At 47.3% G+C, this 144,179-nt stretch overlaps 4 protein-coding genes and 1 long non-coding RNA gene across 5 annotated transcripts; 2 read left to right on the forward strand and 3 right to left on the reverse strand.

The window, feature by feature from the left end:
* Positions 1 to 616: 616 nt before the first annotated feature.
* On the reverse strand, positions 617 to 30,043 carry LOC144095338 (uncharacterized). Its single transcript, XM_077629102.1, has 15 exons — positions 29,944 to 30,043; positions 28,914 to 28,993; positions 28,207 to 28,245; positions 25,530 to 25,727; positions 21,393 to 21,671; positions 16,496 to 16,780; positions 14,998 to 15,159; positions 12,828 to 12,925; positions 11,595 to 11,728; positions 10,411 to 10,496; positions 9,025 to 9,100; positions 2,914 to 3,042; positions 1,715 to 1,794; positions 1,427 to 1,521; positions 617 to 988 (listed from the first exon to the last, which is right to left on the reverse strand). Exons 1-15 carry the CDS (start codon positions 30,041 to 30,043, stop codon positions 937 to 939), a joined length of 1,893 nt encoding a protein of 630 aa, XP_077485228.1. The 3' UTR covers positions 617 to 936.
* A 628-nt stretch (positions 30,044 to 30,671) lies between these two features.
* On the reverse strand, positions 30,672 to 35,472 carry LOC144094796 (uncharacterized). Its single transcript, XR_013306574.1, has 3 exons — positions 34,830 to 35,472; positions 32,930 to 32,989; positions 30,672 to 30,809 (listed from the first exon to the last, which is right to left on the reverse strand). It is a non-coding gene; the product is annotated as an uncharacterized LOC144094796 (long non-coding RNA).
* A 6,915-nt stretch (positions 35,473 to 42,387) lies between these two features.
* Positions 42,388 to 79,860, reverse strand: LOC144095339 (membrane metallo-endopeptidase-like 1). The gene is made up of 11 exons (XM_077629104.1): positions 79,514 to 79,860; positions 71,485 to 71,646; positions 68,476 to 68,613; positions 65,842 to 66,018; positions 63,569 to 63,704; positions 58,535 to 58,642; positions 54,974 to 55,261; positions 48,269 to 48,466; positions 45,753 to 45,982; positions 43,485 to 43,628; positions 42,388 to 42,757 (listed from the first exon to the last, which is right to left on the reverse strand). Exons 1-11 carry the CDS (start codon positions 79,706 to 79,708, stop codon positions 42,413 to 42,415), a joined length of 2,121 nt encoding a protein of 706 aa, XP_077485230.1. The 5' UTR covers positions 79,709 to 79,860; the 3' UTR covers positions 42,388 to 42,412.
* A 6,754-nt stretch (positions 79,861 to 86,614) lies between these two features.
* LOC144093779 (disintegrin and metalloproteinase domain-containing protein 10-like) lies at positions 86,615 to 116,066 on the forward strand. The gene is made up of 14 exons (XM_077627485.1): positions 86,615 to 86,727; positions 88,091 to 88,235; positions 88,792 to 88,913; positions 89,803 to 90,059; positions 92,207 to 92,713; positions 93,988 to 94,180; positions 94,509 to 94,699; positions 98,323 to 98,503; positions 105,922 to 106,078; positions 107,169 to 107,267; positions 109,537 to 109,727; positions 113,604 to 113,815; positions 114,552 to 114,713; positions 115,883 to 116,066. Exons 1-14 carry the CDS (start codon positions 86,673 to 86,675, stop codon positions 115,886 to 115,888), a joined length of 2,478 nt encoding a protein of 825 aa, XP_077483611.1. The 5' UTR covers positions 86,615 to 86,672; the 3' UTR covers positions 115,889 to 116,066.
* A 6,569-nt stretch (positions 116,067 to 122,635) lies between these two features.
* Positions 122,636 to 122,995, forward strand: LOC144095340 (uncharacterized). Its single transcript, XM_077629105.1, has one exon. It carries the CDS (start codon positions 122,636 to 122,638, stop codon positions 122,993 to 122,995), a length of 360 nt encoding a protein of 119 aa, XP_077485231.1.
* The last annotated feature ends 21,184 nt before the right edge of the window (positions 122,996 to 144,179 follow it).

The raw sequence follows: 144,179 nt of genomic DNA on the forward strand, positions 1-144,179 counted from the left end.
GCGTCGCCGCCTGCACCAGGCGAGGTCAAACTTTATTTTTATAAATTTGAAATGAGACAGCCCCGCAGGCAGTGTGTTACACGTAAATCCAGGTGCATGCGGCACAATTAGTAATGATGACTGCATAAAGTACGGAATTCTTTCAGCTCGCGTTCTCGGCATATTCAAGCGAACATCGCCCGAACTTGAGGCCGTATACCTGAAGCCGATCTTTTCGAAACTTACTGTCCAAAAGGCTTGCAGCTGGGCTCACGCTAAAATTACCGGAGCGCTGTGAACGGAAGTGCGCAGTGCGAACGTTGGAAGGCTTCGGATGACAACGAAGCGTCGATTGTTCGAGCTGCCTGTGGCAGCGGCCAAATTGTGCGGAAGCCGCGCCGCCGGTACGAAGCGTATTGTCCCCGACTGAAGGTTGAAAGGATGCTTACGCCGTCAAGGCTGTGCTTCTTTGCAGCGTAACCACACAGCACAAAAGGCCACAGGCACTGTCAGTTCTCCAGCTGCGCCATTGGGCGTAGTTGCAGCTGCGCAACGGTCTTAAGTGCTCCCATTAAGCGCGATCATCCTGCACAATTCACTTCCATAGCCTTGAAACAAACGCGGCTTCTGCTCGCTGCATGCATTTTCTTGTTTTATTGCGTATGCTTGTGGACAATCTGTCGCGCACTTAAAATACAACGCCGATAAAATAGCTTGGCCGAAGGGTTGGGGAAGGCGGCAGATACGCGTGCGCCGTACCGTGGATGCACCCAGTCTGTTGGAAGTAGATAACTTGGTATAGATTGACAAACGCGGGACGACACCTCCGACGTGGCTTTTGCGGGAGAATGCTTATGCACGACAGGACGTGACAAACCGCGATTTCAATGAGGCAGGAAGTCCATTTGGAGTGTCGTTTTGGCTGTTTCCGCTTTTTTTGTGGTAGCGAGCACGCCGTCAGGGTGACTGATACCCTCTGGGGACATTTCGCGGCGTCACGCCTTTTATCCTGGGAAGAAGGAAAACAGAACGTCATGTTATGAATTTAGTATCTCTTGGCGTTTTTTTTTTACATTCACTACACCTGCAAAACGAAATTTCGTAAAATTATCCTACTTGCTTGTAAAACAACTGCATGCACACCACGAACAAAAAAAAACTTGCCAGAAATTACGCTATTCGGATATAATTGCATATCATTAATCATAGCCTTTATGACTAACAGTTGTAAAATTCATTCTTTATGCAAATGTAGTGTGCAGTAAAGTTGAAAAACATGAAATACCATAGAGAATCTGCCCTGTGCAGTGGCTTCGATTGACGAACTAAGCGCTTGGCCGAGATCACGGCGCTTCTACAAGCCACAGGCGACTCCTGATTCTCACAAGCACATTGAAACATGAGGTACCTCACGCAAAAGCTACGTTAAGCTCAATAAATGACTTACTTGCTGAAACCGTCCCAGTCGATCCTGTGGAAGAAAGGATGCTTCATTATTTCGAAGAAGCCTGTTGACCGGCAGCCTAGCCGAAGCCGAGGTCTCTGAAAAACAGTGATCGAGCTCTGAAGTGGGATGCATGAGCTTCCCTGAGACTAGAGTAGTAGAGCAACGTTAGAACTTTTCTTTTTTATGGAATTAGTTGGTCGTCCCTCTAGCGAAGCGTCTGTTGTTGAAGCATAGTTTTACCCTGTTGCTTTTAACTCACATCGTTATTTAACCGTGTTAGGTCCATACCTCGACCAGGAGTCCAGATATCAGGCTTTTTGCATGCTGCGGCATGTGCTTGGGTAGAACAATCGGGACCACTTCGGCATCTGTGAGACAAAGGTAAGTAAAGCTGCAGCTTAAGCGAATTTTAAACGTTTGCGCGCTTTCAAGCGACAGAAATGTGACACAGATGCAAAGCGTCGTCGCGGATAGGGGTCTTTTAACTACTCTTGTTGTGGGATGAGACTATTATTGCTTCGAAACGAAATGTTATTTAGTCCACTCAGATGCACTAAATGTGACCAATTTCCCAATATCATTTGATCTTTCGTACGCGGCAACGTAACACAAATATCCATTTCTACACGACTCCATGCTTATACATGAACGTTTTCAGGTGCCCTGCTGCATCAGAGTACACCCTTTTGTACAAGTATTGCTGCTAATTCTGGCTCGAAGCACACACCATTCGCCTTTCAATGCGCGAACGCGTCTTGCATTTCAACACGTTGACTGTAGCAGCGATTTTCGGAGCCCTGTTTCCTGCGTGTCGTGCCCCACCGGTGAGCCACCCATAGATTTGTTTGGGTGCGGCGTGACCAGCCAGTGAGCCACTGTCGGTCAACAATGAACCAACTCCAAACTCTAGTCGGATACAACTCAAGAACGTAGCGGCTTTTCCCCGTCAAAGGACCCCCTTCCAGCCAGTGGCGCCGGCCGATTCACATGAACCTGCTAGCGTGACCGTGCAGGGAGCGGCGGCACAGTGGAGAGGGGGGTCTATCCCCGGCCATAGAGGGGAAGAGATTCATCTACCGCTCCCTGCTTTGTCACACTAACAAGGTCTTGAGAATTGGCCGATGCCATTGGCTGGAAAGGAGTCCTTTGACGTTGAAAAACTGCGGCATTCTTAAATTGTATCTGACCTTAGCCCAACTCTACCTGTTAAACCGCTGCCGAAAGCAGCTTTTTTAAGCGCCAGCACATGTCAGTCAGGACCTCGTTAAAGCGCTTTTCGCAGGCTCTTTTGAACCACAGATATATGCAATGGCTACGTCGCGGTACTCAGTATTTGTGGCCACACGGCCTCCATACAAGACATGACCCACAGGGGATCCGCATTGCAGCGAACGTGCTAAGCCGGCTAGTGTGTTTCATTTGCGTGTCGAAACGTGGGCGAGGATAGACAAGACGCCCACAGCTGTGTGAGGTGCGCTCAAGCTCACACTGGTACATGTAGTCCCTGTCCACCCAATGGTCGAGGTTGGTCTTTGCCGAGTAGATGGACATGGGCGTGTGGCGGACATACAGCACGTACACCAGGATACCCAGCGACCAGTAGTCGGAAGCGCGATCTGAAAAGGTGGACGAAGAACGTAGTCACGTGCCACAAAGGTTGCTAATGTTCATTAACACGGCAAAATCTTGCAGGCTAACAAGAAGGGTCAAAATTATACTGAGGACTGCTCAGTGAGCCACGGAAAAAGGAGGAGGACAAAAGTAGGGCTAAAAGACAGGAAGCATCATTTGTTAGAGAATAACCGCGAGTTAACCCTCTATTTTCCTAATTGTGAAGGATTTAAAGTAATTAACTATGACCTGTACCTTATGTAAGCTATATTATAATGTGTCCACATTGACAAATCCAACTTCAAACATTTTATGGCACGTCCAATAATTGAGAAGTTGGTATGTCGCGGATTCGCGACAATGGCCATTTGGTCCACTTTTAGCGACTAGTACGAGTTTGTGTAGAACCTACTCGAAAAATCTTTATTTGTCCCGAATGTCGTACAAGTTTTTTTTTGCTTATATAGCGGTGCACATTGCATTTGTAACAAAGGGCATCCATATCACTATAACAGTGTAGTCGTACTCTACCTGTTTCTTGGCAATGGAACGTCTTCGAGGCAGTGTGTTGTTCTTTAATCGAGACGTTCTCTTCTGCTATTGAGGAGAATAAACTTAGAATGTCTTAACAAAATACGCTGCAGGACTAAGTAGAACGCTCTTGCGGGCTAGTTCATTGCAAAAAAAAAAGTGTTTCAATGAACGGGCACGCGAACATAACTTGGCAGTGGAGAACAATATGGGAGGTCATCTGGCACATCATTATAAAAACTGTATAGGGAAGGGTAAGGGCAAGAATAAAGTGCATTGCAAGCCAGTTTTGCGCAACACTTTTTGTTTAAATCGAGAGATAACACGGAAAGGGAGGTGGTCGAAGCCTATCACATCGTAAAAAATGGTGAAAAATGTGTCAGCACTCCGTCTATTTCGCTTTCACTGAGTGGAATCACGTTTTTAAAGGGCCACCTATATTTTTTTTCATTTCTGTCCTAATTTTGTTTCAAATCGTAACCGAGGATGCGATCGATACGGACGCCAACCGCGGAACGCTAAAGAGACAGGCATCGACAGACATAGATGCTAACGCGAAGAGAGTAGCTGAGGCATCTCCAGAGGCTGAGCCGCAGCCCAAACCAAAAGCCACCGTCATCTCTAAAGGCACTGCGCGCATAAATGAGAGGTTAGACAAACTTGAAAAAGACAGCCAGGAAACCAAAGACAGTCTTTCAGTAGTCGGACAGACCCTCCAACAAATCCTACAACGCCTAACAGCACTAGACCGCCTCGCAGCTCTAGAAGCTACCGTGCAAATGCTCGTGCAGCAACTGCCACGAAGCCCCCCTCAAACAACTCAGTATGGTCCCTCGACCTCAGAAAAAGATCTGGCAGTGGAACTGCAGGGGCTACAAAAACAAACGCGGCAACCTGCACCTCCATATTCAGCAGCTATCCGAAAAACCGGATGTCATAGCACTACAAGTAGCCAGTTACCCGATCAAGTTAATGGGTTACACGCCTTACATTCCCCCAAACACGGATCCGAAAAAAACGTATTTCGGTCACCGCGACTTTCGTTCAACGCAACATCGCAGCCATACAACACGAAATCGAAGACACAAAGGTTCAGCACACGCTAGTGGAAATCCCGCCACGCAGAAAAGGGGATGGAAACGTCTACATTCTTAACATCTATAGTTCACCCAAAGACAGAACTAAAGCAACCTCCGACATTATTCGCAAGGCCGTAAAACTAGCAGGGAAATCCCAACTTGTAGTGGTATACGCGATTTCAACGCGCAACACCCGGCCTGGAGATACCGGATAGCGCACGTAAAAGGAACGGCGCTATGGCAGTCCATACAAGACGAGGGTATGACGATCCTTAACGACGTCAAAGCGCCTACTCGGATAGGCAATAGCGTCAGCATGGACACAACCCCCGATCTTGCCCTTAGTAAAAACATTAACCCAGCCATATGGACAAATACAGGCCTCACGTTAGGAAGCGACCACTACATAGCGGAAAAAACCTTCGAGACGGTCCCATACAAACCTCCCCCGTTAAAAACGAGACTCAGAGATTGGGAGCGCTTCCGCAAAATTACGGACAAAACCGCTCCAAAAGAAATCGGCAACCTGAACGAGTGGACCAGCGCCTTGAAGGAAGATGTGAAAGCCACCACAGAGGACACAGAGGCGATAAACTCGCAACACACGACCGACCCCAAATTGAAACACTTGTGGGAAGCCCACCTGAGCTTACAGCTGAGGTGGAAAAAACAAAAACACAATCGCGCCCTCAGAAAGAGGATAACACAGCTGCAAACGAAGATAGAAGCGTACGCGTTCGAGCTGGAAAGACAGCAGTGGGGACAGGTATGCGACAGCATGAACGGGTACCTGGGTAAGAAAAACACGTGGCTTCTGCTGCGACATTTACTCGACCCCACACAGACCAAATCGACTCAACGCAATAGACTTGCTCAAGTAGCACACAAACATGCAGGCAACACAGAAGAACTGATCAAAGAACTCAAGGATAGATACCTAAACACCACGCAATCCACCAACCCCCTCCCTGGTATAAGGGCGAGCCGAACCCAGAATAGGACCAGGAATTCAGCACGGCGGAAGTATGGCAAGTCATGAGCCAACTAAAAACGACATCAGCCGCCGGACCCGACGGCGTCCCCAACAAAATGTTGAGAAGTCTAAACCTTACGTCAGTGACTGCCCTAACTGACCTAATCAACAAACTCTGGCAGGAGGGTGAAATCCCTCAAGAAGAGAAACACGCCAGAATCATCTTTATACCTAAACCAGGCAAGAAGCTAACAGCCGAAAACTTAAGACCGATCTCCCTTACATCTTGTTTAGGGAAACTAATGGAACACGTGATTCTAAACAGACTCCAGGGATACGCTGAAGATAACGACTTCCTACCCCCCTTCATGCTAGGCTTTAGAGCCCAACTGTCCACGCAGGACGTCATGATTCAACTTAGTGAAGATGTAATCCCCAAAAGCAAGAACACCAGAGCTATCCTCGGATTAGACTTAAACAAGGCCTTTGACAACGTGTCACACGAGGCCATCCTCACTAACCTATCGAGGCTAAATCCAGGATTCAAAACCTTCAATTATATAAGATCGTTTCTGGACCAAAGGACGGCAGAGATATCGCTCGGTGGAGTGATCTCGGATCCTATGCGCATGGGCTGTCGGGGGACCCCGCAGGGCTCGGTACTCTCGCCGTTCTTATTTAACCTGGCCCTCGTAGAACTACCGAAACACCTCGAGGCCATCCCTAATCTCAGACACACTTTCTATGCCGACGATATTACCCTCTGGATTACGAAGGGAAATGATGGGGAGATAGAAGAGACCCTACAAAGGGCCGTCGATACCATAGAAGCCTACGTTAAAACGGTAGGACTAGAATGTTCTCATCCGAAATCGGAGCCCCTAATTAAAAGAGACATTCCGAGAGGAGAGAAATCCAGCCTCCCGCCAGCCAACATAAGCATACAAGTTCAAGGCAAAGTAATTAGACAAGTGAGTTCCATCCGAATCCTTGGAATGATAATCCAAGAGAACCGCCAAAATACCGAAATAGAAAAATTAAACGCCTCAGTTCATCAAACCATTAGACTGATCCGACGCATAGCGAACAGGAGAACAGGAGTTAAGGAAAAAGATCTATGTCAGTTGGTGAAAGCCTTTGTCATCAGCAGGATGAATTACGCCCTGCCCTATCTACAGTTATACAACGCTGAGGAACTCAAAATTGAAGGACTCATCAGGCAGGCCTACAAGGCAGCCCTAGGTCTACCAGTCAACACCTCCACTGAGAAGTTACTGCAACTCGGCCTACACAACACGCTAGACGAATTGACTGAGGCCCATCGTAGAATGCAAGAGCTCAGGCTCACTATAACCAATGCGGGTAGAGCAATCCTAGAAAGGCTCGGAATAAACGCGGAACCACTCAACGCGGTTACTCGAAAAATACCGTTCAACCTCCGAAGGACAATCACGGTAAAACCATTACCGAAAAATATGCGCCCCGTCTATCACGAAGGCAGACGCAAGGCCAGAGCAAAATCCCTAGCTAAGAAACTTGAGGGCCGACAGGACGTAGTCTACGTAGACGCGGAAGCTTACCCAACACCCGAGAAAGCATTCACGATATCCGCGGTGACCGAGGTAGGCCAACTCATAGCAAACGCGACAGTACGCACCAACATTTCAGAAATAGCCGAAGAAGCGGCAATCGCCATGGCGTTGACATACCCGCGAGCAGAAGTGATTGTGAGCGATTCAAAAGCAGCCATTGGCAATTTCGCCGAGGGCAGAATATCTTCCATCTCCATGGGAATTCTCAAGAATTACCCGAAAGACAGGACAGACGTGGAATTGGTTTGGGTACCGGCTCACTCGTCAAACCCGGGGAACGAGGCAGCCCACGATAAAGCTCGAGGATCTATCGGCCGAGCTGTGGACGCTAACTCGGACGTCGAAATGACGAGAGACGGCCTTAATACCTACAATGGCATTACTCAGCATTACAGGCTAGAAAGGCTAACCTTCCCTGCTCCGCATAAAAACCTAAACAAAGAACAGGAGGTACTGTGGAGACAACTTCAAACAAAAACTCTCCCTAATCCAGCTGTCCTAAGCCATGTGTACCCGGATAGATTTAAGCCGGAGTGCAGCAAATGCGGTGGCAAAGCCACCGTAGACCACATCTTCTGGGACTGTCCGAGATATCCCCCACCAATATCGCTCAAGAGGCTCGCGCTCCCGGGCCCGTGGGAGACCTTGTTGCTCAGCTCCGACCTGTAAACCCAAGTACAGGTGGTGACGAGAGCCGAAGAGGTCGCCACCAGTCTTCACGGACGGCCAGTTAACAAGATCAACAAACCCATTTATTACTCAAGCCGATAATAAACGGTTTCCAATCCAATCCAAATCCTAAGATCTATGCACCTCAAGGCCGGAAATGTAGTTTTATCTGGTTTTATGCTCACCTTCACACGTTTTCTTTGTTGCCTTCCATGTCGTGCTTATTTTTCCATACCTCATTCCACTCTTTTACCTGGTTTTAATTTTCACCTTTACTCGTGTTTTGTTTCCATGCTCTCATGCCGAATTTTCCATATGTCACACCATGATTTTGTCTCGTTTTCATAGTTTTTTACTGCTGTTGTCTGTTGGGTCACCTGCATGGTCACTTCGCGTATTTTTCACCCTCTTTACTCAGGTTGATTATTAGGTTCCTTACTTCTTTTTAATCATTTTCTTGACATGGAGTGTCTGGGGACATGCTGACTGAGTGCTCTGTGATTTATAGGCCCTTCTGCAGCGTAACAATTTTATCATTGTGGTCTAGATTTTAATCAGGTCTTGTGTGAATGACAGTGATGGTTATGCGCCTAGGTTCCTCCCTTATATAGATTTTGCCTTTCGATCTCGAATAAACAGTTCGAAGTCTGCGCCTGTGTTGTTTCTGTTCTCCTGTCGTGTCTAATTCGCGCAGTACTAACCTTTTTTCTGCAGGACTAGTTGGTTCACCGCGGTTTTCAAAGAAAAGAAATTCGAATTTCTGTAGTGCTGTGAGGAATGAGCGAATGCCCATAGCTCTTGCGCTTTTCGTAACCTCAATAAATATCGTTTTATGGTCCCTCAAAGGCCAGCGCTTAGGCTTAGTGAAAAAGAGCGCTTGCTACGCTAAGACCCGCCGTTCATCTGCCGAGCTTGAGGGACGCCAAGCACTCCACGAAGAAGAATGGCAGCCGCGCAAGCTATCAGCGCTCATCCGAATTTCCCGGGGTTTTTCTGGCCCTTTTTGCACACGGTTACCGAGAGATTCGAAGCATGAAAAGAGCACGGTTTTATACACGCGACTAAAGTTCAGTTGCAAACGGTTGTCGACAAGTATGTTGACGCGTAAGCTCAGAATTTGAGGGAACAAATTTAATCGCTTACCGTATACTTCCATCCTTAGAACTTCTGGCGCCATATAGGGTATCGAGCCGATGCGGCTGCTCGACGTTTTGCCTTCCTGCGCAAACACACCAACAAGGCATACTTGTCCTAAAGTGACGGTGGTTTCGACGGATGATGCCAAACGCAAAACTCTTGGTCATCCAACTAATTTGTAATGGAGCACTGTCTACTGGTAAGAACGGAAAGTTAATGGATCAGGAAGTCCAGTTTGCATCCATTCAGGGTTACACAGGGATCCCAAGCAATAACGTGGTGGAGGCACCTACAGCTGTATGTAAACAGGAGCGCTGAGGTCCAGTCGTCGTCATGGACGCATTCCCGGGAGAAATTATGTACTCGCATGGCAAACGCCGAATCATGTAGAATTATCTTTCTGGCTTATTAAAGTTTTGTTTTCAGTAAGAAATGACGTATTTGCTATCACGGGACGCTAACCTATCTGTCTACCTTGACTTAGTATGTCCTTTCAAAGTTGTGATACTGCTTCCTTCTAAACAGCGGCACGAAAGTGCACTCAAGCGCGCTTCGACCAGCACATTGTGTATTATTTCCTCGATAGGCCTCTGGACACTTTGTACTATCACTAAACCTTATTATTACGATTCGCTCATGTCGCTTAGTTTCGAAAAGATGCCTTCACAAGCGTTATCACTGCAGGTCATTTCTATTCGAAAGAAGACGCAGGCAGCAGTCCCGATCCGCTCGTTGTGGGTTCTCGTTGCTGCAAGGAGCCACCGGTAATTTCTGACCGTCACTCGCCCGGGTCCAGAACGAGCTCTCAATGCCAGGTTCCGATGGCAGATGCTGCGGCTCGCAGCATCTTTTCCTTCCATTGTTATCTTATTAATAAATAGACACTAAGAACAACGACACGCTCAGCGTGCCTCACGCGATCGTACAGCCAGATGCGTTCTCGGCCTAGCCACATGCAGTGGCTAGCCTATACTGCCTACAACATAGAACATCCACTTTAAGGGGCAGGGTACGCTGCCCAAGCACTGGTGTAGATTTCTATCCCTAAAAATATGGCATACGTAAGGTTGGCCACGGAAACAAATTCCCTCTCCAAAACATGTGAAATTCTAGTTGTTATGAAGATTTTGATTTATGTTGAAACCTCTTCTTTTTGATAACCTCGACACCTCCGGTTCCGCATTTAAAAGCCTTCTCCTATTGCTAACTCCTTGAAAACATTATACTTTGCCAGGAATACGCATTCCGTATATTCAGGGATCGAAATTTATCCCAGAACTTGGGCAACATATCCCTACTAGTTTACTGTCCATGACTTTGCATGACCCGTGATGAATACAAAAATTCTGTAGGGAAGAAAATTTAGTGAACACAGGAGGCCGCTGTACTCACGGAGCAGAAGGCGAAGTCGAATAGTCGCGCGATGCCGTTCATGTCTATGAGGATCGTCGTCGGCGAGATGTTGCGGTACATCATGTCTGCGAAGCAGAAGAACGCGTGAGCCTGCCACAGATTATTCTCCTCTTTCCGGCTCGCGAGAAACTACCGAATTTCAAATGCTGGCACGGTAAATGAAGAAATATGGACGTTTAATAAAGCCGCGCTGGATCTTGAAAGTTGAAAGGTTATTAATACATTCAAACAAAGTTACAAACGTATACAGCGAGAGGTCCCATGGTACAAGACCGCGGGCGGGACCTCCCATGACAAAAAATTTCAATAAGCAACAAAATAATAAATACAGAACACATTAATTAGCCACGCAGAGAATAAATACATAGTCAAATATGAGTTACCGAAATATTTAAATACAAACAATATAATTTCAAAACAAAGAGACGCCGACCAGTAAAACGAAAAAATTGTATTGACGTTTCGGCGCCCAGAACGGGGGCCTTGTTCAACAATATAATGCAGGAGAATGTATCACAAAACACTCAGATGCCGCGATACATGGGATCAGTAACAAAAAAAAAGAAAAAATCACATACTAAGAAGGAAAAGCTTTAATTTGACCTTGAACAAAGAAAGCGTATTAGTTTGTTTGACGTCTAAGTTCAAAGAATTCCAAAATGATATGGATGAAAAACTAAGGCATTGTTTGTCGTAGTTAGTTGTGACCTTAGGTGGTAAAAAGTTATTATGCAGCGCAAAAGGGTTCTAATTATGTGCGCCTGAAGCGCCGATAGTGTTGCACACGACACAGATAGTGCAGGGAGGGTGAAGGGAAGCAACAAAGAGTGGGGAAGCAACAGGATGCCACCCCATGAAGGAAAGAGAATGAGCACGCCAATACGCGTGAATCTCCGCACTACACTGCGATCCCACAGTAGCTCGGTTAAGCACATGCAGGCATTGCCTGTTGTTTGTTCTCCAATGAAAACAACGGCCTCAAGTTGAATCCAGGTGGAGTGAACTTGTTGTCCAATGCAAAAGGTTATAGACGTCAGGTTCTTCAAAAGTAAGACCGAATGGAGGCGCTTTGGTTCACTCCTTCCTGTGCCGGACGACTGATACATGCGACCTGGCTTAGCGCAGCTTTAGGCCTATTGTGTAAGTACAATACAACGACGCACCTCTGTCGTGGATGTACTTGAGCGCGTACGTGATTTGGGCGACGATATTTACTATGACGTCATCCCGCAGCGCACCTTCTTCGAGGAGAGCCTGGAGCGTGCATCCCTCGTAGTACTCCGCCACGAAACAGTAACTGCAGATCAAGATGTGACAGACATATAGGTTAGCACGACGTAAAAAGCTTCTGGACCTCTCATCTGCGGGGGAGAAAAAAAAGTTGACATACGATTATGATAGTAGGTAATGCAAAAATTTAAACTCAGCTCTTCACACTCCACCTGCCACCGCTGGCAGGCGGCCTGTTACGCCGCTAGCCACCCACCAGCCACCTTCCAGGTAGCGCTTGGCTGTGCTACTTAGACTACCGTTTACGCTGACGACTACGACGCGGAAGCCAGGAAAAGGCGCCAAAGAGGTGCGCTCTAAAAATTATTTATGATCATTGTACGTCACAATGAGTGCATGCACCATGGAGTGGTACAACGTGCCCCGTGGTGTGCTACAGCAGCATGAGCCGTGAGTGCATGCGTTATGGTGTGGTGCAGCTGCACTGCTCATGAGTGCATGCGTAATGATGCGGCACAGCTGCCTACTTCGCCTACTCGTCTGTCAACAGGCATCATATTGCAAAAGTCAAGCTGCAAAGTGCAGACGTGCGCATAACCATAACAATATGTGACAAACCGAGACAGTTACGTAAGCCACGGCTACTAAACGTCGCTGGAGCCACCTCCCGGCGGTAAGCAGCATTAACATCCGGGGCGCGAGAGCAAGCATATGAGAGGCGTAGAAAAAATAGAGGAGAGACTCTCGAGCACTCCCTTCCGCAGGAACTTCACATCGTACCTCCGGCGTACATTGGCAGCGTTGTCTTTAAAGGCGAACGCGAAAGTTTTTGCCTACAACATATTAAGTCGCCGCTTGCCATGCACGACTCCCTCAAGGAGCTATCTTTGTATAAATGATGTCCTACTTGCTCCATGTGATCGGCAACACTAATTTCAATTTGGAACCTACTTTTGACATGTTTGCCTCGAGAAAGTGTGCTAAGGTGATGTGAGCCTCGACAGTGTAATCTGAAAACTAGTGCTCCGGATGGCAAGGTGCGGGGAGGAACGAGCTATGGGGTGATCTGTTGCCTTCACATCTTCGATCGCTGGACAGTGAAGGGTCTGATAGTGCTTCATAATAATCCTTGACTAACTTTACATAGGACACCCCGCAAATCTTACCATAGAGAGGTGGAAAAAAACGACTTGAGGCCCACGATGAACTGGCAGTCGGACACCGCCTCCCAGGCTTTTCGTTCTCTGGCAACATCCCGCCTTTTCTGCGCGCCAGGTGAAAAACGGGACGGGGATGTCAGTCACTCAGTAAGCATCAGCATTCACCAAACGCGCGTTGGTGCAGAATAAAAAAAAAAGCCGAGAAAGACTTGACGGGAACTGCGCCCTCTCTATAAAAGGAATAAGAGGTACAACAGCAGCGTAATAAAGTACATGTATATAGATTAAGGCAATCCACAAGTCATTACCAACAAACATGAAAAAAGTTAAATCTCAAAAACGGCCCAAAACCTTATTCAGAACATGCAGACATGACAGGTTCGTTTGCTAGTTAATCGAACTTTACAGGAAGGTTAATAGGAAATTAGGGTTTAACAGTAATGCTATTTGCATGGGCACGAAAGAGACTCTGTGAGTTAGTTCGGGCAGTTGAATAAAAAAAAATGGACCATGATGTTATCATACTGAGCCCGACGCTGCGAATTCGAACTCGGCCCCGACGGCATCATTTTGATGTAGACACAATGCGAAAACACCCTATGAACTTTAGTGCTCGATTGCAGTGTGTGTTTAAGAGCCACACGTGGTGCATATTAATCCGATGCCCTATACTGCATATGCCTTAAATTAAACATTAATTTCGTTTATCATGAACTTCAATCGTCAGTGTGTAACGTAATGTTAAAGAGAAATGCCTGATACGAAAAGCAAGCAAATTGGCAGCTAATCTAGGTGTGCTATGTTAATGCGAAAGCGTTTTACGGCTCATCGGTAGCGAAACCCGGCGGCGTCGGCGTTGGTGTCCAGCAGCTGTGGTCCGAAAGCCCCAATTACGTCACCATAGTCTCGCATGACGTCAGCAGTATACCATTGGACAAAGTGGCGTTCAGAAACCCGGTGACGTCATCGGCAAAGAAAAAATTATTCCTAAGGGGGGGGGGGGGATTGAATCAAGGACCTTCACGTTGTGAGGCGAGCACCCTGCTTGCTGTAGGCCACGAAACCGCGTTGCTTCTTGGCGGATAAAGGTGAACTATTTTGTGCGTTTACGACTGTATGCGGCACGGGCTGGGCACTTTTATTTTTCTTTCTTTTTATTGCCCATTCTGACGTATGTACGCCAATGAGTAGGTATGGGCACATTTATTTTTCTTTCTTTTTATTGCCCATTCTGACGTATGTACGCCAATGAGTAGGTACGTCACTAGAACGGAAAGAATCTAATCAGCCTCGCAGCAGAACTCACGATGAGACTCTGCTTTTGCATTCAAAGCACGTAAGTAGTCTTAAGTGTCCTTTGTCATATTTAAATGTTTTTTGGGGTTCTCATAAATGCGGATATGTATGGGCAAGAAGAACGAGCTGCAGGAAGTAGCTTAAATTGCTTTGGTACGCGTGATACAGCATCCCACGAACTGCTTCCAGACAGTAATAATACGTGGCAATGCTTTAGAGCGGCTTAGGTAATTGAAGAGGACACGGCACGGGCCCGTCAAATCGCGGCCCAATAAGGAATAAAAAATACCTCAGTAGGAAGGAAGGCAAGTGAAAAAAAAAATGAGACGCGCGCTGCAAGGGGGACAGTTGCGTGAAGAACGGTTGTTAGGTAACGCGTAGGCTACAGATCGCAAGTTTTCAAAGCACAGCGGCCGCACAGCAGCACATCAGCTACAGTACCATAGCCCCCCCCCCCCTTTCCCTTTGAAAAACTGCTCGGACTAGGAACATATGGAATGCTTGGGTTTTGGTGTCGTACAAAATCGACACGAACATCGCGCCGGCAACGACTAGGACCTACATCTCGGCTTCTTTCCTGAGTCGGCGCTCTCCAAAGAGAGCCCAAATTTCGGTATTTTCATAAAGGAACTTACCCGTAGACAGCCTAGAAAGAATCATCCCGCCGCTGAGGGGCTCATCACCGGCTTAGCAAGAAGGTTTCGCTCGACTGTAAGGAACATGTCGTCTGCTCCCTTGGGTGTTTTAAATAGGAAACTGCTGATGGTCCCCGAATGTAAATCTAGGCGTACCTGCAGCCACTAACTACGGGTGCTTAAATGCAATGCTTACAGCCTGTAGTTCTCAAGTACGAAAGATGGTTCGCCGCTGGCAACATTACCGATCTAAAGCGCCTCTTCCAGACGATCTTCAGGATGGCCCACTCTCCGGAAAAAGTGTGCCGGGCGCTGGCGACTAGGTCCTGCTTTCGCGTGCGTAGGATGTCGATGACGACGATCCTCGAAAATGACCAGTCTCTCAAGCTCTCCAGCCGAGGCTTCTCCTGGACGCACGCGGAAGACAGCAGTGTTCGCGAAGTTCGCAGGAACCTGGTGCATGAAGGCACTCGAACAGCATGTAACAAATGAGCACTTAAGCTTACCGACAAAGTTGCCTCGTTTGTTCCATCGCCTGATAATCAGCACATAAAGAGTTTCTTCGTCAGGCCTTCCTGCTTACCTCGTTTCGCAGATGGCACATTTTAGATGGTTAAAAATAAATAAGGGCCACTATTGGTAGTACTGCGCGCCATATTCAGCCACATTGGCTTGGTTTTGGTTTTATGGCGTTTGACGTCCCAGAGCGACTTAGGCTATGAGGGACACCGTAGTTGAGGAATTGCTTCGAAAATTTCAACCACCTGGGGATCTTTTACATGCACTGACATTGCCTAGTTCACGGGCCTCCAGCATTTCGCCTCCATCTAAACGCGACCACCGCGGCCGGGATCGAACCCGCGTCTTTCGGGTCAGCAACCGAGCACCATAACCACTGCCCCACCGCAGCGGCAGCCACTTTGCCTTCCGGATCGCAAGTTGAGGCATGTTCAAGACTTCAGACTTGTGCTGCTCTAAAGGGCGGAACACTCACCGCTCAGCAAGACCATCTTCCAGTAACTATAGCTTGGTTAAGAAAGACAGACAGGAACTTGCTTGTTGCAGGAAGCCAACATACCGACTGTTCGGACGAGTAATCGGCAAAGTACTGTGCTCGGACACGGAGAGAAGGCCCACGAAAACGTACTTCTCTGCCCGTTATGTCATCGAGTGGATCTCGTCATAGCGATGCATTCTTAAGCAAGACTAGTTGGGAGGTGGGGTACGCCTCGTCCGAAAACGGTATCTCAGCGGTCCGACAACAATGCTGTCTAGTCTTCGAAAGCAAGCCACTTATACTGACGCTGCATAGTGTTGATGAAAGTTACTTGGCGTCAGCACACGAATATTGTTATTGCGAGGCGATCACCGGAAGGTGACCAGCCCGGTCCGCCAGCATTGTTAGCCACAGTCAGTGAAGCGGTTCTACCATTCCTCCTAAGAGACGGCACTGGGGCGAAGAATGGGTATGACGGTAGGAATGACCTGACAAGAGTTGTCACAAAGTGAACAAGGGAGGCGAAAGCCTCGGGGTGCTTGCCAACGTTTCGAAAAAACGACTTGTCTTCGTCTAGGAGCAGACGAAGACAAGTCATCTTGTCAAAACGTTGACAAGCACCCTGAGTCTTTCCCCTCCCTTATTCACTTTGTGATTATCAACAACCATCTGCCTAACCTCTCTCTACCACGGACTGACAAGAGTGGGGTCGGGAGGTGGGGGAATGGAAGGAAGTGCGTGCTTACCACGATCTGCGAAAAGAAGGACAGGGTCTTCCAGCTGGAGTGTCGAGATCTGGCGCTCGTGTGGCTGCGATCTTCGTCCTTGTCGTACACGCTCTGACTCACGGAGCCCCCTCGGCTGCTGCGCCGCGATAGGTTCGGAAGAAGCTTGGAGATGAGGCGCATCCTGGACGGCTGGACGCGCCGGGGAACGTGCGAGCCCAGAGTCATCTCGGTGTCCATTTCCTCGTTGGACCGCATGCGCTCCAGCTTCACTATGGGCAGCTGCAGCACTGGAGTGGGACCTGCCTGCGGTCACGAACGAAAGTAAAAAAACAGCTGAAAGCGGCCCAGCACAAAAGAAAGGAGTGAAAAGGGCAGTTGCTGGACTGTCAAAGTTTCCTTGGCAGGACGCCAAGTATCTTTAGAACGCATGCGACATTGTCAGTGCAAACAAGAACCCTGCGTGTTATTACTCAATAAATCAAATTCATTACTAGCTGTAGGACAGGAGCTGGCAAATTCAGGCAGGGATTTGCATGTTTTTTCACCTGAAAGGTGTTTAAAACTCTTTAGAAACATGCTGTCTGTAGTGTTCCACAGCGTGAGCTGTATTTTATACGGTTTAGGAGGGCCTTCTACACCTATAGGCCTCACGCATGCACAGTATGAGCCGGATTTAAGCTTTCATGACGTTACCAGCCAGACGCATGATGTCAAGCCGTAGAAGCAAGAGATGCGGAGCGCGCGGCGTGTGGTATGACGTCACGTTAAAGCAGGAGGAGAAGCGGTCAGCTAGAGTGTCGCGCTTGATTGACAACAGAGAATTATAGCATAGCCTGATCCGCGATCCGCTACCGTGACCCGCTTCTGCGAGGCGCCATTGCGCTTGCGCACAAAGCCCTGACGGCGCCAGATGGCGCCATGTGTCCGTCAGCTCCGTGCGCGCCTGCCGCTTCAGTACCAATCAGCGCGAACGCAGTGAAGTACCGCGGTACCGGATCTCGGATTACGCTATGCTATAACTCTGTTATACCAGCTGTACTATAATAACCGGCGCTGAGCGCACAGCATCCAGTACTGTTCAGCATAGGTATGGATTAGGAAGCGGCTCTTCGCGCGAGCAATTCTTTTTTACTGATCGGATAGTTTAGCTTGTATAGTTCTGTGGCTTGTGCCTTTGAATAAGTTTGTGATACAGAAACGCATAAAACGCATTCAAGATTTTTTCAATCTCCTATTTTCTGAATACTTTTGAGAAATTTGACAGGTGCCTCAAATTTTGGCAATCGAAGATTTTTTTCTTTGTAAGAAATAGCTATCCTGTTGTTGTCTATCATTAAAAATTAGCTTGTTAAGTTACACTATAATGTGGTCAGATAAAGCGATTGTTTTAAATTGCTGGGTGAAAAAAATTTTCTCTCACCACTCGGAAATTGCTTGTTTTTTTGCGGTAAGGAAAAAGTTAAATCGAGGAGGAGAAGAAAAGGAGGGGAAGTTATCAAGAAGGGAGAGAACGAAGTATCCATCTCACTCTTCGATGGACATTTCAGCCGAGCCGTGAGGGAAGGGACGAAGGTGGGAGTGACGGAGAAAGAGGTACTGTAGTGGAGGACTACGGAATAATTTACGACCCCCTGAGAATCTTTAACGTGTGCTGACATCGCACAGTGCACGGGCGCCTTTTGCACGTCCTCTGAGGGAATGGTTAGAGGAGGGAATGAGAGAAGAAGAGAGGTGCAGTAGTGGAGAGCTCCAGAATAATTTCGACCACGCGGAGTTCTTTAACATGGACTGACATCGCACACCGGATGGGCGCCTCTTGCATTTCGCTTCGACTGAAACAACACGACTTGAACCAGCGTCATCGGTCCCAGCAGCCTAGTGCCGTGAATACTAAGCTACAGCGGCATTTCGCCTCCGTCGAAACGCGACCGCCGCGGTTGTCATCGAAGCCGGGTCTCTTGAGTCAGCAGCCGATTACCACAAACGCTGAGCCACCGTGGCGGCTCACTTTAAGTAGTGATCAGGCAGGTTCATCCCACATGGCCTCGCGGAGCCATCGTGTCGCAACTCGCTCTACGCTCGCACACAACAGACGACCATGCAGGCAAGTTTACCCTGGCTTGCGGCTAATCGGCGAGGCCGGCTCTGCAAGGTGATGATTTTCTACCTTCTTTGTTGCCTTCCAAGGAGCGCCATAGTCGGTCAGCTATCGTTTTCCCCCGTTTGCCGGGTATGTGGAGAAGAGTATCAAGGTCATTAGTTTTTATTTAAAAGATGAGCAATTTTTAGACCGTCCTTATCACGTTCCACGTGGACGCGTTTTCCTCTAATGTCAAGGCATCGATTCCAAGAAATTGTAGGGCACGTTCTCTTTCGACTACCACAGAAACGGGAGTTGAAGAAACAGTTTTAGCATAGAGTGACCAGCTTCAGCAAGGTGGCATCTGCGCATGCGTGTGTGGCAACGAGAGTGAGGTGGCTGACCCTCCGGAGAGTGCACATGTGCCAGTGCGCAGGCGCAGTTGGTTACTCGTGTAAGCGGGTCATTGCTGAGGATTGCGGTAACCTTTAAATGCAATACATGCGTGTTGTTGCTCCGAAAAGATGCAGCACCTAAGCTGACGTTTCTTTGCGCTGTACAAGCGGGGAGAACAAATTTTTTCTACTCACAGGTTCTAACCTACAAGCATGATTAATGAAAATGCACTTCGTGCATGAAACAGCTCGCTGTCACAGTAATAATGCACTTGCGGGTACCAACGTTACCACAGGTGGATTGAACCAAGGTGTGCATAGTATGAATCTATTCTTCTTTCCTCGTCCCATTTCACTTCCTTGACGGCGCACCCGCTGTGGTGATCAGGGGTTAGAGCGCTCGACTACTGAGCCGGAGTACCCGGGTTCGAACCCGGCCGCGGCGGTTGTGTTTCGGTGGAGATGAAACACAAAAGGCGCCCGTATGCTGTGCGATGTCAATGCACGTTAAACGTCCCCGGGTGGTCGAAAATTTTCCGGAGCCCTCAACTACGGCACCGATTTCATACCCACATTCCTTCCTTCCCTCACTGCACGGTTGCGGTGTCCAGCGAGAAGTGAGACTGTTACTGCGTCGTTTCCTTTCTTCAAAGAGCGCTAATTTGGTTACTGAGCAGTGTTACCCGGATGTAAGCCCTGCCGGTGCGGTTGCGTTTCTTTGGAGGCGAAACGCAAAAGAAGGGAGTTTGCTGTGCGATGTCAGTGCATATGATGGTATAGGTGGTCTGAATTATTCCGGAGCCCTCTACTAAGGCACTCGTTTCTCCACTCCCACCTTCCTCCCTTCCCTCACGGCGCCGTACAAGTGTCCATCGAGAAGTGAGGGGGTTACAGAATCTTCGATTTCCTCGACAATTATTGGCTCTTATTAGGAATCAAAGGTGCAGTAACTGTCCCACTTCTGAGTGGACACTTCAACCGCGCTGTGTGGAAAAGGAGGAAAAAGGGAGTGAGAGAAGTAAGAGAGGTGTTGTAGTGGAGGGCTCTGGAAGTGTGTTAACCGCCTGGGGATCTTTAACGTGCACTGACACCGCACAGCGCACGGGCGCCGTTTGCGTTCAGCCTCCAAAGAAACGCGGCCACCGTGGCTGGGTTCGAACGAGTAGCCGACAAGAATTTTCACAGTGTGGTTCAAGAGTCCGCCCAAACCTAGTGTTACCGCGATTTTGCTTTCTACATCATTTCACATGTGTGAATGCACACGCCCAACATTCCAACTGATCGCTGCAAAGCATTCCCTTCAAATCAGTTTTCAGTGTGCTAGCAGTTCATGAATTTTCCAAGTATTTAGAGAATACACAAGCGGGCTTCGCTTCCATCTGGGGTCTTCGTCCAGAATACGCGAATGAAAGGAATGAAAGGTAGGGCCGACCCGCCGCGGTGGCTCAGTGGTTAGGGCGCTCGACTACTGATCCGGAGTTCCCGGGTTCGAACCCGACCGCGGCGGCTGCGTTTTTATGGATGAAAAACGCTAAGGCGCCCGTGTGCTGTGCGATGTCAGTGCACGTTAAAGATCCCCAGGAGGTCGAAATTATTCCGGAGCCCTCCACTACGGCACCACTTTCTTCCTTTCTTCTTTAAATCCCTACTTTATCCCTTCCCTTACGGCGTGGTTCAGGTGTCCAACGGTATACGAGACAGATACTGCGCTATTTCCTTCCCCCCCAAAAACCAATTATTATTATTAAAGGTAGGGCAGGGACGAGCGGACGCTGGCCCGGAAAGTTGACTGCCGCGTGGCGAAAACCAGCGCACCGAAAACGGATCATGCAATGAAAAGACCACAGGACAACACTGACGACCACCGCTATTTTTTATTCTCATCAAATATCCTCAAACTTAATCCTCTATGCGACCCTGTATCAAACGCACATGAGAACAAGTGTCGACATCTGGCTACTACGCGTGCTCAGGAAACCCAAGGCTGATTCTTAGGAACGCAGCGCTGACGGACTACAGACAAGGACGAGGAGTGGACACAACTGTGCTGCTCAGCGAAATTGTGTGCACTTGTCCTTGCCCGTCGACCACCTGCGCTGCCTGCCTATGATAAATTCCAACCAACTCGCCCAGCAACAAAGCTTCAAGGCTGATTCATTATTTACCCACACTGCGGTGCTAAACTATTTTACTACGTTAAAAATGTGTTTCCTATTCACTTTCGCCTATAATTTGAAATAGCGATGTCGGACATGGGTGGCCAACCTCGTGGTGTATAAATACTCAATCTTCAGAAATACTGTATTTGCTCCCTTGGCCTTACACTAGGACAGGCACAAGCTAGCGGTGCCATTTGGCTGGCATAGGATAGATACAGCCGTTTTCAGTACGCTGGCTTTCGTCACTGGACAGGGGCCACTACGCTGCTAGGCCGACGCACGCCGCTCTTGGTGGCCTTGGTCTCCCACTTGTGGAGCGTGCGAGGCGGCAGCGACAGGGACTCGGTGCGGGCGCAGCTCTTGAGCACCTCGGCGCATTCGGCCGCCTCCTCGATGATGGACTGGACGTAGGCGCGCAGCGACTCGCGCACCTCGGGGTCGTTCATCTTCTCGCGCGGGATCACGAACTGGCGCGAGGCGAACGCCGACGGCTCCTGCTGCAGGCCCAGGTACACCTCGTGTTGCTCGGGAGACATGCTCTCGCGCAGGTGCTTCGGCATCTGCGCAGTAGAAGACGATTGCGGGTCTTTAACGCGCAGGGGAAACTGCGGCCGAAGAGTTTCAAGCGCATGGAGAATCTTCACAGTCGCCGTCAAAGCCTTAACCACCGAGGAAGCCACCGCAGGTACGATGTTGACTGACAGCGCGAGACCTGCTGTTAGGAACGCAAGAGAATGAAGAAAGAAAACGTTATAAAAACTGAAAAGCCGTCAGCTGTTTGTATAAGGCTGTGGCGTGCAACGTTGTGCCCGGCTCCAGAAGACGACGGCATACCCCAGCATGCCCGACGGGCGCGCGCAGGTCAGAATCCGATGGCTACGCGATCGAATCTCGGCGCTGCGTGTTCTCGGCTTGCCGGTAGCATCGCTGCATACAGACTGAACGAGTCCTCTTAATAAATTTGTGGACACCAGACACCTTCGGCTTGCGTCTGGGATGCTCCTTGTACAAACTGGTGACCCGGACGTGATGCCGCTTACAGGCGAAACTTGGACTCGATGGTCAGGAGCCAGGGTTGCGAGTCAGAAAGCCAGAATTCGGGCAGCTTGAGCGCGGAGACGTCATGCTCATGCGGCATGACAGAAGCGGCGAGGCAGTGGAGGAAGCTGTTGCCAGGCGTCGAAGGCAGCCGGGGTCTCGAGCTCCGTGCAGCGGTAGGCTGATGCAGGCGCAAGCCGGGAACAGAGACGGGGCAACTCGAAGTCCGGAGTCACCAGTTTGTGGAAGAAGAGTCAACAAGGCCAACGGCGCTAAAAGTGACGTCGTCAGCGCTTCACCGATAGTACATATACTTCGCATTCCATAAGCTAATATGTGTCCATCCAGTTCATCCCATTGTACTCTGTGTCACCGTAAATCAGCAAACTGCGAAGTAAACTGCATAAAAGCGAGCTAGTGGAACACAGAAACTCCGTTAATTGAGCACTAGCACTACTTCAGCGCTTCACCGATAGTACATATACTTCGCATTCCATAAGCTAAACTGTGTGTCAATCCAGTTCATCACATTGTACTCCGTGTCACTGTAAATCAGCAAACTGCGAAGTAAACTGCATAAAAGCGAGCTAGTGGAATACAGAAACTTCGGTAATTGAGCACTAGCACTGCTTCGCCACCGGAGAGTGAAGAACCTCTTCTGTTTATGCAGATGCATCGGTGCAGAATTCTGAAGGTTTATTTCAGGTTTAACGCCCCAAAGCGACTCAGGCTATGATGGACTACGTAGTGAAGGACTCCGGAAATTTCGACCACCTGGGGTTCTTTAACGTGCACTGACATCGCACAGCACACGGGCCTACAGAATTTTGCCTCGATCGAACCCGCGTCATTCGGGTCAACAGCCAAGTACCATAACCACTGAACCAGCGCGGCGGCTACGGACGGGGAAATAAAGAGCTTAAGCGACAGGTAAAAAACGCGGAAGGTAAAAACTGGATTAATTCAAAGAAAAAGAAGCAGACTTGACCGGTCAGTGACACATCCTTTCCCGAATATCAGCCTGCTGGCGATTTCCAGGTTTCAGCGGTTCCAACACATCAGCCAGGTTACGTGATCCCTTACTAAATACCACTGATTATCAGCACTTATCATATTATTGGAACGACCGTTCGTGTAAAACCAGGCTGTGCGAGGTAGCAATGGCGCGGTTTCGGCGCAGGATTCCCAGTTTGAATTTATATCTATGCAGGTGTGGGCTGACACCGACAAACCTATGTGACGCATGCGGGGAGGTTGAATTTGTATGCCATTTTCTCCTCTGCTGTCCAAAGTTCGCACTTCAGAGAAAGATTTACCTGGAGGTCCCTCTCTCCAGGTTAGGGCTCCCGTTATCTCTGCCAGTGTTATTATCGTTTGGTGCGAGCGCCAAAAGATTTGCAATGGGTTCAATTTGTGGGATTCTCTATGATTAAATAATTGCAACTGGTAGGTTGATTTGCTAATTCTTTTAATATTCTTCGAGCTCTTCTTTTTTCACCAAAATTCTGTCTGTTCTTTAACTTTAAATGTTCTTTTGCCGTTTTTATTGATACATTTTTCAGAATTCAAGCTTGGTGCTAAAATTTGTCGTAGTCGCCTATGGAAATTTCTTTGCTTATGCCACTACACCATGGCCAATCCCCCAGCGTGGGTATGTGCCATGTTTTTTGAGGCAAAGAAGAAGAAGAAATATATAAATATATAAGAAGGCAGATCAGGAAGGAACCTTTCTGTGATACCTCAGGAGTCGGTGTCGTACTTTTTGAAGCTAGAGCAGGGTGTCTTAGAACGCAAAGCTAGAAAAAATTCTCCGCCAACACTGCCTCAGTGTTCAACTTACGTTAGCTTACGGGAGCTTCAAGCGTTTACATCGAGGGGCTCAGCAAACATGCAGAAGTCCAAACCCAAACATTCGCGGATGTTTCCTTCCCGGAAACATTCCTTCTAAAACACAAGCAGTGCCATCTACCTCATGGGTTTGCACTAATATTGCAATTTACAGCCACCTTCGCTATACCCGGTTAATTTCCTCGTTATATCAGCTAATAAATTTCATAAACGTGTGCATTAAAACACGGCGAATAGTTTTTTGCACCATCCGGAACCCCTTGCGACAAACGGTTCGGCCGTAATAGCCATCCGAAGGTCCTTGGAATGCACGGTTTGGGGTATCAATTGAGGTGCTACGCGCCCACTGTTGCTATGCGATATAGTGGGGTCACGTGGCTACGGTTTTGGTCAGATTGACCTTCAGTGCAGACAGACGCGTACTTGACAAACATAAGTAGTAAGAGTTAAAACTCCTAAAAGAAATTTAACCAAAGCGATGACACATTTGCAAACAATGGAACATGTGACACCAAAATGCGGCGGTATCTATGCGGATGTCGATGCAGGCACAGTCACTCTCTCTGAGGCCCTAGAGTTCAGAGGTAACAATGACCACGTGAATAAATCTGAGGTAGAAGTTAGCAAAAAACGATTGGAAGATTGGTGGCAGGGAGGTGACGAAAGATTACAGTGGAGGATTAAAAATTGTATTTGAAGAAAATGGCGAGCATGATTGAGCGTGGTTTGTCACCATTAATCAAAATATATTTCTCACGTCTCTGTGAAGGCACACAAACCAGAAATCAGGTGTTCGGGTGTAACATATATCCGTGCTATATGCTACGTGTCTTGATGTCTTCAGAAACAAGCCCCAACGCTTTGCGAGTTAAATTCATACACGTCAGAATAAATATCTAGTTCAAAATTATGAATAATTTTGCAGAGAGCAACCGACTAGGAAGGCTGCTCAGAGCGCTACTATTGCTACATAATTAATAAAAAGGCGACCACGTGGGAGTACGGTGGCTGCTGTCCTAGTCTGATGAGGACTTAACTACAAAGCATGCTACTTCACCTCTGGACATAAATGCATAAAAATAAAGGCGATGAAATGTGTTCTGTTCAGAGGCACTGTTGACGCTTTACTCCAGACTGACGGCAAATGCGTCACTAATTCGTGTAGGTTCGGGAAGCTGCCATCACAATAGCCTCAGTTAATTGTTCTGTGAGCCTTATATGACACATGCTTTCATGAACTTCTGCGGCAGATCTTAATCCTGGGGGGGAGGGGTGTAACTAGCGCCACCTCGTGAAACAAACGTTAACATTGAAAGCGATTTTCCCAGGACTGGCGCACAGGCAAGTAGAAGAGAGCAAGCGCCTTTTACAGACTTGTCCTGTTTGCCTTGGTGCGCAATGCTGGCTCAGCCGTACTACTGAAACTGTACTACGCAGTTATGCCCTGCAGGCTCGCAAATATGGGGCTGCCACATCGATTGCGACTAATGCTGGGGTGCAAGGAGTGAAGGCCACCTGGATTATGCGCTTACGTGCAAGAACTGCGGCGAATCGGGTGACTCGTTTGCCCGCCTCACGACCATGGTGGACGAGTGCACGCTGGAGGAGTCGACCCAGCGACGCTGGTTGAGCGAGTTGGCCAGGGCCGGTCGGAGGGACTCCGACAGCGAGAAGGGCGTCGACAGCGTCTCGTAGACGGAACCCTCGTGGGCCCCGGGTCTCTGCTGCTGCTGCGCCCAATGACATAACAGAGGGGAAGGTTAATTATAACGGGCAAATAAAGTTGACCTCTGTCGATGGAGTACCGCGAGATTATTCGCACCGAAAACAGAGCTTTTATAAAGTAAACAGGATCAAAAGACGAAATACAGCTGTCGCCATCATCGGCCAGTTTCGCGAGTGAAATGCCTGCGTCGGCACAGATTTTTGGGCACGGATACGAAAGGCTGCGTTACATCGCTATTTCTTCAGAACGGTGGCAAGCCGTCCTTTTCGACAAGGACGTCACGAATTTGGATCAACTGACGGTAAGATTTTTAAACCCAATTTTCACGCTGATAAATGCGTCTTTAGCTGCTAGACAAATGCCAGCATAGTCAGAAGGAGACAGATAATGAATTTTTACTGACAGCAATAAATAGATTAGATAGATGGAGTTATCCACAGTGTCCCGATTACATAGCGCCTACCGCGACCGCGAGATGTAAATGTTAATGCACAGATGGCCGTATATATATATATATATATATATATATATATATATATATATATATATATATATATATATATATATATATATATATATATATATATATATATATATATATATATATAGAGAGAGAGAGAGAGAGAGAGAGAGAGAGAGAGCAGGTGTACCCGCAGCTTCTGCCTGCTGGGTTATAACTTGAATTTATGGAACTGAAAGGTACATTCTGTAGCAGAAAATCTGGTAGAAAAACTAAAAGCTAGTTCGATGTAGGCAACTAAAAGCAAATATACAAATAATAATTGCTGTTGGAGCCGTTGTTACATTCTCTAACACCGGGAAGTAACATTCGCATGGCTATCACCGTGGAGGCAGTCTTTGAAGCACGCACACACTCTACTCCTGGTGACGTATAAAGCTACCTCTCTAACGGTTACAAGCTGTTATGGCCTCTAAAATGAACGTTACAGCAAGAATCCTTTTGATGTTTTCATTATTCTTGACTTGTGTAAGGGCTACAACACCTGAAAGAAAGGCAATTTATAGGTTATTTTGGGAGAAGCTGCCGGTTAACTCATGCGGGAAGTCGGCTTTCGAGAATATATAACCTATAAGGTGAGGCACTCCGCCGACACAACTCATAACCTGCTCAACGACCACGCTGCCATGAACAAAAAGGAATTTCTCCTTCAAGGCTACGAGCATCTGACGCTCCTCAGGGTCCCCGCCGTCATTAAAAAAACCCGCAAAAATCTTTAAAGGAAGGACGTGCGCCGATGGGTTTGCGAAGAACAGTTCAGCCCCGCTGCCTTAGAAGCATCCCCAATGAACGCAGCAAGTATTCCGGAAGAATTCGGCACGAATTTGTGCCAAATTGGACTTCAGATTACATTTTTATCGCGAAATGAAGTACCGCTAGGTCACACCACCGAGCTAGGCCTAATGCCGACGTGTACGGCTGCGACGGCACTGCCGCCGGCCCACCGCCCGTACTCTTGCTAAGCCTAGGCGTGCTACGCCCGTGCATCGCGCACGCCATGACTGACCCCGACATGCAGGAGTCAAAATTGGACGATCTACCACCGCAAAACGACCAAAACGAATGCGAAGATTCCCCTACAATGCATCCGGAAGGCAAGAAATTATGACTCTGGTTCGTGATTATGGACGAAAAACGGCAGACGGCGGTCCGTCACGGCCAAGTGAACCAAGACCATGCAAGACTCCTGCGTATTCGAGTTCAGAGATTGCTATTGGTTAGATTCTGTCGGAGGTCAGGCAGCTACAATGTCGGCGGCCAATAAATGGCGTTGCTCCGACGGGAAGGAAGCGCAGCCCCCAGAGGTGAGGCCGGCGAACGAGCGCCGACCTCTCAGCGTGCAAAAAGTCACAAGAGGAGGCGGAAAGGCACGAAGACGCCAAAATTCAAAATTTGACTACGGATAACTCAGCTTCTACAAAGCGCATACAAAATTTTTGCTCGAGAATATTCGTGATGCGGCGTGCTTTAACATCACAGACATGCCGCAACTTTATAGGGAGCCCCTTGAACAGATGCCAATTGGAGAGGGCTCTGCGGCACACTACAGAACTAAGACGCGGGTTCGATCCCGGCCGCGGCCGTCGAATTTCGATGGAGGCGAAATTCTACGGGCCCGTGTGCTGTGCGATGTCAGTGCACGTTAAAGAACCCCAGGTGGATGAAATTTCCGGAGACCTTCACTACGGCGTCCCTCATAGCCTGAGTCGCTATGGGACGTTAAACCCCCATAAACCAAACCAAACGCTACAGGACACACTAAGCACCAAACAAACACGAAACATCTTCCGGGCCCTCCTCGACCTAACAACCACCAAACGAGAAACGGCTGACCGCACGCACAAACTAAAGCACACTGCCACCAAGCAAGGCATGGATATAATACCATACCTAAAACAAATACATACCACTTCCCCTCCAAGCTGCGGCAACACCGATATCCCCACCATCAATCCACCCTCACCTTGACGAAGATATCACCACAGCCGAGGTAAGGGCTACCCTGGACCACATAATCCGCAACACAACCCCCGGAACTGACCAAATCACCTATCGACTGCTGCGCAAGCTTTGGATAACACATCCATGGTGTAATGCTGTACTACAACCACCACTGGAGGGCAAACACCATACCAGAACGGTGGGAACATGCCAAAATCGTTTTTATACCTATACCTGGAAAACAGTTATCACTAGATAGCCTCAGTCGAATATCTGACTAGCTGCGTAGGTAAATTATTCCAGCATGTCGTGCTACGAAGGCTAAAACCACATCTGGAAGCCAGCAATTTTTTTTCACGCACTCAGTTCGGCTTCTTACCTTATCTTTCGACACTCGACATACTAATCCAACTTAAAGAAACTGTACTAAACAATCAGATACACGAACATGCCACCCGAGCAATACTGGCGCTAGATATACCCAAACTTTTCTACAATGTCAGCCACGACGACATTTTATCCACACTAGCAAAAACAAACTGTGCCACGCGCACATGGAAATATTACAAGCATTCCTCTCCCAGCACATGGCGACTACGATGTTGGGACAACTTACATCATCCAACATCCATCTACCCAAGCACGGCATTCCACAAAGATAGTTTTTATCACCCTCCTATTCAACATTGCCATCGCTCCGCTGGTTGATCTGCTTGAAAACTTGCGAACCTCCACCAAGCAATATGTGCCGATGATATCACACTCTGCCACCACTGGAGCACCAGGGCATGTACAGGACACCTTAATAACTGCAACCAACACCATATAAACATACAAGCAATCGACAGGCCTTAGCTGCGCGCCCACTAAATCCGAACTACTTATCAAACCGCCCATTCATGCGCCTGTGATTAAAATAAGAATAGACAGCACACCTAAACCCACAGTAAAAAAAACCCCGAATACTTGGCCTACACATACAGCAAGACATCAAGGCGACTCATGCCGTACATCTCCTACAGACTCAAATAAACCAAATAACACATATTATCAGAAGCGTCTCCAAACACAATAAAGTACTCAAGAAAAACGACACACTGCGTATCATAGACGCACTAATAACCAGTACACTGGCATACCACCAACCATATCACAACCTCACTGTGAGGTTGCGCAGCACTACACCTACCCTGACACGCTAACACCACTAAGCTGCTAGAGCTATATGATTGCATAACAGAGGAAATAACTGAAGCCCACGCGTCCAATCATCAAGGTAGACTGGGACAAACACTCTCTGGGCTGCACTTAGAACACTAAGTTACAGCCCGCCAAATACCGCCATCTCCCACCCCAAGCTAACAACCCTCGCACCTACCCTACAAAGCAACCGGAAACTGAAGCCACTTCTCCGAAACATGCATCCAGACCACCATAAAGGTCTCAGGTAAGCACGTGCGTCCCACCTCACAAAACTATACAGCGCAAGGCAAGACATCCTATATACCGACGTAACACCGCACCCACAATTCCCAGGCACTCACACAGCGGCTTTCCTGGACACAGGCACTGGCCAAGGAGCAGCAACCCTCCGAACCACGAACACCACAGAGGCAGAATACCTGGCCATATCTATGCTTACAGGACACATCTGCACCCTCCCAAACAGCGCACAGACTCCTCCGTAAAGGCACCGTTCCTTATCTGCAGCCCATATACTGTCTAAGCTTCTAGCACCACAGCAGCAAATCACCATTACATGGGGCCCCGAGCACGAGGGCATCCCCGAAAATGAGTGCGTTCATGCGTTTGCCCACGAACTTTGCGTCCGGGCGCCGGTAGATGGCCTCCACAACCATACGGCCACACCCAAAACGAGCCCTCTGAGTAGCACACTCTCATACAGCACTACAGGCGAAGTCTCATCATATACCCTCCTCCCCACTCACGCTAGGCCATTAGAATGCATACATTTGAGACAACTTCAGTTCCCTCACTCGTTCCACCTCACCCACTTTCCTTCATACTGTACCACCTGCGGAGCCCCCCCCCCCCCCCCCACACACACACACACACCCACTATATCACTACATATAGATCCCACATCTCACCTGTGTCCCGCCCATTCACACACCAACCCCAACAACCTGGGAAACAACGCAAGCTGATTGACCGGGCTAGGCTGGAGAGGAAGTTCAGGGGGCTCTTGGAGGTTTTTTTTTATCTCTTATTAAATAAAGTTTATCCTCTTCCTCTGCGCACATGCGCCTACTCTCGTCTGTTTCGCCACTGCGATGCTACATGGAACGTTGAACGAAACTCCCGTCATAATACCAAAAAAGTTGTATAGCCGTACACGTGATCACTTATTCTGAGTTGAAAAGACCACACAGGAGTGTACAAAATCAACGCTTGCTTATTGCTAGGGCAGTTGTAGATCTGATTGATTTAGTAAATGAAGAAATAAAGCCTATATGTACTAGCGGTGGTCTCGGTGGCCTTGGTGGCCTTGGGAGCCTTCTGGCTTCTTGCTGCGCTGTTGGTTCCGTTGTCCTGCTGTAGTTGGGCGTCCTTGTGTGAGAACCATGCTGGCTGTAAATGGCCTTGGACAAGGACTTGTTGCTCCTGAAATACACAGCCGGCCGCCAAATGTTGTACGTAGCAGGTGCGAGCTGATCAGGCATTCTCACTTGAAGCTTTTGGGTCAGGAGTAAAACCAGTCAAAAGACGGAACACAGCGAAGAGACAAGGCACACACACGGCGCCCAAAGAGCTCGTAAAAATCCAGTCGTCGTGTGTGTCCCTCGTCTCTTCGCTGTGTTCCGTCTTTTGACTGGTTTTACTCCTGAACCTGTACCAACTGACCAAGATTTCAACACTACTGCAATGCCTTTCTTCTTCGCTGGGTATCTTTCTAAGTGTGCACGGTCCCGAGAATCAGGCAACGGTTTGTGTCAGCGCAATTGCCATCATAACTTGCCGAGCGCGGACTCTGTCCCATTGCCTCAGGGTGAATTCGGCGCCCAAAGAGCTGGTAAAAATCCAGTTGTCATGTGTGTGCCTCGTCTCTTCGCTTTGTTCCGTATTTTGACTGGTTTTACTCCTGAACATGTACCAACTGACCCAGATTTCAACACTACTTTTAGGTCACTTCTACTCTGAATGGCCACATTTCAATAGGGGCGATTCTGGCGCAGAGACAGGCGAGGCGCTCGGTTCATCAAATGTACCGCCCACCATAGTACGACCCGAAGCCTAAAGGCGTATTTTTCTAAGGTCTCTCTCTCTCTCCTTTCTATCGCCTCTGCCATTCGCTAGGTTTGGAGCATAAAATATGAGTGAGGAGGGTGAGGGGTGTAATGGCACTCCTCTGCATCCCCACCTCCTGCGAAAGAAAATTGCCTGCGATCAATTAAATTGATGCGGAGGAAATGCGATAGCATGCTTATTTCACACGCAAATCTATCTCAGTTCTGATTTGCAATCCAATTCCCAGTTATCTCTCTCCCCGATTAGTCTAATTCTATTCCTATTCCGCCCATGCAATTTCACATAATGTGTCGCATTTACAGATCGCGGATACTCTACACGGTAGTACAGACGCAATGGCGCTGCGTTTAAGTCATGCACCACAGCGCTGACAGGTGGCTGTTTCAAATACAGCCACTGGTGGGGTTTGTGAGACCCAGGTTGCTCTTCTCGAGCAATGCTAGAAGGAATAGCTCCCGCTGACTTCAATGTTGTACTAATAGTTCTTCGGGAGGTTGCATCATTTCTATGTAGGCCTGCTGATGTCTGAGTCATTTTTTTCTTAGTCGTTTTCATTTTTGCTGAGTAAATCTTCATTCGTCGTCTTCCATCTCGACCCTACAAGTGGAGAAGGGGAGAGAGAAGAGGGCCAGGAGGAAAGGGCGACGGTTGACACTAAACACCACCTAGCAGGTGGAGGCTTCATACCCACGACGACGCCGATGTCGCCGAAGAGTTTTCGCCATCATGGCTCCCTTAATGCTATCGCATAAAAAACAACAACCTTGTGGTGTAATCACAGGCTGCCCACCGTGGCAGGCGGGAAGTAAAGACTTGTTGCGAGAGGTAACTCAGAAAGAGCGACCTGGGTCGCACTAGTCCCACCGGTGGCAGCCCCAGCCACCCAGGGCAGCGGCGCGTCGCTTAACAGCTGCGCCACTGCGCCAGGCAGAGTATGAGGACTCCCAGCGACCTATAAGTGTTGAGAATAACCGTTGTCGTGGTGTTAAAAAATGAGAGCTAAAACAATGAGACACCAAGAACGGAAAATAACAGAAATGAGAAAGAAATCGGCATGTGTTCAATGAGCGCAGTTCGTTACGGTGACCGCTCACGCATTTCCATCGTGTCGCCCAAGCAAGCGCCATTGAGTTTTCTTTTTCGTTGATAAAAATAAACAACTACACTTTTCAGGATCCCGCACTCTCCGAGAGCTTTCCATAAATCTGCTACAAATTTTGAATGAGTGAGCAGTGCACTAAATAGTACTAAAGATCTAACCGAAGTGCTAACTTGGTGGCGTAGCGACATCTGCAGAATAAGAGCACGCCGGAGCATGTATGTACCGTCTACAAGTCTACAAGCGTGTTCTTGTACACCATCGTTGCGTCGAAGCAGTATGCGCGAATCGAAACCACCTGCCCGTGCCGATGTACTGCTAGCGTAAAATACCTTTAAACAGATCGCGCCAAAGAAACACAGAACACGATACTCACATATCGCAGAAGCAGAACCTCTGGAGAGACGAGTGCGACCGGCGTTTTTACAGACTACCGCTGAAAGTAGAAACGTTGATCGTATTAACTTTGAACGAAGCGCTTGCGAAGCCTAAGAATCAGCGATCGCTCTGAGCTCGTGCTAGCGTGGACTCAAGTGCACGTGGCACGATAGTCTTCTTTTCTCTTGCACATGAAGCGCATTGTGGTTTAGATGTGGAAAAAAAGAATAACTGGATCATCGTGTTTTCACATTATGCTCGAGGTGCAAAAACTAAGATTCTAGTTTTGCATGCGGATGTCGACAATCGTTGCTAATTGTGTCTTCATACATGGTACATACTCACGAGGAGCGATTGGCCAGGTCTTGATAAGGTATGCCAGGGAGAATGTTTAAGGCGATTTTAAGGTAATGGGGGATTAAGTGTAAATGAACAACAGTGAAATGAAAGAGAAAAAATAACTAAAGCAGCTGTCCCAGCCTTTTGGTTTTGGAGATTTTTTGTAGTTATTGATGTACGGGTCAAGATTTTGCTCCTCCTTCCCTCACATGCTTTTGAAAATAGGTCCTCTGCCCCTACTACTGCTACTACTGCCACTACTACAACTACCACTACTGCTACAACTAGAACTACTACTACAACTGCTACAGCTACAACTACTACTACTGGCACTGCATGCTACTAGAGCAGCTACTACTAGTGCTACTGCTACAACATAGATTGAAGTTTTGGCAAAACAAGTTAAGTCCTACGTCACTCTGCCACCCTTCTCAACTCGGCTGACGAGTGCCCTGCAAAACTACAAACTTTAATATATTTTCTCATATTGTCTAAGGTACATGCCGAGTCAATGCAATGAATCTGAATTATAGAAAACTTACTGCGTTAAAAAATTCTTGCTTTGCGAAAACGCGAGGCAAGTTCGACAGCGCTCATGGTTTAAAAGAAAAGGGACCAATAGTATTGCTCTAAAGTCCATAGTTCACAGAATTAACGCCGTTCATGGAGATACGTCGCTCAGAACAACCGCGAAAAAGCAAGAGAACCTTATAATGCCACCAGGCCGTTCCTATAGCTATCTACAATTGCAATGATGCCCACAAAATTCATATCATTTTCACAACTTCAGCAAATATCAAACTTTCAAGCTTTCATTTTGCTAGTGAATGTGACTGAAATCTGTGATCGCTCAAAATAAAATGCCTGGGCTGAGCATTTCTAGATAAATACATTTTACAGTAATTCTTTATCGTTTTCTTTTCTTGGATATTTCTTAAATAATCTGTGTTATATGCACTGTCAACAACATTTTGTTACGGTAGCACCAAGCTCGAGGTCGCATCAGCTTCCTAGTGTTTTCAAAAGCGAATCACTCTATAGACTTCTATGTCTTATCCTCTAGCATGAGAATGCAGTTAATCAGCGACCAAAATAACTTTCATGAGACATCACATTCCCGAATGCTCGCGTACTGAGCATGAAAAAAACTTAGGCTTGCGTGATGTTCACTACATACACGAAGATCGCCGTGAAAAGGACCCCATAAGACAAAATACTACACATAAACGATCGTCTGCTTTCGCCACATGTGACATATTCTGCAATTATATGAATGGAATCCTTGTGAAAATAACACACCCGCCTTATGCACGATTAGCATGACAGAATTGTACTTTGTACCTTGTCCTCAGCGGTTCAACCGGTTATTCGATCCGTTCCCTTTTTGCTAAGATTTCGTTTCTTGCACGCCTTCCCTACAAGACCATTTTCCCTCACTAGGCAAACAAGCTGGCACTTCTAGTGTGCTGAAAAGCCTTGCAGCGTTGCTGTTAGCAATTCAGTCGAAAAATTGGTTGCCATTTCAACACCAGTACACGAAAAGAGTAGAGCTCGCTCACCTGCGGCTGGGGATGAAATAGCCGTAGAATTCGAAGCACACGTTAAGAAGCAGTTGTTGCCCAGAAGGGTGCTGACAAGCGCATCATCTCATACGCTGCGTCCAGTGACACGCTGCGCTGCGTCTTCACTGTTCAGAGCAGTATACGCCCAGCAACACTGGGAATGCTACCGACATCTGTCGACAGACAAACTTGTTGGTCTGCCATGTCGCTCGACAATTCAGTAGGGCCTTCAAGTCAGGCTGCTCGCACTCTGGAAGCTGACCTTTCCTTCTCAGGAATAGGTTCCAGAAGTTGCGGTTTTCCAAGCCCCATTCGCATCTGCATTTGCAGTCTCAGTCACTACGATGTCATCAATCCTCAGTTCGCCGCAAGGTATTGTAAGCGGGGTTGAATTTCCAATTCTAATGCCAGACGGTAAAGCGTCTCTTTCACTTGCGTAGAGCTCGTCTACCACGTGGACCATTCTGGTGCGTTCTGCGCGTCTGCAGTGCTCCTTTTACGTTCCTTGTTGTGAGGACTCTTCGGCGCACGATTGGCTTTGCAAGCTGCAATCCATCTGGTAGGCACCCTCCGCCTCAGCTTGGCCCAAAAAGTGCTCAGCTCTGCGTTCACTCCCTGTCTAACCAGCAACCTTACATGCGTTCGCACACACCGTTTGGAATGAAAGGGTGACGAAGGTCGCACCGTGACGAAGCTCGAAGAGGGCCTGAACGGTTATCACAGCGGCGCTCGAACGAGCTGAGAGCAGCCGCGTTGTTGCCAAGCGATGAGCGATAACGGGCGCGATGAGGAAACTGGGCCACCGCCGTTTACGCGAATCAAGCGTTCTGTTCAACTGATGTCCGATTTCCAATACTCATGTATAGAATCACCCGACACTGCACGGTACCGTTGTCGCGCTTCAGGATAGAAGTGACACTCTTCCATCCCGGCTTGCGTACAGAGACAATCACATTGTACAGACTGGTCCGACGGGCGCTGGATGGATGGATGGATATGGCTGAACCCTTTAAATCGGGCGGTGGCTCAAGCCACCTAGCCATGACATGAAATTTTACTCTTCTCTCGATTTTAGCCACCAATCAGATAACCTTCGCTTGGTTACTTCTACCCGCTCCGAATAGCGCCGGCGACGCCTCGTGGCAGCCAACCGGACACATCGGGTTCGAGATCACATGGTCAAAAGCGTCACGAGCGTGGATGCTGCGTCCTTCGCGGCTGAGCGATATACAGGCGCACGTGATTTGCTCGTGGCAAGTGTCGGCTCTGTATTACTGAAAGAACACTGGTGTTGACTGAGCCGCGAACGCGCATGTCAAAGCACGCATGCATGTTCACGGCGTTATCGCATTTCGCGAGGCCTATAGGACCACTGTGAGCTATGCTGCGATTAGAGTGGCGGCAGCGTGACGTTTCTCGGCTCACCCGAAAGGTACATTTCAGTGATAGAGCCAGTGCTCGTGACCCGCAAGTCACACACGCCTGTATCTCGGCCGGCCGCGAATGCCGCAGTGTCCATGCTAGTGGCGCTATTTGCCAATTGAGCTCGAACCAGGTGACTGCCGCCAGGTGTGGCAGACACTGTTCTGAGCACTCGTCAGACCATTCTACACAAGCGTAATCGACTCTCTGCTCGTCCGAAGGCAAGGAATGAGTTTGCCAGGGTTTAAAGCGTTTGCTCCTTAGGACCGTGCCCTCGACTGAGGCCTCCAAGAAAGTACGGGTATTGAAAATGCGCTGTTTCGTCGGATCAACACGCTCGATTTGATGGTTTATTTACCTGCCAAGGCCACACCCGTACGCAACAAGTGATGCCACCGGGGTAGAAAGACCAGATTAGTTTGGGCTTCTTCCGGCCTTTTAACGCTGCCACTACGCATTAAACGGGTTCTACAATGTTGCCGCCAGCGAATCAAACCGAGAAAATCGTGTTTATGAACGAAATTCATTGCTACAACTGCGGGGAAATAGTATTTAGACACTGCCCCCCCCCCCTCCACCCCAGAAAAAAATGAAATGTAGAGGAAACAAACATTCTGCTCTGCCTTTAAAGGTTTGCCCACGCATGCAGACATAGACATTGTTTCCTCTATCATAAGCACAATCATAATGTGAGAGACTGCACGAAATTCTTACAAAGCCCCGCTTTAACCAGGCCGTACGATCCTGCCTGCGTGGCCAGCGGTAGCGTGAACCAGATGGTCAGGGTACATCAGCGATGAGTATGCTTCGCAGCAGCTTGAGAGGCCACGCTAGTAACGTGAGTCGGTGCCATTTGATGTCGAACCGCTCAAATAAACACAGCTTAAAGGAACAAGAAGTTCTCTTAAGCTTTGTTTATATGAGGGCGACGAGGAGGATGGCGGCCAACAGCCCGCTCGCTTGGCGCGTTGCTTGCGGTTGCTCACATCGCCAAAGATCCGGTGCGTCGCTGGTATATGTTCGGCTCCATCTACGGGAGCCTCTTGTAACAGCCACCTTTTCGGTCAGTCCGGATTTTTCTGTCACAACCGGATCGCTTACGGCAACAGCGACACTGTTTTTTGTGCAGAACGGTATCCTTAGGCTGTCGCGTAATAACGCTTGTGGGGCTCTACGGGTCCTTTTTATCAGTTAAACTGCGCGCGCTGTCTTCCAGTCGTTAAGGTTCGTACGAATGCAGCGCGACTGCGCGTAACAGGACTGCTGCTCGGGAGATGTGGCGTGTGATTACGGTGCATACAATGGGTTGATAAGGGAGGCGAAAGCAGTGCGCCAGGAGATTACGCAGAGAGCTCTGCTGGGGCGCGGTCTTCCAGCGGCCAGCACATGCCGTCGCGACTTACTTGCACGGACGACGGGGCGGTATCTTAACAGGAAGACAGAAGAGGGAAGCGGCGTCACCGAAGATGGGGTAGCTGTTTAGCGTGAGTGCCTGTTACGCGAGCAGCCTGGTTTCTTACGCCGCAACGAGCAGCACCCCCCACCTAGATAAGACATCCATCCCTTCGGCGACGCAGCGGTCCCCTTGTTCTGCAGGGGCAAGCCGGGATACTGTATGGACAAGGGTTAGCAGCTGCTGGGGTGATTTCCTTGTTTCCACGGCGAACTTCGGCCCAAGCACTAGAACATCCCTTATGCTTTCGGGCAGGACGACTTGTTCCGGAACGTAGATGGAACCTTTTCGCTCCACAGGCCTGGAAAGCAGACGGGAATGGAGGTGCTTCTGTTGATGCTGCCACATGAACTAGGCTGTCTGGTCGGCTAGACGAAGGAACTGCTGTAGCTGGTGTCTCGCTGTATCCGGTGGGGCTGCTTCCCACAGTTTCACATCCATTTGTTTGCGGTATAATCGTGCTTGTCGATGAAACTCCGATTTTAGTATTTTACAAATTCTTTTTCCATGGCCCTCAGAAGGCATAAAGCCCCCGAAGAGCAGTCTTATGTCTACCGGAAGTATGCGCGATCGTGCGCAGAAGGACACGTATCTTGCTTGGCACACTGCTGTTGCTATGTGTGACACGGTGGCAATTGGACTGGCAGAAATACATAAAGAAGGGCCCGATGAACTAGAAATGAACTTGATCAGAGTGGCTGTTCGGGTGAAACACTCTTTTTACTCTTGTACATTTAAGGCGATCATTAAGAGTCCTGTCAAGATGAGATAAGAATAGATTGCTTAGTACTGGTGCCAGGCAAGACCCGATACATATATATACCCTCCTTTTGAAGGTAGGGTTTTTCCTGCCAGCTAATAAATGTGCACCGGATATACAAAAATAAAAGCTCTAAAAATCCTTGTACTGACACACCAGTATCATTCTGAAATTCAACGGCCCCGAATTTGTCAACGCTTTTCTCTATGCACTTTACTAAGCCTGTCTGGGGTAGTGAGGAATAATAGGAACTTGGATAGAACGGCAAAGGGAACCTTGCCGAACACTGTTTTGATTGAAAGCCGGCGGGATGCCATTCAGTTTTCAAAGAATGTCGAATCATAAGTAAAAATAAACAGCAACTAACACGTGAGATTGTAGAAGCCAGACAGATACGGAAACTGAAAGATAAATGCGTTAGTGCAGCGTCTATCTCGTTCTCAAAGAAACAAATTGATTTCCTTGATGATGTAAGTAAAAAAAGGTAAGGGAGTGTTATGTGGCGACTCACGGCATGATAGCCTGGTAGCATTTCTGCGATATTCAGCCTGTATAAGAACTACGCATGCAGTGAATAAACTTCAATTGAAAGTTAGCGCTCGTGGTGTCTTTTTTTTTGTTCGTCCTGGTTTCTTAGCGCTATAATTTCCGTCATGACAAATCAACTCGCCCGAACTGCCACTCTGATGTTTGTTTTGCACGCTTAGGTATTTGGGCCGTTTTGTTGTAGTCCGAGCACTGCGCTCTTGAGAGCCTAGACTGCATGCTGTGCTCCGCCGCTACGTTCTCTAATGTGTCCCCTTGAAAGCGTTTGTTTAGTCCGGAATAAACTGGTGTCCGTTTTTCTGACTTTGGGAGTGTCACTTGTCGGGCGAGACCAATGCTCGCGAACCCTGTTGCCCACAAGGTGAGGCCTTCACGCTGAATCAAGGTCCGGAGGTTACGGAAGTATGTTTATTACAAATAGGTGAACACAATTGGTCTCATTTGGCTGCCCGAAGCATCGTAGATAGGGACAGACAAGCTCACGGTTCCGAATAGCGAACGGACGTCCCTACCACATCTCTTGTTTTACGTCGACAGCCGTTCATGGGGGCCCTACCATGAGTCGTCGTGCAACTCAATCTCTTCGTAGTAGCGCCAAGTCAAGCCAAGCCAAAGACAGGACAAGCCAAGATTGAGAAAAGAAGAGGAAAGAAAACGAGATGAAGGGTGAAAAATGGAGATGTGCTGTCAAAGAGAGAGAATAAAAAAAGGGTGGCTAAACAAGGGCATGGCTTATTTAAAACACAACCACTGTCGTTGAATGATTCAACCAAGCCGAAGCCTAGTTCAGGCAGTTGTTTGCGTTTACCAAGCCAATTTCGTCAAGCGTTGTGATGCGAGCGTCTTTCCCGCCACTTTTCGCTTGTCAAGTACTTGCCCACATTCAGCAACTTGCCTCTGGCGCTCTGCCGGGAACGGGACAGGCCTCACGCCGGACGTAGTTCGCGGTTGCGGGCTCAGTAAAGCGATAAACTAGCTTGCCTGGCCTGTGCTTAAACTAGCTGGATCTGAATGTGGGGAATGTACCTATGTGAGATAATTGGAGCAGAAGCAAACGGAACCTCTCATGGCTTTGTAAGCATAGCTGATTTGCGCAATAAAAAATTGGAGGCATTGCATGTGTCCCGTCATGATCATTCGTACGGTTTCCCATGGACACACACTGGTTCACCATTTCTGCAAGAGAATGGCAAGTGACACAGAATACCGTGCTTCATTTACTTATGTCGTATACCAATACATTTCACGCAGCTTCTTGGTAAGCTGACTGAAATAGCTCCATGCTGTGGGTCTTGTTTATTTCGGGGCACTTACAGTGCGCATTGCTAATACACGTTATGACCGCCCAAGTGATCAAAATCTGAAGTATTCTCACTAGGGTACCTGTTACAGCCGGGGTTGCTGCTTGAAGATTCCAGGCACCATATATTCGTTATTATTTTGATATACTTGCAACATAAATGGGTGGTTGGAAATTACGTGTGGTTAACGTCTTTTGTAATGTATGACCCCTGGTTTCTGCACAATCAAAAAAAGGATGAAGCCATAGAGCTTGGCAGTGCCGAAAGGGCCCCTGAAACGGTTTCCACCGAAGGCAAGAAAATCCACATTGACACCTCAGTTCATTCTTCACTGACAGTGCGATAGCATTATAGCAGCTGTTGATGTCATTACTGTGTGTGTGACGTCACCGCCAATCTGGTGATGCTCCTTCCCTCCAGCCAATGGGCGAATATTGTAACCAACGTGGCATTTTGGCCCCACAGGGCTTCTAAAGTCACCGCGTTAAAAGCAGACGACTGCTGGACGCTAAATCACTTGTCATCGGCCAGGGAATTTATTTTGTTCATTTTTATATCCGCGATTAAAAACGGCCCTCTTTCCTTTATCATTCAACTAATACATAGGAATAAGCCAGGAAGGAGAAAGGTTACAGGCGATGACTACGCTCCCATTACGTAACTATACCTCACGGGGCTGGGTTGTTTTCTGTTGGACCGATGTTGGCATTGTTTCCGCTCCTGCACATTTGTCCCAATATGAAATATCGCTAACAGAACAAAATAGCAGTAGAAATTTCATATTAGCAAAATAGGAATGCGGCTGCTTGACACTGTATTCATGAATTGAATAGTAATTGTTGAGCCCAACAGGAAGGTTATGGGTCAAGGACTGATGTTTATAGAAAGTGCGAAAGCGCGGGATCACACATTTTTGTGTTTCTTGTGTTTGAATTCGTAATGCACTATTATAAAGACGCTAACAAAGCTGTAGTGCTTTTTAGTGGTTCGTTGTAGTTCGAGGTAAAAACTTACCTAATTTAACTTTGGCCGCTGCGGTGGCTCAGTGGTTATGGCACTCGGCTGCTGACCCGAAAGACACGGGTTCGACCGCGGCCGCTGCGGTCGAATTTCGATGGAGGCAAAATTCTAAAGGTCCGTGTACTGCGCGATGTCAGTGCACGTTAAAGAACCCCAGGTCGTCGATATTTCAGGAGACCTTCACTACAGCGTCCCTCATAGCCTGAGTTGCTTTGGGACAATATACCCCATAAATAAAACAAAATCTATTTTAACTTTGTTTAATAGAAAATCAGGCGCATTTAAATTTATGTTGACTTGAACAAGACGGATGTTTACAATCTAGTATTTTTAGAATCGCTGATGACAAAATTGTTTTCTAAAACTTGGGACGACTTAGCTGAATCAGCCTGTGTGCGCAGATCATTAGACATTCCTGATCGTGGACAACCATGTTAATATATTGAGCAGATCTGGCCAGGTAAATTCCAGATATGCTGAGATCCGCATCAAATAAAACCTGGATCGGACCAAATAAATGCGCGTTGTAATATTCATCTTGCCATATCTGCTTGGGTTGGGCTCAACCATGTGGCCTATTTGTCGCCTCGCTTATATCTGTCTACTTCAGAATGAAAATGGGACGAAAACAGTTTCGGTGCAATACCATAAGAATGCACATTTATCAGCTTATATGCATAACACGTGTTATACGTACTGAAGACTGCAACGTATACGTGAACGCCGTTCCTACTACACTGAACATTTAAAACCGCGTGGACAGCGGAATGCCCACACTGAGACCTAGTTCAGTCGACAAGGCAGCCTCAGAAAATGCACAAAATTGACGGGGATCACTATTTAGGCGATATCACCGATATAAAGTAAGATAATTGACAGAAGAATGACGACCGAGACGCCGAACTTCAAATGCGCCGATGCTTAATGCTGATGAGTCATTTGACCTCGTAGAATGTCTATTTAATTTTGCTAACGAGCGCCTGTAAATGTGCCGCTTGCCTCGTGGGATTCGTATCGAACCGAGAGCAAAAAATTACATCTGGTAACAGCAAACGTCAATCTGGACCCTCTCTGGCCTCTACCAGAAAGAACACTTCTCCCAAGGATTCATGGATGCCCCCCGGCGGCAGGAGAACGCGTCCGCGAACTGGGCCATGTTGCGCAGTGGCACGATGCAGCGAGAGCGGCTGTTCCAGTAACGCGAGCTGCGCTTCAGCTTGGCGGCCACGTCGCACCACTTGAGGCAGTGGGCGACGAAGAAGGTCTGCTCGGCGCTGAGTCCGAGGTTCGGCAGCACAGCATGTCGCTCTCGGTACGGGAGGCGCCGATAGGCGGCGTACGTCAACAGGAGACCCGCGTAGTCGGCGAATCCCTCTGAATCGATCACGTCGTTTAGGATGGCCAGGTTCCGCTCCTTTGCCGCCTGCGCAGAAAAGGAAGCCGAACGAGAGCTTCAGGGAGAAACAAAAGACTGCAGGAATCAGCATTCTTAGCCCTTGTAAGCAAGCCATTTCCCTTTGAATCTACAGTGGTTGCCCTTCTCCGCATCTTAAGGAACAAAAATAAGAAGACGAGGGGCGGATGAAATATAAATGAAAAAAAGGAGACAGTAAAAATGAAGGAAATAGAAAAGAAAAAAAACTCTCTCTCGTGGTCGAGAGTAGATGTGAGCATGAAATCCTTTGCAATACCGGCGTAGCACTTTCTAGAGACTGAACCTCGCTGCAAGGAAAAGTCTGGTTCCAGTTAAACACAGCCATACGCCCGCAGCCCACTCGGGTGGCCACATGCAATGCCCTCGTTGTTTACAACGGGTTCCACGTTGCGCTGAACGATGGCGCCATGGCTCTGCACGAGACCGGGTTCCACGCTGCGCTGAACGATGGCGCCATGGCTCTGCACTAGACGCTGATCCTTTGTAGGACCGGTCTTTGCCAATACATTTCCAATACTGGGCCGATTACATGTGCTGCGTGCTCTGGCTTAGCCCTCTGTCTCTGAATTGTTTCACTTACTATTTTGGAGATTGACCTCGGAGCCATTAAGGAAACTAAAATGAGCTGCTTCTTGATAAAAAAGCAGAAAATGCCCGATTCAATTTAGCGAACTTCGTAAAAGCACAATCTCGCAAAAGAAGTAACGGCCTTCACCTGCACGTAGGACTTGCGTAGGCATAGCAGAATGGCCGCATATTTCTTCAGCGTGTCTGAGTTGCTGAAGCTCCACAGCTGCCCCTTGTAATCCCGTAGGATGCCGCTAACGTCGTAGCCATGCATCATCTCGTGGCCAATGACCTGCGCAGACAATTGCCAGCAGATTTACTTGCCTATACATACACAGTCAAGGCTGAATATAAATTGAAAAACACGCGCACACACATACATGTTTTCAAAGGAGTACCTACCTATAACAGGACTAATGTCAGGCTACGAACGGTGTTATGTGCCGCAGCAGAGTCAGCGGAAATAAAATTGGGAAAAAATTGGGAAATAAAATTGGTGTTTATAGAAATCTCCCGAAGCATGCAACACAGCGCGGAATTAGCTGAATTCGGCTAGCATGTTTTGCTTCTCGGGATGTCCTAGAACACATGCATCTAATTGTACTAATCAGAAATCTAAGCTTTGGCGACGTCTACCGCGCCAGGCAAGCGACCAACACCAGCCTCTATACGAAGGGAAGGCTGTCGTTACGCTTCACGTCTAATGTAATTATTGCTGTCACATAATTTGACGAACTCCTCGTATCCGGCTCAGCTGAGACGCTGTGCAGATTACGAATCCGAGTGGGTCGGGAATGCCGCTGGAAAGGGTTGCTATCCGGGAAAAAAAAAACGAGGCTAGAAGTATGTCGTACGTCCAAGTGTAGCAATTACAACTCAAGCGCACATTAGTGCATTGTCAAAAGGAAAACGAAACGCCGACGAAAAGGTATTAGATGTTTCGGCTTCCGTACAGAAAACTTGTTCACTAAACGGAACGCGTAAAGCATGAAGCTTAAGTCCGTGGCAGTAATCGCCCCCGGCATCTTGGGCACGTAGGCGGAAGATTACCGTCGTTGCGATTTAGGGTGCTTTCTGTTGTGCCTGGGTTATCAGGGACTCCAGATATCTGCGTGACAGCCATTTCTTCACTCCCCCGATAATTGATGCTTGTTCCCAGTCGATCTTGCGCATGACGGCTTCCATGTGCTCCGCAGACGCAGTGGATGCAAGCATCTTGTTTGTGACGCTGTTCTTGTGATCCTTCAATGATCTTTCGAAGTTCCCGCTCTCGCCTATGCATCAATAGTCGCAGTCTGCGCAGGGAATTTTATAGACACGCCAGGGAACTTCCCTTTCTTCAGTCTGTCCTTAACGTCCACCAGCTCACGCCTCAACTTGCATGCAAGCTGGAACGTGAGCGACGTGCACGCTGCAAGTGCGCAGCACACGCGCCAGACTCGCTCACGCCCGGCGCTTAAAGGATAGCGGCTGTGCTCGGCAAAGAGAACACACGGGTTCTGATGGGTGTGATGACCGCCGTAGAACGGAATCCACGAAGTGCTTGGGCTAGCCGCGAGATTTCTGCGCGCTTGGCGTAGGTCAGAGGCGCAATCTTCAGGTTCCGAGAACGTTTTTTCGCCACGTCGGACGAGAGAAGGAGCGACATAACGCTTGTAGTGTGCTAGATGCATAGAAATAAAATGAAGATACCGGCCTGTGTGACTGTCCGTTCTGACGATCAGGAGTGAAAGGCGGCCGCCACGTCGCTCAACCAAGATGGCCAGAAAAGGAAGACGTCCAGCAGCGTCCTCCTCGACAGTGAACTGAATAGATTCCAATATGCTGTTAATGTTGTTCAAGTGTTTGCGAAAGCAGCCAGGGCGTTTTTCTTGGGAGTGGCCAACAACGTGTCTAGACGTGTCTAGATAGCTTCGTGCATCACACTGGAATGGAGCCAGAATCAGCGCCGAGCGTGTTTACCATTCATCGCCGAGGAGGAGGATGCTGGAGGGCTTCCTTTTCTGGACGTCTTGTTTGAGCGACGTGGTGACCGCCTTTCATATGTCTGCAGACAAAGCACTGCATTTATCGACATCATAAACCTGGCCACGTCCACTGCAGTAAACAGCTTCCTCCTATTGACATCCCGTGTTCCCTGTCTCCTCACTGCGGCGGATGCTGTATCCTGGCATGTTTCCTCATCTCAGCTCCCTACGCGGCCCTTGTCATTCCCTGCCACGTTTTATTTACCCTGCAATCGGTGCTTGTCCCCTAGGGACCGCTGTTTATTTGTTCTGGACATTGAATTTACCGCCCAAGTTCATTTCCTTTTCTGGATTTCAGCTAGGATATCAGCATTTCTCTCCTTCAGCCTCGCCCTGTTGTCTCTGTCAAGCATAAAGTGTTGGCTAAAAAAGTGTACGAAAGGCCTCACCTGACCGAGACCTCCGTAATTGAGCGCTGCGGTTCCTTCGGCGAAGAACATCGGCGGTTGTATGATACCAGCCGGTATGTACAGCATGTTGCGGTTCGCGCTATACCAAGCATTGGCTGTGCCAACCGTGAAGTTCTCGGTCGCGTTGTTCCTGAAGAAACGTTGTGTCATCAAGCGGTGCGCCTCCAGCCACGGCGAGAAGAAATCCGCGCGTGCCTCCGGAAAGTCAGCTGCGAGGGCAGAGACGGAAGACACTTATCATTATTTGTAGTTAGATGTAATAAACGACCACTCTGCGAAGCTTTCACTTAACCTGAAGGTTTCACTTCACCTGATTAAAGAATGATTTATACTGAGAACTTTCGACACTTAATTGAACCTCATTCAGGCTCTGAGACAGAAATATCGCTTACGAATGTGTTTCTGTCTGGCCCAGGATATGGTTTAGGTAAACTATTGGCATTAAGAAAAACCAGCCGAGTATAGATGAAACACAGAGACGTCTGTCGTTACAGCGATCAATGGTGGCCGTCCCTTGTGAAAGTGCGACACTTAAGGCATCGTTTAAGCGACGTTAAAAAGGCGAGCAAAGGAAATGTTAATTATCAGCTCGCGCAGCCGGCAAAATAATTATCCACTATGCAAAGTCTACTACTGATTAGTTTGCCTGTGAGCGTGCAAACGTAAATGCATTCCGATAACAATCTCTTTATGCTCATTCCTCGGTCATCACGCAGAAATTCAAATAAAGCAACGCTAACTGGTACGGTTACAGCTGTAAGGCAAAGAAGAGGATTATAGCACCAATAAAGTTTTTTCTTACCTGTGATTTCGCTAGTGGCATAAGGTGCCGTGTTCTTAGTGAATGCCAAAAGGTTGTTTAACTGCCTGTCACGTGCTGAAACAAGTTGGGTGTCGCCTATGTTCGCGGTCGTCGGAATGTAACCTACTAAAACGTACGGTCCTGACGCGAATGAACGAAACAACAATGCCGCAATTACAAGGAAGAAATAGAGAAGAGTGAAGTGACCTTTGAGAGTAGCGTAATACATGTCCCTCTAACTGACGGCGGTACGAGCTGCCCAGCGTGACTCCAACAGCATCGTACTGAGTTAATTGGGGCAATACTGTAGTTTCAGACGACTTAAGTCTGCTGTAAAACCCTACAGTATTGATGATCGCAGCACTGAACTGCTCCGCAATTAAGCAGTTGTTTGTTGCTAAAGCTTTTGTCGTTATCCGAAAAAGAAGCTGGTCACAAGACGACATTATATGCTCAACAATTTTCATGCCTCTGTCGTGTCGGATATAGTAAATTATTAAAAAAACTAATTGCGCTTACTGTTGTGAACATTCAGCGCGGTAATACAGAATGCCGAGGACATGGCTCATTTTTGCCAGCTGGTATTTGTTTTAGTTGTGTCTTACTAATACTAGTAAGAGCTTGGTGTAATAATTATCAAAAGCACTAAAAATATATACCCGGGAAATAAACCCCGCTTATCACGATGGCAACGTGAATATTTCTTCGATTCCAAACATCCGCTTCGAGTCTTGTTCTGATTATTTCTTTATTAATACATGTTTTCCCGGTACGTACCCATTGACCTGCCTACCCACCCACACGAAAATTGGAAGGGCAATAAAGAATATTATTATTTTAAAAAATCCGAAAACTAATATCACCATTATAAACGGCCAGCTACAATCTCTAATTGTGACCAGACACCAAACTGTATTAGCTACAAATTTATTAGACTACATTATTCAAGCAAACCAGTTAATACGAATCATCTGCTTTCTGACGCCTTCCACCCTAATTCCGCAAAAGTAGTCTTTTTACCTCCCAGAAACTGTCTACTAAAATTACTCCAGCGCTACGCTCAAACACTATGTACACTGAACGCCACACATGTTCGGAAGTCACTTCACCACATTGTAGAGCAGAGGGCAGCATGGTTGGCGGCGATGCCGCAGAGCACAGTGGAGGTTTTGTCTCTTTATGACATTCAGTAGAGCATATCAGGCGTTCCTGAAGCTCGTCGGCTTTAATGCACTTTACCTAGAAGGGATGCACCCAGAGGTTTCCAGACTTTTCGATGAGAAAATTCGCCGTGCGTGCACTCTTTGACAGTTATGAAAAAGAGAACTGTGCCTGGGGCTTCGTAATTTTAATCTCACCAGTGTTAAACCTTGTGACTTTAAGACGTATATTTTGTATATCGCTGATTAATTTTTTGTGTTTCGGAAAAGGTAATTGTGCTGCCGGGGTTGTGAGAGTACTCGCAAAAAGTATCTGCACTTCGAGCCTTCATTTTAAATTGAAGGCCTGCTTGCGAGGGTGCGAAATGTCTTTGTACAGCTCAACTTTTTTCCACTGTCTTCCTTTGCCAGTTGCCAACCTGCCTGACAATATTTTGCGAGCTGAACGAATGGACGGATGAATGGACCAGCCAAATGATTCAGCAAAATAAATATAAATGAAGAGAAAGATAGAAATAGGAAGAACTAGTCACCGAAGAACGCTTCCATCTGTGTGGTGTTGGCGAGAACCTCTGGGTAGGCGATCAGGAGCCGCATGCCAAACGCTTTTTCCAGGCTCATACGACGCACGGGACCCTGGATCCAGGCCGTGTCAGCGATCTTCTTCGCCAAGGCTCGCATCAGATTATACGACATTTCAGTCGCTTTCGTGACTGAAGCTGGTGGTACCGCTGAAGCGGAAGCAAGAGAAGGGAGGTGTTTTCTGGTCGTTCTCATGGATACACATTGAATAGGAAACATTTTGATCTTTCAGCCGCTGCAGTGACTTCAATGATGTTGGTTGAATTTTCACAAGATAGCAGAAAGTAATAATGAATTGTATACAGTAGCACTTCATGGCCTCGGTAGTACCTGAATATTAAAAAAGAAAAGATCATTAACCTTCACTTCGAAGCAGTTCCATTATTTAAGACAGTTACGCAGGAACACCAAAGACTAACGGAGTAGCTTCCAGGTGATATTTAACGTTGTGTTCTTGTTATCTCTTGGCTATACCTGTTTCCACCGCGAAAGAGAGAGGAAGTTCTGTGCAGTTGTGTGCTTTGTGAACAATCTGCAGGTGACTTTTACAGCCTCATCGTCCTGTGCTTGCGTTTGTTTTTTATCGCGTATGGCTGTCGCGCAAGCTCAGCGATTACCAATTCTTTATTAATATAATATTTACATATTGACATACTTATATAATACATACTTAGATATGTTAGGTAGGTCCCCAATTAGTCACGTACGATTTTTTATTGGCATAATACATTCTTATACATGCTGCAGCGGCTCCCAGTTAGTATTGGTCGAATAATAATAATAATATTAACAATATTAATTGTTTTGGGGGAAAGAAAACGGCGCAACATATGCCTAATATATCGGCGGACAGCTGTACCGCGCCGTAAGGGAAGAGATAAAGGAGGGAGCGAATGCATTCTTGTAGTTGCTGCATACGTTCCCTACTCCTACACGCGGTCAGTGATCAACAAATGGCAGCGATTTGGGAAGCTTAAATGCCAGTCACCTGGTACGCCTGGGTGGCCCCAGTCAGCTCAGTCAGCTCTCCGCCTTCTCCGCTACAAGCTGGCAATGCGCAGGGCGCAGATAGTACGTTTTGTGCGCACGTGCGCTGAGCGAGCTTCATTGCCGGATCCTCACAACTTTGATGATGATTTAATACAGAAGGACTACCTCCCACTAGTCGTCGGGAAAGTTTCAGTCACGAATAGTAAATCGCGCTCTTAAAGCAGCTGGTCCGCATCGATGCTTTTGGCGAGGCGCACTTAACCTCTTTGGAGAGCTGGACGGAACAGGGTAGGGAAGGGGACGGGTATAGCAGAGTTGTAAGCAAAAATAGGTAGACTTTTGTTGTTTTGTATTTCTGTCCACAGCGTAAGAATGACACTTCCTACGAACTTCAGATACAACGAACGCAATCCGCCTGACCATCATGCTTCATTATAAGTGTGCTCGAATGCATACCGAAGTGAGACGGTACATAGAAATCAGAATTAGAGCGTTAGTGCGCACGGAGAGTGACAATTGACAGAGGTTACAAGACAATATAAAGAGATTTATAGCAACACAACTCTACTACAGCAGAGAGGCAGACATCAGCACAAGAGGTAAACATCTTTGAAGGAAGTCCCTTTAGTGGAGTGTCCTGTTTTGTGTGCACAGGACACATAGCAGCGACTCTCTACTGTCCACTCTAATCGTCCAACGAGCGACAAGTCTTCTCTCGTCTCAGTTTTTTTTTTGTTCACAAATGATGGCTAACGGCTCTCCGGAAAGCAAGAAAAGCAAGTGTCTGCTGGTCTGTAGAAAAAGGAGGAATCAGTGGCTTTATTTAGCGGCGGTCACGTCGACAGGTCCGGAGGGCGCAGAAACCAATTATCAATAAAGCAAAGTAACGCACTTGATTCGTTGTGTTGTGCACAAAACGCGTCAGCGAAGTTCTGACACTCATTCTGCTGAAGCAAATCATCTTCGTGGTCCACGAATTTGCGTCGAGGCCCACGGCCCAAATTCCATTACCCAAAGGTGAATAACCGGGTCGGGTGCACAAGATCCCTTGCTCTGATAGCCGGCCCCATATACCGGGTAGACAACGAATAGGGGAGAAGGAGACAAAGAGCACAAAAACGATGAACGGCGGACGAACACCGAACGGAGTGCCCTTGCCGAACATTGCGAACGTTCCGACCACATATTTGCTTTCGAACGAGTGGGGCGTCCAGTTATTAATCGTTCAAGGTAGAACTCGAACGCTCCGCGAGTTCTACCTTGAACGATTAATAACCGGATGCCCCACTCCAGTTGTAACCAATACAGTGCTGTGCGCGTGTGTGATTTAATTCCTCTAAAATGAACTAATCACGCGCACAATCTGGACACATTTATTATTGTGTAAATAGTCTTTACATATTACTTCTCCCCTATCCTCTCTTCCTGTCCCCTCACCTCTTTCATTTCATTTCTCCATTCTGCCTGCTATCCTTTATTTCCGCTGCCCCAGCTCAGGTGCTTCGGCATCGATGGCAGATGCCGGGGCTAGCAAAAATCTTTTCCTTCCTTTTTACTATCATTTTTAATAAAACCACTACCACCACCACGAGTGAGCGTACGGGAAGTGGAGTATTACGCATTTAAGAGGCTTCAATTTCGAATCCTGTAATATGCAGATCAAACAACCCACCGCGGTGGCTCAGTGGTTAGGGCGCTCGGCTACTGATCCTGAGTACCCGGGCTCGAACCCGACCAGGCGGCCGCGTTTCGATGGAGGCGAAACGCAAAGGCGCCCGTGTGCTGTGCGATAAAGATACGTTAAAGATACCCAGGTGGTCGAAATTATGCCGGAGCCCTCCACTACGGCACCTTTTTCTTACTTTCTTCTTTCACGCCCTCGTTTATACCTTCCCTTACGGCGCGCTTCAGGTGTCGGCCGAAATGTGAGGCAGGTACTGTGCCATTTCCTTTCTCCACAAAATTAATGTGGATCCAGAATATACATACCGAAAGATGTCGGCGTTCACTATGCTCAGTGGCGCTAGCGTTGACAATGTTCTAGACGGCGATGGCTTTGAGGGAAGGATGGGCGCATAACTGGCTCCCTGGATATACGGACGCTTCATTCGTGGTTTGATACATGTGGTGGTGGTGAGAGAGAGATGTGGCCTGAATTCATTAGCGCTGACAGCGTTGTGGCTGACATGCGGTACTGCAGCAATAGCTAGGCCGCAGCGGTCATTTGGTGATCAATCTCTCGCGATCAACCCTTAACTACATTCTGAAGACATAAAGCTACGCAGGAGACAGGACAAAGAAAAGATGCAGACAGGACGAGCGTAGGAAATGCTCGTCCTGTCTGCATCTTTTCTTTGTCCTGTCTCCTGCGTAGTTTTATGTCTTCAGAATGTCTTACCAACTAGACTCTCATCACACACTTCTAGAATCCTTGACTACATGCCACCTCCCAGGGTGGCAGGGAGGGTGCGCTGCCTATCCAGTGTGCGGAACGCCATCAAAACAGGCTTTTGCAGTTGGATACTAATGCCACGTACATGAAAGCGAGATTGAGGTCTCCGCTGACCCACGGAGCTGGTTGTGCGCCTTTACTTTCGTGAAAATGAGCGGCCTTTGCAAAGTTGTCAACGCCAATGAACTCTATGAACGCCGTCGGCTCACTTGTTTAGTTTCTAAGGAAAGGAAATGGTACAGTAACCGTCTCACATATCTCGGTGGACACCCGAACCGCGCCGTAAAGGAAGGGACAAAGGAAGGAGGGCAAGAAGAAAGAGAAAACTGAAAATTGAAAGTTGGATTTTAAGGAAAGCCGCGGCGCTGCGCAGGGGCGGAACACCTGTGGGTCGGTGCTACTAGTGGCGCATGCGCAGTAGTGACTAGGAAGCGAGAGAGAGACAAATATCCGTGGCGGGGCGCGCGTTGTGACGTCATGTGCCTACTCGAAGCACCACCACGGCGAAATTGCAAGTTCAGGGCCAGTAAAGCTTTCTCTTTAAAAACCAACTTTGAACTTAACTGATCCGGAGTTCCCGGCTTCGAGCCCGACCTTGGTGGCTGCGTTTGGATAGAGGCGAAATGCTAAGGCGCCCGTGTGCTGTGCAACGTCAGTGCACGTTAAAGATTCCCAGGTGGTCGAAATTATTCCAGAGCCCTCCACTACGGCACCTCTCTTCCTTTCTCCTTTCACTCCCTCCTTTATCCCTTCCCTTAGGGCGCGGTTCACGTGTCCGCCGATATGTGAGACAGATGCTGCACCATTTCCTTTGCCGAAAAATCAATTCTCAATTTTCAAATTTAGACCAAGCAGATGCAAGAGGGAGCATAGAAAGTTTCCAGGAATCTATCTACCTTCCGCCTAAGTGAATGACCTTCATCGCGTGATCACAGGGAAAAAGCGGGCTCTGGTGCCTGCTGCGTGCTGTTCACTTAATCGCCCAGAAGAAGGAACAGAGTTGGTCTCAAAACGTTAGAAATTTTTTTCCAACCCTTGGTTGTTGCCAGAGCGTCCTTCGATCATTGCAGAAAGCATTCACCTGGCACTGCGAAAGTCGGTGAATGCATGTAATCTAGATCTGCCCTTCCGAAGACGGCTTCAAGAGTGGCGCGCTTTGCTCCACTGGTTCGATGCTCGAAGCAAGAGTGGGGTTGACGTTGGAAGCGTGAAGTAGCGTTTCTTTCATTTTTTAAACACCGAAATTGTAGTTCAAAGCCGGTGGCTATCTAACAGCAGCAATAATTCTTCATTTGAAGAAACATCGCTCCCGTTCTTTGCTTAGCACCAAACCAGTGCGCACATGAACACAGCGTTAACGACCTAAGTGGATTCAAACAAGCCTATCGATTCGAGAAAAAAAATTATAATTACGATAGCCGATAATGCGAAATTTGAGCGTAGCTTTGCACGGCTGGCGGGTGGCGTGTTACGCTGCTAGTCACCCTCCAGTATCTTCCAGTGGCGGCCACCTTCCAGGTGGAGTTACGCTCTGCTACTTCGACAACAAATTACACCGACTACGCCGATGACGACGCGGAAGCCAGAAACGGGCACCTAAGAGCTGCGCTGGAAAAAAAAATGGTTTTGAGGAAATGAAAGGTGCAGTAAATGTTTCAATTCTCGGTGGACACCTCAACCGCATCGCGAGGTAGGAGAGGAAGGTAGGGTTGAAAGACGAAAGAGTGAAAGAGGTGCCGCATTGGAGGGCTCCGGACTAATTTCGACCTGATGACCTTTAACGTGCACTGACATCGCAGAGCACACGGGCGGCTTTTGCGTTTCGCCTCCATCAGAATGCAGCCGCAGTGGCTGGGTGGGATCCCGGTTACTTCGGCTCAGTAGCCGAGCACCCTAACTACTGAGCCACCGCGGTGGGTTCGCGGGTACGCGCGCCCTCATTGGCAAGTCCATACTGGTAGGTAGTACTGTGAGGTCGAAGGAGAGAGGTGCTTTTATGGAACGGAAAGACGCACTAACTGTCTCACTTCGCGGTGGACACCTAAACCGTTTAGTGACGGAAGAGAGAAAGAGGGCCGTAGTGGAGGGCTCCGGAATAAATTCGACCATTTGCTGACCTTTAATGTTTGAGATAGGTGGCTTCCTGGCCCCGTGGTGCTGGAATGTAGGAGCTCTCACCCATGTGGCGAGGGCTCCTTGTCACCGGGGGTATCTGTTGCTAAGCCATCGTCGTCACTTCAGATCACGTGGTTGTTGCGACGCGCGTCCTTTCTTTCAATCTTTCCTCTCATATATATTTAACTCTCCTACTGTCTGCATGTGGCCGCGAATGTGGCTCAGCTTGAGCCAGGGGGAGGCCCGTGCACTTTACTTTTCATTCTTCCTTCAGTCGCAACAACAACCTTTAATGTGCTCGGACATCCCACAGCACAAGGGCGCCTTTTGTGTTCTGCTTGCATTGAAATGCTGCCGCCGATGACTGGGTCGAACCCAGGCACCATGTCAATATCAATAAGGTATCACGGGTGAGGAGGAAGCCAATTGCAAAATAAAATACGGCGTAGTGCCGAAAAGAGATTTACAAAAAAAAATTAAAAGCCGAACGAAGGTAGGGTGAGGGTGTTAAAGAGGAAATGCATAAATAAGATCTACTAACAGCAGCAGCCCCAGCAAAGGAAACGGGCTGGATCTCGGTACTTATACCGAAATCATTTCCATATCCTCTTGTAAAAAAAAAAGAGTATCTTGGAGTAACCTTCACACCGGCAATTCAAAGGGGCTTGCGAGCGATATGGAGAGAAAACAGCTGTTAACGAATGCATTGCCACCCGCATTCGTCGATAACCCGACCGATCTTTCACGTCACTCAAGAGATAACCTTCAAAAGGCCGCGCGGCCTAGCTTTTGTTTGAGGCGCGCCGGCTTCATTGTTGTGCGCCAATTTTGTAACATCTGTCCTCACAGTTGCGTAGAGAAAGTTGTGTGGGCATTTGTATACACGGAGCGTCCCTAGCATGCAGGTGCTCGTGACACGTTCGGGGAGCTTTCAATCGTCTCCACACAATGTCTCACGATGCATAGTATGCGCGATGTGTTTAGAATGTTTGGGGTAAGAAAGCAATCTAGAAAACGGTGCAAAGAAAGAACATTGAAGATATAATGATTAGATTACTGTCTGTCGCCTAAGCAAGATGTTCGCTGTGAAGTCACTCACAGTGGCGCAGGTAGGTGTTCATGAGGGCCATTTCCATGACGCCAAAGACGGTCTTGAAGCATTCTTTCTCGAAGTGGTCGTGGCTCATTTTCATAACGTGGCCGCTGGCGAGCGGAAGGATCCGGTGGAGCAAGCTCCAGGAAAGGAGCAGGCGTGTATCGTACGGATCCATGCCTCCGCTTGCCACCAGCAGTTTTATCACCTCGGTCGAGTTTCGCATCACGAGAACCACGTCCGAGGTGCCTAACGCGTTGTCCGTGTACTTCCCGATCAGCCTCGCCCACTCGCCTGCGCAAATCAGCCGCGTTAGAAAAAAAAATAACTGGGGTTCAAACCGGCTGAACCTATAGTTTACAGAGCGGAAGGTCGGTTAAGCGTGGTCAGGCAGGGTTTTCTATGTTTTAACTTTCTTGCACATCAATGACTTGACTTGGTTGTTACTTAGTTAAAGAGACGATACGGAGTTAAAGAGATCAGTTAAAGAGATCATAAGGATCATCATATTCAATCAGCCGTCTACGATACAGAGCCGAAGCACTGGTTTCAGCACGCGGCTCCTCCATGGCTATCTGTGAACGTCAAGCAACGCTTCGCGCTTTTTGTTATCCTATCAGATAAACGAAATGAGTCACGTGGTTCAGCGCAACTGCGAGGTGAGCGTTGAATCACGTTTTTCAACGCAGCTGCCAAGGCGAGCGAACGCCGCCGGCTCCGCGCACCGCAGCGTTGCCCCGAGGCGCGGCGAGTCACATGGTATGACGTCACAGCAACACCCCTCGCTCCGCCATTTGAAGCTCATGACCTTGAGGTTTTGCAGAGCTTCCGCTTTAAAAACTTCAGCGCTAGCACAACCATGCTGGTGTTACCAGTAAACATAATCTTGCCCTGCTGCTGTTGTCTCGTTATCCGACCGCACCCCGTCGCGCTACTGGAAGCGGTGTGAGAAAAATCGAGTTTGTTAACCACCACGATCAATATTCCTAGGCGTTTCTTTTCATACACCAGTCGATGCTCTGGTGTCACCTTACCGCCGTCATCGCTGAGATTCGCACCTTGACGCAACGGTCAAGAAGACTGGTAATAATGGAATACATCAAATGGTACTTTAACACCCGTGTTATAATGATATGAACCACAATCGACAGATGTCGATATGTAGGAAATGTTAAGGAGGACTGCAGTGAGTAGGCAGCGTCAGAGCAATGGAGGCAGCATGACTGACGAAAAACCAAGTGTGATTCATTCATTACTGCAAAACAGGCATGCGTCTTGTTTTATGGAAAAAGGCAACACAATTAGCGCCCTTTTACATCCCTTTACGAGTAGATCAGGGTGCAGCCAAAGGAATGGCACAAACTGAAATAACTTCATTCGAGATGAATTTTAGACTGACATACAAAAATTATTGCCGGGAAGGCATGTATCCAAGGGGGGTGCGGGCCCCACCCCCCGAAATCAAAATCAACTCCCCCCCCCCCCCCCTGCCTGCTAGAAGAAATTACCTTGGGCCCCTCTTTAAAAAATCCTGGCTACGTGTCTGTTGATGGTCTTTCAGGATATCGTTAGTGACAATTTTAGCCTGAAGAAGGCAGTGACAAACGCAGTTTGCTTGCGATTCTCCCCATTCATTACATCACAGTCTGGCCACGCGTAGATGACAAACGCATCGGAGCGATTGCACAGTCGAACATGTATTGCCAAAGATCGCAGGCATCATTCATCCGCCTACCTTCTCAGAAAATTTTACCAGTTATGTTTTCTTCTGTAAAGACCATGACTCAAATCACTTTTAGTATATAATTCGTCTCACGGCGCATTTAAGGAAATCAAATTAAATGGACGACAGCGATGATACAACAGTAATTACTGAGCAGAAGGTGGAAGACGAACGCACTGGTACGCAAGAATTAGCACTACAATAGCATACATCACTTAGACATTTTGCACTCTGGACCCTAGTCAGCGATCGCCAGTGGAAACTAACTCTCATAAACGTCTGGTACTATGGCAGGGGCACATTCGAAATAACGCGATGTCTGTGGCAATAACGTCGGCCAAGTGAACATGCGAGTACTCCATGACCATTGCTTAAACGATTTTTGTTTTGGTACCTCATATTCAAGTACTTTGAGTCACCTGTAACCTATGTCCATTTAGTTGTGGGTATTTTGTAAACATGGACAGTAGCACTTTTTTGTGCAACATTCTTTATTCTTCAGCCCTTCCTTTCTGCGGCTGAACCTGCGAGTAAATAGATAGATAAAGAGGAGGAAGGAAAGACAGGGATGTTAACCAGAAAGGAATTCCGGTTGGCTACCCTGCACTGGGGAAGAGGGATTAGGGGGCTAAAAGGAGGAAGAGAGAAGGGGAAAAAGGCATAACACACACACACACACGCACAACGCTGTCACAATTTGTCGCTCAATCCAGTCGCTCTCAAGTAGGCAAAGAGTGCCTTGCATGCCTTGAGGGCAGTCGACTACTGTGGCCACGGACCGAGGATCTTTTGCTCTGTTAATGGGCGAGGATCGAGGCGGTCCAGGGCACAACACAGTGTATGTCTTGCACTCGCAAATGCAGGGCACTCACAGAGAAGATGAGCGATAACTTCAGTATTGGCCACTAGCAATTGGAGCTATCGTTTCAAACAATGTTTGTACATATTTGTGGGTAGGAATCGGAAGTAGGAAACTGCTTGTAAAAACATTTACTTCCGTGTATTCCTATAGGCACTAGCCTACTTTTCACGCACAAATTTTCCCCCAGTCGTTCCAACCAGCGACAGCAGCGCCATCGCATCTTGCTTACAGCACAAACTGGTGTTGGTCAGGAGCTCAGAAACACCTTCCGAGGAACGTGCAATCCCAGCATTGCGTTGTCATAAGCACCTGAGCCAAGAATACACTTCTACACGCAGCAGAGAACCCACAAACGGGCGCAAAAGTTGACGAGCCCTTCCCGGCTCACCCACTTGCCGGCTCGGCAATTTGTCAACTTGCTCGCTCACTCCTCCGTCGCACCGCTCCTGTGTATAACATGTCAAAGATGGCTATTGATTAGATTTTTTCAGACCTCTGGCACTTAGCACGACCGCGACCAATAAGCGGCGTAGCTCTAGCGGGCCAGGAAGCTCCGCCCCCGACGATGGGGCCGTTGGAGGAGTGCCGACCTTACAGCGTGCAAGAAGTGACGAGAGGAGAGGGAAAGTTGCGAAGACGCTGCAATTCAAAATTTGACTACGGATAAGTCAGCTTCTACAAAGCGCACGCAAAAATTCTTGCTGGGCAACATTTGTGAAGCGACGCCCTTTAACATCTCAGGCATACCGCCACTTTAATGGAGTCCCTTTCAGAGCCCCTTTAAAAGTTTCAAGTCAGTGACAAACACTGAAAACTGTACTTTTAGACTCAGGTCTGGGTCGCTGTTTCGAATATGTAAGATGAGGCTGCAGCAAGGCGCGGTGTGTTTGTATCCAATATTTGACTCATCTGGGACACCAGAAGCGGCCACAATCGTGGCAGTGAATGAGTGACGGATTTATTCAACTCGTGGGTAACTCACCTTTCGGGACAATCTGCTGAGTGAGTGCATCGAGTCCTCCAACAGTTGTAAATTTTTTGTTTGCGTTCTCACCACTTCGCGGTGGAAGACTGTTGATGAACAGCCCCACTGAAATGAGCGAAACAGAAACATTCACAGGAACATGAGTCGAAAGTTTGGTCTCATTCCATACCTCTAACAAATGTCTTATTACACAGGACGCCGAAAATACTCCAGGCTCTGTGCGGGCGATATGCAACTATGTACAAGTGTTTTATTTGATGAGAAGGTGAACGAAGTGCGTTGGCCTTTCGTAGTCCGTGGTTGAGTAGAACTGCAAGACGACGGACGAGGAAGAGCACGGGACACAACTGCGCTGACGACTTGCACATTTATTTTCGAAGGTGATGAGCCCTCACATTTTATTCTGAGACACTAACAGACGTAAAGAAAGATAGTTGCTAGTGATATGCAGACACATGATTTGCATAGGCGATATGTGCAGTGGAAAAGGAAAAAGGCAAAAAATATTCAAGGTGTTCGACATGTTATCTGACAGGCCCTCAGAATCGTGAATTGCATACTGTTATGTTTTTTAAAGTTCTGGTTATATATATATATATATATATATATATATATATATATATATATATATATATATATATATATATATATATATATATATATATATATATATATATATATATATATATATATATATATATATATATTACGAACGTAGGTTGCGTTGGCTCCGCAGAATAAAGATTTAAGAGAAGTGGGCACTTCTACAAAGACACTTTTATTTATCAACGTTTCGACCGCGGTGCGGTCTTCTTCAGGACTGTAGTGGTCTCGCGTCAGATGGACGTTTTAAGTTTGTGAGCTCAAGAGGAGGGAGAAAGGAGTGTTACACGCAAATAGCAACAACGGTTCAAAAAACTGAAAAAAAGGAAATAAAGATGGGGGTGCGGGGAGCAGACCGGGACAATATTGGGGGAGGAAGCAAAAAAATAGAAATAAAATAAAAAAGGGGGGAATAACTAGTATTGTAAGGAAGGGTGGGGTACAAAAGGAGATCTACACGGGACAAAGTTCCCCATGACGAATGGATGAAAGAAGTACTAAGTGCGGTTGGATCGAATTCTCCCAACCCCGATATCACTCAGTCAAAGGTCAGCCAAGGGCAAACACTCTCAAAACAGGGCCATCACAGTGTAGACAACATCACCAATCTATCTCTAACACCGCTCACAGAGTATGAGCGAGCCGTCCTATCTAGAGGGCTGACTTTTTGCCCCCGCACAGGCAAATTCAATGAATTCCAACTCCTGAAAGATCTTGACGACTTCGCCAGAAAACTTCGCCTGAGAGAATACTTTTTTGATAAGCCCGGAAACCCCCACCAAAACACGGACTTCCACCCAGCAAACCAAAATTGGACTCCCAACATCGGGCGGGAAAAACACTTGGATATCTATATTAAGGCAGTTCAAAATGACATTGTTGAAAATTTTAAGAACCGCAGGTTAGGACCAGACAATCTTTCTAAAAGAGAACGTACTGCTCTCGAGGCGCTCAGCAACCGTACCGACATCGTCATAAAGCCAGCTGATAAGGGCGGAGGCATTGTTATCTTGAACAGGGATGACTATATAGCAGAAGGCTTCCGACAGCTTTCTGACAACCATTTTTATAAACAACTGCATGGCGACCCCACCGACGAGCACTCAAAAACTATATCTGACATTCTCCTCGACCTCATAAAACACAATGAAATCTCCCCGAAACTATGCAAGGCACTCACGGCTACCCATCCTTCTCCTGGGCGTTTCTACATGCTCCCTAAATTACATAAAGCCGGTATTCCTGGACGGCCAATAATTTCAGGAATCGGTACTCTCACAGAACCAATATCAAAGTACACTGACACTCTAATTAGCCACATTCCAGCCACACATCCATCCTACATCAAAGATACAAACCACTTTCTCCGCCAGATAGACAATATAACATTACCAGAAGGAGCCTTTCTTGTGACCATGGATGTAACATCTTTATACACAAACATTCCCCATGCCGACGGCATTGCAGCCCTTTTAGAATCTTATGAACAGCAGAAACCTCATGAATCTCCAAGCCCAAACGTGTTAGGAACACTAGACAAAATTGTGTTAGAATATAATAGCTTCGAATTTGATCTTCAATATTATCTGCAAGTAAGTGGCACCGCTATGGGAACAAGAATGGCCCCAAATTATGCCAATATCTTCATGCATCATATAGAGTCAAAATTTCTTTCTTCTTGTACAATTCAGCCGTACTTTTACAAGCGCTATTTAGATGATATTTTTATAATGGACAAACACAGAACAACAACTTATCCATTTCATTGACAGTTTCAACTCCGTGCACCCAAACATAAAGTTTACGCACACCTACTCAGCCAGTCAAATCAATTTTCTTGATGTTGACATTCTCGTGGACAAGGGGTCAGTTCGTACAACCGTTTATAGAAAACCAACCGACTCACAAAAATATCTACATTTTCAAAGCGCCCATCCCCGTCACTGCAAAACCAGCATCCCTTATTCGCAGGCCCATCGTTTTCGAAGAATCTGCTCTAACGACCTAGACTTTAATGAAAACTCCGAACACATGCGCAACGTGCTCTTAACACAGCGCTATCCACGTTCCCTTATTGATGACGCCATAAGCAGAGCTTCAAATCTTAACCGTAGTCAAATACTCCAGGGGCACCAAATAGATAACCGAAATGATTACACTACAAACCTTATCCTCACATTTAACAGTAACGCACCGAACATAAACAGAATTCTTAATAAGCACTTTAACATTCTCCAGCAAAGTCAACGACTATCGAAAATATTTACATGCGCACCCCGCGTGATTTACAGGCGTGCCAAAAACATTCAGAACCACCTAGTCCACTCCAAGGAACACAAAACCCCAAAATATGGATGCCAGCCCTGTGGTAAGGGTCGCTGCAAAGTTTGCAAGCACATGCAGACTACGTGTTCCGCAACTAGTACGAGGTCAGTTTTCCAGCATTCAATCAACGGTAACTTTGACTGCGACTCATCAAACATTATTTACCTTCTTGAATGCACTTTGTGTAACCAGCAATACATAGGACAGACAAACACTGCATTCCGCATTCGATTTAACAATCACCGCGCACACGCCAAGTCTCTCCCAAACCTTCCCCTATCCAAGCATGTAAACGCAGAAGGACACCCATTTGACCAACTAAAAGTAACAATTATTCAAGGGGGCTTCAAAAACAGGCGAGAACGTGAACAGCGTGAATCCTATTTTATCCACAAGTTTAATACTATTCAAGAAGGTCTTAACGAAAAGCCTGGTGCCCTTTCTTTTATTCACGACCTCCAAACAAAATAATACTACACTTCTCGTTAATTGGCTAACTCAGATATACCTTTTATAACTCCTAGTGTATATCCCAGGCAATCATACCCCTCCTTACTTACACTATCCTGCCTCGTGCAGTATTGATAAGTTTTTGACGTTCTTTCCTTACATTTTCCGACAATCTGAAATCTTTGCACACAGCTAGTCCAGCCCTCCTCCCCTACAAACAAGTATTCCCGGCGAGGTCGGTTCAACGACCCACCCACGGAGAGGGTTGCACCGTTCAGTGAAACCCAGACCCCGTGAGTAAGTTCTTAGACATGTGCTCGTTAACGTAGCCCACTCCTTCCTTAACGTTCTAGCCCTCGGCTCACCGGAAATTAGTGAGACCCCCAAAAGGCGCCTGGTTTGGCCTGTTCGTCACTGCCAGTGTCATTTGCGCAGCGGCTCCTCTTTGGCCACGCATCTGCAGCGGCGCCCTTTGTGTTTGTGCATTTTGTTTGTGTTTTGTTTCCGTGCTGCCCATGTCCCCCGCACCGTCTTCCTCTCCCTTTCTCTCGTTTCGCCATCTCCTTTTGTACCCCACCCTTCCTTACTATACTAGTTTTTCCCCCCTTTTTTATTTTATTTCTATTTTTTTGCTTCCTCCCCCAATATTGTCCCGGTCTGCTCCCCGCACCCCCATCTTTATTTTCTTTTTTTCAGTTTTTTGAACCGTTGTTGCTATTTGCGTGTTACACTCCTTTCTCCCTCCTCTTGAGCTCACAAACTTAAAACGTCCATCTGACGCGAGACCACTACAGTCCTGAAGAAGACCGCACCGCGGTCGAAACGTTGATAAATAAAAGTGTCTTTGTAGAAGTGCCCACTTCTCTTAAATATATATATATATATATATATATATATATATATATATATATATATATATATATATATATATATATATATATATAAAATATTTCAGTATTATTTTTGTGCTTACTGAAAGCTACCCAGACACGGACGAGACAAAATACGGACTTGCACGCACAAAGCACCAACTCGCATCTGCTTGTTTGCCACGTTTATAATAAACACTTTGATAAAGGTGTCCTCTAAACGTTTTTTGTGTCCACACCCAACAATTCTGGACAAAAGCATTTTTGAGCGGGAAAACTTTGAGCGCATTTTTTTGCATATATCGTAAGTTTTCACTGTAACAATTGATATATCCGGAGATCTCTCGTCGGCAGGCTTGCATTTATTTCCTATTACCTTTTTTTATCGCCAAAATCATTCCCCAATGCTTTTTTACAGCAGTCTTGACTGCTCAGTGCGAGCGATGGAAACGCTACAAAAAAAAAAAAGACTGCTACATTACGGAAGAATGGAACATTACCTTCAATTTTTTTTTTATACCAGTATCTAACAGTTCTTCAGATCTCAAAATGTTTGTCCACGAATGTTAGACGTGCGTCTGCGTGTGTCCAAGTATCGCACTGTACTCAAGAATATAGAAAAAATTAACCCCTATCATAGCACTGCTTCAGAATAAGCCAGCGTGCCCCAGACTACGCTTTTTTATAAAGGAAACAAATGCGCTATGCTCCGCAGTATTACGACGGGATGCTAAGGCGGGGAGAGAGAAAGCATAAAAAAGTATGGACCACCAAGAATTCGTACCTGTGCGCTCAGCTGTAATGATGCGCCCCATTACGGTGGAGTTTAAGTTTGAATCGTATTCTGCCAGATAGACCTCGTAAAGTTTCAGGTCTGGATTGCTCTCGAGCCAGTCCATGTAATTCTCGTCGATTTCCATCTGCAGTACAGAAGCGGCCAGCGTGACCTCATAGCGTTTAGACGGCGATAGAACGTTTGAGACGCCGGTGAAACGTCAACATACATGTTCGTGTCACCATGTTTGAGCAACCCCATTTAAGAACGCGGGGGGCGGTATAAGAACACAAATTCAATGCGCGACAGCCAGAAGAAAACCTGAGGACCTTTTTTTTGCTTTTGAAGGAAAACAGTAGATTATGTAACAGTAAAACATTAGTCAACAATACAAAAAGTGCAGCTGATTAAGTGTGAATCAAAAATAGCCAAAAAATGTACGCGACAGTAATTGGCTACCTGCACTTATGGTATAGCGAAATTTTTATGAGAATTTTAATACATGACACTTCCTACTTTCGTAACTATGGTTGGTTTTGATTTATGGCGGTTTAACGTTCCCAAGCGACTCGGGCTATGAGGGACGCCGTAGTGAAGGGCTCCAGAAATTTAGATCGCCTGGGCTTCTTTAACGTGCACTGACATCGCACAGTACACGGGCCTCTAGAATTTCGCCATCGAAATTCGACCGTCGCGACCGGGATCGAACCCGCGTCTTTCGGGCCAGCAGCCGAGCGCCATGACCACTGAACCACCGCGGCGGCCTTGTATAACAATGGTATACTCGAAAATTTAGCAGATTTTTCTGGTGCTTATATAGCCAGAAGTGACTCGGTTTTTTAACTACAGCGGAGAAAACTTGGAAAGTAACTGTTTATAGTGTGGCACCGGATGCAATGCGGTTTTTGCCAGCCACCATACCGCCTCCCTTACAAGTCAACATAAAGTCACACCGCTTAATATGCGGTCGCGCTAAGTGAAGTACCTTTTATAGTCCCCTTTTGAAGGTGACAGCCCACTGCGCGAGGAATGACTTGAGCGAGTGCTGAAAACCCTCAGCTCCGTGGAAAACGAACTAATTCGCTACGCCGTGAAGATACAGCGGCAGGTCAAAATTAAGACATTTTTCCGGCTGTGCATGGCGTGCCTCTAAAAAACATGTTTTAAAATACCGCGCGCCGGCGTGACCGAAAGGTTAGCGAGTCTGCCTTCGCGGAACTGCGAATGCGTCGATAACAAGCGCATGCGCAGATCCGCGACGGCGCTCGTGGTAACTTCCGCGGTCGCGCTGCGTGCGCTATGCTAAAACGATTCTAAGCGTGCAGTGGTCTTCTTTGGTCGCTTTTTGTTCGGGGATAAAAAAAACTTTTTTAAAAGAAAGCTATACATCCAGCATGTATTTCTACCTGAAAGAAATGCTTTGGTTATACGGCGGTACGCTTATAGCCGGGATTTTAGCAGCCACCCCACATATGTTATAAGAGGTGTTATACTGGATATGAGGGTGAAGAGCTGCGCTCCCAGCAGTGTGTATTGAGATGCGACATAGTGGATCCAAGAAGCGATTGCCTCAATTCTTAACCGTGAAATTTACGTGCCATTAGGCCTCCACATGTGTTCTAGTCCTACGGAGAACACCTCTTTTCAGCGAACCGTCGGGACTACAGGTGGAATAATCAACTGAGTGAAAATAAGTTTTCCTCTGCTTGTTTCGGGAACAGAAATGCTTTGCATGAGTTCTTTATTCGAAGGCTGAAGCTACTTCTCTTACTCAAAAATAGCAAATTTTCCATGAGCCCTGATCCATTTATTAAACCCAGCGCAACGCGACTAACAAGAAATAATCACCTGGAATCACTAACACCGTACAACGCTAGGGTCGATGTTTTTAACTTGATGATAGTCATTCTTTCCGCGCACAATAACACAATGGAATGAACTCCCGCCTTATCTACTAAGCAACATCAGTGCCTTTGACAAAATTGCTTGTTGACAGTTGCTGAGTGCTTGTTTCTTGTTCTGTGCCATTATTTATTTTTGATCTGTGATGTTATTTGCTGTATTTATTTTATACCTCTTTTGCCCCTCCTGCCAGGACCCATTTGGGGTCTGCAGTATACTGTAAATAATAAATAAAAAATAATAATTGTGCAGTTCACCAACATTCTTCGCGCGCTCTGAGAAACCTTATAGGCATCTCCAAGAAACTACTTGCACCTATGATGATCATAAGTGCTTTATATGGGCTGATGTCTACAGTACGCTGCTACCATCACTCGTACCTTCACGGCTTTCTTAGGGTGCCAGGCAACGAGGAACACCTCAAACCGAACGATGGCTGGCAGGCCGTATTCGAAGGATAGCCGCACGATTATCTCCACAGTGTTAAAGCGTGGACTGGCTGACATATCAGACATGTCGAGACCGACCAAGGCGAGGAAGTTCTTGAGCGATGATATCTGCGAGATGCGACGTTGGGGCAGCTTTAATGTCCAGACACTGTCATAACTCTACGTTTATAATGTCATTTCAAAGTCCCAGCACACATCGGTGAACGGTAGCCGCCCGAGGCATCACGAACGAATATCTATGCAACAATTGCAGACTGTTACCAACAGCGCTTGTGTGGTTAATGCTAATATGTTTGGTTCTGGTTATAGCTGTAGTCATAATATGAAGTGTTCATCTTGCACAAGTGACTGCTCCATAAAGGAGCGCTATAAAATTACCGTGTTTACTCGCATAATTAACGCACGGTTCAGCGCGATTGTATTAGACGTCCCGTTCACGCGAAAAGCCGGCGTCCGTCAGTCCGAGTCAGGAAAAAGCAGGTGATGGGAAGGAGGCAACCTGCCCTCCGAGTTGTGGTCAATACGCCCTCCACGGCCTGTGGCACTGAAATCAATTCAAACGAAATCGGTGCAACTGCCACCTGCCCACCGTGGCACTTCGCATCAGCTCATTGGCCTAGAGATAGACACCCTGCCACAAAATTGAACCTTACAGGAGCTCGGGTCGAACTACCTGGGTCTCGCAAGCCCCACCGGTGCCCGTGTTTGAACTAGCCACCTGCCGGGGCAACGGCACATCGCTTAACCACTGCACCACATGCGCCAGCGGTAGTATGAGGTCTTCCCGCGAACTGCGAATCTATGAAAGAGAAGGAGCACTTGGGTGGAAATGATCTCAAATGCTCTCTCATTTGACTCGTGAGGACAAGTTAAGCGTCATCCAAATTTTTGCTCAGAACGAACTATCCTCAACGCTCATCAATACGTTTATCCTTAGTACACAACGAGTGACAAGTGCTAGTTAGCAAGATGATTAGCGCAGTGATGAGGACAAGCACGACTGCCACTTCCAATGGGCCCCTCTGTCCGTACCACTAATAGTCGCTGTAGCCTATGAATGCCTGGGCAGGTTCATGACTGATAAGTGTACTCTGCGTCATGGTCTAGATTAGGCTAAGGCTCCGGTTTGAATTAGGTGATAAAGCAGCCCTTCGAAAAACGGTGGAGGCAAGGGTGGCGTTGCCGTGAGGTGCCTGCAGTGTGGTAGCACCCGAGCCGTAATTTTGTAAATGTGTACGCAGGTGCGGGTCATTTTGTTGCAGAATGGTACATGAGGACGGGGCGACTAGGTGGACGACACCAACGACAACGCGAAAACAGAGGAATTACGCTGAAGGTGTCCCCAGTGTCTCGTGCCTCGTTAATATGCACGCTGGTTCCCGAGCGAAAACTGTCCACAAAGCGAATCGACCCTAATAACAAATCATAAATAACAACACTTTGCAAAATTAACTTCTGCTTTTGTGCATAGTGACAGTCAGTGAGATGGAAATTAGACAAATCTTTGGGAGTAGGAAGTGGATTATTCCGGTCACCAGTATTTTTCAAAATATTGCTGCGCATTTTGGAGCTCTTAATGGCGCACCACCTGCTTGACGGTGTCCGGTGGCGTGATGGCAAATCACTTCGTCTCTTCGCATCCCAAGAAGAGCTAACACATATCCGTACCTAATCGATGGCTGCTTTTGAAAGCGGGTTCACATTCTTCATACCAAATAATGAAATACAGCAAACCGCAAGGAACGTCAATTGGGTACCTTGGTAATGTAAACCATGAAAGCACAAAAAAAAGGACCGTTACTAAAGCGGGTGGTCTGATGTCAAACCGCAGGAAAGGAAACGTCTGGTTGGGGCAGTGGAGATTTGGTTCTCATCACTGTCCATATTGACGTGACAGAAATACGTGAGCCCCAATGGGCTCTTTGCATTTTCGTCCTGCGTAAATGAATTGAAAAAGTTTCGTTCCTAGAGAATTGTCCACGCTTTGGGTCGTCCGTACTAAAGAGGGTCGCATTAACTGAGCAGGAATGTAACGTGAGCAGCTGTCTGATGAAATGTTCTTTGTCGATGTCCCCTGCCCCGAATAGTGTGGAATATGAACTGAAGTTAACACCAGTGTGGAATAGCTATCCCGTCGCAGAGGTATTAACTCCGGTGTGCTAGAATAAATAAGCAAGTTTCAGGCCCAGAAACTTACACCTAGCCTCTGTGAGAGGCTGCAGTGCGGGACCTCTGTTTACGGCAACTTCACTGACAGAGCAGCCACGTCGTATGAAAGAGCATACTGCATCTTATTTATTCGTTAGCTTTCAAAATGACAAAAAATATTTCTTGAACAGGTGGTTGGCTTCCCAATCATCAACTTACACTGTTTGAAAGTGGCATATCTGCTCCACGACTAAATCTTTTCGGCTTTCCGCAATTAGTTCTCCGTACACAAGCATTGTAGCACTTCACCTCTATATAACTGCTGCTGCCGCGTAAAGTGTCCGACTCGCGCACTCTTGCTGAGCAGCATACCGCCATAGACGCATAGCCACCGCAGTATGCAATGACCGGACGCACCTCGGACCTGTTGGTGACGACCATGTTGACGCATGCGCGGTACAGGCCGGTCGCCTTCTGCAGGGCGTTCTGACGCGAGGGCGGAACTTCAATGGTGTAGAGCATGGCCTCGGTCACGTTGTGCATGTAGGCGGTGACCTGCAAGCGGGCCAAAGGGGACGTGTCAGTGTACTCTGCACAGATTTAGAAGCGCATCTAAAGAGGTCGAAAATCTTGGTCTGTTTCAATGTTCGGCACATTTATTTGAAAAGCGCGTCAGTCATGTTCATAACAAGAGCTGCCTCATAGCTGGAGGTCTCATCGAACCAATGAGGGAGATTGAAAAAAAAAAACACATCGAGAACAAGTGCATACCTGCGGGCTGCAGTGGTGAAAAACAAACAAAACAACTTAAAAGTCCCCGAGATAGTATAAGCCTGAAATGGAAGCCAACGTTTGCTACTAGAACACTTTTCAATGATGTGATTTCCTTCAGAAAAACATAGAATAAGCACGTCCTCTCCGAATAAACTACCAGATTTTCGGCAGGAACAAGACGCGTAGATCGCACTCAATGAGCCCAACTTTACAGCTCCGTAGAGACAAAGGAGCTATGAAAAATTAAGGCATGAGGCCCGGAGCGAAATACACGATGCGCCCTTGTTTTTTGCTGTACCACTTGTGCCCCTATAGCGCTTCATTACTGGAAGCGAATAAATATGACAAACGAAAAAAAAGGCTAGTTTCACCGAAAGGAACTATGTGGAAGAGATCCCCGTGTTCCGTTCTTGAAGCATTTTAGTGATATCTCCGCTTTCCTGAAAAAAAAGCCTAACTGAACAGTTTACAGATAATGGATTACACATCTGGAAGAGTGATTTAGTGAGCAGGGACAGTTTAACTGCTCGATCACGCAAGCCAACGCCGGTAGGCCAACCACGAAAATTTATGCGATTAGGTCAGCAAGTTTCCTTAACTCATAATATACATGATAGCAAAAAAAAAAAACAGGCACTACGAATAAAAGCACCTCCTCGCTTTTATAACAGTTTCGGTTTACAACCGTACTCCGCAGTATAGTTTAAATACATTCGCGGCAAGTGTACTCCATTTATTTTGAGTTTCTTTTAGTTGTGCCGAGTTCAAAATAACGACAACCTTTTAAAGGACAATTTAGAGGTTCTTCGAATTATTTGAGTTTATAGTCACATGAATTTTTTTTCGAATTTCCTCTCTCGGCCCCAACAAATCGTTTTTGAAAGTACCGATTGGAACCATTCTGAACCAGCCAAAATAGCAAATTGAACTCAAAACTCTGTCGCTGGCCACGGAATGTGGTTCGAGGGACAGAGTGATGGCGTTAGGAACACTACTAGAAAAAACGATCGCACGCGCGTTGAAATGGATGAAGTAGCGATTTAAAACGACGACTCCTTTCTTATAATGGCAGCGCTGATCTAATATAAGCCTCGAAAATATGTTAGTGAAGTGAGTAGCGGTATCAAATTGCGGGGAATGTCGCAGTGGCGTCGAAAATGCAGTGTTGTACTAGAAATAATCTGAACTGCAATGGAAATGAAAAACCTAAAAATAAATTATAGGAGCAATGAAATTTCGAGAGAGGAAAACGTAGAATACAGAATTAGTTTATTTAAATATTGGAACCCCGAAAAAACCCCGGAGCTATACCTTAATACTCCTTATGTAGACGATACCAATTCAGAAGGCATATTAAGAGGTGTTTTTGATCATAACTGTACAGACTTTTGGTTACTGTAAATCCTTCCATTCAGTTCACCGCAGCGCTCATGTGTCTGTTTTCTCGTCCTTCTGTCCGGGTCTAGCATGCGCTGTGGAAATACCAAGCAATGCGAATGGCGTTTGATTACTCGACCACAATGTAGTCCCAGCACAGACTTCGATATCCGTGATTAACGTGGCAAAAAGCTGCCAGCAGTTGTAAAAAAGCTTTTCAGGAGTGCAGCTTTGACGAATGAGCGCACAGTCATGCGTATTGCAGTTCTACCGATAGTAAAATCCGAGCTCACAGGAGGAGAATCAAGGCGCCGAAATATCCACTTCGAAATGCTCCTGCACGACATATCTCTGATATTCTGTTAAGGACACGTCTGCAAACCTACTCTCTGCCCGATATTTCATTCTGTCAAGAAAGGCAGGCATGCAAGCACATCAATATGTAGGGTGCTTCACCAAGGAATAAGTTTAAGCTTTAAAAATATTTTTCCTTAATCGAAATAATCTTTGATTTCGTGCAGTTTTCTTTATTATGACGGCCACTAGAAAGAAGCTAAAATCCATTTCTTGAGTTGAGATTTTATCCTCCAGACACTGCTATTTACGTCGGTCTGCGACTGGAGAGAGTGTCAGTCTAGTGGTAGGCGGCTTGCGAAGGGCTTCCGCCTGTTGGGAATGCAATCACAAGGTGAGTATTGTCGCTTTCACAGAAGATTGGTGACGTAGTTACATGTGCGGATCGTTGCGTGCGTGATGTCTGTGAAATCAGCCGGGTAGCAGACGCAAGGGGTGTGCGACTAACCTCTTCGTCACTCCGACAGGGCCCGCTAGTATTCCCGGCATGTGAAAGCACTCATTAGAAAACGCACAGCTGCATCAGCGACTGCACTCAATTATTTTGGCCTAGCCTCAAATCATATGAAACGGCCCTCATGCGCGCTAAATAGGAAGATGGTTAACTGAAGTCTAACAGATAGCCGTTAACTAGTACAGTTAGGCGCTTAATCTATTTTAGAGATTTGCAGCTCACCGTTAGTAATATTCATACAAGTTTCCAGCTTTTCTCGAACCTAATTATCATCAGACAGAAGAATAAATTCCAGGTCCTTTCACGCGCCAAAGCGAAAGCGCGGAGCCGAGGAGTACGCGGAGCCACGCCTACAGGTATGCATCATCCAGCTGGGTACGTGTCACATGCTCTCTTCACGCTGACGCTTCCTACCCGGTCTGGGTGCCACGGAATTCGTTACCGGCACGAGGACACAAAACACTTACAGTATAGAGGATGTTTATTTCGGGGCCCTTGAAGCTGGCGCATACGTAGGTGTAGAAGTCGTCACACGGCTTGACGCTCCGATCAAGCGTCGTCCTGAGGAGCTCCGCCGCCACACGACAGTCGCTGGAGGTGCACCCTTTAACAACGCCGGCGTCTGCGACCTGCGGTTAAAGATAAGAATTACTCAATGTGTTGCACAAAGTACCTTCATCATTTTAATCATCTAACTACGTCCACTGCATGACAAAGGCCTGCAAGGAGAGTTGTACGTAAATTGTCACAACTAAGTGATTACCTGTATTTTCTTGTAATTTTGTAATTAGACGATTATTTGTTTCGCATGGTAAAGTCCCGGGTAATTCAATAACTTTTTCCTGTAATTGATTACTGGCAACCAATTACTTTTTCTCCAGACCTCACGAAAAAAAAGGGGGGGTGTTTCCTATGTAGCAGAGAGACAACGGCCCGGCTGCAAAGAAGCATCACGCGCGATCATGTCAGGACCACAACCAGGTAATCAAAGTCTTCTGCGACAGTTCTCTTCCCAAAAAATATCACGTGACCGCTCTGCGAGAGCTCCCCGTCCTGTCATACGGCGCGGCAACTTACCTCCGAATACAACAAACTCGCAGGCTTACACACAAAGCACGGAGGGACAACGGAGTGCGCCACTTCATAAAGGATTTGGACAATATCGTCGTAGCAATGCGAAACTATAAGCCGGTGCGCAAGGTGTTTGTGTGTTATAATACTGCCCTTTTTTTTCCATTGAATACCCTGAGAGAGTGTTCAGTGTAGCGGCTGGTTTTTCAGCAGGAAATGTGAGAAGTTTAGCGACAACTTCGCGAAAGAACTCCGCTTAAAAAAATTAATTTCTGACGTAATATCAAGAAAGCCCTAGTAGTTCGTTTTAGTCCTAGGAAATCAGTGTTAATGCAAAAATATGTCCAAACATTACGCAATAGTAATTACTTACTTTTCTGTTATTGTTCAGTTACTTTTCGGGGGCTGAAATTAACCACTGTAATCAGTTAACTTTGAGACGGAGTAATTGTAATTGTAATAGGCTACTTACTTTTTGTAACGTGCATAACACTGTATCCAAGCAACCCTGCTCTGTACCGGATAAGGCCATCTTACCCCCGCAAACTACGTAATCTCATCATTCTACCTGATTCACTACCACCCCCTGCTACGCTTGCCTTTTCTTGGGACCGATTGCATCGCTCTAATGGACCAAGTTCTCTTCGTATTACATCCCCTGAAAAACTTCGCTTCGTAAGCTGCATTAAATGTGGTATACTACTGAATCGCGTTCTTTCCCTGCGCCAACAACAAAATGACTTGATATCTTATTTCTATCGAGATGATGTAGAGGTTGCACACGAGCGTATAATAGACATTCACTCTCATAACTCATTGCTGGTACAAAATTTGCGCGTCTAAGGAATGCCTAAAAAGGTCACAAAGCACAGAACAAGGGGCAGGAACGAAAAAGGAGAGGGTAACGTTGAAAATTCAGTAGAAAGTGGCGAGCACTTGTAAACAAGCATTAAATAATGATACGAGGAAAGGAGAGCCTGGTCATCTTGAAGAAAAACCTGATAACTTCTGGTTTACTCAGTCGAATATGATGAACTGAATTCTGGCACTCATTCACTGTTTCAGAACAAGAAAGCGGGTAACGAAAGGGCGGAAATTTCGGCGAATGCGACAGGGAATAAGATGAGGAGATCAACTTCATCTTAGCTATAAGGGAGTAATTAATCATTGGCACCTACTGAAGCGTAGCCTTACTGCTTATTTATTTATTTATAACCTCAAGGACCCCAGAAAGGAGCATTACATGAGGAATGGGATGTACAAAAATAAAACTGAAAAAACAAACAAGATCACACTATGCCCGAAGTCAACATAAAAGTACTAAATACAAATCTAACATGCGCAAACAGCTCACAAGATCAAAATTCAAAGCGCTGAACTGCTCCCATGATTGCAAAACAAAAAATCAAGAAGAAAAAGAAAGAGGCGCATAACGGTGGGTAATAACCGGATAATAGATTAGTAAACAATAAAAATTGCGTAGTGAAACAAAGTACAGTAGTTCAACGTTTGGGTAGAGAGGTACACGGAAACTTAAAGTACGTAAAAAAATTTCAGCATATCTTTGAACTTAACCAAATCATCTATGTCTACACCGGGATTGGGACAGCTGTTCGAATATTTTGCTGTTCGGATGAAGAAAGGCTGCGCAAATGTTTGTTTTTGGCAAGGGTATGACACTTGTTGACCTTTTTTGTGAAAAGCTTAAACGGCTTAAAACGGGGCAGGAGTGACGGGAGTGAATACGGGAGTCAATAGTGGAGTGAGCAGCAAATAGAAGTTAATAGCAAAATTGATGACACAGGGCTAAACTGGCTAATTTTCGGCAGTGCCTTAATAAGAGTAGGCTGTATCGGTTCTTTAGTTCGGTTACACTAGTATAGGTTGGATAATAGAAAAGGTTATCTTGGTGTTTACTCCAAACGGCGGCTGCATCTTCTAATTTAGGGCACACTAATGTCTAATGTGGTGTAGGCTAGTAATTTTACATGTGCTCGGGCAAACTTCATTGAGTGCCGAAGATAGCCCAGGGATCTACTTGATGCTGAAGTGATGTGGTTAATGTGCGCTAACCGCGTAAGATCGCTAAAACATTTGTATGTTTAATAGCCGGTAAGCAACAGCAATACAAAAAGTAGCTATGTGCGATTAGGTTGCAGCGTCTATAAAAATGCATCACCTTACACTTGGCAATGTTTAAAAACATTTCCCAATTTTTTACGCCAATTTTCTACTGGTAGTAAGTCGCGTTGTATGTTAAGACTGTCTTCAAGATTGTTATTTCAGCATAAATTACGCAGTCTGCAAAAAGCAGAATGTTATTGTTTATGCCAAGAGGAAGATCTTTAATGAAGATAAGGAAGGGAAGAGGGCAAGGAGCCGATCCCCGAGGGAACGCCAGCAAAACAGGGGTAGGGTTAGACGCTGTGTTATTATTTACTACATACTCCTCTCTCGGAGAGGAGATTTTCAATAAATGCAAAGACAAATGGTTAAATATTTAAAAGTGACAATTTGTGCATTTACTGGCCACAGGAAACTCTATGAAAACCTTACGGCTGGAAAAGAAAGCTATGCAGCTTCCACATAAACTTCGAAATTTAAAAAATCCTGCCTGGACTGGGGCTCGAATCTGGGACAACCGCCTAGTAGCCGTATGGCTGCGCTTGGGTGGATGCAACTGAGTAATTACTCCCTTGTTACAAAGCTATTCCTCCTTGAGGACTCCCCTAATCATTTGACCAACACTCTTCCCACTTCTAGTTGTTGATCAGTTCGCTCTAGCCCTACAATATGCAAGCCGTCCCCGTTTGCTCAGTTAGTAGAGCGACTGCTCAGCTGCTGCTGTGGTGGCCTCGGGTTCAACACGCGAACAGAACGAATTTGTCTAACTATGAAGTTTCTGTGGAAGCTGGATAGCTGTCATTTGTAACCATATGGCCGCGCTTGTGTTGCGGCGAGTGATCAATTTCTTCATTATTACAAATCAACTCCACTTTGGGGGACTCCCCTGAGCCCATCTTCTAATTAGGTGGCCGAGACTGGTGTAACAGCCCCGCCGCGGTGGCTCAGTGGTTAGGGCGCTCGACTACTGATCCGGAGTTCCTGGGTTCGAACCCGAGCGCGGCGGCTGCGTTTTTATGGAGGAAAAACGCTGAGGCGCCCGTGTGCTGTGCGATGTCAGTGCACGTTAAAGATCCCCAGGTGGTCGAAATTATTCCGGAGCCCTCCACTACGGCACCTCTTCTTCCTTTCTTCTTTCACTCCCTCCTTTATCCCTTCCCCTACGGCGCGGTTCAGGTGTCCAACGATATATGAGACAGATACTGCGCCATTTCCTTTCCCCCCCAAAACCAATTATTATTATGGTGTAACCGAAGGCGCTGGAAGACGAGTTCCTTCTACGATAACAAACTCGGCTGTGGTTAACGATTACGGAGATTACGCGTAGTTTTACATTAGGACCCAAAAAGGTCGACTAATGAGGGTAGCTGCTTTTGGATGAATTCCCACAACCCTTGCCCGTAACGTTCCGAGACTGAGTCCATTAAAAAAATGCGTTTAACATTGAAATCATTTGTGCAGCACCCTTTCGAAATAGTCTCCCTTGCAGTCTATACACAGCTTCCAACGCTCCTTGAGGTCTTGGAAACAGTTGGAAATCGCTTATTTTGGCAGGGCTGTCAGCTCCTTTGTCGTGGCGTCTTGAATGGCCTCCACGCTCACCATTCAGCGGCCTTTTAGGGCTCTCTTCACGCGACGAAACAGGAAAAAATTGCATGGGGAGAAGTCAGGCGAGTATGGCGGCGGATAAGGAAGTACAGTAATGTTGTGCTTGGCGAGAAATTTTGTTCCGCTCAGAGCAGTGTGCGGCCTTGCATTATCGTGGAGAAAGCTTCGTTAGAGAGTTATAGCATATCGTTACCGTGTTTACGTTACCGTTTACCGGGCCCGGCAAGCGACGTCTGCGCATGCGCCGCCACTTACCTGCCCGCAAACAATTTACGGAATCCCTTTCAGCGTTGCGGACAGTTAGCGTTCGCTTGTAAACAAACATGGCGGCGCCCTGCACGGCCGCTTCGGACAAAATACAGCACCGCCGCCGCGTTCTTCGGCGCCATTTTTCGCTATACATGAAGGCATTCGCTTTTAATTTGCAAACTCTCACTCATACGTTGAGGTTTGAGTAACAACTAGGCCATGTTTCTGAGATATTTTGCCGATTTTTGAGCAGTTAAGCCTGACTATATGTCCTGTACATAGCCAAATAGCAACGACTACACTGAAGCTCTTCAGTTTCGTGCCCGATTTAACATTTTTCTAAATTTTCATGATTTTTTTTCCTGGAAAAAAAAGACTGGTAATTCTCTTGGTATATTCATCAGTAATTTCGAAAAAATAAAAAAGTTTCTCCGGCCCGGTGGTGGTGCGCTTTAACTTACTGCCACTAGATGGCGCCAAAGTGTTCACATCCAAACACACAAAGAAGCGACGTTGCGGCACGGCGAACAGGTGCCGTAGTTGTGCTTTTTTTTACAGCGCTCGCAACGCAACGTGCGCTGTTTATGCAAGCTTACTGAGGTCTACGTAGTGAAATTGTCTACTGGCCAGGGTAGGCAAAGGTGTCTAGCTTCACGGGCACATTTGAAAAGCCGCTGAGTTAGCTGTTAGCTGAAGTGTAGTCTGTACGTCTTTATATGCAGAAAAAATGATTATTAAAGTGTAGCATTTCACTTCATAGAAATGATTGCAATGCATCCGTTTTTTTATCATTAAAAGCTGGGCATCTGCCATCATCATCACTCGTTTTAGCCCTACGGTAACTTGTTACAGGAGAGACTGTACGCTAAAACGTCTTCTGGCGTGCGCCGCGCTAACCGGAAAATCCGACGTCCGGTAACACGGTAAACGGTAACGTAAACACGGTAACGATATGCTATAACTCTCTATTGTCCGGATGACCATAAGTCAGGACAACGGCGTCGCAGTGCATAACGCATGTGTTGGAGCACGCGGAAATAAAATTGATTCACCGTCTGCCATAACTCGTGCTGTATGACACCTCTGGCATCGAAAAAATAATTGGCGGTTGTTTATCTTCGGTTAAACCTGGAGTGACGCGACAGCTACAGCTGGCCGAGTGGAACTTGGTCACGTGACCAACCACATGACGAACCACGTGATCAGCTACGGCACCGCGCCGCCAGCAGCTGCTCCGCACTATGTAGCCAACCACGTGACAGCGTGGCGGAGCAGCCACATTGCTACTGTAATGTAGCTATCGCTACAAAACTATAAGCATCGTCTTTGTTTTGTAGCGATAGCTACATTACGGTCGCATTTCTATCCTTCAACGTGGTTGGCCGCGTGGTGCGGAGCAGCTGCCGGCGGCGCGGCGCCGTGGCTGATCACGTGGTTCGTCACGTGGTTGGTCACGTGAACAAACACGTGCAGCGTAGCAGCTGCTGCTGCCAGTGGCGCGCCGGCTAAACCGAGTTGCCACAACTGTGCGCATGTGCAGTGTCAAGTGGGACGAAGATTAAGAAGGAACGCCCAGTGATACGGAGCGGCGGAAGACTGACTTTGCAATTCAACTGAGCAAGTTCCACTCGGCCAGCTGTAGCTATGGCGTCACTCCAGGTTTAACCAGAGCTAAACCATCGCCAATTTTTTTGTCTTCTATCGTCGCACGTTTCTCGACACCGGAGAGCTTGTGGACCGCTATTCGGCGCTCTGCCTCTTTGTTTGGGCATCGTTTTGCTGTGCAATGGTTGCTTTGCAATGCATGTTTTGCTTTTTTGTGTTACGCTATATTCTCGTTTTCTCTCTTGTTAGCCCTTAATTTCACGTGTCTTAAAATGTGCCCTAAACAATAGCTCCGCTTGATACAAATTCCTACGTTACTGTACGCAACATGTTTCGAAAATTTTTTCCCTCTTAGGATTATCCGTGATCATGTTTCCCGCGAACATTGCATATGGACGTCTGTTTTCTGTAGCAACAAGTTTCGCATCGACTCTTGCCTAGTTTTGCGCAAAATCCTTAAAGTTCTGGTCCTCAACCAGCGAGACTACTACCTAACCGAACTGGCCCTGCCATCTAGCGCGAAAAAAAAAAACACAATGAGCAGTCTGCCACTGGCTGTTGTGGGTTCTGTCCTTCATGGCAGATGGGGCTAACCCTAAACCAGGTGCGTAATCTCCACTGCCAGCGTGGCTGACAAGTCGCTGCGGGTTTGTGTCAGCAGAGCATAAATTATGCAAGTGTCCACGTGACGCCTATTACTATACGAGGCAGAAAAACATTTCGCGATAACTTCCAGCACAAAAACAATTCGGATACCGGGAGAAATTTTCTGATTCTGCCGATGTAAATTGCAAGATAACGTTTAGCCACCGCAAGCCTCTTCAAAACCAACATTTCCGATACCACAAGAGGAGGAATTCTTTTTTCTGAAGGGATAGAGTACACATCAGAGAAAGGGACACCTACGAGGCTCGAATATGCCCTTCAAGAGGTGATGTCCAAGTAAGCGATGATTCACATAGCGGCTAGCGCGACTGTTCTTGAACCCACACGGACAACGCTCAGAGAGGCTCCCCCTTTTTTGAAGTTTAAATTGCTCCCCATAAATATTGCTCGATATCGAGGGTTTCTTGGGAAACTATTTCGAATCGCGGAAGTCTACACGCAAGAATCAAACAGTGACTATATTCTTATTCAAAATCACCTTGGGACACATACTTTGACTGCGCCAATAAAATTTATATTCAGTAAAGATTGGTTGCCGTCACACGGCATCTTCATTCATGGGTTGAGAAGCGTTCAAGCTGCAGAGGGTGAGTCAGACCTAATGTTTATATGCTATAGTATAAAATAGCACGCTATATGATGAACAAGGTATATTGTGCTTTGTTCTCGTTTTCTTTATACTTAGCTTGGGGTTCGCCAACTTTTCACAGTAATGAAAACCCCTCGCACTTCTACATGAAATAATCCGCATCTTTCTTGCAACTTGTTACACGCAAGAACCGAGAAGAATTTATGTCGCACGGGGCCGAGTAAGTACTGGAACAGCAGAAGCACAAATTTGCGACAACGACGCAATGCAGAACAACCTACAGGACGAATCTGCTCCTTTTTCAGGGTGACGTATGATGAATGAGAGCCAGATGTGATCTTGGCACAGCCAGTTGGTCACCAGGGTTGTGAAATTTTCTCCCGCACACACGTAACTTCTCATTATTTTTCAATACGGTCTCACGCTGTTTCGCGTGGGGCCGTATTGAATCTGTCTCTGCTTAGACTTCACTATACTGAGAAGATCGAAACTATAGACTCAAATTGAATGTGCGCAAATAGTCTCTGACAAGTGGGAAATTCCCCTAAATTATACACAAAATTGAGAACTGCGGTGAATATTACCGTAGACCACAGGTAGTAGGTGACCACCCCGCCTGTTAGGGCCCCAGGCAGCAGACCCCATATCCAAGCCATGGCGAGCACATTGATTTCTAGAAGGTCCAATGCTGGCGGTTCAGGCATGGCATCCTGGACTTGGCCGCCAGCAGCATCACCAACTTCCACGCCATGGACCCCTGCCTGCGCCACTGCCTGCATTTGAACATAGTGGTAGTTCACCTTGTTCCTTTAAGTTTTAAGAATGAAGTGTTTCCAGCTCCAATTCTCGACCGATTCAAATGAACACCGTAAGAACCGGGCGCAGAGCCTGACACCGAACATGGCGAAAGTTTGCACGACAAAAGGATCGGCACGCCGCGAACGGAAATGTCGTGCCAGCCTACAAAGGTTCTTAAAAGGCGAGGGTATGACTACCTCCGGCGTGCAGTCCGTAGCATTGTGTGGGTTACCGGGATCCCTTGGCCACATAGTTCGGAGTCCGCGGCGCACAGAGCCGGGGAGAGAGGGGTATGGGAGGAGGGAGGGGGTCCGAGAAAGGCAACACGGCACACACCATGCGGGCGTCTAGTGCACTTGGCGGGTAGGACTTCACTGATGGGGACTAGAGGTAGTGATGACAAGAGGAGGATCACCACGACACTACAGAACACCGCCCAATAGGAAAACTGCACTGCCGTGGAGGGACATGGATAGTAGGTCAGCCCGCACAGCGACTGTCCGGTAATGGAATAGAAGTGGTCCACTGACAGCGCTTGGAACACTGTAGGGTTACTGCTGCGGCTATGACTTCACTCCTCTGGAATGCGCAGACCGGCGAGGCACGCGCGGCGGCGGCTCCGGCGCGCCAGCTGTGCGCCGTTTGACGTCACTGCTCCTCGCGCATGCGCAGCATAGCTCTCCAGGAGCCATGCGAAACTGCTCAGCCTCGGCCAGTGTAGCTCACGCTACAATAAAATAACTAAAATTAAGGACCCATCTTCACGTTCACTTTTGTACTATCGTTTAATGATTAATAGCTCGCGCGAGAATCGGTCTTCGAGTACTTACTAGGGCTGCGACATGCCAATCCAGAGTTGTACAAAGAGGTGTTATAAATGTATTTGATTGAACGAAGTGTAGGATAGAAACCAATGTTCACGTCTGAAAAGTTTGGTTCGCTAAAGCCATGGTTGCACACACAAGTCTCTACACACGCGCGGAAGCCAGAATGATGACTCAATGCAGTGACCCTGGACAGTTTACTGTAAACTTAGGCGCTCTGAATACAAGGCAAAGCTTACTTGCGCAGGCCCCTCTGCAGGCCTTGCTGTAGGAGGGCCGGGTTCTTGAGCCATGGAGGAATCCAAAGCCGCTGTGTTTCCTCAGGAGATACCGGATCAAGGCGACCGTCTTTCTCTTCTTCTTCTTCTCCTTAGTAAGCCGTCTTTCTTCTTCTCCTCAAGTAATATGGCACATACCCACGTGGGGGGATTGGCCAAGGTATAGAGTAGAATGCCAATGAAGCATTTGCGCGGGGAAGGAAACGTCAGAAGACTGAATCAAGACAAAAAAATTGGAAAAATAAAATGAATTCAAGAGGTATGAGTCATCCGGAATAGAATCAATCTAGCCTTTTTTGGGCATGCGAAAGAATTTTGTATATAGCTAACAAGATAATCGATTAGTTGCACTTATGTAATCGTGAAGGTAGCCGCATACACTGCTTAACGGGAATCCCTTGGCACTCGCACCGAACGATAGAAGAACTGTAAGAGACAGAGGCAGTCCTAGTCTCGAAAGAGGAACCTCCAGATATTGCTTTCTCTGAACCGCGAACCGCCGGCAAGAGAGGAGAAAATGATCGATTGATTCAGCTTGCCCACATGATACACAAAGGTTTGTCGCAGCGAACCCGCACCTGCATAAGTACAAGTTTAAGTGAGGGATTCTACATCGCAGGAGCGTCATGGACACTTCACAAAGCCTTGACTTACACCACCGGATATTCCATGGGTACTTTAGGTGTTGAAAGTCCACGGTATTCAGCAACGGATCACTCAAAGTGGCTGAAATATGTTGGAACCGCTGGAAACGTGAAGCTGCTAACAGAATGAGGTGAGGGACGGGATATATTACAGGTGCGCTGAGAGCTGACCTTGCCAATAAATCAGCCACCTCGTTAAAATAGACGCCTGAATGCCCAGGTACCCAGACCAAACGGATCTCGCGCACTGTGCTCGGAACAAAAAACCTAAGTGAACGAGTCAAGAAAGATTTTGCCGAATTTTGGAGAGAGACAATAACTGAAAGGCAATCTGTAAGAATAAGAACCCGTGCGACATGTCTGGGAATTTTGAGAAGAGCCAAACCAATGGCCAAAAACTCTGCGGAGAATATAGGAGTATAATCAGTGATACGAACGGAGTAGCTCCAAGCTAGATCCTGCGAATATATGCCAATCGCCGCCTTCTCACAGCTGCCGGAGGCATCAGTGGAGAGAACAGTATGATGTGGAAAATTCTGTAGGTGTTCAGAAAGAAGACCATTTAGGGTATGGGACGGGAAAATAAAGTCGTAATAGAAGACGGGATCAGCCTGCGTTTCAGCAACTCGTTGCAAGGAGATCAGATCAATCTGAAGCGGAGCTAACAGATTCTGCGTGAACCTAACTTGCGGAAGCTGATAACGTGGCCAGTGATTAGTCAAAAAAAGGTGTGGTTGGGATACAAAAATTGGAATACTAACGCCTGGGGCCGGGTCAAAAGACTTGAGGAAAGTCCGCACTGTTAGCAGTTGGAAGCGGGATTAGAGGTTGGGGATACGGGCTTCCAGATAAAGGACAGCGTTGGAAGCTGATTTTGGGAGCCCGAGGCATAGCCGTAGGGCACGCCTTTCCAGTAAGGCTAATGGCTGCAGCTTGTAGTTCGCGCTACCAGAGAACAAGGGGCAACCAAATTCCAGAATCGGTCTCATATAAGCCTTATAGAGCAACAGTAGCGTGTCACGACGCATGCCAAACTTTTTATTGCCAACTCAGGTCAAACGGCCCAGTGCACGGTCCCCTTTAATAACATTATTCTTAATATGGTGTCGCCAGTCCAAATTTTGGTCATAAGTAACACCTAGGTATTTAACCGACTCCACCTGCGGAATTGGAGTGGAGCGGTAGGCTAGCGAGATGTACATAGGAGCGTCGGGTGGAAATACCAGCACGCCGCATTTGCTGACATTAAGTGATAAATTGATTTGGTCCAACCAGACTTCAAGAGTATTCAGATATGCCTGCAAATACCCGTAGAGCACATGAATATACTTTGCTGATGCGAAAAAAGCTATATCATCTGCGTATACATAAACTGTAACGTTAGGATGAATGAATATGTCCCGAACTAGTATGTTGAAAAGCAGCGGAGAAAGAACAGAGCCATGCGGCACACCTCTTGATTGACCATAGGTATTAGAACAAAAAGATCCGTCTGTACAGAAGAAAAATCTATCTTTTAGAAATTCACAAATCCAGGCGTAGAGGTAATGCGGTGGTTGTAGTTGAGCAAGCTTGTTAATGAGGACTGTGTGCTCCACGCTGTCATAGGCCTTCGCAACGTCAAGCGTCACCAAGGCCGAAACTTCTCTCTGGCGCATTGAGAGTCGTATTCGGCTCTCGAGATCCACATGCGCAGACCACATGGAACAACCGCGACGAAAGCCAATCTGTGCGGGGCTGAGGCCGTTAATATGATGAACATGCTTTGTGAGGCGACTGTGTACTACTCTTTCTATTAGCTTTACTAAATTTGAGGTTCAAGCAATCGGCCGAATATTGTCTAATTGAAATCCATTGTCTGCATTTTATAAAAGTAAAATTATTTTCGCAATTTTCCAACTGTGAGGAATCCAAGAGGTTTCCAAGGACGCATTTACAATATCTAGAAGGTGAGATGGAAAGTCGTGCGCTAAAATCTTTAACATGCCCACAGTAATCCCGTCAGATCCCGGAGCAGCAGAGTGCATCGAGGAAACAATTTGCAGGAGCTCCGACACGTCGACCTCAGGACAGTCCGAGCTGGGGGTGAGAGTGTGCAAAGGTTCTGCTTTCTGTACCTGGAAACGTAAGGCCAGCCCCTGCGCGATGCGTTCAAGGTTTTGCTTAGCCTCCTGCGGAGACATTACCATTGACCTTATGCGATTGGAGGCCGGAGAGCTGTTATTCTGCGCCATGAATCTATAGAGAGCCTTGTTATTCTGGGGTTTTGAGAGATACGTGTTTAAATTTTGATTATAATCCTCCTTTGCCTTTTTAACAGTTCTTTTGAAACATGCAGATAAGAACTTATAATTTATCCAATTAGCTGGGCTCTGATTATAGGAAAGGCTTTTCCAGGCTGCTTTTCTACGACGATAAGCTTTCTCACACTCCTCCGTCCATCAAGGAGACGGCTGTCTGGCAGGAGCAGCAGTGCACACCGAGAATACAGAGCTCTCAGCAGCATCTTGCAGAAAGGTAATTGTCCGCTGAGCTCTTTGTGCTCGACCTGAGCTAACTATGGAGGGGAGTGAGGCAGATATCAATTTTTTGTACATAATGTGGTTTACAAATTTCATGGTGGCACCACCTTTTCTGATAGGCGAGGATATAATAGAAAAGGTTATTGGAAAGTGGTCACTAGATGTACCTGAGTCTTCAGTTGACCATGCAGATACGCCAACCCCACGAGATGCTAATGTTAAATCTATGATTGAACGGGATCCTCCTCGAATAAAGGTTACTGCTCCAGAATTACAGCAGCGCACTGCATTCATTGACATCCAGGACCACAGAAGCTGGCCGCAGGAGTCAGAGCGACTATCCCAGACACTGTGGTGCGAATTAAAATCTCCTGCGATGACTGTGCTGTTTGCGCCGCTCAGTAAGGTATCCAAACAGTCTGTCCTGTGAACACCGATTGGGAAGTAGACGTTAGCAATAGTGACTTTGGCGCACTGTGGAAGAGAGATTTCAACCGCCAACAACTCACAGTCAGGGCGCATAACTGTCTGCGAGATTGATGCCCGGTGACATATTTTCGTAGAGATCATAGTTACTAACCCACCACCCCTGCCATTAACGCGATCTACCCTGAAAACACGAAATTTTTTAAATGTGAATGATTTAAGTGGAGAGAGCCACGTTTCTTGTAAAATCACAATATCTGTATTATGTTTATGAAGAAGTAATTCAAGATCCGGTAAAGAAGAAAGTACGGAGCGACAATTCCACTGCATAACTTTTAGACCCGCCATGATTATCGACTGGTTAAAGAGGCATAAACAGCCTTCTTCAGCACATCAGTCTGGGGAATTAATTTGGGGGGTCCTTTCTTTGCTTTGACTTGCGGAACAGCTGACTTCGAGGGTGAGGAAGAAGCTCGACGCTTCTGGGAAGTGGTGAGCATTTGAACGTCCATGCTACAAGGATCTACGTGAGCGACACTGTCAGGAGCGCTGTTGGCAGGTGGTACTTGGGGCACGGTAGGAGGCGACATGGAATGACTCTTACTAGCAGCACTTGGGAGTGATGCCGGCGTAACCGCCGAAACATGTGATTCAGTAGGCAGAGATTGGCCAGCAACAAGTTGAGATAGAGCCTCGGTGAAACTGCCCAGCATTCGCTCGACCACCACAGAAAGAGCCTGTTCTACTGAGAACACTATTGAAGTAGGACGGTATATCAGCAACAGAGCTTCGCGCACGGCTGGCATATGTATTATCCCTCCGATCCAGAAGTGCATAAGCATCTGCTCTCGAACATCGTTTCGCTTGAATGATATCGAGCAGGCTTTGTTCGTCGGCTCGTTTCGAGCAGTTGACATCATCAGCTGAGTGGTTGCCCTTGCTTAGGCAACACTGGGGCTGATCAGACGCGCAGCTGTCATCTGAATTCCCTTCTCCACAAACCCGGCAGCGGGTCGCCGACTTACACGCTTTACCACTGTGACCGAAACGCCAACAGTTGTTGCACTGAAGAGGACGGGGCTGCAGAGGGTCCACACGATACACTATCGGCCAAACCTTGAGTTCAGAAGGACAGGAGGAACCAGCAAACGTAGTGATAACTGACTCTGTCGCAACACGCACACCATTGAATTCTCTACTGCACCGGTAGACAGAAAGAACCCCCGCACCTGCATCCTGAAACTCCTTCAGTATATCCTGCGGGGAAGATGCTGGGTCCACGCCACGAACAATACCTTTGGAACATGCGAGCTGTTCCGGGATGAAGGCTTTAACCGCTAAGGACTGAAATATTTTGCACTGGAGCAGGTCTGTGACACAATCAATGTCAGCGGACCTGCAAACAATGCCTCTCCGGCCGAACGGTCGCACCTCAGAGATCTGGAGGTAGTGGGTAGTGAGAGATCTTAGCTCCTGCTGAAGGACCTTGGGGCTTTTCATCTTGATCGTTCCCTCACCGATCGGCACGAGAGCCACAGGGATGATGTCAATTCCATTTTTACGAAAATTTTCTAGCGGCAAGCTTTGGGTGGGCAAGCTGGCAAACCAGGTTGCCGTCCCTCCACCCGGGGACGTCAGCGACATACCTGAGCCCAACGCACCCTCAAATGCACATTAACCTGGCCTACAGACCTAACCTGAGACCTGGCCAAATCCCCCCCACACAGAACGGCCTCACCAGAGATAACCACGTTGAGCTCGAAGATTCTTCTTCTTCTTCTTCCTTGAGTTCTTCGCATCAGACTCGGTCGTCCAGACCAGGGCCATGGAATGGGCCACCCAGGTCGCAGTCAGCCATGGGTTGATGGTCATCTAGCACGGAATCGTCCGCACATGCGATCTGACAAAGTTTTCCGTCCATCCACCACGCGGCTGCCCCAGATTCGAAGTGCTGCGTCTTGCTTTTTGGTTTCGGTTTCAATTTATTGGATTAGATTTGGTTGTTGGTTAAAGACCCATTACGGCAGCAGATACCATTCCTTCGTAACCAGTATTGCCCTGTAAGTAAGGCTTGTCTGGCGAGGCCACCAACTCTAGGATCAAAAAAGATAGCTTAAATCACCCAGAAAAGTAGAAAAGGAAAACAAGGTCGCCTCGCGGGCTGCATCGCGCGTGGTCTTCGTGATCTGGAGCACGATTCTGTCGCGAGCGGGCTCTGTCTTAGGAGAAGGCCGAGGTCATCGCCCGCAACATGCTTATTCTTGCCGTCACGCTTCTTCTGGCTTCTGTTGTGGCACAAGACGAAGGTGAGCTTCATATGCCTTACGCGAGCCACAGAACCACCGTTGCGGTTTAGCGCTAGAACGCCTGTGATTAATCTTGCTTGCCGATGGTTTTCTTGGGACTGCGCTTTCTTTGATAGGCCTCACAGCGGCCATTATCAAGGCTGCCTGTACTACATCCACACGGCATGCATGTGGAAACCTGTGAACTATGACGCTTATGAGGAAGCCTTGTGAACAATTCCCGGCACACCCTTTTGTGGAGCTCTAATAAAACCCTCAGCGGACAACGAAAGATGACGATGTGATGGTGTCTAAATAGTTTCACAATTTCACAGATTTTGCGCAGTTACACCACCTGCCTCCGCAGCTGAGGGGTGACGGCTGTGCACCTTTCAACACGCTTTCGTGCCGAAATTTCAGTGGACGTGAACCGCATAACGCCCTCTTTACCGTAGATTCAGTGCACATTAAATGACTACATATGGCTGCAATAAGGACGAGACTACTGTGGCGGCTGGCAAAAAAATTAGCCCGCAGGTAAATTTGCGACCAGTTTGTCTCCATTGGCTGACTCCGATTATATCACGACAAACAGCCAGTAAAACGATACTGCGCGCGCTCTTTTCTTTTTTTTTTTTGCAGCGGTTTTGCCGGCGGAATACCCCGCCCAAAAAGTTGCTGGCAGCCGGCAACCGAACCTAGCCCAAATAATCTCGGAATGCTACTTAAAGGCGGCACACTCCCCGGGAAAACAAATACTGTTTTGACCTATTTTCTTTTCTCCTTTATGAAAAAACTAACAAAAATTCCTTCACGAGGGGGCTGTGCACGTCACGTGACTACAACGAACCAAAAAGACGACACTGCCGGCATTCTGTTTTTGGGACTGCGTTCTGCCGGCTGCTTGCAATACAGCCACTTCTCGCAAAAAACTGCGGAGGCCTTCAAAATGGCCGTCCTCAAACTTGGTTCGGCCCGAAACAATCCATTCGTTTCAGATACCTGCGTATCATTAGGTTGCCACCATTATCAAAAGCATTCAGGGGTATGACGCGCACAGAGGAGTTGAATCTCAAACTGACATGCCTGTAATCTATCGAACAAAAGATACTAGTGTACGTGTTTTCATTACATGACCCAGCGTACCTCATTGCGGTTATCTACACCTTTCGGCCTAAATCATGCTTTTCTGTTGCTTGCTTCTTGATTTTTAATACTAAGTGAGGTATCTTTATGCCTAAAAAACGAGGCAGAGGTACATTACGAATGGTTTCCTTACCCTATTTGCGTGATATATTAGTCTTTGTTAAGTATAGGGTTCTATACCATCTTGGTCATAGCATAAAGCTTGTCTCCTCCACTGCTGCCACTTCGGCATCCGCAGGTGAACGGCTGAACATGTTCGTGCGCCGCTACGAGCCTCTATACTACGATCCGGCGCCGGTTCACCGAAGCCACAAGCGGGCAAAGCGTTCCATCGAGGACGGCGGAAGCAGCCACGTCCATCTGCAACTACGCAGCCCCAAGAGGTATGCGTCTGCTTTAGCAGCAAAGCGCTGCTAAAGGAAAGCTCACATTCCCTGTGACGTGCGTGAGCAGTAAGCGCGGATATGATCGGTTCGGGCTATCTATAGTCGGATACAACTTAAGACCGCAGCGTCTTTTCCCCGTCGAAGGACTCCCCTCCAGCCATTGGCGTCAGCTGATTCTTATGACTCAGGACCCTGCTGGTGTGACAAAGCAGGAAGTGCTAGATGAAAAGGGATAATCTCTTCCCTCTGTGGTCGGGGATAGACCCCTCTCTCCATTGTGGCGCCGCTCCCTGAATTGTCACGCTAGCAGGGTCATGAGAATCGGCCGGCGCCATTGGCTGGAAGGGGGGCCTTTGAGGGGGAAAAGCTGCTGCGTTCTTGAGTTCAGTTCGACTATAGTAGACAGAGGTCGTTACTAGCATCATTTTACGCACCAGCTGAAAAACATTAAAAAAAAGCCTGACATAATGGGCAGAGACAAGACAAGCGCAAGTGTCATGGATATAGCAGGACAATAAACGAAAATGAACGCTCTCTGCTTTGCTGCTAACAGGTCATTCAAGCTCCACCTTTCTGCTGACGCCTCCGTGTTTCACAAGGACCTTGTTGTGGAATCGTCGACGGAAGGGGTCGTCAAGGTCGACACAAGCCACATTTACAAAGGATACGTCGTCGGTGAGGAGGCCGTATAATGAAATTTTTCGATATCGAAAGCACAATGAGGTGTGCTTGTAGGAGCGTTCATCATTTAGATTTTTGCGTGGCTATTTTCTGAGGTGACCATGTGCTCCTCGACAGTTAGTCTCCAAAAATTTTTTACTGTAATGTAAACGAAATCTGGGAAGTTTTCAGAATTGTATCGCGAGAAGCGCTGCAGAAAATTGGTCGTAGATTTCCCTGCCTTTTTATCATGATAATTTAGCTAGAAAGGAAACACTGAGCAGTTTGTAAGTTTATTGTCACTCGTTTCATTCCCGGAGGGCAACAGGCTATTGCTTTAGCAACAGTGTTTTAATAAATGGTCGTGTTAAAATTAACGTATACGGCATTTAAAGAGAAACCGGAATGAACATTTGTCCTATACAAACACGTTCTAATTTGTTGCTGAAAAGTTTAAAGAGGATATCCTTTTACACTATCCTAGTGGCAGCGGCAACATCCATGGGAAGAAAGTCGTCACATCAAGGGTTGAGACCTGCGCCTGTTATACTGCCTATGTTAAAGAATATGGTGACAGTTCAATCATGGGGAATGAACAGTCTATTACTTGCTTTTAAGGATATATGATGAGTACATATTTTGCGGCCGTTTTTACGGACACCCTTATTAACACAGAAAAATGCTTCAGCTTGAATAATCGGGCTCAAATAACATAAAAGGGGGGACGATCGTAAGTTAAACAAGCTTAATGTTTCACATAAAAGCTAGAGGATATGGGATGTCAGAGGCAAGCACTCTCCACACTGCTCTTTTTTTCTGACACAGTACTCATCCTCTAAACTTTACACAGTAGCCTTAAGAGTGACACAGCAAAGCATAGTCCGTCCTGCCGCTTCACTTGCAGGCGAACCCCAAAGTCGCGTGTTCGGCTCCCTGCACGGCGGCGTGTTCGAAGGCAGCATTGAGACCGGTTCGGGCCACAGCCTCTACGTGGAGCGGGCAGAGAAGTTTTTCAACGACAGCCGGCCTTTCCACTCCGTACTCTACTCGAGCGCCGACCTGGACTTCCCCGCCGGGGGCCGCTGGTGTGGACTGCACGGACGCACCGAAGAGTGGATGATGGACATTCTGCGCCGGAATCGTCTCAAGCCGCCCTCCAAGGTGAGGGACCGATGCTGTTCGCCGTCCTAGAACAGGTAGCTGTTCGAACCCAATGACAGCCGCGATACAATCACGGACATGTGTTATCGAAAACTTAAAAGGGCAACTGCATAGGTTATAGAAATCGACGAGCTTAAAGGAGTCTAATGTGTGAATCTGGTAGGTAAAGCATGCGAAGTCCTTTTGGGTAAGCATTCGGTAGCAATGCCGGTAGCAATGCATTCGGTAGCAAGGCAAAGCCCGCGGAACGTTGTTTGGCAGCATCCAACGAGGTATGGCAGGGTGTAGCAGACGGCAGCGATAAATTGAAATGCTACCTTCCGTGACGTCACACCGAGCTTCCCAACACTTGTTTCGTACTTTGAGGAAAAGTCTCAAAAATCGTCGATTGCGTCAGTAATTGAAATGCTAGTGCAAAAACACTTCGCATTATTGACCTACAGCCTCTATTGGTTTGAATCCTAGGACATCGGGGAATTTTTGAGAAAGTGGTACAATTGCCCTTTAAGTGAGGATGGGAAGCAAAATAAATGGTAGGTAAGTTCGTTCTTAGAATATAAGCGTGTGCATGCGGACGACGGTCACATAAACAAGATATACACGATATGGGCAACGCTATGAGAGAGATAAAACTTTGGGCGTACGATTTATTCATGGTTCTATTGATTATTGTGCTATGACGAAGCAGGTTATTTACTGTTGATACAGAAGAATGAAGCGGGGAGGTTTGTGCCTGAAGGCTGCAGCGTAATGCACTCTTCACCGACTCAAGGGGCTGGCTACCGAACGATCACGCCCAAAAGCTCTCTTGCATCTACCTCCAGCAATGATCAGAAGAGACTGTTTTGTGAAAAACAGCTCAGCACAGGAGACGAGCCATATAGTGCAACTGAACTGCTAGTGTGGCCATTACATTGTACTGTCAGCTAAGAACAGGAGTGCGGGAGTTTGCTCAGCGCAGTTACTGTCATCAAGAAATGAAACGCGGACTAGACTGTTGAACGAGGCGCAGCGAAACGACAATATAATAGTTCAAGGAAAATGAAAACGAACACACTTGATTATCACTTCGATGACGCGAAGACGGCAGCTTGGAGATATTAATGGAGCCGAATGTATTTCGTTTCTACCAGTTATCTTTGTGTTCTTGTTTTAATGTTCCTTTTTGCGTTTCATGATCCTTTTCGCGTTTGTTTTTTACTGATACTACACGTTTAACGTGTTTGTAAGGCATGGCTGTTGCATGCCATTGCGCTTGTAACAACCGTCTGGCTTATCGTTTAAAAAGGAGTTCCTATCGAGTTAGGATTCCCTACGAAACTATATGGACACACCGCAAAAGTAAGATGGATGATACATTTTTCTCGCATTCATTTCGAGAAAGGATATGTAAGTGCGTAGCATAGCTGCCAGCCGAAACAATTGACAGGAGCTGAGTACTGTACGGCTTAGCATTTCATCTATATCATGAGTGAAAACTACCGACTTTATTTGAGAAACGAAAGTTATATTTATAGTATACCGCATCATAGAAGCTTTTCTTAATGGCAGCAACCTCATTACACTGAATTTAAGCTGAAGCTGACACTTATTAAAGAGCATCATATACTCGGCCAAAAAGTGCACGTCAACCTCAGCGTTAGTTCAACCACGCCGGGTGTTTCCCCTGAAACGAAGTACAATTGACTGATAAATAGAAGACGCTATGTATAGTGAACGATAGCAATTGCTGCGTGAAATTATTGGATCCCACCACTCGGAACTACAGCCCTCTGCAGAAGGGAAGATCGGGTGTCATGGGGGGAGGTCTGTTCGGGAGGGTACTGGGGGAATAACAGATCGTGAAGTGTCTCACTGCTGAGGGAAAAGATCCTGTCTTCTCATCCCGGAGGGAATCCCAACAAAGTGCCTGAAACTAATATCAAATTAAAAAGATGCCACGGCTCCTCTTTGTTTCGTGGGCAGCGTGTCTATTGCCAGTAGAAGCTGGTATGGCAATCCTGCGGTGCAGCCGCCATGGTCCTTATGCTGGTGTCGTGTAACTATTGTACGGAAAACTGTATGTGAGCAGCAGAGTTAATCACTTTACATGTAGAGAAGTGTCGTGGATTTTCTGCAAACCTGCCAATTTCGCATACATTCTGCAGGTCCCTCTTGTGAAGCGAAGCTGGGCTGGCCGAAGACTGCAGGCTGCAACGATAGGGAGCGCTGGCGATGAGGACGACAGCGACGACGTCATGCGAGTGGCAGGAGGCGCTGATGGCAAAGATGATGAAGACAGTGCCATGGTGCAACCCGACGAGCACTACAACGATGAGGAGCAGCAGGATAATGACGGCGATGATGACGAACGCACACTTGAGGATGGAGAGGACACCCAACCGGACGAAGACGAAGAAGACAGCGACGATCCGAAGACGAAAAAGAAGAAGAAGCGTCGCGGGGCATCAATATCGCACCGAGTGTGCAACTTGGAGATGATCGTGGACAACACCCTCTTCGACAGTGTCCTGCAGCACGTTTCAAACGTGCCGAAGGCGCGAGAACTGCTCGCCTCCATCATTGCCCAGACGGTCGACAAAGTCAACAGCATATACGGTTCGACAAACTTCAAAGGCATCGAAGACGTGCACTTCGTTGTCCAGCACATCGTTGTGAGTATATATGTGAGGCATCTCGGCAAAGGGGAGATATTTCAGCTTATATGCTGACTGAAAAAAAGAAATACCTCCGTTAATATTACGCAGGACAAGTATATTAGCCGCAGTGCGCATTTTTTTAACACTGCAGGTAACACTCGTATACGGGAACAAAGCCCGTTTATCCTGACCTCAGTCTAGATTTTAACTTACGCAACCCTTATCAATAATAATAATAATTAATTTTTTGGGGAAAGGAAATGGCGCTGTATCTGTCTCATATATCATTGGACACCTGAACCGCGCCGTAAGGGAAGGAATAAAGGAGGGAGTGAAAGAAAAGAATAGGTGCCGTAGTGGAGGGCTACGGAATAATTTCGACCAACTGGGGATCTTTAACGTGCACTGACATCGCACAGCACACGGGCGCCTTAGCGTTTTTCATCCATAAAAACGCAGCCGCATGTTTCATTTTTCATATGGCACACAGTTTATTGTTTTTATTTCGATAGCATTAGGTTGAGCCACGAAGGCAAAAAACAGTCCGCCGGCGTGTGTGTAAAGCCTCCACCTGCCATGTTGCGTTTAGAGGGATTTCCCTTCGCCGCCTGCCAACCGTCCTCTCTCCCCTCTCTTCTTAACCTCCTCCACTTGTAGGAAAGAGGGAGGAGAGGCCGGACTACGACTGAGCAAAAGTGAATATTGCTATGAAAATGACTCGGACAACAGCAGGTCTACTTAGAAAATCGACAGCCTCACGAGAACTGTCTTTGAAAAAATGAGGTTGCGGTGGCTACGCCATCCCCCAGTATTCGAAAAGAGCAACGTTTGAGTCTCCCAATCCCCACTGGCGGCTGCGTAACCGCTGCTCCAGTGCGCCAGTAGTAACAAGAGGACTGGCCGCGATCTATAAGTGTCCCAGATTTTTCGTAGCTGGGTAGTCGGGCTTGGAATATAATTACAATCGGAACATGTCAGGTAGTGAAAAAAAAGTGGACTAAGAATTGGAATCTAATTAGAATTTGAATAGAATCAAAACTGAAAGAGATTGGCGAATGAAAATAGAATGCTACCGCATTTCGTCCGCATCGATCCAATAGATGAGCCCTAATCTTTTTTTTTGCTTCGAATTAACGGTGCTTGCTGTCACTGTCGTTGCCCGGTTGGGTGGCTCCCTTAGTCTCTTATAGCCTTAACGCCCCACTTCCGCAACACAGAACTTGTCTCCTCTTTGTGCGACTCGACGTGCACTGTGCCGCAGCATAGAGCTTCCGTGATTTCGCTCGCAGATGGGCGAGCCGGGAGACTGCGTCGGCTACAAGGCTAAGCACGAACCGTTGTGCAGCACGTCGCTGGACGCCGCATACACGCTCTACCTCGCGTCCCTGTCGCGCCACGACGACTACTGCCTCTCGTACAGGCTCAACTACCGCGACTTCTCTGACGGCACGCTGGGACTCGCCTGGATCGCCAGCGGGGAAGGTAGGACAGAATGGAACCCGGTGGCGCTAGGTCGCAAAACCACTGCACTGAATACGCCAGGGCAGCTCACCCTTAGTACGAGAGTGCCCAAGGGCGGCAACAAACAGGCAAACCATACACAAATCGTGAACATATCGTCTTGTTGAATCTTGCTTAACGGTACGGCTGTCACGCCTTTCGGCTATAGAAGGACGAAGATATGTACAGAAGCCAAGGGGCTTCAGTAAATAGCAGAAATGGCAATGAGTTAATGCGTGACGAAAGTGAGTTGACAGTGTGCTTCTTTACGGTGTACGTTTATTATAACTGCCATCTTTACCCTGTGCAGCCGCGTCGGGAGGCATCTGCGAGCGCTACCGCATGGCAGTGGAGCGGCACCCGGGAACAGGCTTGTACAAGCAGGCTAAGATGAGCCTCAACACCGGCATCACCACCCTGATCAACCACAGGCAGTATGTGGGGATGCTGGTGGCCGCACTCACTCTCGCCCACGAGATCGGGCACAGCTTCGGGGCGCCGGTGAGTATAGCGTGTGGGTCTTGTAATGCAAATTGCAGCCGCCGTAAGATTACCTCATTTCTTTATAACCGCAGTATTACGACATTTATGCGGTGTCCTTTGGCGAGTAGCATCGTCATGCTTGAAAACGTTGCGAGTTATTTACGGCTGCAACTGCGTATGGAACTTTCATCTGGGTAAGCACCGTAGGCCATAAGGTCGCCTTTGCTCGAAGCTATAATAATAATTGGATTTTGGGGAAATGAAATGGCGCAGTATCTGTCTCATATCGTTGGACACCTGAACTGCGCCGTAAGGGAAGGGATAAAGGAGGGAGTGAAAGAAGAAAGAGGTGCCGTAGTGGAGGGCTCCGGAATAATTTCGACCACCTGGGGATCTTTAACGTGCACTCACATCGCACAGCACACGGGCGCCTTAGCGTTTTGCCTCCATCGAAACGCGGCCGCAGCGGTCGGGTTCGAACGCGGGTACTCCGGATCAGCAGCCGAGCGCCCTAACCACTGAGTCACCGCGGTGGGTTGCTCGAAGCTCCCGCGATGACTTCTAGACAATAGGAATGACGTTCAGGTCCGTCGACACATTATGCGTCACATGCTCAGGAAGAGAGGGCGCGATTGAGAGAATGCTATCAACGGTCATATCCAGGTGTTTTAGAATAGCCTATCTTTGCCTAAGATTCCACACAAGCGGCGGAGGCAGCTGGATGGCCTAAATTCTTGGGCGTTCTTGAGTAAACAGTAGCAGTTCCTGGAACCATGCGCCCTATGGTAGAAGAGTAAACAACGTGTGGCACGTGCTTCCTTCTGCGCATTCATCTGATGTACCTAGAAATGTGTCGTACATAACTGACGGCATGCGTAAGGTGCCGGCACCATTGACTAAACTGCAAAATTCCTTGAACACAAACGCTTAGAGCTGTGCAGAAGCTACGTACAAAATAGGTTTCCATTTTTCCTGTTCGGTGTTTATGATGCTTACGGCTTTACAGTCAGTGTTCTTGCTTTATGCGAACATGTTTTGCTTGGTTCCTTCGTATAGTGTCATTGTTTTCTCACCTTCTGTATGCTGTTTGCGTTGGCTCTCAGTGAAATAATAATATAACAGCATAAAAGATTTTCGTTATGCGGGAAATACGAGTTGGTAGTCAGCGCTTGCACTATGTTCTGTTCTTCGTACCCTTCCGTCAACTTTCTGACGTTGTCCAGCTCTACATGTCCTTCAAAAATTAACCAAACGGTCTACCTTATTGACATGAAAAGCGGGTTTAGATTGCAGCTGTAGATTGCAGGAACATTACGAGCTAAAAGAGAAGGACGCACACATATATGTGGTTTGGTCGGGAACCTTCACATTTTTATGAAGAAATTTGGAAGTTATCATAAAACCTGACAATTAAAATGCCTAGACTATGTCTTCACGAGACCATTAACTATTTTTTCTTTAGCTGACTAAACATCTCTCCATCTCCGTGCACAGCACATTGCTCACATTGTGGAAAGGAAATGACACAGTATCTGTCTCATATATCGTTGGACACCTGAACCACACCTTAAGGGAAGGGATAAAGGAGGGAGTGAAAGAAGAAAGGAAGGAAGAGCTGCCGTAGTGGAGGGCTCCGGAATAATTTCGACCACCTGGGGATCTTTAACGTGCACTGACATCGCACAGCACATGGACGCTTCAGAGTTTTTCCTCCATAAAAACGCAGCCGCCGCGGTCGGGTTCGAACCCGGGAACTCCGGATAAGTAGCCCAGCACGCTAACCTCTGAGCCACAGCTGTGGATTTGTTTAGGAAGAGTACAGTTCTTGAAGCATAATAACCTGAGCTGTGGCGCAGCGTTTGGTGCTGACGTAAAAAAGAGAAAAAAGAGAGCACTTTAATGATGCCCACTTTGTCGAAATCATTTCGTAGCCCTTCACTACGGCAACTCTTTTCTCTCTTCTTTCACTCCCTCCTTTATCCCTTCCCTTACGGCGTGGTTCAGGTGTCCGCTGAGATGTGAGACAGATACTGCGCCATTTTCTTTCCCTAAAAACCAATTTTTCAATTTTATATGGTGGTCGCAACTAGTTGACAGTAGTCATGGTGTTAGGCTGCTGACCCAAAAGACGCCGGTTCGATCCCAGCCATGGTGGTCGCATGTAGATGGAGGTGAAATGCGAGGCCCTTGTACTGTATACTGTCACTGCACGTTGAAGAACCCCAGGGGGTCGAAATTATCCGCAGCCCTCCACTACGGCGTCCCTCATAGGCTGAGTCGCTTTGGTACGTTCAACCATGTGAGATCTCATCAAAGCCAAGTTTCTATCGTCATTATTGGGCACCACCCTTTGTTGCTCGCTGCGCGGCTGAAACTGTGGCGCTCCGGTTTTGCCTAGGCGCCCGACGCGTAACGGCTGTAGTTCTAAATGACCCTAATACACACAATCAACTCTGCTCTTCTTTCTCTTTGTGTGTATCATAAACGGTATCCCTGATAATGAACACTCTTGGGAACATGTTCATATAAAGATAAATCATTATTGCAAGCACAAACGCGTACTTTAGGTGGAGTGCAAAAGACACATATACCCTGATGTGGCCCATCCCCCCCTAAAAAACTGTGTGTATTACATACACCACCTTTCCCCGAGGAGAGGAAAAACCATGCGATTTTAAGATATCACGCCGCTCTAAATTCTAGATGTGGTATGCCTCTGAGAAACGGTATGCCTCTCTGTAACGAATCTAGCGCATTGGTCGGTAAAAGACAAGTTGTCTACTGATCTCCGATTTTCGATCAAGTCTCTGTGCGCTTCCTGTAATAAGCCACCCTCTTCAACCCAACCCAACCCATAGTTGATCGTTGACTGCTGTAGCTGCTCTTCCATACAACACTGATGTTACCATCGGAGCGGTGTGGTCATGATACCACAGCTGTTCTTAGTGCCCTTACGAGCACATGATTAGTATACGCTGCCAACTTGTGGTTAAGTATCTCATTACACATGCTGTTTTAATGCTGCAGTATTAGAGTTGTCGTCACACCAAAAGACCGCCAATGGCAGAGAATGACTTCATTGGTTGGGCGAGAGAGGTCACGTGAACGTGATCCTGTATTGTCATCAAAACCTGCCCACCGTGGCAGGCGCCAATTAAATTTATTGGTCAGGAGAGGTCTCTCTGGGTTGTGACAAAGCTATAGACGGCAACATTGATAAACAATCGAAATGAAAAATCAGAAAAAAATAGTATATACACAAATTTCGGCTCCGTCCCAGCCACGGTGATCGCAGCATAGCGGATACCTGCCGCTGCAGCTAGTAGTCCGAATATGGCGGTTGATCGAGCGAAACTTGCATAGAAACTGACGTAAACGCACACAGAAGCTGCAACACAAGCTGCGACAAATGTGAAATCTAATGCTGTCGTGTTCCGCTGCTAAGATGACTTAAGCGCCCCCATAGTTTTTTAATTTCGTTCTTTGAAATGCGCTAAGGGTATCAACAGTACCTGTAGGTTAGCTGTCCGTTTACAACCTTGGCTTTGAAACCTACATGCGAGCAGTCGACCGTTGGATTCCCGAACTGCTAATTCTGGGTCTTTTCTATTCATTCCTTTTTCCTTCCAATCGGCGCACAGCATGACAGTGGCAGCCTGTGCGAGCCTTCAGGTCCCGAGGGCAAGTACCTCATGTACGAGTCCGCGACTAAGGGGGACAAGCCCAACAACAGCCGCTTCTCGTCCTGCAGCATCGGCAACATCAGCCGAATTCTGGTGCCGTTCTTCAAAGGACAGCTGCCGCGGGAGATGTGCTTCCAGAGTGAGTTCAACGCAATGGTTTCCTCGTTGGTCTCGCGCTCGGGTCGAAAGAGGCCGCCGCCCGTACGACAGTGCAGTACGGTATCTGTGTTCGTGGACTTGTATCTCCTGGGGTAGTCGCAAAAAAAGAAAGATGCCGCCACGATGGCTCAGTAGTTATGGGGCTCGGCTGCTGACCCGAAGGACGCGCGTTCGATCTTGGCCCTGCAGTCCCATTTCGATGGAGGCGAAATTCTAGAGGCCCGTATGCTGTGTGATATCAGCGCACGTTAAAGATCCCCAGGCGGTCGAAATTATCTGGAGCCCTCCACAACGACGTCTCTCATAGCCTGAGTCGCTTTGGGACGCTCTGGGAGCCACCGCAGCCTGCTATATCCAAAGAAGAGGTTTTTTGTTTGTTTGTTTCGCACACTTGGCATGAAGACAAAATTTGGACCCGATGCATAATATAAAAAAATCATATAATGTATTCGTGTGCAGGAATCTGAGAAGGTTTCTGCTCTTATTGTTGTCGGTAAGCCACTTGGAGAAATCCTTCTTCCTTGTCGCCGTTAGTCCCACTTCCTGTAAAATCCGTGCCCTCGTAAATTCCGCGTCCCAAAGGAGAAGTTACGTTCCTAAATTCCCTAGAACTAAAATGCATGCTTTTGAAGCCAGGAAGTGGCGACTTCTTAAACGCTTTTGTTGAAATATTCTTGGAAGGCGTTCGGTAAGAATAGCACAATCTGATGACTGTTCTCAATTCTCAATTCTTGTAACCTAAAAAAAAATGTCTTAAATATCGGGTTGAGCCCCATTTCTACCTACAAACGAGCAGTCTGAAAAATGCGCGTTTTCTTGCGTACAAAGTTGTTAAACTGGCAGATATATAGAGCTTATTCCAGAACGCTTTATTGACATCAAGAGCTGCCCACGCTAAAGGTACGCCCTGCTCTAAGGCACTTGTGGAATGGCGAGAGTGATCGACTCTGAAGGAACATAGTTTCGCAGTGTACAGAAAAACTCAGGCTGGTTTTGCATGGACTGGGAAGTCTTGCACAACAGTTGGTAACGTCTGCGGCGAAATAATTGTAATAAGTGAGAAAAATGAGAAATATCGGATTTGGTAAGCAGGTTTCTTGGTGCCGACGGTCGTGTTCATGAAATAACGAGAAAGAAAGAATATTTCGCGCCCCGCGCAATAACAACCGCTTACAGTAATTTGCTTTCTATAAAAGTGCAATGACTCACTAGCGTTTATCTAAGCAGACCCATATGGCTACAAAAAATATATAAATCTTTTACAGAAACCTCGTTGCTAACGATAAATTTGACCTGGTCCGGGATTTTAAGCCGATACCACCGCCTGTCCAGGGCAATCGCTGTATCAAGCTAACCATGAAGACTGCTAGGAAATGGTAGGGCGAGTGCGATCTGATCAGTAATTCGGTGTGGGATTTGTCATCACAGCCTTATTACAAGGATAATCCACCACGCGGGGTTCCCCTGTTACCATTGATCGTCTGCGTCAAAATATGACAAGAAAAAGCACGAACTATGGAACCTTTTGCTGAGTATCCTGATTTATACCCCTTTTTGATTCCTTAAAACATTGCCCAATTTTCCCCCCTGAATTCCAGAACAAAAAAAAAAGAACGAAAATGAAGGGCCCTAGACATACGGTAATTGACAATGGTTAATCGTCAGAAGTGTAATAAGAATTTTCCAGACGTTATCTGCCTGGAGCTAAACTCAGCGCTGTAGAATCAGGCCTTAATTCCGGTTTTCCCTCCGTAACCTTAATGTCATACATTGCTAGATTTACTGTAATGACGGGCACATGCTGAACGCTCCCAATACATATGATCGCTGATCACTCTTCTTCCCAGTACGGCTCCTGTGGTTCTTCTCTGCCGGTGTCGGTTCTGTTTAGAGACATGACTTGTTTAGGATTGACGTTCTGTAAAACAGATGGCCTACTGCTCAGTCGTAGCTAGAAAAGTTCGCGGATAAAGTTTCTTTTTTTTTTTCCAGAACAGCCCGGTGCATAATAATTAGCGTAAGATTCAAGGTTTCCACTGTGTCATAATGCAGGGGCCTCAAAAGTGATACGCCACGTATGCGCATACTTGGGTGTCCGCTCACAATATTGTAACTACAAACATGAATTCACTGGCTGCGAAAGCTCGGCAGCAAATATTATAAACATCTTCAGGGTGGCGCACTATACTTTGGCACAAGGACTAGTAAAAACAGCAAGACAAGACAGGTACATGCCAGGTACATGCGCACGTACCTGTCTTGTCCTCAGTAAGAGTTCATTTTGGGCTAGTTGGTGCATTTTGAACTAAGGAAAAGGAGCAGCGCAAAAGCATGCAACCACACAACAAGAAAGGACAAGACACAAGCGCTGACTAGCAACTAAATTTTATGGAAGTAAGGCACGCTTTAAATAAGGCGAGCAACAGAGGTGAAAAAGTTGATAGCGAACAGTCGAGAAAAATAGCAGCAAGCCCAGGCAAGCATCAAGACATGAAAAAATCAAACGTTGGCTGCTTCTAAGAAGTCTACCTCTGCTGCAAAAAGTGATAATGAGGGAATGCTGATGCATGTGTCGCCATATCTCATAATATAGTAAGCTTCCAGGCTGACACGCGCAGTCTTGTCGGAACTCTTGCCTAGAATCCTAGTCTCCGCCAAACGAGCCACGCATCCTAGGATTCTAGGTAAGAGTGCCGACAAGACTGCGCGTGTTAGCTTGGAAGCTTACTATATTGGGAGATATGGCGACACTTGCATCAGCACTCCCACATTATCACTTTTTGCAGCAGCGTTAGACTTTTTAGAAGCAGCCAACGTTTGAGTTTTTCATGTCCTGTTGCTTTCTTGGGCTCGCTGTTACCTTTCTCGATTGTTCGCTCTCCTGCTTTTCACCTCTGTTGCTCGCCTTATTTAAAGCGTGCCTTCCTTCAACAAAATTCAGTTGTAAGTCAGCGCTTGTGTCTCGTCCTTTCTTGTTGTGTAGTTGCATGCTTTTGCGCTGCTCTTTTTCCTTGGTTCAGTCTTGTCCTGTTTTTTGCAAATATCCCGTGCGCCAAAGTATAGCGCGCCAACCTGAAGATGGCAAACCAACTAGCCGCCATTACAGCATTGCTTATTATACACAAACATATATAAATCGCATTCTATTGTCCAATCTGGCAGCCATTACAATTTGAAGTCGCCGCGAGTTCTTCGCGCTCCGAACTGGGTGCAGGAAATACAAAGTGATCTGTATCATACCGAAGCCCCACCCAGCAACGGCACTATGTGCGGCCCAGGCGAATTGCCCCGACCACAAGCCGCCGCTTGATCAGCGGGACCCAAATTACTTTCCTCATAGGCACTTCACGCGGACGCAGGGCGTGGTGCGACGTTGGGAGCGGGAATTTGTGCGTGTGTCTTCCTCTGAGCGCTCACGAACAATGGGGGAAGCAGAATTGTACCCATGCATCCGTGCAGGCTACGCGGCCACAGCCGACAAAATAAAATAAAAAAGTCATTGTCTTCTTTGAAGCTACTCAGAGTGAGCCCTAAAGTGAGTTAAAAAAGGTGTAAATTCCGCCGAGAAAGGAGCACTGGTAGCGAGTTGAGGCAAGGATAAAGGACATTCGGGGTGGAAAACTTCTCCTTCGTGCCTAGCTACGACTCGAAGTAGAACTGCAATTATGTCTAGTTTGTAATTCATGTACCATCTGCTGCAAAAGTGTACAGTTCGCTGCGCCGTTCGCATCAATGGCACGACGGTGGGCTCTTAAACATTTACAATAGACGGCACTTAACAATGCACTTGCGCATCAAGGCATTAAGAAGGCAGTAGATGCGCTTTCTTCACCTAGCTTACACTGTTAATGTGAGAATGCGTAAACTAGTAGTAATGGTGGTAGCGGTGCAGACTGTATTGGCCTTTCGTTTATCACGTCGACAGTTGTTTCCACTTAATTTCGCCAAACAGGCACGAATTCCTACCTGGACTATCAACCATCACACATATTAAAGATGTTGTGGATGATCTCGTGAAGGACCTCGCATTTAACATTAACAGCTTTAACTAGACAGATATAATATTATGGGACCTTTATAAAGCATTTGATCGCGTATGTCGCAGCAGTTTATTAACAAAATTGTGATATTTCACCGGGAACAGGGAGATTTTATATTGGGCAACATATCTATTAACAAACCGGACGCTTTTCATACCCTTTAAGCATACAGAATCTTCGACGGGGGCCATCACATCGGGCATTCCCCATGAGTTCGTGCTAGGGACGATTTTATTTTTAATTTTAATTAAAGGCACTACCAGTAATTTCGATTCTAACATCAAACATTTACCGATTACTGCATTATCTACACAGCAATTAGCAGCTACAAAGATCATACTTATTTCAGCAATTTATTGAGCAAACGAACCGAATGCTTCTAATGGCGGCAGATGCCAATAAGCATGAATTAATCGGTTTGCATAACGACAACACATAAAATCTAACTTATGATTTTCCGTCCTTTATTACTGTAAAAGTACTGACGCAATTTCACCACCATAAGCATTTAGACATCACACTCGCCTCCGATCTCGGATGGGACCCTCACATCGGTAACGTAACCTTGATCACATTACTCCCAATATTTTTCTTCGAAGACATCTGCGCCTCGTAGCCCCGTCTATTAAGGTTCTCACCTGCGCAACTTTCGTCATACCTGTCTTCGAGTGCGCTAACACGCACTCTAACCCGAAAGGAGTAGGCTGTCTTCTAGCGCACTCCCATTAAGGGGCAGGGTATGCCACCCAAACACTGGGGTAGATTTTCATCATAGGGTAGATTTCCAACGGAAGCAAATTACCCGCTCAAAACATGCGAAGTTATAGCAGTTACGAAGATTTTCACCGAGGCTTCAATCTTCCCTATTTGCTAACCACAGGACCCCCGGTGCCGCGTTTAAACGCCGCCTCTCAATGCTAACTGCATCAGGTTGCTTTGCTTCGCAGTGGGAATATACCTCCGCTGCCAAGAGTGTGGATTCCGTATATGTAGTGATAGAAATCTACCCCGGTACTTGGGCAGCACTCCGTGCCCCTAAAAGAGAGTGCGCTGGAGGGCAGTTTAACTCCTTTTTTACTCCTATATGGGCCTACTGTTTAGAGCACAGTTTGGCTCCCAAACACAGTGACTAATATAACGAAACTACGAATATAAGTGTAAATCATTGCCGTTTATCCATAACAAAAATAAGCGTCCAGTCACTTTCGCGTCCAGTCACTTTCAACCGGAGCTCAACAGGCTCGACTGAAATTATTGTTTATGTTGATTCACAAGTACTATAATATAGACCTTCAAAAATACATATCTTTTTCGCAGTCACTATCATTGAGGCTAAAACATGCACGCATTATAACAGAATAATCATGCCATAATGATACGTTCATGTATCCTTACTTCCCCTCGTTATCAGAGTAAGGAAGTGCCTCAATATTTGTTTCATTACTAGATACTCATTTTCTCACTTCAAGTCATGGATAGAGTTCATATCGATTAATCAACAGCGCGGTCTTCTTTAAACATTAGAACACATCACAACACCTAAACGGATTCTTAATTTATTGACAAGACAGCGTTAAGGAGCTCGCGCCGCCGAAAATTATCCGTTGTCGACGGCATCGGTGTCGTTGACCGTGAACGAAAAATCCATGAAAAATCCTGAGAGAAGCAACCTGGGAGGCAGGTAAGCCACCTAGGGTCACGTAACATTGTGGCGTCATCACAACGTGCCCGCCGGATTGTGAGAAAACTGCGCACCATGGCAGTTAAATTAATGATTGGTCGCGAGAGGTTGCTCTGGAGGAGCAACCTTGGTCGCGCAGTTCTTTGTTCGCCTTTTTTTGCTTTTTTACACGCATTCCTTGAGTGCACTGTTTGAACTTATCTTTTTTTTTATCCTTCTTTCGCCTACCTGCTATGGTCAGAGTTTGAGACTGATAACATTGAAAATAAATCATCAGTCGGAAATGAGTGGTCCGACTTGCTAAATTATTTGCGAAATCGTAGCTCAATACACGACGACTTTGGTTATTTCTGTTGTAATGGTCATCTTACATTTACTTGTACGCGTATGCCGATGACTGCATTCTGTCACAGCGCTAATTGGGCCTCTGCCCTTTCCGTTTCTTATATCCTGATAATGCCTGCTTTGTAGCAAAGAAAAATAGTTGATACGGCCGTTATCGCTTTCATACACCACTGCCTGCTGAACTGCAGATCGATGCACGTGCTTCGTCTTGTCGACTCTGTTTGTCGTCCGCATTTGACTACTTACGAAGCGTATTTCAGTTTGGTCGGAGAGGACAATATCTGCGAAGGATCAATTAAAAAAAGAACAAAATTTTTTACATAAAGTGCTGACTCCCGATTTGCTGAATGATTCGAATAGGGCCCGTATCTTGGTGATCCATGGGTGGTGGTCCGGGCCTTGGTATGCAATGCCAGCCAATGCTGGACAGTGGCTGTGTTATCGTGTTTTGCTTTCGTAATGGCCTAGCCGCAACGCACTCCGCATCGAAATACATAGTTACAGACTCCCAGGCGGCTTATAGAAACTATATGCGTGGCAGAATCACGCCGCTAGCTTGTAAAATTCTTGTAAAATTCAACTGCACGGAAGGAGCTAATATGGGTACCAGATCACCAGGGAGTTGAAGGAAACGAACGCTTGTGCCCGAGCTTTTCTTCCCCGGAATCCTTCTACGTCCTCCCTTACTGATTCAGGTTCCCGTTTCCCTTTAATGATATATTCAGAGATATTACAGCATTTCCGCCTTGAAAGGCAAACACTCCCGAGGCCCGCTAGAGGTTTTAGTAAATCAGAAAAATGTCACCTTCGAAGGCTACAAACTATGTCGTTTAATAATCCAGCTACGCTTCTCGCCATTGAGCCCGAGTCCTTTACGGCACAGTGCAAATTTTGTGGCCAGAAGGCAAACTTATACCATATGGTATGGGCTTGTCAGGAAAATAGCAGTAGTGACATAATAAATCAGCCAGCGTGGGAGGGCTGGGAGGCGCCCTGTCCAGCTCGGACCTCGAGGAACCACGAGCCCTCGTCGCCAGAGCACGGGCAGCGGCTTTTACCAACGGTGTCCCGGACTAGGGACCCGATCAGCCTTTACTTAATCTCAGTCATTATGGCCTTAAACAAACGTTTTCATCATCATCATCATCATCTTTCGTAATGGCGTTTCCTTTACTGTCCTGACTCAGTATCCGAGTGCTTTCTCAAGTTTTGAGCGTTGAATTTATCTTGCGAACGGAAAGTGCGTTCGTTATTCAAGGACAGCGAACACCACTGCTTTTGCGGTTGTTCTGCGGATGGGTGACACTTTTGTTACCGTCCCTTCCGTTACAGGGCACAGCGGGCCCATATGCGGCAACCAGATCGTCGAGGGCACCGAGGAGTGCGACTGTGGCGAGAACGAGGCCGAGTGCACGGACAAGTGTTGCTACCCGCGACGCTCGTTCGACAACAAGCACGGATGCCGCCTCAAGAGCTTCGCCAAGTGCAGGCAAGCCCCGAGATCATCTGCTCACCTGCGTGACAGTGCAACGTGCTCACATTGACGCTAGGAGGCCGAGCCAAAAAGAAGCGAAAAAAAAAGCACGAATCCTATTTACGAGAGCGCTCGATATCAGAGCACAACAGTTGCCGGCATATTCGAAGAGAGCTCGAGCGGTCAACTCCAAAGCAATGGACTCTAAATGGGGTGGCAGATGCCGAATTTTAGAAACCATGCTTAATGAGTTTAATCAGGCAAACAGATAAGCAAGCTGCATGAATGCGAGCACTGCCCTTAAACCACTGATGGAGCAAGATTACAGATTGTTTGCTGCACAGGACACCACTGGAGCTTTGTAGACAAGCCTCATGAGGGCTGCACATGACCCTGCCTAAACCGCAGTCGTGGTATGGACGAAAATCGGGGCATGTGTCGCTTACGCTGCGCTGTTAGTTGCTCTTATTTGTTTGGATTATTCTACAGTTATTGCAGTTTCAGCCTCTAACTTGTCCTGCTGAGTTACCGAACGAACTTGGTACGCACGGAAAAGATTAAACCAGCGGAGCAAAACACACATTGAACACGTTGATGGCATCCTGTTCCCTAAATATTTGGTCAATACGCTAAAAAATCAGTTGCAAGACTTAGACGTAGTGCAGTCGTTACACCAAGTCGGCCAACCGAAGCAACAAGTTAATTTTTTAAACCCTATACTTAGCCTATTAGTCGCTGCCGCAGTTATGGCGTTCTGACACAACTGAAGACCTACATTTTTTGACAGGCCATATCAGGCTGTATTATAAGAACCACAGAACCACTTCTACCAACCAGCCTACGTTCACCGCGCTGCTGAAGCACTAATCGTCTGTCAACTGCCGTGCGCGCTTACTTTGCCTTGAGTATCTCAAGCAGAAAATAAACAGGTAATACGGCCTCCTAGCAGGTGCGACAAATGTTGAGCCATGTGGATATGTTCACGATGCTATTAGAGACAGATATTTATTTTTCGGAAACAGGAGTAATGAAACATTGCTTCAGAGGCACTGGCGCCCATTTAGACCGTAGTTAATGCTGCTGCTTTTTTACCCCTTCCCAACAGCCCCACGGCCGGCGCTTGCTGCTCATCGGAATGCGAGTTCGTGCCCAGCGGGAAGCTGTGTAGCGAGAAGACCGACTGCACCGAGAGGTCGTACTGCGAATATCCTTTGTTGGGCTCACATTTGCCGCTGGCAAGGGTGCACACACGCGAGAAAAAAAAAAAACCGGCGGGAGTAGAGATGGTTTCATCCGGTGCAGTAATTGGTCACCTGACGTGGGCGTCCATGCTTGCTACATGGCCCGACGATCTTTTGAAAGAACAACCGCTCGCATTTAATGAAACTTTGGTGTCGTACCACATCTAGCTGCGTTTGTCAAAAAAAATAATCTGCTTGCTTTGCCTCAAATGAAGAAAGCGATAGAGGCGTTTGGAGATCATATATAGAGGCGAAAAAAGAAATAAAGATTCTTACTTCATTCTCGTTAACACTTTCATTACGGCCGCAGCATAAAATATTATCGCGGAAGTATATTCCGCTGTGCACAAAACAAAACAAAAACCGACAGATGTCTACAAATCGAAGTATCAAGCATTTCGGCCTTAACGGCTAGAAGCTCTAGTAAATGAGTGCACCTATTTACTACTTCGCCGGCACGTGACGGGAAAGTTATTTCAGGGCTTGTGCGAAGAAAAATTCCGTCTCTGAAATTCTAGCAAAACATTAACTCGATCGAGCTGAAGTCATAGAGGCAGTTATCTTTGCTTACACCTCGTAAATAGAGCGCACCGCGAAAACCGGAGCATAAAGATTATTCTGACCTCATGAGCATAGCGTTAATATCACGTCAAGATAAGTATAAGCTGCAGCACGACGCATCACAATAATAAGAAATTAAAATAATCAGAAAGATGATCAAACAAAGTAAGTGATTTTACTCTGAATGTGTAAACCGTGCATGATCGCGAATCATAATTATTTTCCCTTTAATCCTTGGTATACTAATGCCTTCGTTATGCAAATCCGTGAGCAGCATTTAAGCAAGACATCTTCATTTACTTGATGTGGAATATTTAAATTGCTTCGTGGAGAAGGTAGCTACAGTATAACAAATTTAGAGCAGAATAAAAAAAGCGCAGTCTGCTGGCTCTTTTGCAGAGCACGGGATTCAATGTTGCCATCAGCAACACCTAGGGAAGTTGCTCCAAAACAGCTTTCCTTTTTTATGTGTGCAGTGAAGTGCATACAGGCAGAAAAAAAATTATTTAATCCACAGTCGTGAACAATGAGCACTATTGTGGTGTCTACAGAAAAGTGAATGGAGGACCCGCGGCACATTGTTGTAGCTGCACTATGGCGGGGAGCGCAGGAATCAGACTGCCTAAATTTTTGTTGCGCTTAAGAGCTGTATGCATTTGTTGTGCCTGTTTGAGATTATCTTCGCCCTGCACTTAAACCTTATATAAGCCGCGCTCTTAGTGCAAAGCACTTCCTTTTATCCGATCAAAAGAAAAAGGTCGCGCATTTAGTCAACACACTTTTGTATGCTTGGCATTAATTGCTCGAATCTCTTAACTTTTTTAACGGTGGTTTTCAGTTTAACCAGAATATGAAACGGCTCTCCTGTTTGCAAAGATCTGCATTAATAATAGCTACAACTTGGTTAATCTTGTCCCTGTTTTATCCTAAATGTTGTGAAAGATGACAGCGTTTATAGCATTAATTCGGCATCAGGTGACTCAGGCACTGATCACAAATAAGCAGGAACTCATACATATGGATGCGCACTTGAGATGAAAATTTGATGAAAAACATTGCTAGCAGGAGGCGAATTCGAAACTCGAAGACGGCGTTTTTTTTAAAACTCTGTACACTTGTGGCAGCAAGTTACCCACGGCTGGCGGTAATCAAAATAAACGGTGCCACACAGAAGCTTTTGAGAGGCGCAGATGGGAAGGCGAAAGCACTCATAACCCGGCTTGTGTAATTTTCTCCTTCAGACCACTGATGAGGATGCTAAAACTGTGCAACGCCACTGACGCTGCTGCACAAGATGTTTCCTATACTTGCTACACCAGCTTTGCGGTACCGTTGAGGTTGATAGCAGCCCCTTGAGCAAACCACGGTGCTCCTTACACACCTGTCTCGCCTTCACTGTAACGTATACATCGTGAATGGGCGGAAGATGCCGTGGGCAAGATTTTGCTGGCCTCGTTCTCACACCTAGCGGTCACCGTCGTTTGAGGTTCATGAACGGTGCCTTGGGCGATTCGCTGGGTTTTTGCTTATTTAACTGCGCTGTGGGCCACTGAGGTGAGACACCGTTTAGAGGTTTAGCCGGAGGAGGCACCCCCTTTTCGCACTCATTTGGGGGCACGTGACAAAGCAGCCGAAGTTTTTCCTTGACTTGCCCTATCGCCGCCGTCTCACCGGGAAGAAGGCCAAGTGTCCCAAGGCGGCGGCCAAGCCGAACATGACCGCCTGCAACAAGAACACGCAGGTGTGTCTGTCCGGCCAGTGCCTGGGTTCCATCTGCCAGAAGTACGGCCTCGTCGAGTGCTTCCGCAACGCGGGCAACCTCAACATTGAGGAACAGTGCCTCCTCACTTGCCAGGCAACCGGTGAGCGAGAGCACTTCGCGAGACGCGTGCGCCACCAATAGAACAATGAGGAGTAGGAGAGGACCACGGGGAAGGGACAGAGATGCACAGAGATGCAGAGGGAAAGGAGTGTCCCGTTGCCGTCGTGAACTGTTGCGGATAAACTCCAAGCGCGTAATGTTACAAATACGCTCTGTCATCGTACATTATGGGTGTTTTTGCGTTCTACCTTCATCGAAAATGCACCTGCCTCACTAACGGCGCCTATAAGAACTAATGTCACACGCTTGAGAATCGATCACGGAATCGAACGCTCCTTGCCTTTTCTATTCTGCAAAACGTACGCAAGAAGTGAACGTTGGAGAAACCGGGGACTGCACAGAATTTGGTACTGAGTTGATCTAGCGATAACGGAGCCTATAGCAGGATTCAACTCAACAAATGCTGTCTCCACGGCGTACTGTATTGCTCCGCTGGCAAATTACAATAGGAAGCGAAATCAGATGTTTAGTGTTTGACTGCAATAAACAAGCCAGGCATCAAAATTTTAGGGCCTATAATTTTTTTTTGTGATTATCGTCTTGCTTAGGTCACAAGAAACGTTTCAGCAACAAACCACGTTTTTATCATAGAGAAATTCTGTGTGGCGGTCCTGAATGTGGGAAAAACTTCACTGCAGACTTAAGATTTATCCGACTATAACTATATTGGGATGCAGAGCAAGCTGAGTCGGAGAAAGAGAAGCAAAAACCGTAATTTCTGATATAAAAGTCGACACCTATTGAATAGTCGGCACGGCTAAATTTCGGCCGAAAAAAATTATTTTACTACAATCTTAGTAATCATTGCATTTCAACAAAGGATACTGCGCACACACAGATAAGGACGTGAATGTTAACATAACAAGCGCAGACACAACTAGCGCAACCTTCTCGTCCTTGTCTGTGTGTGCTCAGTATCTTTTGTTGAAATGTCGGACCGACTCGCCCAACAACGCTCTCTCCAATGTATTCCACAGAGCGGCCATTTGAGAACGTGCAATACGTGGATGAAAATGAAAAAAGGTAATTCTACATATGAAGAAAACGTTCGTCATCGTTTTCAGTATCTTCACTGTTCTGGAGACATCTGCAAGCCGGTTTTAGCGAAGCCATTGACGATAATTTGACAATCTTTGCAGCATTGCAGCATTCCACCATCCACTTGCATACTTCTCTTAAATGCGTAGAAATCGATATATTTGAAAAATAAGAGACGCCGTCCAGCGAAAAAAGGTTCGTTCTTGACGTTTCCGCTTCCACACGGAAGCCTTTTTGACAATGAATTCATCACCAAATACGGGTCGTTTAAATATGGTTGAATAATCGGCGCAAGGAGCGTGCGTATATCGGGTTTAGACTTCCGTCGTTCCGGTTTAACGTGTGTGATGTAGTTTGTATGACTAGGGATTCGAAATGTAGCCGTGATGCTGCTACTTTTTTCGTTGCCATGATCGTCGCCTTGTCACAGTCAATTTTGTGGCCATTCACGACGGCGTGCTCCGCTAAGGCGTTGCGAATGTTTTCGTTCTTTACGTCCCGAGCGTGCTGCTGTAATCGCTTCCGGTAGTTTCCCGTTTCCCCGATATACACACCGTTGCAGTCCGCGCAGGAGATTTCGCAAACAACACCGGGGAATCTTTCCTTTGACAGTGTGTCTTTCACCTTAACAAGCTGATGGCGCATCTTTCTGCCCGGGACATGTGCCACCTGAAATAGGTAACTTTTAACTATTACCCTTGGTCTCCTTACTTATATGGAGGCGTGTAGCCTGCTGTAAGCAATATCCATACCAGTTTTTAGAATTTGGAAAACCCGGATACCCGCGGTGCTGTGACCAACAAATGTCGCCTACATCGGGTCAAAATGCATCCACTTTTAAAAACCTTGCAGGCAAAGCAACCCCTCTAGTGCACATAACTAACTAACCGAAATCGCCAAAATTTGTTGGGCCACAGCGTCACTGATAATTGCTTTTTCGAAAATCTAAGATCTTATACCAATATTATTTAGGGTGGCTGCGCTCCCGCCAGTAAATAATGAGGCTAAGAGTAATAGTGAAAAATGTAACTAATAAATATTAGTTAGCCAGTCTACTAGTTGGCCCGTTCTAAGTGCATCTTTAGGCGCTACACCACTGGGATTGCTACGCCGAAAAAAAACGCTCTTCTAACTCAAAAATCCTACTTTTTAAATTGCAGAACATCTTAAGTGAAGTACCCAGCATGAACTTGCAGTGCCGAGGCGACACTGCAATTGCTTGATTTCGTGCTTTTGGCTGATAATACTGCTTGCCTAGGCGTTCCCTATGTAGCCAAGTTAGCTGACGAACGGCACGTGTGGCTTCGCAAGACGGCGGAAGCTCCTGCCTATAAGCGATGGCAGGAGGCGTGGAAAAGCTCGACGGGTGCGCCTAAAAAACACTTGCCCCACTATCTAGGCTCTGTGTTACGACGCTGCGATCAACACGGAAAACTTCATCGCGGGTTGCCTCTACATATTCCGCAAATGATAATTTTTTTAAGTTTTAAATATGTATAGCCGACAGACTATATACCGGAAATTACAATAGCCTTCTTCAAGTCGTGATATGGCTCTGAGAGCGCTGATAGTATAATCCATCGGTGGATAATCCATCGGTGGCACGGATTCGGCGTCGGTCCAAGACTTAATTTTCTTGGAGATATGGGAAGTCCGCGAATATTTCGGTGACATCTGAAGCAGTGTTCGATATTTTTGGCGTCTTTAAAACAACGATTTATTAGTCATACCCAACTTGTGAGCAGCCTTGTCATTTATTAATCATACCTAACTTGTGCGCCGCCTTCTATTTGGCTTCAAGACACATGGTAACTAGCGCTAAAGACAAGGGCAGAAGAGAGACAGACACCACGAACGCTAGACATCAACTGGTGTCCGTTTGGCACATTATAGCCTCAGTTGTCGCTGTGCCGTCACCCCCCCCCCCCCCCCCCCCCCGCCCCTCTAATTTCTCCTACGACCCAAGATAGCCAAGTCACTTCTGAAAAGATAGGAGGCGGCTGAGACGAGACACTGATGTTTTTAACAGATTTAGTGGGAAAGCTTATAAACAGGGTAAATGTTAAAAGTCAAGTTCCGTAGGCATTAGTTAGAATTGGGCTGAGGTGGTAGTTTAAAAGTTCGGATTATTTTATGCCCAATAGAAGGGGCCACAGAGCACTTTAACAGCCTAAAGGCATGCTGGCGGCTTTTGCTTGAAGGCATGAATTTTTAATTTTAAAATGCCAGCATAATTACCGCGAAAGAAAATACGCTTAGCTGTTTACTACAGAGCGACAGAACGCGAAAAGAGGATATGGCAAGAAAGCAACAACAAAACAACAAAGGGATTAGGCTCAACTGCAGGTGCAGTTCGCTGCTCCTGGCCGTTGCTTCTGGTTGCCCTTTCACTGTGGCTCAGCATCTATGGAGTTAGGCTGCCAAACCCGAGTTTGAATCCCGACCTTACGGAGCACATTTAGACGGAGGCAAAAATACAAAAACGTCCGTGTGCTGTAAAATATGAGCGCACGTCAAGGAAAAACAGGCAGTCGGTACAGCTATTCTAGGTCACTTCTCAGCCCTGGAGAAAGTGGGGAAAACTGTAAATCCTTTCATATAATACAGGCAATGTCGTTCTGAAAAAGAGAATTGTCCCCACCTTGAGACCGTCACAAAGGATGATAGCTTAGAGTAGGAAGACGGCAGGTGTCCGTTTCCCCATGGCCAGCCTCTCCAGTGCTGCGCGGATTGTCAACTCTGCAGAGCGGCTGGAAGCATTGCGTGAGCGAAGCCCGCACCCTCATGTGGTGACGGATCACCGCGGCTTCCATCGCAGGCAAGTCCGAATGCAAGGTGGCCTGCGCCTTCCCGGAGATGGCGAGTCACTGCGGCGCCAAGCTGCAGCCTGGCTCCCCGTGCAATGCCATGCGCGGGTACTGCGACGTCTTCCATAAGTGCCGCCTCGTCGAACCACGCGGATTCCTCTCGCGGCTGCAGGGATTTTTCCTTGGCGGAGAGTCGGTGGACACCGTCTACGAGTTCGTGGCGGTAAGCCCGCCCCACCCCGTGCGCTCCGGCCATTGGGCATGTTTCCGCACACGCCAATGATTGTATACGGAATGGGGCTGATGTCAGGAACTGTACCCTGTCAGAATTATTTACCTGGTTCGCTTTTCTACAACTTAACTATCTTTCATTGCTCCGATCCGTGTTTTATATGCTACAAATACCGACAGGTACTGCCTATTAGCTGTGACTCGTGGTCTATGGATGGGGAACAGAACCCTTATAAAGCCATTTTCTGTTACTGCACGCTTCAATTCAGTGACCAACTGCATTTATAGTACCTCTGTCAAAAGTGAAATGTCCAAGCGATTTCCTTCAAGGCCGTATTGCATCGGTGGTTATGAACCACCTCAGTTCTAAATATCTTGAAGATAGAGGGACTCTAGTCCTCATCCCTCCAAACGTTACGACTTTCAAGGACGTTACAAAAGCACCTCTGCACGGCTCGGAAACAAATTCCCTGCACTCTATACTGTTTGCAAAGGCTGTACGATGAGCTTACATGTTCTGCGACACTTGACGTGCTTTATGAACGAAGAAAGAGACGTAAAAATTTTAGCACGTATCAGCGTTTTATGCTGCCTATTCTTTCTTTGTTTACCGATGTAGTACAGAATATCATCCGCGAGGAGCGAAGCCGCGGAGGTGTAGCCGAAGGCATGAAGGATGACGGACTTGTCATTCATTCACGGGTGTGTTCTCACCCACTTGCACGCAGCACCACCCGATCGCAGCGTGTCTGGTGGTCTTGGGCTCGTCGTGGTTTATGGTGTTGGTGTTCCGCTGCTTCGCGCTGCACACGCCCAGCCACAACCCGCTCAAGAAGCCGCCCTTCAAGCTGAAAGACACGCTGCGCCATCCAATCAACACCTTCATCACGGTAGGTGCATGCGACGCACTCGCTGGGTAGCTATGAGTCTAGGCCGTTTGAGCTATACTTGAATTTGTAATGCTAGACTTGGGCTTCTAGATAATAAAAATGTTTTCTGACTGGAGGGCACATGCATCGGGGGTTGGCTGCTTGCGCTTGTTGGAAATTACACGTGTGTATTTTGGGCTTATCGAAAGAGATATCAGCGATATTTATGCTAGTTAGTCGTACAGACCTCTTGTCTGCTGTGTGCGAAAAGAAAACCTAAACCCTTTATCATGCTGCGCATTTGACCAAGCGTCTGTAAATTTTGTCCTGTATGCAGCTCCGTTAGAAGGGCCAAACATAACGTGAACGAGAAAAAAAATTTCTGATGAGGTCACCTTCATTTAAAGCGTCGCGTCAGAAATGGCTTCCTTGCCTGCTGGCTCCTACCATGTCTGGCTTGCACGTCTACGGCTCCTGAATTTAGGTCATTGTTAAAATTGCTGGGTTATACACGTTTTCAAGCGCGGGCGGAAGCATGCCTTTCGGGACTATTGCAAGTATGCGCTGTCAGAAGCGGCCGGAGCCCGAAGTGCTTTGCTAGCACATTGCTTAGCCCAGCCTAACGGCACGATCTCGCAGGCTCAGTTTCCGAGGAAGCCGTGCATGTGTACAACTGAATGCTGATATCTCTGCCACATTCATTGGCAAGCTGTGCGGAAATATATGACGGTATTCTATTTATTACCAAGGTATATACCACGATCGGCATTATACAGATATATTGATAAAGAAGGCCGTGCTATATACAAACAACAATAGCTCAGTCAATATACGAGCTGAAGGATGCTAAGGTCTAAAACGGGTTGGCAACGATTGCGAGTGAGGCTCGTTTTACCGATCGAAAGCAGTGGCAGATGTTGGTGACAGGTAGCCTTGGAGATAGCAAAAATTATGTTTTTTTATAGTCTGTCGCCGTGATTCGCCCCTCAAGAGAAGCCCTGTTAGCGCTATCGTGATTTATTTCAATTAGTGTATAGGCGCTGTGCAAACATAAAGCAGTGGATAAAAGTAACAGGGCACAGAAACAGCCCTGCGCACGTGACCCCTTCACTAACTTATTGACCATTCGTTTCCTCAGCCCTCAGCATTAGGGGTAGTTATATGTGCACATTTTTTTTCTCTATTCGCAGAACTGAGGAGGCTGGAGGCGCCGTCGTTGAACAAGTGCCTTGCTCAGAATACGGCGGCTCTCCACTGCACAGGCTCCTTGGCGCTGGCTGCTCGACTAGCCAAACGTTTAGTGTATATTTTTAAAAATAATGTTGTCTTATGTCATGTGAGGCCGCAGTAGCGTCGCCGCGCCCCTTTTGGGCATAATAAACTTCATTCGTTATATTATGCGAATATATGAGTCACAGGTCAGTGTCCTTCCTCTCGAAATAAAGCCACCGACACTTTCGTTTCATGACTATTTGAAGGACCTGGATAAGTGAACAAGTAAAATTATAACGTCGGTTATGACGGTGGCATTGTTTGATGCGTCGCCGTGCCCTGGAGGGGGGGGGGCGCATTGAAAACTTACGATTATGCTACGATTATGGTCAAGAGTAATGAGTGTAGTAAAACACCGGAACCGTTCTTTACCTCAGCATTACTGAGTAGTCACAATTTGCCGCAGGCATCTTCATTTCAAGGTACTTCCGCCTGCGCTGGAGAAAGCTCTAGGCACCGCATATATATATATATATATATATATATATATATATATATATATATATATATATATATATATATATATATATATATATATATATATATATATATATATATATATATATATATATATATATATATATATATATATATATATATATATATATATGAAGGGAGCCAACTGTCACCGAAACCAAGGTGCATAGGGGAATGTTTAATATGTGGTGCTCATCAATGGGATAATAATACTTAGATTAATATATCGCTTAAAGAAAATTACTTATGAAGCAGCAGAAAAAACAACCATGCCGCCGGTGGGATCCAAACCAACGACCTACGAATATCGCGTCCGGTGCTCTACCAACTGAGCTACGGCGACGGCTGTCCAATCTGCTGCTATCGTGGGTATTTGTTTATTGGGTGTAAGCGAAGCTTGAGAGTGTTCATCAGCGCCACCCTCGTCCATAGCGGCGGACGTAGCACGTCCTGTATTATCGCGAGCGTGATGTGGAACATCTAACGGCGAGGGCGGAAACTGCGAGAGCCCTCGTATGCTACCTATGGAATCAAGACTGCCAGAACCGAGACCCTCGTTCGGGTTCGGGTCCCACCGGTGGCATGGTTGTTTTTTTCTGCTGCTTTATAAGTAATTTTCTTTAAGCGATATATTAACCTAAATATTATTATCCCATTGATCAGCACTACACATAAAAAAAATTAAACATTCCCCTATGCCCCTTGCTTTCGGTGACTGTTGGCTCTCTTCATATGTTTTTCAAACGATCCCCTCATTTTCTTTACCTTGTCTGACACACACACACACACACACACACACACACACACACACACACACACACACACACACACACACACACACACACACACACACACACACACACACACACACACACACACACACACACACACACACACACACACACACACACACACACACACACACACACACACACACACACACACACACACACACACACACACACACACACACACACACACACACACACACACACACACACACACACACACACACACACACACACACACACACACACACACACACACACACACACACACACACACACACACACACACACACACACACACACACACACACACACACACACACACACACACACACACACACACACACACACACACACACACACACACACACACACACACACACACACACACACACACACACACACACACACACACACACACACACACACACACACACACACACACACACACACACACACACACACACACACACACACACACGCGCATATATAAGCAGACAAGGCAAATGAAGTGAGGGGCTCGTTTGACAAACTTATTAAGGAAGCAACAGTCACCGAAAGCAAGGTGCATATATATATATATATATATATATATATATATATATATATATATATATATATATATATATATATATATATATATATATATATATATATATATCAGTAATAGATGCGTTTCTCTCTATAAAATTTCGAAGGTTACGAGAGATTCGGTGATTTAATGGCAACATTTAGTCATGTTTTCAGCACCTTGATGGCTACACGGCTGACCTCATGCCTAGTGCGCCGCGGTTGTAGTTCGGGACTTCGAAGGCCACGAATGCGAAATGCAGGAAAAGTTGTCGGATACGCACTCTGACGCACGTGAGTGGAGTCCGACACACAAATTACGCCTGTGCATTCATACACTTCGGGCCGTACATTTTAAGTTTTCTTATTGGTCTTTGTTTTGGGCTGGGAGAGAGAATGCTTGTCGGGTATGAACCACGATGTCACCGGTCAGCACAGCTAATTATTAAGAGAGAAGTAAGAAAAAGAAAAAAATCTTTAAATTCAACCATTGGTTAACGTCTCAAACACCTGAACCGCACGCAAACTAAATCTTTAGTCAGTAAAGCTGATGCGTTTAGCGTAGAAGTGAACTGGACTGCCTGAATGCCAACTGCGCACGCGTAATGGCCTGGCACAGAGCATTAGTATCTAGCACATGGCCTTTTTCTGTGTACGTTTACGCTTCTGTGTCTCTGCAATGACACATATGACCTGTGAATCATAACCTTTACGGTAATCTCTGCAAGTTGCTTCTCTTTACTGGCTCATTGTGGCAAGTTCGCCTCAAGGTTGACATGTCTCGTAATTCGTTTTCTTCTTCAGTGTTCTCTTTTGCCCCTTTTTTCAGCTATGAATTTCAACCAACTTGCCAAACTGTGCGCTTTTTATCCTTTGTCACTTTGCCATCAATAATTTGTAATCCACTTATGCGTGAGGGTCACCTATGCGCGTCACCTAAACCAAAATGTTAAGGTGCGCAAGTATTAATCCGCAGTAGGAATATTATAGCGTCTATAGAGTTAGCCGCCGTTTTAGCCACCGTTGTGGCGGTCTTTCCTACAGCGAGAAATATCATTCTCGCTCAACAAAAAAAATGGCGGTGGTTTAGCTCTGATTAAACCTTGAGTGACGCAATAGCTGCAGCTGGCCGAGTGGAACTTGGTCACGTGACCAACCACGTGACGAACTACGTGATCAGCCACGGCGTCGCGCCGCCGGCAGCTGCTTCGCACCACGTGACAGCGTGGCGGCGCAGCCATAGTGGCAGCGCCGCCACGCTGAAGGCTCGAAATGCTACCGTAATGTAGCTATTGCTACAAAACAAATACCTACGATTTTTTCAAAATGAACTGAATAGTCCAGCTCGCACTTCCGTCCAACAGCGAACACTAGGAGAACTCATAAAGGGTCACCGCGCTACTCCCAGTTGGAATTGCGCACGAAACGCTTTTCTTACATTGGAGAACTAAGAGGAAGCTTCAAGCAGCAAGAGACAGTCGCTTCAGGCACGTCCCTTCCAGTTGTCGTGCTGGTCTGCCGATATAGGGCATCTAACACGCATCCTGCGTACAGTGTTTTAAAACTGCTTCGCCACCACTGCGGCACGTACTACATGCGAACTAGTTCTTGAGGCAGTGTCCTGTGCTTGCAAGCCGAGATGTCCGCGGCTGGCTGTGGTGAAAGTACAGTACTGCACATACGCGCTCACACCAACACAGACGCGCGCAAGGGATCGAGGAATTTCCTCCGTCTGGGACACTGCCTGGCTTTTTTTTTCTTGCCGGCCTAGGGAATCGTGCCTCCGATTCGAGCTTCAGGTCTTGTACTGCGGCGTGATGCAGTTTAAAGAGAGCGTGTGCAGGACAGGTACATTGCTGCGATAAACAATGCGGGGGAAAAAGCAGAAACTGCATCGTGGTGCGAGCGAAAGAAGCCTGCCTGCAGGTCTGCAGGCTACTCGTCGCTGCTTTATCGCACAGCTGGAAAATTCCACACTATACGTGACACTGCTGGCCACTCGGGCGCCTAGAAATGAGCTACGAAATTCGTTAATTCTTTCCCGTTATTGAACCTGTCATGAAAACACGTTTTTTTTATCAGAGCCTAAGCGTCAAGGAAAACTGAGCCGCATTCGGAAATAGCCCTATCAGTTGTCGTAGAGTAACAAAATCGAAACTTTTTTCGTTCTTCCCGTAGTAGATTTTGCGCCTGGCGTTTCTCATCGCTCTTACGAGATGCGGGCTAAACTCGCATTCCGCGCTGAAAACGCACTCAGACTTCCCCTTTTATTAACGGCCACTGTAATGGGACGCAACGCGGTGGGATTATTACGCCTCAGTTGTCGTACCGTGGGGCGCTGAGCTCGAGGTCGCTTTTTCCTCCCTAGCCTGCTGCGTGCGTTGGAGTGTGCCAATTCCTGTAAATGGAGCGTACCTCGAGCTTCTTCCTGCTCTTCGCGTTTTCAGGCCGACGATTTCCAAAGCACGTGGATGCATTATAGGAAGAAACGAAGACCTATACTTCAGCAAGAGTGTTTTGTTATGTACGTACGGCTTCTAGGCACAGTTACTGATATATCGGCCACCTGTCTTATTTGCTGCTGAGCACTTTTGTTGCAAAATCAGGGAATAATAATACAGGAATTCATGGCAGTCAACATGCATAATCCTAACCTATATCTCTCGATCTAGTAATGCTGTGCTTCTTATCTAACCCTCGTCTCGCGTTTAACGTCAGGATAAGATGATTCCTTGTAAGTTATACACTTGCCGTACTCTTTTGCTTAAAGAGGAGACATGGGTAGGGACATGGGAGGCTCGTTATGACATACACATGAAGGAAGCCAACAGTCACCGAAACCAAGTAAAGGAAAGGGTATTATTTTCATGTTTAAAGCGACAGCTGCTGCTGTTGTTGTTGTTGCCTCAAAACGAGCACATACCCACGGTGGGGTATTGGCCAGGGTTTGGTGTAGATCCAAACAGGAGAAAATTCATCCCGGTTTATCTCAAGCGGCTGATAAATATGAATAGAATCTGTGGATACAAATAACGAATTTTGAGAGATCTTGAGGAAATCGGAGCGAAAATCTAGGAAACAAAGCGGAAATAAATAAATTTTAAACAACCATAAATACAATAATTTTGAGAGAAAAGCAAAGGCAGCTAAATGTTAACACAGAAATCTCCCGTTTTCGATAATATACCTGTGAAGAAGGTCGAGCACTAGCTTAAGGGCATGTCTTTTTACGATTGCACCGAAGGAGAGGAGGACGCGATGAGTGGACAGGAGCACTAATTGAGCGAGAGGGTGTTGTAAAAAGTGTATTCTCTGCCGTGCAAACCGCCGGATGAAATGATCGAAAGATTCAACGTCCCCGCATGACGTATAAAGATTCGACGGCGTGAACCCAGAGCCGCATAAAGAAAGACTGAGACGAGGAATCCTGCAGCGCAACAGCGTCATGGAAACCTCGCATTGCCTTGAAGCGCATGAACGTATGTTCCATGGAAATTTTAAGTGTTCAAATTCCGCTGTAGCAAGGATGCACTCATGGCTCAGGTACTTGTGTAGTTGGTAACGTTCATAACGACAGCTGTAACGCACTCGTTCTTGTGTTTCGCGTCGTTGTCGTCGTCGTCGTAGAAGTAGTAGTAGTAGTGGGCATCGGCGTACCCCCTGGTTGCGTTGCCATGGGAACCACTCAGGGGGTGGTTGCCGTGGAAGGAGGAGGGTATGACGTGTATGGAGGAACCCGTAAGAGGAGGGTGGTTACCACGTGAACGGTGGTTACCGTGGAATTTGGATGTTAAAGCGAGAGCGTAAAAAGGAGCAAGCGGATGGTGGTTTTCACAGCAACCCAGCGGCGATTAGTTATCGGTTTACCCGCCGCGGTGGCTCTGTGGTTAGAGCGCTCGGCTACTGATCCGGAGTTGCCGGGTTCGAACCCGACCGCGGCGGCTGCGTTATTATGGAGGCAAAACGCTAAGGCGCCCGTGTGCTGTGCGATGTCAGCGCACATTAAAGATCCCCAGGTGGTCGAAATTATTCCGGAGCCCTCCGCTACGGCATATCTTTCTTCCTTTCTTCTTTCACTCCCTCCTCTATCCCTTCCTTTACGGCGCGGTTCAGGTGTCGAACGATATACGGGACAAATACTGCGCCATTTCCTTTCCTGAAAAACCAGTTATTCTTCTTATTATTATTATTACTATTATTATTATTATTATTATTATTATTATTAGTATTATTATTATTATTATTATTATTATTATTATTATTATTATTATTATTATTATTATTATTATTAAGGAGGAGAGTACGTACGGCGAGTGCAAGGAATGGACAACCACAGGGTGTCTGCCACGAGAGCTATTCCGGCGCAAGCGCTGGAATATCAGACTAAGACGCCGGCTGGCCTGGCTCAACAAAAAGATTGAGATGCATTCTTGACTCTCTTTCGCCAAAGTTAGAAATCTCTTTGTAACAGGTTGAACGACAACATGGGCCTGCCCCAGACCTGGAACGTATTCCGCCATCTCATTGATTCGACTAACTCCAAGACACGCAAGAGACATACCTCACCAAGCTCGTATACACACACCCTAGGCCTCCCCGCACGAACTCCTGGAGGAGCTTCATGATCTCTACTTCCCGGCATATCCCCCTGCAGACAACCAGACTATACAGGCTCCCCAAAAGACCACATCGACAGAACCATCACCGAGGCGAAAGTGAGGGCAGAACTTCAATGCCTTAGCACGTCCTCAGCTCCTGGCCCCGACGGAGGGCACAACAAGGCACTCCGCAACCTCGATCCCCCTCCATCACAGCTCTAACCGACAACCTCAACGAATGCTGGCTGCGCGGGGCCCTCCCACCTTGAAGGACGCCAAGGTAGTGTTCATTCCCAAATCTGGCAAATCACTTCTTTCCGCTAACCTCCGTCTCACCTCCCTCACGTCATGTGTGGGCAAGCTCATGGAGCACGTTCTCCAGGCACGGCTCAGCCAGTATCTCAAGAACAATAACCTCGTGCCTTCGTGCATGTTTGGTTGCCTTCTGGGCTTGCCCATCCAGGACTTCTTTCTACAAGCGAAACACCACACCATTGACTCCCCCGATGGCGACACCAAGACAATCCTCGGCGTCGACCTAACAAAAGCCTTCGACAACGTTATCCACGCAGCCTTCCTAAAAGGCCTCCGTACCTAGGCGTAGGACCGTGGATGTACAATTGCATCTGTGACTTTCTCTGTCATTGCATAGCCACACTCACGCCGAGCGAACACCGGTTCCCTGGTGTCTCACTGGGAGCACGGGGGACGCCTCAGAGTGCTGCGCTGTCACCTATCCTCTACAACACTGCCCTCCTCCAACTCCCCCACCAAATAGCCCAAGCCCTGACGTACATTTCAGCTTCTATGCTGACGACAAGGCAGTGATGTCGATATAGAACATAACCTACAGTCGGCCCTCAACATCATCGACTCGTACGTTTGCGCGCGCAGCCTAGCCTGCTCCCCTTCCTAACCAGAGCTCTTCCTCTACCACCCTGGCTGCACGACCTCTCCAACCCTCCCATCTCACTCACGCTAGAGGATCACCCCATTCCCCTAGTCTCCAAGATTCGCATCCTGGGCCTCGTCTTTCACTTCCACAGAGCGCACAGCGACACCATTCAATCTTTAGAGGCCCAAACCCAGCAAGCCACCTGTGTCATTCGGCGCGTCGCGGAGCGACGCACGGGTGTACGAGAGCGGAACACTCTCCGCCTGACCCAAGCCTGCATCACGAGCCACACGGTGAACACATTCCCTTGCCTCCGTAAAGCAGATGTGGAACCGCGTCAACGCGTTCCTCTGATCCTGCACGAAGGTCCCCCTCTGCCTACCCCCCAGCACCTCTACTGCCCGGCTCCTCAACCTCGGTACCCACAACGCGTTTGAGGAGCTGGCAGAAACCACCCTAACAGCACAGCTGACTCGCCTTTCGGTGCACTCAACTATCCCAGCTAGGCCTCACCCCAATGCCTAGGCCCCCGGGGGAACAAGGGAGTCTCGTTAACTCCAGACCTACGCACCCATCTCGTCATCCTTCCCCTTCCCAATAACATGCTCCCCGAGCACGACGACGAATGCAGGGCCGCCCGTGCTAAAGACGTGCACAAGTAGTACGGCGAGAGTTTCGAGGTAGCCTACGTAGACGTGGAAACGTACTCGTCGGGCTCCCGCATGGTCCTCGCCGTCGCTAACAATCAGGCCCGATTACTCGCGTCAGCCTTCATCATCGCACATTCAACCAAAATTGGAGAGGAAGCGGCCATTGCACTCGCTCTAATCTCCACGTCTGCCACCAAAATTCTCTCCGACTAAAAATCCGCATTAACCGAATACACCAAAGGCCCGGTATCTGGACCACGGCTGGCCTTCTACGCTTCTGGCACCCCAACCGCCTCGTAACACTCCCCTGGACCCCCGCACACGCAGGCCTCCCGGTTAACAAGGAAGTCCACTTCCTAGGCCGAGGTCTTATTTTCTGGGCCAGAGTCGGACCGCCCGGGAGCCCGGGAGCATCTGCTTATTTTCAGAGATGTCCTTACCCGCTACCGAGATACCCGGCGTGTTTACGCAGCGCCGGCTCCCTCCCTAAACCCAGCCCAGGCCTCCGACTTGCGTCGCCTCGAGTCCCGTACCGCTCCCTATCTTAATCTCCTTCGTGCCTGCTACCTCGATCAGTTCATCTCCTCCTGTACGCTCTGCGAAAAACCGGTAAACTTTCTTCAAGTCCTTCTGACATGCCCCACCTTCTCACACCCTCCATCCCCAACAACGGCTGCGTCATACTGAAAGACTGAGAGACACCCAGTGTGCTATGAAACAAATCTGTGCTATCTCTTGGTGCGCAGGTTTTTACCAATGTTCATTAGCTACAATCGTTTGGTTTGAGAACATGTGGAAGGGTATATGCCTTGTGTACTTTTTTTACCTGCGGTAACACAGGTGAAGATATGGTATTCATACTTTCGGTCAAAACATATGCAGGCTTAACGCCTCAGGAGCGAAGGAAACGAGACCACTGCTACGAGCCGACACCAGAACAGAACTGCCAGCCGTGGCTGCTCGAGCCACGACCAGGTGCCGTCTTTATTCTCTTCGCAGGGTGGCGCGCGCTAGCCGGGTTGTCGGCGCCGCGCAAGAGAGGGTGCTACAGGGCCCCCCGCCTAGACTGGGAGTCGAAACGGACGGAGGGCCGGCGATGGCACTCGAGCACTAGGTCAGGCGGCGCTGGGAGTCGTTCCAGGGCGGTCTCCATGTAAGCCGGTTTAAGGCGGTCTAGACTGACGGTCTCTTCGCGGCCGTTTTGGAGGATGGTGGCGGTTTTCGGGGTGCGGCGGAGAACGCGGAAAGGTCCGTCGTAAGCCGGTGTGAGCGGGGCTCGGACAGCGTCGCGGCGCACAAAAACGTGGGTCGAAGTGACCAGGTCGGGGTGTACGAAAATGGTATGATGGCGGGACGGACGTGGGGGAGTAGGCCGGAGGGCTGGAAGCTGCTGGTAAAAGTCGCCTGGAAGACGCAAAGCACTTCCATACACGAGCTCTGCAGCTGAGCACTGCAAGTCTTTTCGGATGATGGCCCTTAGACCAAGCAGCACAAGGGGCAAGGAGTCGACCCAGGAGGCGCAATTGAGGCGGGCAGCGAGGGCGGCCTTCAATTGGCGGTGAAGGCGTTCCACCATGCCGTTAGCACACGGGTGATATGCAGTGGTACGGCAATGCCTGGCGCCGAGAATATTATTAAGGGAAGCAAACAGGGAGGATTCAAATTGGCGTCCACGGTCGGTTGTCACAGTGCCAGCACAACCAAATCGAGATACCCACGCAGAAATGAAGGCGCGCGAAACAGTCTATGCGGTGATGTCAGGAATGGGGACTGCCTCCGGCCAGCGAGTGAAGCGGTCGACTATGGTCAAGATATAGCGGTAGCCTCGAGATATGGGTAGAGGGCCCACGATGTCCAGATGAACATGGTCGAAACGACGGCCAGGGGGTAGAAAGGCTTGGGAAGGTGTCTTGGTATGTCGACAGATCTTGGTCGACTGACACGGTAGGCACCGGCGCGTCCAAGCACGCACATCAGCGTTGATTTCGGGCCAAACATAGCGCTGGGTGAGAAGGCGCTGAGTAGCCCGAATGCCTGGATGGCATATGTCATGGAGAGAATGGAAGATAGGGCGACGTAGTGAAGCCGGAACAAAAGGGCGAGTAAAGTCCGTTGAAACATCGCAGCACAAGGGATCAGGCGAGCAAGGATGGGGCACAAGCCGTAATCGGAGAGAACGAGGGTTCGCTCGAAAGGCGGCGAGCTCATCGTCATTCTGCTGGGCAGAAGAGAATGCGGCCCAGTCGACGGTAGAAGATGGAGCGTCTACCGTGACTATACGAGAGAGGGCGTCAGCGGCGGTATTGGCTGCACCTTTCACATGCCGGATGTCGGTAGTAAACTCCGAGATGTAAGCGAGCTGACGGAGTTCACGTGACACGTACTTCGATGAGTTGGTCCGGAACACATATGCCAGCGGTTTAGGATCGGTTAGCACGTGAAACTTGCATCCTTCTACAAAATGCCGAAAGTGCTGGATAGCGGAGTAGATGGCTAGGAGCTCTCGACCGAAGACGCTGTAGCGGGTCTCAGCAGGAAGTAGCTTCCGAGAGTAAAAAGACAATGGTCTCCACTCGGAGTTAATGTACTGCTGTAATACGGCTCCGATGGCCACGCTGGAGGCATCTACCATCAATCTCGTAGGGGCGTCGTTGCGCGGATGGACTAGAAGCACGGCGTTAACGACTGCTTGCTTTGCGGCAGTAAAGGCGGCCTGGGCTTCTGATGACCAAGAGATTGCGGAGGACGGGCCAGCGGTTGACCGGAGGAGGTCGGTGAGCGGGCGAAGTAGCTCTGCACAGTGCGGGATAAAGTGGCGGGAGAAATTCACCAGCCCGAGGAATTGTCGCAGGAGGCGCAGGGTTGTGGGCAGGGGAAAATTCTCGATGGTCTGGACGTGGGACGCTAGAGGGCGGATACCCACTGAGGATATGTGATGACCCAAAAACTCGAGCTCAGAATCACCGAAAACACACTTGGAGGCATTCACAACCAGGCCGTAGTGCTGTAGACGCTTGAACAAAGCACGTAGGTCTTGCTCATGATCATGAGGTGTAGGGCTGGCGATGAGGACATCGTCAAGGTACGCGAATACACTCAGTAGGCCCCGCGTGACCTCAGCCATGAACCGCTGGAAGGTTTGAGCCGAATTGCGTAGTCCAAAAGGCATCCGGACGTTCTCAAACAAACCAAATGGCGTCGTGATGGCGGTCTTAGGTATGTCGGCGGGTTCAATGGGAATTTGGTGATACGCCTTAACCAGGTCAACTTTGCTAAAAATGGCGCAGCCGGCGAGGCGCGATGTAAAGTCCTGGATGTGGGGCAGCGGACAGCTGTCGTGGACAGTGTTGGCATTCAACGCCCGATAGTCGCTGCAGGGACGCCAGTCACCGGGATCACGCTTGGGCACTAGATGCAGCGGAGACGCCCACGCGCTGGACGACGGGCGTATAATGCCGAGCTCCAGCATGTGGTCAAACTCACGTTTGGCGATAGCTAGACGGTCTCCAAACAAGCGGCGCGGTCGAGCAGCTGCGGGTGGACCCCGGGTGACGATGTGGTGTGTCACAGTATGTTTAGGAGCCTGAGTGAGGTTGCATGGCTTAGTGAGCTCCGGGAAATCCGCCAACACTTTTTCGAACTGAGAGGAAGGTATCAGCGTGCGAATGCCCATGGGAGCAAGGTCGGACGAGACTCCCGAGATGGAGAGATGAGTCAGACCGTCGGTAAGGCGACGATGCCGCACGCTGACGTCTAAGTCGAAGTAGGAGAGGAAGTCTGAGCCGATGATCGGGCGAACCACATCTGCGATGACGAAGACCCATCGAAAAGTGCGGCGTAGGCCGAAGTCGAGGGTGAGAGATCGTAGCCCATACGTGGGTATAGACGAGGCGTTGGCAGCACGGAGCGACAGTCCTGATGGCTTGGAACGATCTGCCTTAGTCGGTGGAACCACGCTGATTTCCGCGCCCGTGTCGATAAGAAACCGGGTGCCGGAGATCTTGTCAGTGACCATGAACAGGCGGCTCGAATGACTGGGGGAACCACACGCCGCCGTTAGTGATCCCGGCGGGCGTTTCCCGGCCACGAACAGGGCGGTGTACACTTCGTAGCCCGGTGGCGAAAACGCCTGTGGTACCAGCAGAGAGATGTAAGGCTGGGACTCCGAGCTTGACGTGAGCGCGAAAGAGCGCGATGATCAAGACGAGACGGACGGGTCTCCAGAGGTCGGCTCCGGAGTGCGGCGACTGAGGCGGCAAGCTCATCGAGACGGGCCTCAAGGCGCAAAATCGCTGGGTCTCTTGGCGGCAAAACAGCAGTGACGGACGGGGAGGTGGCCTCATGAACGTTATCTGCGAGCTCAGCCAGGCGGTCGAGGGTGACGTCACCGGCCGCTGCAGGGACGAGGCGGATGGGCTGGGGAAGGCGTTGGAGGAAAAGCTCTCGAAGCAACGCTGAGTGGTTGGGGATGTCGCGCTCCCCGAGAAGCTGTTGCATGCGGCGCAGAAGCTGGGAGGGGCGCCGGTCGCCAAGGTCTTCCCCGGTAAGGAGGTGCTGGAGGCGGGTGCGGTCCGACGGCATAAATCTCTCCAGCACCTTGGTTTTCAGGTGCTGATATGGTGTAGCACCCATGGGGTCGGAGAGAATGTCGGAGAGCTCACCGGCAACGTCAGGAGGCAGGCTTGAGGCAACATAGTAGTAGCGCGTCGTCTCCGACGTGATGCGGGCTAGGCAAAATTGCGCTTCAACCTGGTGGAACCAAACTTGCGGGTTCTGGGGACAGAAAGGTGGAAGGCGAACCTGCAGCGACGAGACGTCCTGCGGACGCGAATCCTGCTGCGTGGATGTTGCGGGATCGGTCATTGCTCGTCCTAGGTCACCAATGTAGGCTTTACGCCTCAGGACCGAAGGAAACGAGACCACTGCTACGAGCCGACACTAGAACAGAACTGCCAGCCGTGGCTGCACGAGCCACGACCAGGTGCCGTCTTTATTCTCTTCGCAAGGTGGCGTGCGCTAGCCGGGTTGTCGGCGCCGCCCAAGAGAGGGTGCTACACATATAAGACTTCGGTACGTCCTGTCACGAGTTACCTTAGCTAAGCGCTTTGAGCTATGCAATGATTGTTTTAAATTATATATGCGTGAAATACAGGAAACAACACTGGTCAAAAAATAAACTCGTCTCACACAGAGGCAGAAATTGCTTCTGCCCCACTGTATTGAACACTTGCCCGTGCAAGCTTTTAATTTTAATTAATGAATTTCCAATATCCGTGCTTTTAAATAATTTTTATGGGTGAACGCATTTTCGTTTTCTCGTGATTGATGTTATCTTAGAATTAATGTTTATGGGTCATGCGAAATCAGCTTTGAGTATGAAGTTGAAGAGGAAGGTTTTGTATCGCAGACTTTAAACCTCTCTACTCTGAGTGAAGATACAACGATATTTCGCAAAAGAGCAGATGCAGAGGTTCATCGAACTTGAATATCATTAAAGTCGTACTTACAGTACTCGAAACCCATGTTTCTAATGGGTTTGGGTGTTTTCAGTCTCCTAAGAGCAGTAAAGGCCACCGATTAATCCTGCAATGAATGTCAAAATTTTTTGAACACGAATTTAAGGAATAGTGCGCATATATGCTTACATGCGCACGGTAAGTTAGTAGCAAGTGTTAAATTCTTCACTAAGGCTCCATTCACCAATTTCGCCTCTGTCTGTCTGGCGACGCAAGTTGCTCGGAAAGAGCAATCCAATCTGTGTCTTAACGCAGGGCCGTGGCGCATCCCTTAACCGCTGCCCCACGGCGCCAGGAATAGCAGGAGGACTCCTAGCCACCTATGGATGTAAGGTAGAGAATGACCATTTCCGCATATATGGGCATTAACCCATTGACGCTATCGCGTCATATCATTAGGCGGAGCTTAAGTGTACCGTCCAGTTTTAGTGCGCTAGCACTAGTGTCTCCTTTCACCGATTTTCCCGGTCTTTGTCTGAAACCTGTGTGACTTTGAAAAGCAAGCCATGAACCGAAGCCGAAACGGAGGTGAAAACCGGAAGTGCTAGAGCACCGAATTCGCGTCTGGCATTTAAACACGCTAAATGGTTCGTAATTTTTTAAGCCCTGCCAATCCAGAATTGCGGCTGTTAAAATTTTTGTTCATTCTCAGTTTAGAAAGACACTTTGCAATGTTTTTATGTTTCACATACACTTCTGCGTTAGCAGCTGACGCAGTTTGATTTTGTTTTCATGACTAATTTTGGAACTGCTATTCCGATAATAATGTGAGGTATAAGTAGGGTTTTCCAAGCTTAAATGAAAATTATTCACATTTGCGAGTCTGCATCGTACAGGATATGCCAGTAATACACACGTTTAATTTATTAAGCCCCAGCTCTTTCTGAGCACAAACATGGCCTTCCAGTTTTAATTTTTTTATGGAAATACGTGTAATTTCAGAATTTTCCCCTTAAAAGAAGGAAAGCCTTCAAAGCCAGCAAACGCGGACGTTAAAACCTCTGCGAAAAAAGCAAGAAAACACTCAGCACATAATTTTTTATCACACACAGTGCAAAATAGCCCTTGCAAAAATTTCTTTGCACAGTCCATAGGCTGTCCATAGACTTCTGTCAGCAGAGTCTATAGCCTCTCTATAGACAACAGAGAACAGTTTATAGATTTAGAGAACAGTCTATAGGCAATACAAGTCCTATAGACAGTCTACAGGCAATCTATCGATTTATGGCCATACACTTTTAGTAGATTTTTGTCTATGTCAGTCTATAGAGTATGAATAGACAGAAATAAATACCCGCAGGAAGGCAATAAAGTCCCTATGAAGTCTATAGACTGTCTATAGAACATTTTTATAATGAAGTAATCGTTTCCCGGGCGTAAACACGACTGATCTACCACGAGAAAAAAAAACGAACAATAAATTTGGACGACAAACCACAGTTGTGCAACGGAGATCCCCTTCCATGCGAGCCTTAGCCTAACTCGGTATTTTTCCGCAGCTTGAACGCAGGAGGTGGCCTTCGCCGCGGTGTTCAGTTCCGATTGCTCTTCCGGGAGCCTGTCATGCGACGAGGAAGATGTAGTAACGGTGACGTAATGATGAAGCGAAAAAAGGCGAAAAACAGTAAACGAACGAAAAACCGGAAGCGGCGACAACTTTGCCGAGGCAGCGCACGCGCTAATTGAAAAGTCAACAAGCTGGTCGAGGAAGGTCGGAGACCGGAAACGCGGCGCCAAGGAATGAGGATCTGGTGTTCTATCGCGTTTCCGGACGTTAGAAATGTTTTTACACCAAGAAGTAAGAAAATAAGGAAACGGGAACCGCCACGCCAGAGAACTCATTGAGTTGACCCAACTTGGCCGACATCTGACATAGCTGCGAGCGATTTGTGCGCTGTTCATGAGTATTACACCTGGAAACTGCAAGGAGTTCAGAAACACACCTTGCTTAGAAAACCTATACTTTAGCTTAATGCCGGCACAAGTATGCCGTACAGCTGTCGGCCACGGGCGACACCCGTCAGTCTGAGAGCGTTGTTCTGTTGTTGTTTTTTTGTATTAGGGTTAGACCCCAAGACACCGTAATTATCACTGAGCGCATAAATTTTTCGACATTTTTACCACACTCTGTGCTGACTGTGATGAAATGAGAGGTATTGCGCACATTGGATGCAAACATGAACGTGTGTTCTGTTCGGGCTTCATACATGTTGGCGTCACTCACTGGAGAAATGGAAGCATCAAAGTAGTACGCCACTGCCGCATCCGAACACCCCGCGTGCATGCTTCCGCATTCAGAGCCCGTAAGTAGACTGAAGTGCCCTCTGTTATTCTTCTTCGTCTTCCTCCTTGAAGCTGTCCAGTTTATCTAATGCTGCATCTCCTGTTAGGACCAAAATAACAGCGTGTATTACGCACAAATGTATAGGAAAATATGCGAGTTAGAAATTATAAATAAACCTAAAAATCATATCAATTTTTGCAATGGTCTTGTATGACCAAGGTGGATGTTATGATTTCTTACTTCATCGGTAATTACTTTCTTCCCGTACTTCAACCGTCATAGCTTGGGAAATGGCGCTGTTAAAGCGTAACAACCAGTTACCCCATTTTATGCGTAACAACCATGCGTACGCATGAACAAAATCCATACTTTGAACAACGAAGTCCCCGTGTTGTTTACCGGTGATGAGATTAGGAGTTCCGGCACATCTGTAGCGGTTCAAGTAAACGCTGTGTGATCTCTCATTGCTCCGAACACTAGCCGCATAACTAACCTTGCACATTAGCGCACACGGTTATTCAAATGGGGTAGACAAGAGCCTCAGTTTGCATACAATGCACACACTTTAGGATAAAAAAAAACTAGAAAAAACTACTACTGAAGATACAAATGCATAGTTGTAGCACGAAATTGCATAAAAGACGTTTCATAATGCCCAATACACATATTCACACGTTGCATTACTAAGGTGCAGCACTTGGCACTATATATACATTGAACCCTACTAAGTTAAAGCGCTGGTTTGTAGAAGTAGCTTTTGCACCCTTTCGCGACGAATGAGAACCGTCCTTTGTCTTGCTAATATGCTTTTCTGTGTAGTAGCACTTTTGCGCACGGCAACAAATTACTGTAACGTTAACGCAGTGCTCTAAGTACTAACGAGAAGAGTGACAAAGTGCATACACCTACGAGTGAAGCCAAGCTTGCTTTAAGGCTGTCAGTTTTTGACCCCAGGAAAGAACGCAGCCCCCTCCCCCCATACCCCCCCCCCCTCCCCAAACGGACACGCTGGTCTCTTCCCGACATTACTGTAACAGCCAGTAGCAGCAGTGACCGCGATTCGAAACAATGGTGGTGAAGCAAGTTTATCCACAGGACTCAGCTATTTAGAGAATAAGGTTGCGCTTGAAGAAAATTTTTTTTCTACTTTTTAAGTCACGGCCTGACGATGCTGCGTCATGAGCGCTGAGTGTACTCCTCATCAGAAAAACATCAAGGAATAACCGTGCATTGCAAAGTTTACTGCTAGCACGCGTAATAAATCGTCTCCTGCGAGCCAAGCGGGAATTGTACAAGCAGTCCTTCGCACAAGCAAAGCGTGTCAGGAATTGCACAAACAAAGCAAGCAAGCAAGCAGGGAACTGTGCAAGCAAAGGATGTCGACGTTCCGTTCAATTGCCTTTGCTGTAGCATCCTCCCCTCGCCGTCCGGCACTAACGACAAATGTAAATCACACTGCACCGCGCCGTTAAGCGTGCTGCGAGGCGCGTGCACTGGCCGTTCCACTTCCGGTAGCCGTCATCGTTTCTCTGCTCCGTCCGCGGCGGCGCCCCCAAACCAGTCCTCTCCAGTCCAAACCCGACCACGAGCCACGCCGTCTCCGCCCACCGGCTCGGGAGTGCTCGGATTTGATCAAGCGATACGGAAACAAAACACCGCTGGAAACGGGACAAAAACTCAGTGTTTTTTCCTAGTAATCCGAGCTCACTACAAAGGCGTAGAGTGTGGGCGAACGCTCCTTACAAAACGGGGAAATTGAAGGCGAATAAACGCAAAAACAATCAGGCCACGCCTTTAGTAACGTGGCGACGTTGCGTGATGCGCCGACGACGAGAACCGATCGCACCCATCTATCTGTTCGGCGGGGCCAGGTGTAATCCGGCGAGACGCAATTCGTCAGCAGGGCACCGGCTCTTTCGTACTTTTTCCTTTTCTTTTCATTTCCGGAAGGAAGTGCCCGGCTCTCGATACCATCGACCCCCGAAGCAGGTGGAAGAAGAATAAAAGGAGCGCGATTCGATCCAGCAGTGTCGCTTCCGGCGCCGTGGCAGGAAACTTAAATAAGGGGTCTGCCCGGCGATACAACGATGCGGGTGACCGTACAGCGCCCGACTTTACCAGCGCGCTCAAGAGCTCAGCTGAACCTCAGCGGTGCAGTGTTGAGTTCATTACTTTGAGTTGTGCTAGCTTGTATCAGGTTACAAAAGACGCAAGCTCATGTTCTTGCTCCCATGGTGTCTTGTCTTGGATTTCGTGTTCGTAAATAAATACGCTCGGAAAGAGCTACAAAATGTAAATATCGCAATGCAGGTTTACAGCAAGCCGCAGTCAGTAAATGTGACCTTCTCTTATTGCAAACTCCCTAACTAAAGTTACCTACAAGTTAATCAGCCATTATTTGTATAACCGTTTTCGCCATGTTGCGCTTGAGTCGCTTTATAATCAAATTACCTTAATAGTTTGTTCATACGATTGCTGTTAACATTAAATATAATATTAACTGTTTTCAAATAGCCTAAGAAGGTGTGCTTTCAATCTTCACTCTTTAAATATTGTCGCAAAGGCCGTCCGCATTTACCATAATTCAGAGCGACAGCTGTAGGTTGGCTCTTAAAATATTTCAAAACTGAAAACTGAACGTCAGTCTCACCTGCGACATTAAGAGTAGGCATGATATTCTAACTGCGACACTTTTTCGAAAGCCCCCAACGAGATAACTTACTTTAGCAGGCTCACATTATTCGCAGTTATCAGCCACATTTACCCAGCGTTGGCGTATTTTTATCTCCTCTGCTATTGCTTCAGTGACCTTTACAGCACAGACAAGGACAATGACTGAGAGCAATTATTCGCTGTACGCAGTGATGATAGGTTTCCGCCTGGATACCCGTAATTGATGTTGAGATACGGCGCTTCTAGCAATTTTACATAGATATTTCTAGACACATCATTAATAAGCAGCTTGAAGAGACTGTTCTCAAGTGCTCAAGGAGTCAGTAATTACACTTACAGTTACTGGAAAGTTACGTAGACTGGCGTGACTGAGGTGCTGGTCAGGCCAGAGAGCCTGTGACCTTTGTGCACTTCTTGCACGCAGGGCAGATCATCCTTCATGTGGCACTAGCTATGTTTACAAATAGCCGCTAAGATACTTTCGCACAGAGGGACACCTTGCGAGTAACTTATGTATTTGTAAATGCAGTCAAAAAACGTTTCTGAATCGAAACTACGAAATCTGTGGTCATGGTTTATATATGTTGTTCATTTGCAATGCCGAGCAAGTACCCTTGATTCACGAGTGACGTAATATGAAAGAGCACTGTACGCGACACATGGAGGTCATGGGTTCGAATACCACTGGCGTGATGTGGTTGTTTTTCCTTCTACTTTGTAATCAGTTATGTTGCAGGCATAAAACTGATAGTTACACTACTAATCGTACATTGATCAACACCAAAAATTAAAAAGAGCAATTCTCTTGTTCTTTCGTTGGCTTAGTTGACTGTTGGCTTCCTTCCTAGTTTTGCTGCACAGTATTTGAGGGACCTTCCGCTGGGCCATCATCGAAATTCAGCATTTGCGGCCCGTTAGCGTCGTACGAAAAAAAAAAGATTTGGACTGCGCTCCGCGGCAGGACGCCTTGATCACTACATTATCATGCGCAGATGCCTAAAGTCCACATTGTTACTCTTCCAACGTGTTTGACACACACGTGCAGGCAGATAAACGGAGGGAGTCAAATGACTCGGTCATTACGTAGGTAAATGATCTTCTTGCGTCAGGCGCCCGAAGGCGCCGGGGCAAGGGGCGCCCCACTGGAGGCCGAACAACAGCGCACTCACGAGCACGACCTCTATGTTGCCACGTACCTCCGTCGCACAGTTCACGTGGTCACGTCGGCGGGCGAGCGCTTGCTGCTGCTGCTAAAAATGATCTACGAGCTACGCTCCGAGCGCTGCCCGCAGCTGTATAATACACACTACGAGAGAGGGGTGGGTCACAATGTCGAGCCGTTATTCTTCGAGGTGACGCGGTTGGCTGTGCGATTCTTTTCTTAGCTCTTCTCTAGTTGATTCCTTTTTTCTGGACTAGTTTCATTTTGTTGCTTAATTTCCATCGCGGGACGTCCGGGCCTAGGCTTCCGCCATCTATTTTTGGGCGCGCGAGTAGGCAGCGTGGGCCCTGAAAAGGGTAGCCGCCCCTTCTCCGTAGACCATCGGCGATCACGTCTCGATGGGAGAGCCCGGACAGTGAAAGCGCGTGTGGAAAGGAGGGGAGGTGAGGTAAGGGAAGAGTTACAAAGCCGGGGAACAGGTTTCCGTACGCAAAGCGTGAGAAATTGCCACACGCAATACGGCGCGTGCCCATAAACTATATACGGCCGCTGGGAGCGCCAGCGTTTCGCGCAATTTGTTGACGCTTACGTCACTCGCGCAGTGCAGTCACAGGCAGCTTCGCTTAACACAAAGGCTGCTGCGCAGAGGAGCGTCACCTCTTTTTTCGGTGTTGTGGGCGGAACCCCAGCGCATTGTGCTCACTGTAGGACTCTGTAGTTGGGCGCTGTGGCGAATTGAGAAAATTGTTGATTGGAACCCGGTGGCCAGCGTAAAGACCGTTTCCGTCGGTAATGCTTGACCTAGATGTGAAGCCGAGGAAGGAAGTGAACGTCGGAGATTAAGGCGAAGCTGTGATGGGCAAGAGGCCTTGCTAAAAATATAGGCGTGCGAAGTATTAAAGAGAATTGAGTGGAACGTATATGTTGCCTCGTATTGAAAGATTGATGGGCTTCTGTTCCCGCCGTTAGACTGAGGTTATAGAAAGCTGCTGTTAGCGAACATTCTGCCCTGCACTGTGACACGAAATTTGAATCCCTGCGTGCTAGCCAAATGCATAGTTCCTGGAATAATTGCGAATACTGCTTGTTTCCTGCAGCTTAGATAATCACGAAACAGGAATGAAACCAAGAAAAAAAACTTGCACAGAACTTTATATTCGCCTACCTTGAGGATATTGGGCTAACTCCTATGTATTAGCCATGCACTCAGCAAGCAATCGGACTACTTCACTATTTTAAAACCTTCCTACACCCCCCATCGATGTGAATGCATACACCCCAATACAGTGACCATATATTTTTATTCTTTTTGAAATTTTTTATACTATTTTCCGCACCCAATTCTCTTACAACATTCCTATCTCGAAAGTCCTCCACTAGAGACAATAGCATGTGAAGGATTTTCACATGCTAGCTAAGATATCTGTGCTTTATAAAGCAGCCTCCCTCTTTTTTTCTCACTTGGCCAACAGTATGAACATACTTGACGATACTGTCGGGAGAAAAGTACAGTTTTTCCGCAGTTGAGGTCGAGGGAGCTGGCTGCTAAGTGTACTACAGTAGTGTGCTAACGTCTAAACCTTTGCATGCCCCCCAATGTGAGGTGCAGTTTTCTGGTGTGGGCGTCACTGACGAGAGCGAAAACCGCCCTGATTTCAACAGGGTGGTAATCTATGCAACAAATGCTGGCCAGAGTAAATATACCTGCTTATACTGCTGTAAACCTTATTTTTGATGGGAAGCTGTTACACCAGTCGACGTAATCACATGTCAAGGCGTTTGTAGTTACGTGAAATGTGAAAAGTGAACACGTCTTTCATCAGGAACAAACATGACTCATAAAATGCGATACATGACCCCCCCCCCCCCCCAAGAAAAAAAAATGTCAGCCAGTTTGGTTTGAATAAGTTTGAATCACTGCACTGCTTAATCTCTTAATTATGCAAAAACGCCGGTTTGCCGTGCAATGTCAGTGCGCATTAAAGGAACACAAAGGAACACTTCATTGTTCTCAGTAAAAACTAATTATCTGGTTCTTTCTGGGAATCTTAACATTCGTCCGGCAGCCAAATACGCAATCATGGGTGCGAAATTGGAACTTTGAAAATTGGGAAAATTTTCCCGATACCTGATTCGAACTAGTACTTCTAACAGAGAAGGACTGGTCGCCGCTGTTCTAAAGAGAATGGCAATGTAACGTAGCCTCTGGCACAGTGTACTAGAAGGAACAATGCAACGCGCGGCTTAGAATATAGAATTGGGGCGCTCACTAGCGAACGAAACAGCGGCGCTGAAGACTCGCACTCTTGAACATGGCACTACGTATTGCCAAGCTCGTCTGCAAACAGAATTGGTAACTGCCGTTGCGTCGTTTTCCTGGCGCACAAACAAACGAGATATTTCTTTCTTGGCTGCGCAGGCAATGCGGTGTACAGGGATTTAGAGGGAAAAAAGCGTTATTTCTCGTGGTCACTCGAACGCCATGTTGAAACCACTCGTTACCGGCGGCGCTGCGATCGGTTCTATTAAAAGCGAACGGCAACTGGGAACGCTTCTGGGGTCACACGCAAACCCTCGCCCGTTACGCTGTCTATTCTAGTTCACTGTATCTCTGGGGTCTGCACCCGAAATCCAATGTAGACGCAGGCAGTTCACTTGCAAAATCAGCCGGTGATGACACCACCTGTATTTAGTTTAATGGTATGTTCTAGCATATTAAAGTTCCGTTATCAGTGATAGTAATCTTCGACGTTTGAATACTAGTCAGCCAATATAGAACAACTTACATTAGTCCTCAGCGTTCCTTGTAAAGAAACCCGGGTGGTCTTGTTAATTCGGAGACCTCCACTGCGGCGTCCCCCGTTATTCCATGCGTCGCTTCGGGACTTCAAATCCCAAGTACCATGTATTACATTTCTTTCTGCTGCATTCTTTGAATTTTTTAGGAATTGTATTGCGCCGCTGCTGCGTACTTAAAACTTGTTACCAAAGGAATGCGCGCAAATTTCAACAAATGGGCCCCCCTACATTAGGTCGCTTGTGCTAATATGGAATATCTAAATTTCTTTATTAATTAATTTGTAACCGAGCAGAATACTTGCTGTGGCTGACACGGCCGTTTGAGGCCATTTCACCCTTCAAAGCACAGGAAACTGAAAAAAAAAGAAATTGTCTGCCGGAACAATATGCAACACGTAAATTTAACACTGATTATTATTCATTTCCCACACTATACACTATATCAAGCAAAATAAAAGAAAAATTGGCCAAAACTAAGAGCAGATCTTAGTGCACAGAATGATATATAATACACTTCTTTCCGGCCACACCTCAGGTATTGCAAGTTTGATACAGAGCAATTACAATACTGGACAAAGAAATCAGGCTTTGAATGAAGGATTTCATGAATTATAGAATGCATGCACACTTTATAAATAAAACATGCTGATAAGCATAATATAACTGCGTGATAAAATATAAATTTCTGAAAAATAGGCAATAGGTTCATACAAGTTGTCCATAAAGGAGATTCGTCTCTTAAGAAAGCAAGAGAAGGAAAATTCCTTACCTTACATATGCGTTCTACTTACTCCTCTTTGATGTAAAATCCGTGTCAATGTTTTCGAAATTTGCGCTGTGAGGTGCGAGTCGATAGTAAATTGAGATAACAGGGGGCGCTTTTTGGTAGGTCGGCTATTTCAGAGAATAAAATCCCATCCTCAGTTTCTGCGTGACTGGCACGTACACATCACTGCATCTTTCTTTAGTTTTTAAGTGATAAATTTCATGCTGTATTTGACGTGAGATAATGACATATCTGACCTAAATTGATGCATAGTTGCCAAAGATAGTTCATGCCTGAATAACTTGTTAATATGAGGTATATCATAAACACAACACAAAAGATGCAATATAGAACACAATCACGACAACTCTCGCAAAATGTCATAAAACGCCCATCTCTTGCGTTGGCCCTACCGAAAGAAGAAATTAACGTTTTCGATATTTATGGGCGCAATTTTCTGAAACAAAGCACATAACAAATAAATGAAAACGTTTGCGTCTTATTACTGCCAAAGTCTAGAGTGGCGAAGGAGCGAGGGAGGCTACGGAGAGAGTGGTGGCGATGTGTTTCGCATTTAGAAAGCGCAAATGTAAACAAGAGAGCAACCAAACACAATTTGAAAGAGCTAAAACTAGCACAAAAAGGGGACTTTGCGATGGCATTATCTTAGCGCGTCCAAACAACTTGTAAGAGTATATATGTCTTCATTAATGAAATGACGTTAGAGTCCACACAATAATTTACCATAGGCTGATACCACCTGTTTCGTTTTTAAGTAAATAGCATGAAGGAAAATAGTGGCGTTGGGCACAATGGCGTGTTAAAGAAAGCTTCTGAGCAGCGCATCAAGTCGGCGTGCTTTGCGCACAGCAAAAAAGAAAAAATATGAGATAACCACACAAACGCACGCTTTATGGTGGAGAGGAATGCAGGGGGACGACATTAATTTGCATTCTTATTTTTTTCCCACGAATAATGGATGATCGGCAGTGTAAACAGTGGCAATCAGTGATTTGACTCTGCCAGAAGCCGTTAAAGCGTCACAGAAGAGGTTTGGTGCAAAACTAAAGAAGACAAGTAGCCTTGTCAAAACGCTGTCTAAGCACCTAGCTTACTCTCCCTTTACCCTTGTACACTTTGCCTTGTTAAGGAAACGATATACCTGCCATCTCCGTGCCATTTATGTCAACAGCGATATAACGGGAAAAAAAGGTTTTGAGAAACTGAAGACTGTTTACGGTAAAACTAAGTCATAATCTTTATGTCTGCCACATTTATGGTGCATAGCCATCCTTCTTAAAAACTGCTCTCTTTCCATTATGCCGGATATGAACCTCGAATAGCCGCTGCAGAAACCTGATCGTGAAGTCAGAGCTGAAAAAAAAAATAAAAGATAAAGGTCGGTATATATCAAGTGCGTAATGAGAACTGCTAAGTTTGACGACGTCCCTCGGATCCCGTTTACGCAAGGGTGCATCGAACATGTTTCGCATACATGTGTAACGAGAAGGCGCAAAGAAGTGAATTGGGGTTGGCGCAACAGCGATTCAAGGTGAACGACTAAATAAATGTTTGTCGCAGCTGACAGCTTAACTATTCCCATTTGAGCGTTCTGTCATCTGCAAGAAATTGTAATTTAGGCATATCATTGATGGCCTGTTATTAACTTATATTCTTAAGCATCGGTCGCCACTACAAAGTGCCCACGTGGAAATAGCGTATTCTCTATATACAAGGCCCCCACTCTGTACACTTTTTTTAAAGCCTGTATGTCATTAATTTTTGCTGTCTTTATGTTTGCTTACAGCCTAAGTGACTCGGGTTTTTCGTCATAAACACATTTAAAGAAAGGTGGGGCTTACAATAGAGCAATTATGGTAGATTAACCTCAATCTAAACACTGTACTGCATCCGATTAGCCTGCACATAAATTTCGTTCTCATGTAGCTTTTAGTAAAGTATTTATATTCTCCGGGTGCTTATAACATACTTCGTGCACAAGAAAAAGTTATGAGATTGTCCGCGGCTTCAAACTTCAATACTACGGCAAACACAATGGGAATGGCCTAAGTATTAAGTTATCCTGGGTTTCCTTAGCGGCCAAGGAAATCACGGCACAAAAAACCACCGGTGTATCGACCCCATCTAAAACAGTAAGTCCGTACGTTGAACCCACGACCTCGGTCTATAGAAAGCGGAACTCCATATCCTCCCTGGTTTTGCTTCGTTTTTGCCATTGTTTCTTGCCCAGGTATGCGCAGTGCGACAATGTAGACGCCAGACAAGGAAGAAGGGTAGACTGACCAGATGCCACGCTTTCTAACAGTGGGATAGCAGTCTCAAAACAAGCGTGGATGATCGGCCCGTGCCTGTCACGAAGGAAAAGGAGACAGAAAAGGAGACGGAACAAACAACTGTCTGGATCTGTTTCCTCTGTTCTTTGTGTGTCTCCCTTTCCTAGACCCTTCGCCCTTTCCTGAGGCAAAGAAGTCTCGCGACTCCCCCCCCCCCCCCCCCCCCCCCGCGATCTAACAAAAACTCCACTAACTGAAGGCCAACTTGCACTACATGCTCACTTTGGTTCCATCCCACCTGGACTACATTCTCATTAGCTTGCATGGGGAGATAATTTATAGGTAGGAGATACTACGCCGAACTCGAAGCCGTTTACCTAGGAGAAATTAATGCACACCGTTATTTGCTCTAACAAGCTCACTTAATAAAACACACTGCGGTAGAGTTGGTAAAGCATGCTCGATTGAGAAGAAATTCAGCACTCCATTTTTACGGACGGACCCGAGAAACTCAAGAAGACACAAGCACTCGTCCTGCCATTTGTATACCTCTGTACGCCCGGGAAATGTAGCATTGAATTTTTTCTCGTTAATTGCATCAAGTAGACACTCCGGACGGATCGAGTTTCTTGGAGGAAGTCGACAAAAGTCATGTTTAGCGACTAGAAAAGAATAGAAAAGATTTTCAATTCCAATACAATTGCTAAACGTAGGTTTCAATTTTAAATACTTAAACCGTCGAACAGGGAAACCGGTTAAAATGGCTTTGTTTTGTTTACAAGGAGGGTAAGAAACTACCAGGTTCCCCGGGTGCCGTTGAAGTGAAAGCGAAAAATGTAGCGCACCACTTTAACCCCTTCTTTGCATCCACTTCACGATATATGCCCGCTGTCAGGGCCACATATCACATTTCACGTGTAGGACTTAACCACAGATGGCCTATACTGACAGGCTACAGGCGCTCACGACAATGCGCGGTTTTCCTAACTTGCATGATGTCCGCGTGACCGTGTAGTAACCGCGCCACTGACATTTCAGTTAGGCTCACCGCTGAGAGTTTATAGACCTCTCAATGCAACGTTATCTGAAAATTGATTCGAACAAAAGAAAGGAAGATGCGTCATGGAGAGCTCTGCAGTTCAGACACTTGCAAACCCACCATGTAGCACTGGCTGCAGATCCAATACTAGTGACGAGTAGTTAAGAAACCATTTTTTTTCCAAAGCGCAACATGTGCAACAACTGTAGAGAGACGCTATGTCGCGCACGGCTGCTCACTTTAACTATTACTCCTGTATAAATATCACAGACGCCTTGGTACCTGGAGACACATATATTTTTTTTTCGAGAATGCAGCAGGACACTTCCAATTGTTTAAAATTGTTTGCCAGTGTGTGTCGTTATTGAATATACAACCTTCCCTTAGGCAGTACTGAACAAAACTTTCCCCTGTATTCTTTTTTGCTATTTCTACGACACCTGTGCATAAAGACTGGGTATAGGGGAGATCTTTAAGTGGCAAGAAAAAAAAACAGCAAGCAATAAGGTACACTACAGCGACTGTACTGAAATGACCTACATGCAATGACTAAAAATCACGACGAGAAAAAAAAATTACCCTAGGAGTGACAGGGACTAAATAAAATTTTAGGTGCGGTTCATACAGAAAGAACCGACATTCGGTTATAAAAGTGATAACTTACCCTTCTGCAAAACGATTTAAATTAATATTAGGATTTCATAAATCATTTCAACAATTTGAAAATAAATTCGATGTATTTTGTCAGAAACCTTCTTCATGGCTGAAAACACTGCCACCGCAGTTCATTGAAGCAAAACGCCCGATTTCCGTCCCGAAGCATGATAGTTTCTTTCAGTAAAACGAAGAAAATCTCTGCACTGTCCATGTTTTTGTTTGTGGGAGCGATTTTCCTTGTTTAAAGGTATTTCTTCTCTATGTGCTTGTGGTTGTCGCGCCGCAGCAATGTCCCAAAAATGAGAGTTTTGTATTGTTGTCAGGACGATTTGTTTTACATTACGTGGTTCCCAGAAAATGAAAAGCCCCTGTCTAAGAGTGCCCCAGGGACGTCTACCTAACTGGCTATGTTCACTCTGAACATCTCTCCGATCAAAAAAGAAAAAGTCAAGCACTTTCAGTGTTTTCCTACGGCTAACGGCTGGAATGGAAGAGGGTCACGGCAAGCTGGACCAGCGCCCGCGGGCAAGCTTTCGAGAGCAATTTACGTTTCTTTTTTTTTTCGTCACGTATTAGCGCTTTAAGCGCGAGTGCCCTCTACCACTCGCATTCCAACCTTGTGTTGCATATATGCTTTCTCCCCAATGGCGGAAAGCAGATTCTCTTAGAGAGGAAGGTACGAGAGAGCAGCAGCTTGATCGACCGACCGGTCGAAAGATCGGCGGCGCGGTGAAAGGCCGCACAGGCAGGCCGACTGCTATATTCGGAATCCAGCCGGATCTCGCGGCCGTACGCAGCTTCAAGCGAACACGACCCGACAGGTGACGAAGGAAGGGGGCGGGCTGGACGGCGTCGGCTATTTCATGCACGACGTCGAACACCGTGCCTGCCGCGGCGTCTTTCCCCCGAGCGTCCCCTGACTTCCTTCCTTGGTGTTATTCGGCAACCTCTCTTGTACCGTGTTCGCTACTTTCTGTCTCTCTTTGTGGTCAGCCGCTGTTTTATAATCGCTCTTGGATGAGTCGCCGAGTGAAGGAAGCTCTAATG

This window comes from Amblyomma americanum, chromosome 6 (assembly GCF_052857255.1).
Source record: "Amblyomma americanum isolate KBUSLIRL-KWMA chromosome 6, ASM5285725v1, whole genome shotgun sequence".
Classification (NCBI taxonomy): Eukaryota; Metazoa; Arthropoda; class Arachnida; order Ixodida; family Ixodidae; genus Amblyomma; species Amblyomma americanum.

What these genes read in the sequence shown, in the direction of transcription:
- LOC144095338 (XM_077629102.1), bottom strand. Translation starts at nt 30,043, where the DNA reads ATGGTTGTGGAGGCCATCTACCGGCGCCCGGACGCAAAGTTCGTGGGC. An exon ending in TCGACTTCGCCTTCTGCTCC is followed by an intron (nt 9,101 to 10,410) that starts GTGAGTACAGCG and finishes GTGTTTGCGCAG; the next exon opens with GAAGGCAAAACGTCGAGCAG. An exon ending in TATCTGGACTCCTGGTCGAG is followed by an intron (nt 1,522 to 1,714) that starts GTATGGACCTAA and finishes ACTGTTTTTCAG; the next exon opens with AGACCTCGGCTTCGGCTAGG.
- LOC144095339 (XM_077629104.1), bottom strand. Translation starts at nt 79,708, where the DNA reads ATGCAGGCAGTGGCGCAGGCAGGGGTCCATGGCGTGGAAGTTGGTGAT. An exon ending in TCGTCACCAACAGGTCCGAG is followed by an intron (nt 66,019 to 68,475) that starts GTGCGTCCGGTC and finishes CGCATCTCGCAG; the next exon opens with ATATCATCGCTCAAGAACTT. An exon ending in ACAGATGGAAGCGTTCTTCG is followed by an intron (nt 45,983 to 48,268) that starts GTGACTAGTTCT and finishes CTGCCCTCGCAG; the next exon opens with CTGACTTTCCGGAGGCACGC.
- LOC144093779 (XM_077627485.1), top strand. Translation starts at nt 86,673, where the DNA reads ATGCTTATTCTTGCCGTCACGCTTCTTCTGGCTTCTGTTGTGGCACAA. An exon ending in CTGGATCGCCAGCGGGGAAG is followed by an intron (nt 94,181 to 94,508) that starts GTAGGACAGAAT and finishes TACCCTGTGCAG; the next exon opens with CCGCGTCGGGAGGCATCTGC. An exon ending in CCGTCTACGAGTTCGTGGCG is followed by an intron (nt 113,816 to 114,551) that starts GTAAGCCCGCCC and finishes ACTTGCACGCAG; the next exon opens with CACCACCCGATCGCAGCGTG.
- LOC144095340 (XM_077629105.1), top strand. Translation starts at nt 122,636, where the DNA reads ATGCTGGCTGCGCGGGGCCCTCCCACCTTGAAGGACGCCAAGGTAGTG.